The following is a 144,179-nucleotide window of genomic DNA, read 5'->3' as shown; positions in this document are numbered from 1 at the left end:
CCAATGCATGGACACTTCCCAAGGTGAAGTGTGACCAACCAGACATGGCAAAGTCATGTCTAGTTGCAGGACATGAGGATCAGGTCCTTAAAAGGGGCCATGTACTTGGCAGTGCACTCACAAGATTGTACCTCCCATAAAGGCCCTTCTCCTAGACTGACTGGCTAGGGGTTCACTGCATTGCATTTCATTGTGCCTCTGGAAGACTTACCTTAATTGCACCTTGAAGGATCCTGACATCTCCAGTGCCAGGCCTGTCCTGGGAGCAGAAGTATGCGAGTGTGAGTGTGACACTCCCTACCCTTCTTTTGAACTTAGCTACCAGTATAATAAACAAACAATAAATAAAGTTTGGCTGCTTTCTGCCAAACTCTGGTGGGTCATTAGTCCTCCCTAAGCTTACTAGCTGGCCCAATTTCGGGTCACAGGTTCAACCTGATTTGTTCGACAAATCCATGTTGACTATTATTTATTACCTTATTTTCTTCTTCGTGCTTTACAAATTGATTGATTATTTTCTCCACTGCCTTTCAGTTTTGAAGTTAAACTGAGTGGTGCATAATTCCCTAGGTTGTCCTTATTCCCCTTTTTTATAGATAGGTGTTATATTTTCCCTTTTCCAGGCATCTGTGATCTCTTTGTCCTACTCCATGAGTTCTCACAGATAGTCACTAATACCTCAGAGATCTCTTCAGCTAGTTACTTAAGTATTCTAGGATGTATTTGGTCAGGTCCTGCCATCTTGAAGACATCTAATTTATTCTTAACTTTTTCTTTCCCTATTTAAGTCTCAGATCCACCCATTTACACTGCTCACTATGTTAGTCATCCAATAATTGCTAACCTTTTTAGAGAAAACTGAAATAAAAAAGTATCAGAGGGGTACCTGTGTTAGTCTGGATCTGTACAAAGCAAAAAAGGGTCTTGTGGCACCTTATAGACTATCAGATGTATTGGAGCATAAGCTTTTGTAGGTGAATACTCACTGTTGGATGCATGTGTATACACACATACACAAAAAAAGTGAGTGTGTGTGTGTGTGTATGTGTGTGTGTGTCTCCTTTTTTGAGTTTCAGGTCATTGAAGATGTTCTGGTTAAGCTGGGGTGCTATCTTACCCTACTTCCTATCTTCCCTATGCATTGGCATAGGTTGCTCTTGTATCCTTAATAACATTGCTTTCAAAAAAGCTGCCAACTCTCCTGAATTCTTTTTTCATTTAGATTTACTTTCCACAGGATCTTACCTACCAATTTCTGAGTTTGTTAAAGTCTGCCTTTCTGAAGTCCATTGTCTTTATTCTGCTGTCACTTTACATAAGTAAGACTTCATTTTTCAGTGGACATGACTGGGAAGGTGAATGGAAGATTAAGTTGTAAATAAAGACATAACAAGCATTAGGCCAGAGTCAATATAGCTAAGATAAGAAAGAACACTCTCACACTAAAGACAATGGACATGATGAACCTGGACTGTAGAGATCAAGTTATAGCTGGACAGAACATGCTGTACAGGGACTGGTTCCTGAAAAATAACAAACCAATCATGAAGTGCCTGATGCACAGTATAGTCAGCAATGCAAGTGCTAATAAAGATTTATATAAGGAAAAGTTTTGCTGTGTAACTTTGGATTAGTGATGTACCCTGCATCAGCCTCCTGCATTTGTGCCTGGCCAGCTTGGGCATAGTGTTGCTGTATGCCATAAAGGACCTGAGACAAATTCCAGAGTCCAACTGAGTTTTTAGGAACTGAATGGAAGAGGGTCTCAGGGGAGCCCAACATCGTGGTGCTGTGTCTCTGGTTCCATTAATTTGGAACAGGTAACGTATCGTTTATTATATGTAGAGCTTTGCTGTCAAAGATCACAACTGAGCTGCTTTGCAATGGCACTGGAAGGGTTCAAATTTGAGGATGTTTCCACTAGAGGAGTGGGTTAAATCTAGAGGAGGTCCGCACTCCCCAAAGAAATATTAGGGTGAGACTGAGCCCAGATGGAAAAAGGTATTCTAACAGATAGTGCAGAATAGAAAATGTCAAAAGGGAAATGTGATGTGATGGGCAACTGAGATGCCACTTAATGGTTAGGATATGAGAACTCTATCTGTCCCTCCTCATATGTGTTTAGCATGAAACTCCTCCCTGAGTAGGATCCAAGCCAACTAGCAGGTCACTTCCTTCAGGGGTGGAATCTGCAAGAACAAAATGTGCATAATAAGTTAATGAGAAGAGACTGAGCACATATTGACACATTGTTAGTTGTGCTGCCCTGAGAATGCAAAGAGTATATAGAATCATAGGACTGGAAGGGACTTCTTATAGTCCAGTCCCCTACATTAAGGCAGGATTAAGTATTATCTAGACAGGTGTTTGTCTAACCTGCTCTTAAAAATCCCCAATGATGGCGATTCCACAACCTCCCTAGGCAATTTATTCAAGTGCTTAACCACCCTGACAGTTAGGAAGTTTTTCCTAATGTCCAACTTAAACCGGCCTTGCTGCAATTTAAGCCCACTGCTTCTTGTCCTGTCCTCAGAGGGTAAGAAGAACAATTTTTCTCCCTCCTCCTTATAACAACCTTTTATGTACTTTAAAACTGTTATCGCATCCCCTCTCAGTCTTCTCTTCTCCAGACTAAACAAACCCAATTTTTTCAATCTTCCCTTATCGGTCACATTTTCTAGACCTTTAATCATTTTTGTTGCTCTCCTCTGGACTTTCTCCAATTTGTCTACAACTTTCCTGAAATGTGGCACCCAGAACTGGACCCAAACCAGTTGTCCTTCTTAGTGCTCCTTTCTCAAGTCAGAGAGGGATGGCTCACAGTAAAAAACCACAATAACAGGATGGAACAGGACACGTTCCTACAGTAGAACCTCAGAGTTACGACACCTTGGGAGTGGAGGTTGTTTGTAACTCTGAGCAAACCATTATGGGATGCTCCTCAGGGTGGACTGCTCAGAGTGGGGGCTCACAGCTCTGCAGTGGCTGCTGAGTGAGTAAGGGTGGGGACAGGCAGCTGGTTCTAGCCCCCTGGCTGCAAGGGTGATGAGTGAGGCACCCTGGGGTACCACAGTATCAGTGGGCTCATGGTGCAGGCTGTGGCCCTTTAACACTCAGCTGCTCCTCCAGAGCGCAGCGTGCAGGCAGGAGCTTGGGCTCTGGCTCCAGCAGCTTACACTCCAAGCCAGGTTTCAGTAGCAGCTCAGAAAGTTTCTTTCCTAGGGCTCTGAGCTTGTAAGCTTGTCCCCCTCCCAACCAGGAGGTAGGGAGAGGGGGAAACAGCGTTCACTACCTCTTACCTGTAAGTGGCTGCCCTGCACCATGGGAGGTAGGGAGTAGGGTGAGGACAGGCAGCCCAGATGTGCCTACCTTTGAGATGCAGTACAGGTACAATACAGTATTTGCTTTTGTTTGGGTTTTTTGGTCTCTGCTGCCGCCTGATTGGTTACTTCTGGTTTCACATGTTGTCCAGTTGGTCAGGCCATAATGCTCGTGTTCATATCTTTAGGGTTCTACTGTATATAATGGGGCAGCAATAATCATGACAGAGTGCTTGTTACAGGGGACAAAGCAAGGGGGAAAATACAGGGCGTTATTGGAGTAACTTGCACCGTTCAGATGAGGGAAAAGGAACCAAATGTGATTTGGCTGTGGAGATGACAGTATGATATGGAGTGAATTCACAAGAAGAGTTCCTGGGGATTAGAGTGCTAGTGAAAAATGTAATTAGTAGTGAATTTGTGGGGGCATTTGTCAAAGAAGTGGGCACATTGATGGATACTGATCAGAAAATCCACATCTCTTAGCATCCAGCAGGAGAAGGGCAAATAGAGCAAATGAAAAGGACCATCAAATCTAAACTAAGAAAAGGGGTCAATGCAACAGGTGGCAATTGAGATGAAGTATGCACACCAGAGCTAGAGAATCTGGATCCATGGGCTTTTCCCCATGCAAGGCCTTGATGGGGAGTCTAATGACATTATAGGAGGATGATATTAACCCTATTCCAGGCCATTTGGTTACTGTAGCCTTTTCAGAGGCCTGGGTCAAATATTACAGGTGCAAAAGAGGCAGATGGTGGCAGATGAGGCAGAAATACAGAAGACAAAGATGTGGTTCGGTGCCTATCATAAACCTAGTCCCAGATTTGGACCTTAGCGTCCAAAATATGGGGGTTAGCATGAAAACCTCCAAGCTTAGTTACTAGCTTGGACCTGGTAAAGCTGCCACCACCCAAAAAATTAGAGTGTTGTGGGGCACTCTGGTCCCCCCAAAAACCTTCCCTGGGGAGGCCAAGACCCAAATCCCTTGAGTCTCACAACAAAGGGAAATAAACCTTTTCCCTTCCCCCCTCCAGGTGTTCCTGGAGAGAGACACAGAAGCAAGCTCCGTGAATCTAAACAGAGGGACTCCACCCTCCCCGTTCCCTGTCCTGGAAAACAGAATTACTTCCCTCTTCACCCAGAGGGAATGCAAAGTCAGGCTAGTAAATCTAACACACACAAATTTTCCCCTGACTTCTTCCTCCCACCAATTCCCTGGTGAGCTGCAGACTCAATTCCCTGGAGTTCCCCACTAAAGAAAAACTCCAACAGGTCTTAAAAGAAAGCTTTATATAAAAAGAAAGAAAAAATACATAAAAATGGTCTCTCTGTATTAAGGTGACAAATACAGGGTCAATTGCTTAACAGAATATTGAATAAACAGCCTTATTCAAAAAGAATACAATTCAAAGCACTCCAGCAACTATAGACATGTAAATACAAAAGAAAAAAACAATAACCCTTATTGTTTTTATGAACTCTGTACTCACAACTTGGAAACAGAAGATTAGAAAGCAGGAAATAGAAATCCTCTCATAGCTGAGAGAGCATACAGGCAGAAGACCAGAACAAAGGACTCACACACAACTTCCCTCCACCCAGAGTTGAAAAAATCCTGTTTCCTGATTGGTCCTCTGGTCAGGTGCTTCAGTTTACTTTTTTTTTTTCAGGTGAAAGAGACATTAACCCTTAGCTATCTGTTTATGACAGTGCCAAAGGAGACCTAGCCAAGAATCAAGTGGAATTCAAGATCAGACTCTCATGCCATCTTTCCCAAAGATGAAGTGGTACAGTCCTTACTAGTGTTGGATTGACTTGACCCCTCCGTATACTTGCTGGATCTGGGAGACAAAGGATAAAGCTGAATCCACGATAGCCAGTTTAACATGCACTAAAGTAGTTTTTTTTTTTGAAAGAATGAGGGATGGTTTCTTCCCTTTTTGTCTTGCAGATCTGCATCTATGTAGTGGGGTGGTTTCCAACATTGGGGGCACTCTTGTAGTTTGGAGCATTGCTAGACCAGTGGAGAATTTGTGCAGCTATTCAGGTTGCCCCTCCTATCCCCTCAAAAGGCCAAAGACTTTGGTGTGCTGCTGAGACAGATGATGGGTGTTCACGTGGTCTTGAGGCAAACCCCTATGGCACAGTGCCTGGGGTCATAGAAGCACAAGGTGATCTACCATGACATGCATGGCGTCACTGGTGCCTAGAATGGACCATACTGAGAATACCACACTCAGGACAGACTGCAAGAAGCAGGGCAGGCACACCCCAAAGACTGGTTGTTCATTCTATAATTAGATTTACCAAACCAGTAACAGAGCTTCTGTAGCACCACACTGGTTAGCCAGAGGCCAAACACAGTCCCCCATAGGGATTCCAGCCCTTGGTTCCATCAGACAAACTGGTCTAATATAATGAGAGGTTACTGAAAACCCAATTCACCATATGTGAGGTTCGACCAATCCCAAAGGATCAGACACTTACCCCAGGTCAATATGTATTTCAGATCTTACCCACATAACATGCTGTCAGCCAATCATTAGTAAACTAATAATTTATTAATACAAGAATAAAGCTATAAATGGTTAAAAATCCTATACATATAAATGATTGCAAAGTCCTTGGCTCAGGTTTCTAGCAGTGATGAAATAGTCTGCTAGCTTGTAAAAAGTCTCTGGATTCACCCAAACAGATTGGGGTCATTAGTCCTTGTTCAAAGCTTCCTTGTTAAAAATCTAGTCCAGAGAAATGAAGCCAGAAATGAAGTCAAAGCAGTGATGTCATAGCTTCCACTTATATATCTTCATCCCAGGTATAAGGAAAGTTACTGGCCCAAGATGGAATCTTGGCTCAAAGGTCCTTAACACATGTCCTTACATGCTTTGCTGACTCTCAAGGGTAGCCATTGGCTCTATGCTGTCTGAGGTATCCAAGGAAAGGCTTACTGGATGGGTGAGTTTCTTCTTCATTGTGAGAGTTAAGCATCCTTAAAGAGCCATTAACACATAGTTGACTAGTTCTGATGTAAATCTGTCTCGGCGATGTCACCCATGAATACAACACATGTTTAAGATACAAATATGTAGCCAATATTCATAACTTCAGATACAGTGATGATACATGAATTTTACCAGGATAATCATACTGAATAGATTGTAACTTTTACATTGATACCTTACATGACGTACTTTGTACAAGATATACTGCAACTTTGTAACAATAGTAGCAACAATGATATGAATGGTCATCTTCACTCATACAGCACCACGTATGAGTGTTGGGGACCTGCTGTTTGGCTATGTACAAGGAGTATGAATATGGTCCACAGTGTTCTGTGGCATGAAATGACCTGCAGCTACAAGGGTTTTACAACTCTTATCGGTGTGGGTTTGGAATGTCAAGGTGGCTACTGAAGTCCAGGTGGTCAATGTGAACTTAAGGGAGTATGGCATGCTCTGGAATTTCAGTGCTATCTATATGTGTGCTCATAAAGAATGGCTGTATTGACATTGGACCCAGATGGATAGTTGGCATTGTTATCAATTCTTCTTGGTGGCTTTGGTGGAGGGTGGTTTGATGCAGTGAGCCCACAGCCCCTCAAGGACTTACACACATCCATGCTGTCCTCTCTCCATACCCTTCCCTTTATTTTGTCTGGAAACCACTCCATGGCCAGAAAAACATTTTTTACACCCTAGTCATGAGACAGAGGTGGAAGATATAGGATGAATACACCTCCCATTTATTTTAAATTTTACAAAATAGAGTTTGCCTGGGATCTCCTAGCCACCACTAAAAAATGGTTTACAAATAATATTTGATTATGGCAGTAGTAGGTGGGAGGCTTATTTCAAGGACCTAGGAACCCTAGGAAAATGAGGGATACATTAGCAACCATAATGGGTGGACAGGTGTCACAGTCTCCTCTATGGAATTCTGCAGAGGGACTGAACTTTAAAATTAACTTCTTAACTGTTGGATTTGGACAAGCCATTGAGAAAGGAAGAGGCAGTAGGACTTCTACCTTGCAACAGCAAGCAATGACTATAAGCAATATACACTCCATTGTGCAAACTTTAAAATGATTTAATAATTCTGTAAATACTGTTGTTGATTTACTGACTAAAAATAATATTTCTCAAGAAATTGCTTCTAGCATGTATGGTACTAAACCTGTTATGCATTTAAGTCAGGGAACAGAAGAAATAAGGCAGAAGGAATGGTCAAGATTGTTAAACACTACACTGATCTGGACCACTCTAGTGGACGAGGGAATTTATAATACTGGGAAAGAAAATTTGCAATTTGCAAGACTAGAAGTTCCTGGACCTTGGGCAACACATGAAATTAATGATTTGACTGTGTCAATTATAACTGCTATTCCTAGATGGAGAGGGAATACTAAAGAACTAGTATATTTTAACAGTATGGGTACAATAGAAAATGGGACTTATAAGTAGCATTATTCCACTGTGAAAGTGGCAAAACAAGGAGATGATGAAATAAACACAGCCTTCTGTAAAATAATAGAGCACAGATAGTTATGTGAGTGCTCAGCCCAAATGAACTGGACCATTGGGAGGGAAATTGGGCATGACTAGTCATTAAGGAGAGACATAGTATGTGCTTTGGAGTACCACAGTGTTTTTGGTTGGGACAACGCCATGTCAGGTCAGTCTGGATTGATTTTGTCACCTCCCTGTCTAAGATTGGGACCGCTGTCCTAGAGCCAAGTGTGCAGATTAAGAAAAACATGACAGAGGACATGACAGACAATACTTCATGGGAGTCATTGGTGACCAGACTCTTTGTACCCATATATACCTTTTTTATTAACACCACTGATGTCATACAAAGAAAAATAGAGCAGTTGGTGTCTACTGCCTAACTAATAGCCGAGCAACAAGAAATAAGGGCAATACTGTACAGGCAGTGGAACCACCATGGTGGTTTATACCAGAGAAGGTGAGCTTGTGTAACTTTTGGGTGGGCTAGAGTTTACTTTGCCACCCCCACGCCTCCTAGTGCTTCAACATTTTCTATAGAAAAGCACACAGAGCCAGAATTCAGTCATTTGAGGATTTTCAGCAAGGATTTCACAGGGTCAACCTCCCCACAATAGAGTTGAAAAACGAACAAGAGGAATAACTTTAATTCTAAAGTACTAACTTTATAACAATAAACACAATATCTTAATTTCTACTAAACAAGGCTAATCCATAATCCACATATATTATCTTCACAGTTACACAAATATAAACAAAAGAAAAATTAAATCTAAACAGGTTAGTCCCCACAGAAACACAATGAGAAGTCACCCAGAGTTCCAGAAGCTTAGGTTGAGTTCACCTGAATCTCAGTCTTTGTTCATCAACTTTATACAGTTTGCTGAGTCAAAAATGCTGCAATAATATCTTCCCTCCTCTTGCTAGTAGAAATCTCCAACTGGAACACATGCAGACTCTTTCTCCTCCTCTGTTGGACTGTGAACTTGCTCAGCTAGTCAGCTAAATAAGTATATAATTATATAATCCTTTTATAAAAAATACAAAATTGAGAGTAGCAAAATATAGATGACTCTTTCTCTATCATCACATTTAAATAAGACAGGAGTTGGTAAACCTTACTGGGTAAGACAATTTGACGAAAACAATATAGCTACAATCAAATAACATTTAAAGAGTACAATTAAAGTGCAATAATTTCATTTTACTTCCCAATTTCTCCTTTCTCTAACTAATGCTGCCAAAACTTTCCTGTTGGAAAAGTTAACAACAACATTACCTACCTGCTGCAAAATGATTCAGAGATATAGGAAAACCATCTGAATTCTACACCTATGGCTAAACTTCTGTCAACCCACACAGGTCACATGTCCTTTTGTAAAGCAGTTGCTCTGACTATTTGCCCTCAGTGAAGTCTGTTAGTTCAGTTTCAGGGAGCCTGTTGAGCATTCCCAAAACCACCACATCCACTTCCCAAAACTTCTGGGTGTGGAATGCTAATTGTGCATCTGCCTAGCAATAATGACCCAGACACAACTCATTCCTCCCTCCTTTTCCTCTCTGAATCTCAGAAATAGCTGTCTCCCTATTAGGCATGTAGTTACACTTGCACCCCCAGTTCATACTTTAAGCCTAGTATTAACGGTGGTTCAAATACTGTGGTCTTGGGGATGTATTACTGGTTAGTAAACTTGAAAAAGCAAGCCCAGAAAAAATGCAATATTGTGTGTGGCAAAGAACCTTCTTCTCCTCAGCATGCTCAGTCCTTTTCAGCCTTTGAGACACAGGCTTGGGCAAGGCAAATCCTTATAGGCAGCACAGGGTCCAGCTATTACTTTCCTCAGTCAGTCCCTTGTGCTTGTTTTCCTTCCCTTCCGGGGAGGGAGTGCAGCCTTCCTTCCTGGAAGGGTCCGGTGTCTTGCTGCACCGAGCCCACTGGCAGCTTCTCTCACAAACCCTCCTTCCACGCAGGGGAGGGTTTAAAAAGGTCACAAGCAGTTGGAGCCAGCTGAACCTAATTAGTTCCCTGGTAACCCCTTTTCCAGCACAACCTTGTTTCCCCGTGGTTCTCTCTCCTCAGTGGATAGGGAGATGCCTTTTAACGCCCTGGGACTAATTACTACCCCCCCCCACACACACACCTTTGTAGCTGTTTGTCCTGGGTTGCAAATGAAATGAATACAAACAGAAAAGAGAAGAAAAACAAAAGTGGAATGTAGGCCTAACTTGACATAAGTTAGACCTCATTTCTTAGTGAGCGTGATTGGAAAGATGAATGGAAGATTAAGTTATAAATAAGCGCATAACAAGCATTAGGCTGGAGTCAGTCTAGCTAAGACAAGCAAGATCAACCTTGCACTAAGGACAAATGACAAGGTAAACCCATACTGTCATGTTATACATGACCAGAGCATGCTGTACAGGAACTGGTTCCTGAAAAGTAACCAAGCCAATCATGAAGCACGTCTTGCACTCTATAGTCAGGAATGCAGCTGTTAGTAAAAATATATATATGGAAAAGTTTTAATGTGTGAGTTTGATTTAGTGATGTATCCTGCATCCACCCCCTGCATTTGAGCCTGGCCAGCTTAGATATAGTGATGCTCTATGCCAAATAAAGGTATATGAGTGTTGAATTCTAGAGTTGAACTGAGTTTTTGGGAAGTGAGTGGAAGAGGGTCTCAGGGGATCCCAAGACCTTGAATCAGCTTATTTCCCCGATGCCCTGCCCCACTGACTGTGTTAGCTGCACCACTTAGTTTCTGTCCCTTTGATGGGGAGTTTGAAGGCTACTTATAATTCTCACCAACTCCCTCCACACATAATTTCCATTGTTGGGGGCCCATCACCTAGAATTGCCAGCAAAACACAAGGAATTAATCAAGCCCACTGTCTGAATGTCCTGGAGCAAAGGCAGGGGTAATATCTGTTAAGATCTGAATCTGAATCCCAGAAGAAGTAAGCTTTATTTTCATGTAGAACTCCCAGTTTCCAAAGATATAAGACAAGCTTGACTTTTAAAATCTACAAAGGCTTTTTAAAGTTCTACCGCTTCCTTCTTTCTTGTATCTTTTGGCTGAAGTCTGGAGAAATCGTTATCATTTGCCCTTGGAATTCAGTGCCTCTTTTTTCCAGGTTGCCTGAAGGATCCTCTCCTTATCTTGTTATTGTGTTCTTGGAAGGAGTACCCTTGGGTTGGTTTGGGGTGAGTATTCTTTAGCTTCAATCAATACAGGAAGTATCCTCATGCTCTGATAACTCCAGAACAGCACACTGTCATTTTCCTAGGAAATCCATTAGCTCTTTGCTGTCAGTTCCAGCAGAAGCTACACAGATTCTTGCATATTGTGGTCTAGTTTATATTATGGCTTGTTTTTCTGAGTATTTCAGTGTACCTTTTATAGATTACATGGCATATAATAACTGATCTTTATAATTAGTCTGACTGCAAAGGAGTTTTCCCCCCAGCTTTTGTGTGCATGATCCATTGATCCAGTCAACCAATCTGACTATTTGACATGTCAGCATAGAGCAGTGGTATTCACTGACTTTTCGCCCAGGGCCATATGCCACCCGTAAGGCACTTCCAAGGTCTGTATTAGTATTCAACATCTCAGCAAGTGATGACACTGTTCTATCCTTATTCATCCCTTCCCCTTCATGGTTGAAGTGAATGAGTGGTTTTCCAAAAGGGATGTGTGGGAAGAGAGGGGAATGCACACAACACTTATTGGAAAATAAGTGCCATTTAATGCCATCTGGTTCATTCCAATGCAGAAGATTTGCTCCCCAGAGTCATCTTTATGAGTCAGGATTAAAGTCCTGAGCATTGCAATACCTAAATACCTTTAAAAATCTTAGCTTTAATTCTCTGGAGGAGGGTCTGTCTCTTACTATGCCTGTGCAAGAGAACCTAGCACAATTGGCCTCTGATCTCAGTTGGAAACTGGGAGTTCTACATGAAAATAAAGCTTACATCTTCCCTGTGGACTAATCACTAAAGGAGAGGTTCGACACACAACATGGCTAGGGGGTCACACAACTCTTTGCTAAACAACAGTAGAATGTTGGGAAATATGATTCTTGGGTTCTGTTGCTTTTTTCCTGGAGAAGAGTACGATCTAGTAGTTACCTAGAACACAGCCAAGCACACAGATTTAGAGGATACCTTCTGAAAGGCAATATGGCTGGGACTTGAGTCAAAGATTTGTGTTCTATTCCCAGCTCTGTCAGAAGTTATATTATATGTAAAAAAGAGGAAGTGATACTAGCCTGCTTCTTGAGGGGAGGGGGCAGTCTGGAGACTTGCTCAATTATTACAGTTATGGAAATGCACAAGAATGTTAATAGCAGTGAGTAGAAGATGTGAGCCTTGAACTAATAGTCTCCTAGCTCCCAGTTCAATGCATCATTACTTAGGCTCCAAGGTATTTTGTGGGATCAGGATTTTGGCAGTACTGCAGCTGAGGGAGGTGGGTCAATCTCCTGAATTTTGGCATTGTGTCACAACACCTAGGGCAGGCGAAAACCCTAAGAGAAGGTGATAGCTTGCTTTGGCTATGTGAAAGTTACTGGTAGTCCCCCTTAATAGCTTACAAGCAGCCAGTAGTGGGAAGCAGAAGCCTCACGTACACAGTAACCTGAACTTTTAAACTATCTTTTCTCTTCTGCCTCAAAGTAGAGAAAACTTGCTTCAAACCAGTTTTTACTAACCAGATAACAGAGTGTGGGGTTTGACACCTACCAATCAAGTGTTAACATGCAAGGGTCTTTGTCTAAAAGTGTATAAAAAGTTTGTAAAATTTGTGTAAGGCAGAGTCTTTGTACCAAGGTACAGGGCTCTCCTTTCTTCTGCAGAATAAAGCATCTTTCCTTATCCCTGTCAGGCTGTTATTGGCTCTCAGCTAGGCAGACCTGATATTTCGGTAACAGTTTCTGGTGACCCCAGACGGGACGCTCCTATCTTGGACATTGGACTCCGGACGGCTGCGGCGAACTAGGAGCGGCGCCACTGGGGTGCTTAAGCCCTCTTCCTCACTTCACCGCGGCCCCTGGGATTTGTGCTCCGATAAGGTGAGCCCTAATAGGATAAGGAAACACTATCTAGTTCTGGTTCACTATCTGGTTCTGGTTCTGTTCTGTTTAATTAACTGGTTACTGTTTTTCTGCTCTATACATTTGGGCGTTAGGTGTGTGGGCAGAACTGAACCTCTCGTTCGTAATTCCTCAGGGTGGAAGCCATAGCGTGCGATGAAGCTCTGAGGTCGAATTGGGATCCTTCTGTCCCGTCCCCTGTAGCGGTCAGTGTAATAAAGGTAGAAAATTCTGGATTAGACCATAATTCCCTCTGCTCTCTGTGTAATTCTCTGTTTAAGTGTCAGAAGAAAGATGGGTGGGTCTCTGGGTAAACCCTCTAAAGATAGCCCTTTGGATTATATGTTAAGTAAATGGCCCCTGCCCAGTGTTCAAAAAGGGATGTCAAGCGTTTTTTACAACTTTGCACCCAGGATTGGCCAGTCCTGGGAACTGCATGGCCCGAGTTTGGCTCCTTTGATATTCTGATTCATTTAACCCCTTTGCGCCTGATATTGAAGAATCAGGTGCCAGGTCAAATGAACTATTTGTTTTTGTGGGACGATGAGGCTCATCGTCGCTTGAAGAAGGTACAAATCCAGGCCCCTGTATTCCCGAAAGCTTCTGTCCCTCACAAAGCTGACTGTTGGGAGGATATTGCCCTCATGTATTGTCCTAGACCGTGGCCACTCGCGGCAGTAATACCACCGCCTGTGGTAAACCTGGTTTCCTCCTCTACAGGGCCTGAGACAGCGGCCCTGCCACCGAAAACTGAGGAAGCCACAATTCAAGTTGATGAATCAACTAGTGGAGCGACGGGTAGTGGGTACACTTTTTCTCTAACCACCGTCCTTAGTCCGTCTCGTACGAGACAGGGAGCAGTCTATAGGGAGGATATAGTTAATATCCAGGCAACCCTTCGGACCATCCCGGTACCCACTATGGATGGAGAGGTTGTGGACCGTTATGTCCATGTCCCTTTTACTACTGCAGATCTTATAAACTGGCAAACCACTACGCCTCGCCTCAGAGAAGACCCGGATGTCGTTCACAGACGATTCCGTGCCATTTTCCAGTCTCATAATCCTGATTGGCAAAATGTGGGCCAACTTTTAGATTGCCTGCTGCACACGGAGGAGAAAGAGAGGGTCCTAAGGGGGGCCCGGGAAGCTGCCAGTGACAGGCGTGATATTATAGCTCTCACTAACCTTACTCAATGGAACCCGAATAATTCAACCCACCAGGCAAATCTAAAGAAATTCCTAAACTATATTTTGACAGGTATAAAACATGCAGGAGAAAGAACTCTAGATTGGTCTAAGGTCCATAATACTGTGCAAGGGAAAGAAGAACACCCCTCCGACTTTTATGAGGGACTTTGTAAAGCATTTTGTACTTAAACTAACATAGACCCCAAGGCTACGGACACACAGTCCACGGTCAGGCTTATTTTTATCTTTCAGTCAGCCCCAGACATTAAGAAGCGTTGCAGCAGCTTGAGGGCGCTGAGGAAAAATTCTTGGAGGAACTGGTAAGCGTGGCCACCCGTGTTTATCACACAAGAGATAAAGTTCAAGAGACCAAACAGGTGAGAATGTTAGCAGCCCTTATAAACGCTGGGAGTGAGAAACAAGGGGGGAGGCGGGGACCCCCCAGGTGGCAACCGAAAGCTGATCATGGGGGGGACCCAAGCCACACTAATGAAATGTCATTACTGTAAGCAGCTTGATCACTGGAAAAGAGAGTGTCCAAACGGACGTACTGGACGACAGCCCCGACCTCAACACCAGATGGCTGTGGAAAGAACAGACGCTGTCAATAGTGAAGAATGACGGCAACCCGGGGATCAACTTATTACCTATTCAAATGACTTTACCACTTATGTTTGTTCCTCCACCGACCCCAGGTCCGTTTAACTTTGGGAGGAACTGCTTATTCTTGTCTTTTGGACTCAGGGGCTGCCCTTTCCACTGTTACTACCAAGCCAAAGAAAGGAAACCTTACAGATAAAAGCATTCCAGTAATGGGTATAGGCGGTAAGCCATTTGAGTGTCCTGTATTGCAGGAGGCTGCTGTAGAAATCTCTGGTGTTTCAGCCTCCCATGCCTTTCTGCTAGCTCCTGATTCCCCAGTTAACCTTCTGGGCAGAGACCTGCTGTGTAAATTATATGCTCAGATTTTCTTTTCAAATGATAAAATCATTCTTCGGTTGCCTCAGAATCAACTCCCCCAGCTATGTGCCGCATTAACCCAGGCTACCGAGGACCCGATTCTGCCTGCAGGCCCTATAAACCTGCCTGAACGACTCAGACAAGAGGTACACACCTCCCTGTGGGGCACTTCAAAGGCAGACTTAGGCACTCTCCGGACAGAGCCGGTACGAATAACCCTGAAGCCAGACATTGACATTCCTCGAATTCATCAGTATCCCATCCCCTGAGAAGCTCTGTTGGGCCTCCGAAATCTTATCAACACATTCCTACGGTTGGGAGTGTTGGTTCACACTAAGTCCCCCTTCAACACCCCCATTCTGCCTGTTAGAAAACCTGACCTGGATCCAGAGGGAAAACCAGTATACCGATTTGTCCAGGACTTGCATGCAGTGAATAAAGTCATCCAGGCTAGACACAATGTGGTGCCTAATCCCCACACTATCCTGACTGCCATTCCAGCAGGTACTGCTTGCTATTCAGTAATAGACTTGTGTAATGCCTTTTTCAGTATTCCTCTAGATCGGGACAGCTGGGATATCTTTGCATTTACATGGACGAATCCAGAGACTGGGACGGCAAAACAGCTGACCTGGACTTGGCTACCACAAGGATATGTTGAATCGCCAACTACCTGTTTGAGTGCAAGAGCGAAACACTTGGATTCATCACACCCGAGTCAAGCTAGCCCCTAGGCCGGGGCCAGAAGTAGACGACTCCGGACCTCGAGGGAGCCCCGCCAGCTCTTCCCACCACGACCCGGAAGAGCCTGAAGCAGACGATACCTGGAAGGCTGAGCCTCTTGAGGGACTAAAGCTCTTGTTCCGATGGAATAAGTCCTGAGACTTTATTGACTATGAATTTCTGGGTGGTGGTACAATGGTTATTTGCTTTTAGTTTGCCCTTTGTACATGCCAACCCCCACCCAGTGGTTGGATCTTTACAGTGACTGGCCATATTGGGACACCTGTCTGATAGCTAGCTGTGCCACCAAACTCGTTCTGAAGAAGAAATAGGGTTGTGGGCTGTTCCTGCAAATCTCTCTGAAGTACTCTCCTTGCAGGTAGTACAAAAAACTGAATGGGCGTGGGTAGGGGAATACCAGTATGATAAATACGGGAAAGTGTCTGAAGTTTGGCATTATTACTGGGTGGCTAAGGGGGTCCCTCTTTTTAATATCCTTGGAATTGGGTATAACCTGCCCCTTTGTTTGAAAAATACTAAAGGAATTGGGAAAGAGGTAGGCTGCTTCCCCTTGAGGCCTGTGACCAAACCCTTCAGTTTGATGTCGGAACCGGAACTTTTTCCCCTTTAAATACTTTTGAGAACGCCCAGACACCCCCTTGCCTCCTAGACATGGTCTTTACTGTAAGATCAACAGGCATTCTTTATCAAGGGAAATGGTTCCCCTGGTTCCTCCCGCTGGGCCCCATAAATAACACACATACGTTTTATATGGATATTTACTCTGGCATTGTGTTGCCTCGCTCATCCCTTGCAAGTTTTACAGCTAATTTGTTTGCTGTTATGTATTGTAGGGGTATCCTAAATGCTACCCATGTCCTGGGACGCTTAAATATCTCCCATTGGAGGTGCCAGAACCGCATAATAGGTACACCCAAGCAGTGGGATGTGTCAGTGACCCGGAGCCACCGAGTCGCGGATAATACCCTTATCCTCTATTTGGAGACCCCCGGCTTGTATTTCATCTGTGACCATAGCGCCTACAAGGCTTTCCCTCTCGGCTGGCAGGGTCGGTGTTGTGTGGCCCGGGTGTTGCCTGATGTCCAAATTAACAATACGTTAGATTCTAGTCAGATCCTCAACCTGGGAAGCTATTCTCACAAGCTTTTAACCCCCTCCATAAAGACTAGAACCAAGCCCGCCGGGAATCCCTTAGTTGTCAGGCAGACAGAATTCCATTCCTTTGTTCATACGCTCATTCCTGGGATGGGGGTAGCTGAACTAAAAAAAAAAATTGTAAACATTTCTGCAGAGCTCAAAAAAACAGCGAATGCATCAATAGACGCTTTTCAAAAGTTGCAACAAAAATTAATGAAGTAGCAGAAGTGTCTATGCAAAATAAAGGTGTGCTAGATGCCATGAATGCTAAATTGGGGGGAGGCTTGTGCTCGCATTGGGGAAAAATGCTGTTTTTATGTTAATCACTCTGCCTTAATTAAAAAGGATTTACAAGCTATTAAGAATGCTGCTGTTTTTTTCCATGCTGTGTCTCTTGATCACACCTTTAGTTTTGAGGACCTCTTCCCAGACCTTGTGTCATGGTTTACTGGCCTCTTCCGTACAATTGTTAAATGGATTATTTTCTTCCTGTTCTTCCTATGTATTGTTTGGGCAGTCATGTAATGTGCAAAATGTCTGTGTAATACTGTAACCAAAGGCTCTGCTGTTCGTAAGAAAACCCAGTCTCTTCAGCTTGATAGCAAATTGCGTAACGGGCCTGACAATTTGGGTTTGTCAGGACCGAAGGGGGAACTGTGAAAGTTACTGGTAGTCCCCCTTAACAGCTTACAAGCAGTCAGTAGGGGGAAGCAGAAGCCTCACGTACACAGTAACCTGACCTTTTAAACTATCTTTTCTCTTCTGCCTCAAAGTAGAGAACTTGCTTCAAACCAGTTTTTACTAACCAGATAACAGAGTGCGGGGTTTGACACCTGCCAATCAAGTATTAACATGCAAGGGTCTTTGTCTAAAAGTGTATAAAAAGTTTGTAAAATTTGTGTAAGGCAGAGTCTTTGTACCAAGGTACAGGGCTTTCCTTTCTTCTGCAGAATAAAGCATCTTTCCTTATCTCTGTCAGGCTGTTATTGGCTCTCAGCTAGGCAGACCCGATATTTCGGTAACAGCTGCTTCTCTGATGGGCAAGGAGCAGCCCAGGGACAACACAAGAAGAGTGGAGTAGGTGCTATATTGAGTCTTCCTGGGCCCCAGGCTGGGGAGCACATACTACTGCTGGTGTCCCTGCAAACAGCCACAGAGACCAGCTAGGAAGAGGAAGTCAGTGCTTATCCAACCCCTGCCCTCCCTGGGACAGTGAGAAGCAGTGATCAAATAACCCTGACTGTAAATTAGAGGGGGAGATGGGATCATTTTTCTAGGTTTCATCAGTGTTAACACTGATGACGATGCTCCTCTGTTGCAGGAATTCCCAGCTGCTTTGTACAAAGCATCTGGAAAAGAGGCTAAGTATCTGGCCCCATGTCTAAAGTACAGGAGATTGCAAATAAATGTGCATTACCTCTACCAGTCCTTGCTTCAGGCCCTGCTACATTTTGTTCTCAAAACAGTTCCTATGGCAATAGCCTGTGTGCAGTGGATCCTGTATTTGGGGCTACTTGTGCTTTTCAGTGATCGCAAGGCCTTACGTTACTTCTAGCAACTTGGGAGCATTATCAGTCGCATTCCAAATGTCCTCAGGAAACAGCCAGTCAGTGTTCTCCTTTGTCTTCTTTAGGTGTCTTTTGCCCCTTCTCAGGTCCAACTGTCAAGACCTGTTGTGAATGTGAACCTTTAGGTTGCCAGCCTCTGTCTTTTTGAAATTGAACATTATCTGCTATTTCCCTGGCTTTTGGCTTTGTAACTGGTCAGACGCTTGCCATGCGACCTCTAGTGACTAGGGGTGTCTTTACTGTGCCCTGCTAACAATTTTCATCACAAGCTTCTTAAATCAAATGGCTCAGAGGCTTTTCTTGTCCATTCACCATCCCTTCTTGGTGGTCCAAATTAATTCACATAAATAAAGCTCCAAAAATAAAACAGCAAAGAATCCTGTGGCACCTTATAGACTAACAGAGGTTTTGGAGCATGAGCTTTCGTAGGTGAATACCTACTTTGTCAGTACTTCGAAAGCTCATGCTCCAAAACCTCTGTTAGTCTATAAGGTGCCACAGGATTCTTTGCTGCTTTTACAGATCCAGACTAACACGGCTATCCCTCTGATACTAAAAATAAAACACAAAGTCCAAAACCACAGTCCATCAGTTTTACCATCTTGTCAGGTCACTCCCAGCCTGTTCCTGCCTGTAGTCCCAGTAGAGAAACCCTACATCATCCCAGGTTTTCTGCTGGAGCCTGCTCACTTCCGGCCATCTCCATTTCACCTATTCTCAGGCTTTCCTGACAGAGGCCTTTCCTGTTGTGGCTGCCACTCCCAGGCCCTACCTGGCTAGAACCTCAGGTTTCTAGCCCTGGTATCAGAGTCTTCCTTTGCTTCCTGAGTTTTTCCCCTTCACTGTAGCCATCTTCTGCCCTTTAAAGGCAATTATCTGATCCATCCCAGACGTGCCTCTTTAATAATCAGGGTTGCCAGCACCAGGCCCTGTTGGCACTAAGGATTTTTATCCTTCTGCCCATCACTCTCTAAATTAATGATCCTGCTACAGCACTGTGAGGTTTGTGATATTAATCTTACAATGTATGGCGGCTCTTATGGAACCAGCAGCTATACACCCATCTAATTCTTCAGGGTTCTACCTCTTGCTTCCTTACTGCTAATGATACTGGCTCAGGATAGTTGTATTGCTAGAGGGGTTAAAACATACAAAGCTGAAGAGAAACAGGTGCAATCACAGCTGACAAATAAGCCACAGGCTTTATGAAGGCAGTGAATAGAGATTTCCCATTCACACCAGAGAATATGTGTGCAAGACTTCCCCCATAATTTGCAGTCCTAGCTCCTAGGAGAATAGGAAGAGAGATTGTGAAGATGTGGTGTTGGCAATGGGTACAGATGCAATAAAGGCAGAGGAGCTGTCAGGAAAAAGTGAAGTTTAAAAGATCCAGTAGGAGAAAGAAACTGGATCAAAGAAGCAAAGTGGGGCAAAAGAATAATAGGAGCATCAGATAAATTATATCCATTTAGAGTAGTCCTATGTTTGGATTTCTGACTGAGATGAGGCTGTTCAACCAGGCCATTGTGTCAGCGAATAGAACGTTGAAAAACAGTGTCAAGATTAGAGTATGAGACCTTAACCAAAACCACTTGATGAGCTATTATTTTGTATGGTCCAATAAATACACCAAGACTGATGAGCTGAGATTATTAAAACCAGTCCATGTCAAATTTAAAAGTCTAGGGAGAAAATGAAGGCCACAAGGAAAAAATCACCAATGATCTTAATCTGACAAAAGAAATACTCAGACTTCCTAAATACATTTCTGCAAGTTATGCTGAAGTTCTGCAACCATAGGAAACATGAACTTTGAGTAAGTTTAAGTGGTAAAAATTTTTCAGAAAATTCAGCCTTTATTGTGAAGTAAATTGGAAAATGTTCTAACTATTCAAAGTATTGGGCACCCAGGAGCTCAGTTTGAAAGATGGACATGTCTGTAGCAGGAAAGAGTCTATGAGAACAAAGCTTTTGTTCTTACATCAGATGGTGATGCTCCCCCTTGTCTCTAAAGCAGTGTGAAACTTGGCAGTTTCAGATTCCAGGGGGACAGACAATTTTAGTTTTAAATATTGGAATAACTTTTTGAATCATGTACTGTACTTGGCTTACCACATCACAGATAAACATATGGGATTCAATCTATAGCCCCATACAAAATAATAATATGAATGATTTGCAAAACAATGGTGGGTGGGGAGTGAGGTGAGGGAACATGATGGACAAATGAAAAAATCTGCTGTCACTGTGGTGGAACCATCTAGCTGTCCAATAGCTAACCTATGGAACTCTAAGATATGATTAATGTTACCTTCATCCTTGTTCCTATCTTGCCTCCCATTGTAAGTCAGACTCACCAGTTGCATCTAGTTTCCAGTTAGACTGAGCCCTTTGAAGCAGGGATTCATGCCTACCTGTGTGTTCTACAGTGCCTAGCACAATGGGGCCTGATCCTGACAGGCATGACTCTGGACATGACAAATAAGAATGTCAAATCAAATATATAGATTTACAAATATATAGGATCAATTAATACTGATTTCAGTGGGGACTGAAGGTGTTGATGCCTTGAAGGATTCACTCAGCACTTTGAAATAGTAGTTCCCAAATCAGCACTTGTAAAGAACCTCCCTGTACTTCAAGCAAATAAGATACTTATAGACTCATAGACTCTAGGACTGGAAGGGACCTCGAGAGGTCATCGAGTCCAGTCACCAGCCCTCATGGCAGGACCAAATACTGTCTAGACCATCCCTAATAGACATTTATCTAACCTACTCTTAAATATCTCCAGAGATGGAGATTCCACAACTTCCCTAGGCAATCTATTCCAGTGTTTAACTACCCTGACAGTTAGGAACTTTTTCCTAATGTCCAACCTAAATCTCCCTTGCTGCAGTTTAAGCCCATTGCTTCTTGTTCTATCATTGGAGGCTAAGGTGAACAAGTTTTCTCCCTCCTCCTGATGACATCCTTTTAGCTACCTGAAAACTGCTATCATGTCCCCTCTCAGTCTTCTCTTTTCCAAACTAAACAAACCCAATTGTTTCAGCCTTCCTTCATAGGTCATGTTCTCAAGACCTTTAATCATTCTTGTTGCTCTTCTCTGGACCCTCTCCAATTTCTCCACATCTTTCTTGAAATGCGTTGCCCAGAACTGGACACAATACTCCAGTTGAGGCCTAATCAGCGCAGAGTAAAGCAGAAGAATGACTTCTCGTGTCTTGTTTACAACACACCTGTTAATGCATCTCAGAATCACGTTTGCTTTTTTTGTAACAGTATCACACTGTTGACTCATATTAAGCTTGTGGTCTACTATGACCCCTAGATCTCTTTCTGCCATACTCCTTCCTAGACAGTCTCTTCCCATTCTGTATGTGTAAAACTGATTGTTCCTTCCTAAGTGGAACACTTTGCATTTATCTTTATTGAACTTCATCCTGTTTACCTCAGACCATTTCTCCAATTTGTCCAGACCATTTTGAATTTTGACCCTGTCCTCCAAAGCAGTTGCAATCCCTCCCAGTTTGGTATAGTCCACAAACTTAATAAGTGTACTTTCTATGCCAACATCTAAATCGTTGATGAAGATATTGAACAGAGCCGGTCCCAAAACAGACCCCTACGGAACCCCACTTGTTATACCTTTCCAGCAGGATTGGAAGCCATTAATAACTACTCTCTGAGTACGGTTATCCAGCCAGTTATGCACCCACCTTATAGTAGCCCCATCTAAATTGTACTTTCCTAGTTTATCTATAAAAATATCATGCGAGACCGTACTTCTTGAAGTGATTTATCATAATAGTTCAATAGGCTGCAATTGAAGAAAATAAAATGTTAAAGACAGAGACTATCTTACTGTGTATTTGTACAGAGCCTGGCACAATGGGGCCCCAGTCTTGGTTGGGGATTCTAGGTGTTACTGTAATACAAATAATAATTAATCATAATGTTAAGCACATGCTTAACTGGTTTGTTAAGGAGGGATGGACTTCCAAATCAGAACCAAAATGATGAAGCTTTCATATTTAGGATTGATTTACATGAGTTTCTTAATCCATTTAGGATTTATTTAGGTAGGTTTCTTAATTCAGATAGGTGAATTGTCTGATATGCAGTTTGGTGATCTCCCTCTTTCAGATTCCTTTTTAAATATGTCATAAATAATGAAACAATCACTAACAACATTTTGATGTGTTTTACTCTTTTTGTGATCATGCTTTAATTGATCATCCGTAGTTTTGAATATTTTATTAGTTTTTAAAAGGATTTTAAAAGGTGCATATTAATTGGGTTTCTTTCCTTTGCCCATCAAATGTATGCCCACAGTACCTCTGAAGCAAATATTGGACAACTGAAGTTATGCAAGATATCTAGTACATTTTATTGGCTTTCCACTAGAGGCTGCTGTTTAGTAAGCATTGAAAAACTTTGTATGCCTGCTGCTCTATGTATCTGGAGAGCTGGGGTGAAAGTGCTGATATAGCGAACACACCACTTTTTAAAAAATAGCTCGTCTTTCTTCTGCTGCATTGTACTTCTCTTTTCACCGCCATGTCACGTCTACTCAGATTGTCTTTTCTATTGCAGGCCTCAGTTAAAACATATTGAGAGCAGTTACACATTTTGAATTTGTCCACAAATTCAAAGAACAGAATTCAGTCCCTTTAATTTTAAACTAAGATTTGGCTCATTACAGGGAAGAATGATAGTGTAGTTTAAATGTATTGAGCAAATGAAGTTGTTTAACCTATTCAGTATTTTATTCAACTACTGGATTCTCTCTGGCATAATTGATAGAGGGAACACAGATATTCAGGTACCAATTAATTTCTTTTCTAATCCTGGTTGGTTTTTCTTCAGTAAGTTTTCCACAGCGTAATACATAAACTGTGGCCTAGAGAGTCATTGTTAGGCACATAGAACTGAGTGTATATATTTGCACACACCTATATTAAGCATGCAAATACCTCACACAGGTGTGTGCTGATCAGGCATGGTTTGCACTGGTCATGTGCACATGCATACAGCTGAGCAGCAACTTGTGCACATAAACCATGCATATCCATGTGTCTGCAGCATTTTTATGCAAGAATTTTTCTTCTTTTTCTGTGAACATCAGAGAAGCAAGGCTAGACAATCAGCATGAGTCAAAATAAACCCAACATTTAAGGACTGATTTTCAACCCATACCAAATCAAAATTCTCCTAGCATCACATTTTCTGGAAGATTTTTTTGCACCTGCAATGAATTGGTAGGCAAAAGCATAACTATATCTTCACCCATGGAGGCCTGGTTTCAAAATTGTATTTTGCTTTTTATTTATTCGATATGAAGATCTTTTGTGTATTTGGTTGAATACCAGAATAGTTTTATAATCTATATTGTTCACTGTGCATTTTTTCATGTGAGAAACCATAAACTATTTCAGTAAATAAAAATGGAGGTCAAGAATCCTGGGCATATTGCTAGCAGAGTAGCCAGTACTACAAAAATAGTACTTATCTGGTATTATAGTACTATAGGTATTCATATTCTGTTTTATTGACCATACCGTTCTTTTCAGTGGTCAAGCTGCCATGTAATAATGACTAAGAATTGCACCTGGCCTCAGAGCTGGCTTCCTGCTACAGTTTCACCTGTGTCTTTATTTGCATTTCCCTATTTCTGTATTGAAGTTAAGTTGTACTAAATTATTAGAAACATCTACATTACCTATTTGTTTTTCTATTCTTATATATCTTCTTCACTAAGACACCACAAAGCAATGTTTATAGGTCGGCCATACACAGTCTGATATTTGAGCTCTTCAGCTACACACTTACGCCATTCACATCCTCTTCAACACAAATCACATCCTTCTCAAGGACTATATATATCAGCTTTTGGCGGAGTTAAGTAACATACACAGAATTTTACATATGTTTTGTCTTGCATTTATTCAAACTTATGAGGACCACAGTCTTTTCCATCCCTTTCCATTGTTCCAGTTGTTGCCAAGGTATTTTCCCATTTTATCATATAACTTTATTTTTCTTTCTTCCTCCTCCAATGTATTCTGACTCCAAGAGCTTCATGCAGACAGAAAATATGCTCTTATAGCGAGTTTAAGAAACAAAAAAAATGAAATGAACCAGTGCCACCAACGGGCTCATTATCTCTGATATTAATTGTATCCAGGGAGCTGAGAAAGGGCCCACTCGGCCAAAGAAACACCTTGCCCCTGTGACAGCTCAGAACGAAGGAGAGAGAACCCCTCCATGTGACTTAGGGATATCAATTGTGGCCGCTCTCTACCCATGCTCAAGGGGTTGCTCTGGAGAGAGGCAAGACAAAGCTGCACATAGGATAGGTGGGGAGGGGAATGGAAAAAGGAGTCCATGTGCATGACCTCACTGGCCCACTGAGTAGCTCCAGATTACCACCAAGAACACTAATTCAGAACTCACCCGTCCCCCTGCCACTCCCCCTCCCCCTTCCTCTCCCCCAATGGCACACACCTCGTAGAGCTAGCTGTGCTTCTTTCAAGACCATCCTCAGAATTTGTGCACAGGTAGTATGTGCATCCACACGAGACTGCCATGCCCTGTTCTGCATGGATTTAACACCAGTTTCTATAATTGTTTCAAGAGTTGCTGGATACAAATGAATTCTCTACAGATGAAAACATCTCACCTGTGAATTATCATGCGATTGTTGTTTCTCAGACTTCTTTGATTTCCAGATTTCTTTGTCAGACTGAATTTTCTTTCCCAAGCACCTTAAAGACCATTTTCAGGGTATGTGCCTCATTATATAAATAATGACATATTTTGGTCACCAATTATACCTGTTTGAAAGCAGGCCATTTTAACAGACACACATTTGGGATGGTGAAAAATAATTTTTGTGTTGAATCCCATTTTAGGTAGTGATCAAAACCAAAGAAACCTCACAAGCCTGCCACCTCCTGAACTGCCACACAAACACATCCAAGTGCCAGAAATTACAAGAATATCTTGAACAAATAAGACTTCCTGACATGAACTTTCAATTGCTCTTTCCTCCATCCTTGTCTATTCAGGATCTTATATTGCACCATCACCGTAGTATCTGCGTGCCTCCCAGCAGAACATTACAAAACATGCCTCGCATCCATCATTTGTGGTTCTTGCCTTCTTTCTCTCTTCCCCTCCTCAAGGAGAAATGTTTGCTTGATTCATGTGGCTATGAAATGTAAATAATGGCAATCTAAGCTTGTCACACAGAGGCTGATTCTCTCCTTTAATCCAAAATGACTTTTTTTTAATTGTTTGGACGGAGAGATAAAAGAAAGAGAAACAAGGATTACAAAACAGGAAGTCTCTCAGATTCTTTAACATCTTCAAAGCCAGAATCGAGTATATGCCAATTGTAAAAATTCAGTTTTCTGTAATATCTAATATTACAAAACCTAAGTTTATTTTTCTGAATGTATTTCTTTCATCTTTAATGTCAAAACAATTGTATCAGGATTCTGGTTATAAAGCCAACAGACAAAAAGAGGATCTTAAAACTATTTTAGCAACAAAGATCAAAAAGCACTGCTGAGTGTACAGTCTCTGAGCAACACTGAGTCATCCCAGCGTGCTCTGGCAGAATGACTAAGAAACATTATGCCTCTACAACTACACCTCTGCTTTTTGCCCTATTTAACTCAGAGGAAATGTGTCCTGAAGATGAGTTCTGTGTAGCTCAAAAGCTTGTCTTTCTTATTAACAGAAATTAGTCCATTTAAAAGACATTATCTCACCCAACCTGTCTCTCAGAGGAACAAGGTAATATTATTGCCCTTAATCAAACAAATCCTTAATGTTTTTATATTTGGGGAGAAGTTTTTAAAAGCGCAAAGGACATTTAGGTGTCTATCTCCCATTGAAAGTCAAGGGAAATTATGAACCACCAAGCTGCAACTCCTAAGTAATTATTTTTCCTCAGGAGGCTTTAAGAAAATCACCAAATATTGTGAAAGTCATGACAAAAATCACAAGAGTCGACAACAATGGTTGTAGAAGGTAGTTATGATGTGATTTTTGAGAAATCTTGATGCTTCATTGAGATGTGGCTAGTCAGCCAATCAGTATAAGTCTACCAAGATCTGTATCTGTGCAACCCTTACTCTAGAATCAGACAAGTAAGAAGATGTGTTCTTAGATGTGGAAGAAATGAGGAAGTTACAAGACTCAATTATCCTAAAACTAGCCATCTCTAAAACTCTGCAGACAAAATGCTTGAACTGATAACCTCTCTGGTTATGGAGGCAGGCAGTTCAAAAAGAGAGAAAAGAATTATAAGCCCTCAGCAAATCAGTCTCACACAATGAAAATGCCAGCCCATGTCTGCTGTGGGATGCTGAACTAGTTTCCAGAGTGACTCCATAGCCGGTGAGAGGCCTGGGTCTGGAGAGACATGCTGGACCTGGAAGTAGTTTAATTAAAAACTTTGCAATATGAATATGCCAGATTTGGCAGATGCAATAGGAGGCTGGATAGCCATCTGTCCTGGATAGTTTATACACAACAAATCCTGCATCTTGGCAGGGAGTTAGACTTTTAACCCTATAATCCTATGAATATTAGTACTTTTATCCCAGGATCAAAATGATACTTAATTAATGTTTTTGCCTTTGGATTGCATCATTTGACATGTATTTTTTTAAACTCTCAGAGACTCTTCCTGGTTAGCTCTGTAAGGGCATTATCCACTTATTCCCATTCCATTCCTGCAAAGTAGTCTTATTGTACCTGCCAGCCAACCCAGCCTATTTGGACAGGCCAAAATTCTCAGCTTTCACAAAGTGCATCTGACAGGGGAAAATGCAAGGGAGTCGGATGTGGCTTCCAGTACTGGGGCCAATTCTTTCCAGGTCATAGATGACTCATGTCTCCTGATACTGGAAGGGCATAATGTAAAGGGGGACACGTGACCACTCCACATGTTGCCTCTGGGAGGAACTTCCAGCTCCACCTTGCTTGGCCAGGGCAGCCAATCCTGCTGGCTCCTGGGGGGCTGGGGCCACAGAGTGGGGAGCAGGTGCCTCTGGGTCTGCCTGGGGCTAGCCCCAGCCTGGGGAGCCTCACAGCATGTGTGTCTCGACAGAGCTTGCAGACACCTTGGCAGGGGTAGCATGGGGCGCAGCAAAATCCTTACCTCCTGCTGAACAGAGTCCAGGGAACCTGCTCCCAGAGCCTTCCTCAGTGACCCTGAACCCAGCCCAGGGACCGCTGCACTCTCCCCACCCCACCAGAGTTATCTGTGTGGGAGGGCAGGCTCTGTCCTTCTCCCGTTTTGCCTCCCATGGCATGTTTCAGCTCACTCTGTCCCACTCAGACTGGCAGCTGGGCCTGAGTGGGACAGAGCCCTTCTTACGCTAGTGGAGGGGGCCACTCTGTACAGTGGAGCAGCTGCCGAGAAAAAACTTTGGTGGGGAGGTGGCAACGGTCGGCCCCCTCTGATCCCCACCTGGTCCGGCTGCCAGGGACAGGGGCTGAGGAAGCCAGAAACATGCCTGAGAGAGGTGGAAAAAGGGGACTCCAGCTTCTTAAGTGCCTGTCCCAAGCAGCCAGACCTGGGCAGGTGGCAAAGGGGGCTGGCCACTGCCACATCCCCCACCAGGTTCTCTCAGGCATCCACCATGCTGCACAGAGCAGCAACCTGGAGCGGCCACCCTCAGCCAATGTGAGAAGTGGCTCCGTCCTGCCTCTTCCACTCCCCACTTGGCTGCCAGGAACAGAGGCCAAACGTACCGGGGGCAGGCACAGCAGGAGAAAGACAGAGCCCCTCTCCCTCCACACTCCCATCAGGCCGAGCAGAAATCTGGAGGGGCACTTGACCCTGCATACCCCACATGTGTTGGGGGGAGGGGGATAGCTCAGGGGTTTGAGCATTGGCTTACTAAACCCAGGGTTGTGAGTTCAATCCCTGAGGGGGCCATTAAGGGAACTGGGGTAAAAATCTGGGGATTGGTCCTGCTTGGAGCAGGGGGTTGGACTAGATGACCTCCTGAGGTCCCTTCCAACCCTAATAGTCTATGATTCTATGATCCTGGCCCTAGCATGAATGTCTCAGGTCTGCTCTAATCAATACCAGCTAACTATGGCCCCCTCAAAGGGCCATCTGCTTGCTACTACAACCTGCTTTGGCTATGTCCCTCACTGTTCCCCCACACAACTGCATGCTACTCCAGCTATACACCCACTAAAGAATAAGATGGAGGAATTCCAGCAAGGGACTTTTGGTTGTTTTCCATTCTGTTTGCACTGCTGGAATGGTACTTGAGTTCAGTAGTCTTAAGATTCTTATGAACAGACTGGACAATAATTTCTGGAGCTGTGGTGGCTTTTTCTCAGATTTCCCAATCAACAGCAATGAAAAGAATGTATATGGAATAATGACTTGCATCTCCCTTTTACCTTCTGATATGAGCACTGGTATAAATATAGCCTGCTAAATTCACCCCTGCAGTAGCTTCATTGAAGATGCCAATGAATTTTATTGAGTGAGTGGGAATGAATGCTCCTTAATGGAAATGGTACAATGAAAAATTCCTTCTAGATAGGATGCTGCTGGCCAGTGCCAAGGAGTTAAGTGGTGTTTTACCAAGTGTGAAATTCTAAGCTAAGGTCTTAATATCTAATCTAAATATTAAAAGAAGAAATAAAAGATGAAATGCAGTGACTATCATTTTTATGTTATTTAGGGTACTCCATACAGAATTTTATCCCTTTGTAAGTCATTTCAGGCTGCTTGTTTGTGTGTGCGTGTGTGTGTGTGTGTGTGTGTGTGTGTGTGTGTTTTTAATTAAGTGACCTTTCCTCATCATTAGGACTACAGTTAACTAAGCTAATGGGCTATCAAGGGATGAAACATATACAATTCTCAATAATATATTTTATTCCTACCTGATAATTTAGCAGCCTAATATTTGTTATTTCTTCCTTTCTAAAACATGTGCAACAATTTGCTCAGAGACCTTTTATGTTAAGTTTCAGCCGGCAGGAAACGTTTTGGACAAGTGCTCCCACCAAGTGTTAAAAGATACTGCTGGATATAACAGACCTTTATTTTGCACAAACTGACCTTGCTTAACAGCTCTGCAGGGCACTGCTAGTACCTCTTTTACTATGGAGTCTACGGATTACAGCATAGCATGACTATTGACCTTGAACACACAATACCACAATGTGATATTGAAGTCTAAATAAGAGAAACAACAACCTGATCAGTCCTAACGATAATATTCTATAAAAGACAGAACAAGGATGTACCCTAAAATGGTTCTTAGGGGAAAAAATAATGTAATTATCTTCTGTTGCAAGGTATGATCTAAGATTGTTTTTGCAGGATTTTCAAAAGCGTGTATAAGCCAGATATGGACACCAGCACCCGCTGTTCTGCTTATTTTACAACTTTGTGTTCAAATAGGAAGTTAGGAGCCATTAGATATGCTTGTTGTTTTTATATTAAAGCCTACACTACACAAGGCTTTTCAAACAGTTAAAACACTGGCTCCCAATTCTCCACATTCAGTCACAAGCTTCCTGCGTTCATCTTTAAGGCTTTTAACCTTTTAGCTGCACCCTAACTATCAAATCTAATATTTTATCATGGCATTGACCCACCACCTTGTTTTCTCCATCAGCTACACCAGTCTTTGTCATTCGCTAATGTTCTGCAGTACCTTCATGCTTTCTCCCACACTGCTCCTTGTACACTGGAAAAGTCCCTGTTGGGATCCAGAAAGAATCCACACTTTCTTCTTTCAAATCTTTCACAAACTTTGCCTCTGTCATAATGCCGCAACCAAAGGACCAAATCTGGTGATGAATCCTGCTCACATGCCACCTGAGGCACGTTGCACATATGCTAAGAAGAAGAAGACTATATCTATTAGGTAATAATCAGCATGAACCAGGCAAGAGGCTACACTGACTTTTTGTGACTTTATGTTAAGGACACTACTGAGAAAGTAGTAACAGCAGGCTTTTTATGATCTAATGCATTTGTGTTTTCAGATAGCATAAACTATGAATCATAGGATTCTTCATCTTGGCTTACAAAGTGTACCACCAACATCCAGGATAAAAGCCCAGGATTAGTCTAAGAACAGGTTAACAATAAGAAATAAAGGAACTACAATCCAAATGGCAGGAAGTTCTTCTGAGTCCCACAGAGCTTTGTACTCAGACCTCTGCTGTTTCTAATCTATATAAATGATACAGGCAGCTATACCTACAGTAAACTGGTTAACATGTTCACAGGCTACATAACATTTTCAAGTGGAGAATCAGTAATGCGTGCAATAGCTGTATTAGGAGAGGTTTCTAAAATAAATGTACTGTGGTCATTCAAGAAAGGATTACATGGGACGATGAAGAAATGGAGCACTAAAGAGGAAATAAGCCTTACCGGGCTATACGATCTTTATTTGCTTTCCCCATTTGTTTGCTTTTATGAAACTAATGTTGCTGTTGTTTATTCCCTTTCATCAAACTAGTGTAGGAATTATCAAGGACAACATATTCTTCATATATGTAAAATGAACATCATGTGAATATGTGTTTGCACAAAGATTTGTGTGAAAAGAATGAGTTTAGACCGCGTAGAAGCAATATCACATAATTTAGGTGACCAATCAAATACAATTCTTCTGTCGTTTTGAATGGAGGCAATTCACAATGAAATCTGGATTTTATTTTACATGTTTGTGTAACTTACTAGTCATAGTATCAGAGGGGTAGCCGTGTTAGTCTGGATCTGTAAAAGCAGCAAAGAGTCCTGTGGCACCTTATAGACTAACAGACGTTTTGGAGCATGAGCTTTCGTGGGTGAATACCCACTTCGTCAGATGCATGACATGACACCCACGAAAGCTCATGCTCCAAAACGTCTGTTAGTCTATAAGGTGCCACAGGACTCTTTGCTGCTTTTACTAGTCATAATAGTTTGTGTTTTATTTTCAGTAGTTCCTGAATATGTATCAGAGGAGTAATCTAAACAAATCTAAAAACTTGAATTACATTAAAAAATTCAGCAGCCTCACTAAAAACTGATGCTGCATCACTGACCACCAAGTTCAATGAATGAGAACTGCATGGGCCAAAAAAAAGTTCGAGGGTTTAACTCTCGGATCTGTGTCTGCCCTCCTCTGTTATTTCTTCTTATGTTGGCACCATTATCGTAGCCCTGACATCTCATGTCAAAGCTATCGCAATTCCCGTATCTTCCAGCTTTTTAAGAAGCACATTTGTCATACCAGCTCCTGTAGTATCATCAAGGTCAATACATTCTAGAAAATGCTCTCGGACAGTCACCGTTGCAGGGACATTTTCACTAGGTTCTGTTGTTGTTACAAAACTCACTATTAAAGTAATTTGTTCCGTATGGCTGAAGTCAGGTGTGCAGTACAAAATAACAGAGTAATATCTTGCTGACTTCAGATCTGCCACAATCTTCTGTTGACAGTAACTATATGATCTCATTTTGAATTGTTTTTCTAAGGTAGTGGTGTGTGTACATTTCTTGGGTAGTGACTCTTCTTAGATGCTCCTGGAGTACAGTGTCAAACTCAGCCATCAGCTCCACAATTTTAAGGAAGTTTCCATTGTTTGGCGCATACAGCTGATCTGAAGTGCAACGCAGTGCTAGGTTTTGGGTAGCAAGCATTCTCACAATGGAAATGAGCCTTTTCAGAACATTTTGCCAGTAAAGAGACTTGATGCAATCTTCTCTTGATGCTGATCAGCTATGGGGACTTTTAACCTTAGCCTCATCTCAAGCTCTTTCCACCTATAGAATGCTCTCTGGTGATTTGCTGTCTTCTCAGGGCATGCCAGATTTCTAGCCAAATTTTTCCAGTCCTTTGTTCTTGTAGAACCCAATGTGACTGGAACATTAGACTGGAAGAGTTTGCAACAAAAACAGTATGCAGCATTCTGGGTTTTTGAGTACATAAGCCCTGGCCTTTCCACTTTATCACCATTGGGGATTTCACGCCAGTAATGTGTTGGATGGAAACTTCTATTTTCATTGTGTTTGGGGAACATGACATTTTTCATTTGCTGTGTCCCATGCAATACAAGGAAGTCCCTCAGGCTACTGCTCAAGTGGGTCCACACTCAGGGCCGGCCTTAGGATTTATGGTGCCCTAGGCGAGATTATTAAACTGGTGCCCCTGTGCCTGATCTGCTCTTAGCAACACAAACATAAGCTTACAGTATTGGAAAACTTGCCACATTCACGTTATTAAAACCAGTTTAACTTAATTAAGCACACTGTAATGCTGATGGACTAGCACTAAAGAAGCAGCACTATAGAAAAAATTCTGATATGACAGAATGATGCAAATAATATATTTTTTTTAATTTATCAAAAATTTATTGGAAATTTATATGAAGAGGTACTGAAACAAAGATTTGTTTTTAATTAAAAGCAATCTTTCTGGCTTTTTTAGCTGCAAAATCAGTAATAATGTCATCGTATGACAAAGACAAAGTCGTGTCTTGTTCGATTGCAAGAATAGCAAGACCAGTCAAGCGTTCCTGACTCATGGTAGAGCGGAGATAGTTTTTAATGAGCTTTAGTTTTGAGGAACTCCATTCTCCTGATGCTACTGTTACAGGAATTGTCAGTAGAATACGAGTGGCAATGTACACATTAGGATATATGTCAACAAGTTTGCGGGTATGAATAAATTGTACAATGTCCATCACCGATTTTGCACGTGGGAAGTAACCACCAGTTTTGGGATGTATCTTCCCCATTTCTTAGCAGTTTGTCCTAAATTTGGTATTCTCAGTCCTAGTCTTTTAATCCAGAGGTTCTCAAACTGGGGGTCAGGAACCCTCAGGAGGTCATGAGGTTATTACATGGGGGGTCGTGAGTTGTCAGACTCCACCCTAAACTCTGCTTTGAATCCAGCATTTATAATTGTATTAAATATATACAAAAGTGTTTTAAAATTTAAGGGGGGGAATCGCACGCAGAGGCTTGCTGTGTGAAAGGGGTCACCAGTACAAAAGTTTGAGAACCACTGTTTTAATCTCTCCTCATAAACTTGTTCCAAACCCTTAAGCTTTTTTGTTGCCCTTTTCTGTACCTTTTCCAATTCTAAATATTGAGATGAGGCAACCAGAATTGCATTCAGTATTCAACAGGTGGTATACCGTGGATTTATATAATGGCATTATGATATTGTCTGTTTTATAATCTGTCCCTTTCCTAATGGTTTCTAACAGTCTGTTAGCTTCTTTGACTGGCACTGCATATTGAGAGGATTTTTCCAGAGAACTATCCACAATGACTCCAAGATCCCTTTCTTGAGTGGTAACAGCTAATTTAGATCCCATCGTTTTGTATGTATAGTTGGGATTATGTTTTCCATGTGCATTACTTTACATTTTGTCTAATTTGACATAGTTAGCATAGTGTGATGCATTTGTTCATTTCTTAGTCCTGTCAAAGGCTGCTAATTTGTGCATGCAACCAATTAAAGGGTGTTATTCACCTGTTGAGGTTGCCAAGGAGGAAACATGGCTAGCTACTGTTTTGCTTCATGGGGGCTACTGACTGCAGGATTTGACCCACTGTTAGTAGAGATGGTCCCAAGACAAAATGGAAACTCTAGATTTAGATCCAAAGCTGAACTTCCTCCAAGTTCAGGGTTATCCAGATCACAATTTTAGTTTAGGCCCTCTTCTGATTGTTAAGGGAGTTATGTAAATTTCTGGTGTATATTCCACTGTGCAAATAGTTGGATTTTTAAATTATACTAAAATAACCACTTTATGGGGCCCTACTTATGTCACACAATGAGGAGCTATTTGTCTATTTCCAGAGGATAATTTGAAAGTTTAAATTTTTAGAGGGCATATTTAGCAACTCACCTTCCCACTTATCATGATACAATGCCCAAAGTGGATCATTTGGAAGATCTGTAGCTATACCACCTCTAGCTGTTGTCTGGACAGGTCTCGAAAACAGATGGTGAAATCCTGGTCACATTTAAGTTAATGGCAAAACTCCCATTGACTTCCATGGGGCCAAGATTTCATCCATTGTAAGTAGGCTGTCTTGAGTGCTTGGATGGGAGATCTTTGAGGAAAGCCATGGTGCTACTGGAGATGCTGTCAGTAATTCAGTTGGTGGCATGCTTTCCTCTGCCGCAGCCGCAGAGCTGGGATCTCCAGGACAGTGGTGAGCGAGCACCTCAGGGAGCATCTCATGACAGCCAGGCTCCTCAGGGGAGAGGCAATAACGTGTCAGATCAGGGGCACAGCTCAGAGCTGTGCTGCCCGTGCTGTCTGGGGAGCATGCATCCTTGTGGAAGTGGCCTGACTTGGAATGCAGGGCAGGGAAGGCTGCTGGGCAGCTAGCCAGTGTCCCAGCTCCTACAGAGAGGCAGGCACCCGAATGGGCCAGGCAGCTCTCACCAGCTTCCAGTCTGCCAGCTCCTGGCAGTAGGCGACAGTTTGAAAACCTCTGAGCTAAATGGAAGGCAGAAATCTAAGGGGGCACAGTTAAGCCCATGTTCCCGCCCTCCCCCCTCCCCCCAGCCCCTGCCCATGCATAGGCTCTGCCTCAGGGCCATGCAGCCTGTCTGGGTTGATGGAGAGGAAGTGCAAACAAAAATTGCAGCATCACTGTAGAAGAGAGATCTCCCCTGCCATCAGAAGGGATTGCCTTACAACCATTGACACCACAAGCAGGCAGCAGCTAGCTGAGGAGACACACCACCGCTCTGCCCTGCTACATTAGCACTCCAACAAACAGGGCCAAATGTAAGGCAGAAATCTGGGGGAGAGCAATGGACTCCATGTGCAAACCCTCCTCCTCTCCCCCTCCCCCACATTGCTCTGGTTCAGGGTCCACATCTTGTTTATTTAAGTTTAGCCGTCCCTGGGGTAAAATAAAAAAAGGTTGAGAACCACTCGTTTAGAGGCACAGAGCTAGACGCAGTGGCTGGATGCTGCCCAGATGCTGGTGGCTTGGAAGAGCCAAAGGTTGGGTCCAATTACAACAGACTTGTGATTGTCCACTAGTGGGACTCAGCCAGGTCTCTAACCATTAACTTTGGGGCTGGTCCCATCTGTACAGTGAATTCAACTCCCAGAGATGAACACCTCATACTCTTTTCTTTTGGATCAGGGTCCAAATGCTGTGGCTTCTGTCTATAGGTAACTTGATTTAAACTTGTACTCACATAGTTAGTGCTATCTCAGATCTATCTCTATTACACTGCTGTCAGTGGCCATTGATTTCACCTGCTGCAGCTTGATAGACCATTTAATTAATATGTTAATCTGTTTTGAATATGCAGCCTGCGTAGGTGATAGAGAGGTGTACAGTGTCGTAACTAGCTCATCATTAAGCACTATCTTTACACAATTAACCCTAGATTTATACCTTACTCCTAGGATTCCTTAATCCTATACCTTATTAACAGATTAGATCTTTTTATACATATTCTGTATATGGTGCATGCAGTTTTGTATGGGGTACCTTGCAAAGCCTGTGAATGTAATTTCTTATAAGAGTAGCAGACTAGTTACTGCAAAACAGTAACTGGGCTATGCAGTGGTTCTTGAAAATAGCAATAGGCATCTGAATCACTTACCATCTGATGGCTGTTTGGTGAGTTCTGAAATGAACTTGGTGTTATTCATGAGTGCTTAACCAGCACTACATTTCCTTTCATGACTGAGATAGTGCCAGAGCGGTGTGGGGAAGTTTGTACTGTTTCTTCCCAGGCTGTTCCTGTTCCAAGAAGATTTGTCTTAGTGTGATTTCACTGCTGATTTCATTTCCAAACTTTAAAAAGAAGTTTAAAAAATATTGCAATCAAACTCCTACTTTATCTTGTTCTATATTGAGAAAAGAATGAAGCTATATGTATGTGTGCACGGGAAGTGTCAGCTGACAAGGCAAACATCAACAGGTGCCAACCACAGTAGCCAGCTTTCATGTGGTAAATAAGCACCCTGATTTTCACAAGAAGCCAAAAAACAAACTAATTCCATTTTGAAACAAAGCCAAACCAAGCCAGTCCCTAAGAACCCCAATGCTCTATGTGACTAGATCCCCCCGTGTGCAGTCTGGGACTGTGGTGGTCCCACTGTGCACCTGACTCTCCCCACCCCCCTGCTTGCCCCCCTTTGCCCTTGCTTGCTGGGAGCCGATAAAAAAAAAAAAGACGCTACAAGCCACAACAAGCAACAAGCTACAAGCCAAACAAGCAACTCACAAGCCAATTAAGCAAAAACAAGCCCAATTTCTGCATTTTTTTCCCCATGGGTTTGGCATGTTTGGGACCAATGTGAAATGCTTTTGGTGGGGCTGTCCCGCTACCTGGAGTAGCCCAAAACTATGAATGCCTACCTCAGGGCAGACTGTCAAAAACAAGGCAGATGCCCCAAACTGGTGGTATGTTCTATCATTAGGTTTTACCAAGTTGGTAACAAATGTGAACTCTTGGATCACTATAACAGTCTTACCGTGCAGTCACAGAGAGTCCCCTTGGACTCTCCAGTTTATCTTGCCGCCCAGGCAAACTGCACTTAGTGATAAATGGTCACTTACACCAAAACAATCACACAATATTCAGGTTATTTCTAGTCTCAAGAGACCAGTCACTTACCCCAGATCAATTAGTACCCTAGATCTTACATCAAAGACTGCGCCTGTAGCCAATCCTGTAATATAACTATCTGAAGGTTTATTAAGTAGGGGAAAATGAGTTATTTAAAGCAAGCAAATATATGCAGCTGCAACCTAAATCTTAAGAATGACAGAGTTGTAGTGATCTGTCTATTCAAAGCATCTTTCAGGACAGACCCAGGAAGCAGCCCCTGGGTATCTAGGGCTTTAGTTTGGTGTCTCTGGCCCTGTGAGAGTTCAAAGAGCAAAGAGATGAAAAAATCTTTAAAAATCTATTTTTATTTCCCCCTTCCAGCATTCAAAGCAATGGGATGAGGCTTTCTGCACTTACTTCCCCATGGGTAGATAGGGCAATTAAAAAACTTGTGTTTTATAATGGCTCACTTATATTTTGATCATCCTCCTGGATGGGTGGGAGGAGGGACAACTCCTGTGCCTGGGTTTACAAGTTCAGAGCAAACATTTTCAAAGCAATAAAGCAAAAAACTGACATACATCCTTGTAAACTGGAATACAAACCTTACAAATAAAATTAATGCATACAGCAACTTACAAACATTCTACACACTACATACATTTTTATAAGATTAATACTTTTTCTGAGCAACACTAACACAAGTGGACTGATCTGGTCTCCAACTATGAGTTTGTCAGTTCTTAGCTAATGCCTGCACCCTTGTCAAGAGCTGTCATCTGGCCTGCCAGCATCACAGGGGCAAAAATAAGTTGATGGATAATATGTATTTTTGCCCCCAAACAAGATTTCTGTTGTTCCAGGATATATTTCTGGAATAAAACACCATCAGGAAGGACAAAGATTTACCTGCCTTATGAATGTATCAAACTACAAAAACCCATTGTCTAAATAATTATGTGCCATCCTTGTTAAAAGAACAGGTGAATACGACTCTGAAAAGTAGAAGATGAACTTATTGTTAAAATATTAGATGCTGCTGCTATGTAGCACTATTGGATGTGCCTGCGGCCTTGATTTGCTATCCAGACTTTTAAATTTGACATGGACTAGTTTTGATAAACTCATATAATCAGTCTTTGTGTATTTATTGGACTAAGAACATAAAATGGCCAAACTGAGTCAGACCAAAGGTCCATCTAACCCAGTATCCTGTCTTCCAACAGTGGCCAATGCCAGGTGCCTCAGAGGGAATGAACAGAACAGGTAATCATCAAGTGATCCATCCCCTGTGACCCATTCACAGCTTTTAGTTAATAGCCATTGATGGACCTATCTTCCATGAGTTTATCTAGTTCTTTTATGAACCCTGTTACAGTCTTGGCCTTCACAACATCCTCCGGCAAAGAGTTCCAAACATTGACTGTGTGTTCTGTGATGAAATACTTTCTTCTGTTTGTTTTAAACCTATTCATTTCATTTGGTGACCCCTGGTTCTTGTGTTATGAGAAGCAGTACATAACACTTCCTTATTTTCTTTCTCCACACCAGTCATGATTTTATAGATCTCTATCATATCCCCCCTTACTCATCTCTTTTCCAAGCTGAGAAGTCCAAATCTTATTAATCTCTCCTCATATTGTACATATGGCCCATATGGTATACATTGTAGAGAGCACTTCCCCCTAGCATGAATATTGTTGTAGCAAGTGTTAAGGAAATTGAGTTCCTTATTTATTTTTCAGAAGGTGCATACAAATGATGATAGGGAACTTGAACAGAGAGCATTAGGAAGTTATGAACAGAATAGCATGAAAATGCATTTTAATTTCTAAACATGATTTATACTCTGCAAATATCATAAGTTTCCTATCTTCCTAGCAAGAAAGCTGCTTAAAGGTTTTGTGAACAGAATCCTTACCAAAGGGAATTCCAGCTGTTTTACTACCAGAGATGCACAGTACTAGTGCATACATTCCTGTATGAATTGTGAAATGGAGAAAATGGAATATGAGGCAGCTGTGACTAGGTTAATAGTAAATCAGCATTTTTCTATTGGAGTGTGAAGGGGGAGGTGAGAAGCATTGTTAATTCTCAGTGTCCCTAAAGAGCTTTAAGAAAACTAGTCAGTTATCTCACAACTTAACATCTTCCAATGCTGCTTAACATTCAGCTGCAGTGACTGAAAACCAGCATTGGTTACTGTGCTGTACTTATTAAAGCTAGCAGAGCATTTCGGAAAAAGATTTATGAAAAAAAAAATTGTTTCCAACAAGAATGAAAATAAAATGAATCAAAGCTCAAACACTATTTTTAGTTTAGTTCATATACCATCTGTAATTTACACAATGCTGAAAACCTAAAAAATACATAATGCTTAGAAAGAAAATCACTCAGTAATAAAATTAATATTTCATGTAATAAATCAGCTAACTTCAGTACAAAACAAAACAAAATGGATTCTTCTCCGTCTTCATAATGAAGAGCTTTTGGCTGTTGAATGATATAGTCTTCAGTCCCAAAATAATGCACAAAGAAATATGGACATATTGCACCCTAATATTTCTTTAGCAACTAGGTCTGAATATGGAGCTCTATCCAAAAGAAAATATATACCATGTTCGGGATTATACATGCTAGTTGTGCATCAGCCCAGAATAGAAAATCTGCTTGCTGCTACATAAGGAAAAGAATTGTGGGGGAAAAAGTTAGATATGCTGTGATCTCACAAAAGTAACCTAATAATAAGTAAGTAAGTAAGCGTTGTTGTAGCCATGTTAGTCCCAGATCTGTGGAGCTTGAAAGATTGCCTCTTTCATCAAAAGAAGTTGGTCCAATAAAAGATATTACCTCACCCACCTTGTCTCTCCCAATAAGTAAATAATTAATTCTATTCCATGTAACTCAACTCTCTTTACTGGGTCTCTCCAAATCCCAATCTTCTTTTTAAACATAAAACAAATGTAAGCAGAGTCAGGATGAGCTCTACCCTGACATCTGGTGGAGAATTATGGGGCGTGTGGAAAGGAATTTTAGGTATTTGCATTGGCACACCCACCCCACCTAGCACAGCACATGGCAGCCTGGGATGGTTATTTTGATAGCTCTGGGATCCCCAATTTCTTTGTTATTGGGGCAGGAGGAATAAAGTGTTGTCACCCTGATTATGTGGATGAGGAACTATGAGACTGCTTTATGACAGAGATGTCTCAATGTCAATTAAGTAGCACTTGCTAGACAAGGGATATGGCTGCCAAAACCCATTGAAATGAGAGAGGTTGGGGACTGGTGTGTGTACCTGATGGTATGGGCCCTCCTTTTGAGGGCCTGGAACACCAATTGCACATCATCCTGTCCCTACTGTTGAAGAGTAGAGCTAATATTGATTCCATTAGGAGTCCAACTAGAGGCTGCTGAGCTGAATTCACATTGGGCCATTGGTGCACCAGCACCAGGGCTCCCCTACTAAGAGCTGAAATCACTAAAAGAGCTAAGCTTACTGAGCTGAGATCACTGAGTGCTGTGTTAACTAGTGGGGGAGCCTGAAGATCTATTGCTAAGCGGCTGGCAGAGCGGAGCAGTTTGCAGCATGTTGGAGCAGCCCATGGAACAGTGAGTGGAGCGGAGTGGAGCGGTTTGCGGGGATGGCTGGAGTGGCTCATGGGTTGGCTGGAGGAGCGACACAGCTGGTGTAGTGGAGCTGGTCGTGGTGAAGGCTGCAGCAGAACTCCACGGAGAGGCAGACCAGTTGGCCCTGGCCCACGTAAGATTCCCCTTAACACCCTGTGTGTGCCCCCCCCCATTTCCACCCAGGCTGGGGGGGTAAAACTCTGCAGATAAACTTTTGAACTCTGGGGTGGCACTGACCAGAGACTTTCGGGTTGTTGGACTTTGGAGTGATTGGACTTAAGACCCTAAGAGGGAAAGGACATTGCTAAATGTACTTGGAGGTGGGTTTTTGCTTATGGTTTGTGTTATAATCCTGTTTGTGGTGTTTCTCCAACGTGACACTGCATTGTTTTCCTCCTTTATTAAAAGGATTTTGCTACACTCAGACTCCGTGCTTGCGAGTGGGGAAGCATTGCCTCCTAGAGGCGCCTGGGGGGGTGGTATGTAATTGTCCCAGGTCACTGTGTGGGGGCTCGAGCCAGTTTTGCATTGTCTTATTGAAAGGGAACCCTTGGATATTGAACCCGGCCCTTGTTGCTGATAACTCAGAAGGGCAGAAGAGTTACACAAATATACCTAACATTAGTTAGGAGGTAGGTGCTTTCCCTCTTTTCTCCCCCTCTTTCCCTCACTTGCGCTCAGTTTTTCATCTATTATGTGGGTCATGGTCCCTGTCTCTGGGCCGTTGCCTTCTTTGGTGATTACACCTTTCATGTACTTCATGATGTGGGAACTTTGAAAATGGTGGAAGGCAAAGTGTGTGTGTGTGTGTGTGTGTGTACTTCCTTTGACTATGTGTGTGTGTGTGTAAGAGAAAGAGAGAGAGAGGGGATCTTTAGAACGCCAGGAGTGGCTTGAAAAAAATGTTTATTGTAGTAATTTTCCTACCAATATCACAATTTATCTTGGAGATGCTAGGCCCAAGTTATTAGCCAATATTTGGGGCTTTGCCAAGTTGTTTCTATGGACAGTAGGAACACAGCAGGCAGCTTTGTTGCTTACGATTTCCAAGTCTGCCTTTCCAGCGAGTTGTGTATCCTAAAGAATTCTGTCATTGCTCCCTTTGAGGGCTACCCTCACAACTACTTTTCTTGCTGTCTGCTAGCTTTCTGGCTCTGACACACAAAAACACACATAGCTGAAACTAATTGTTGCTCCAGCCCCTATGTTTGCAATCAGTCTCCAGATTTAGCATCCATCAGACCTTGCTATGCTGGCCAGTGCCTTGGGCAGCTGTTGTTTCAGCTATCACTACACAAAGGGGATTTTAATTGCTTTTTCATTTAGCCTGAAGTGTGCTTAGTACACCCGTTGACTTTACCCAGGTCTGTGATTGATGGATGCCATTAACACCTTCTGGCACAATAGCCTGAAGAAGGATCATTCTTCTAAACCACTATTTCAGCTATATAGCCTCATCTTTTTCACACTTTAGTTTAGAAGTTTTACATTATCTGCCAAGTACGCAACTTTAAAAATTAGAAAAATCAGAAATACTGCGTATGATGGGTCATGACCTTCTGTCCAATTTTAATTCTACCTGATGCATTTGTAGTGGAGTATGAATACTGGTGGACTGTATTTGTCTTGTGTTCATATTACTTGGGGTGAGGAATAGTTCAGTGGTTTGCACATTGTCTTACTACAACCAGGGTTGTGAGTTCAATCCTTGAGGGGGCCATTTAGGGATCTGGGGCAAAAATGTGGGGAATGGTCTCCCTTTGAGCAGGCGATTGGACTAGATGACCTTCAAACCATGATATTCTATGAAACTTCTGCTCAAATAACTATAACCTCTCCAAACATGAAGGAAGCTCAAATGTGAATTTATAAATAAGAAAAAGCCTGAATCACAATGTTGGGAACAGAATCTGGACTTTCCCATGAAGTATGGAGACCATTTAGAGATGTGAAGAGACACGATTTCATAGAAAAATGGGGAAATAAAAGTAAATTTGATTCAGAAGGAAAAGGTAAATAGATGTTTCTGTGCTTGAACATAATTTTGAGAGAATTTAACCTACTACTATTTATAACAGGCATATGTAATTTTGCTTTTGGAGCGATAAATGAGGTAATAACTCAAGATGTTTACTTCAGAGCCCAGAGTCATCTAGTGCATGTATCAAAAGGTAGAGGTCCAATGACAGACAGACCGAGGTTGGACAGAGGTCCAATGACAGACAGACATCTCTTGGGTCATCACTAAAATGTCAACATTTAACAATAGTTACCACAGTGTGAGTCATACCTGGGTTACTACAGTTATTTCTTATTTTAATGTAGGAGGAAAAACCACGGGTATGTTTACATTGTAAAAAAACACCTGCAGCTGAGCTGTGTCAGCTGACTTGGACTTGTAGGGCTTGGGCTGTGTATTCAATTGCAGTGTAAATGTCAAAGCCTGGCCTCAGGGACCCTGCCCCCCTCATGGGTCCCAAATCCTAGACTCCAGTGATTGTTTTAATTGTATTTAAAAGAACAAAAAATCCTGCCAACTGCTTTGTTTCTCCTTTTAGATTGAAAACTCGCTGGACAGGGACCATGTCTTCCTCTGGATTTTGAGAAGTACCAAGAATGATCTTGGCACTTAAATAATACAGAACTTGTTCTTCCTTCAGGGAGAGAATTTTGTAGTAGTTCTAACAACTAAAACGCGTGACACAACAATTTCCTTACATTAAGAACTAACCTTGTTGATTGTTTGTTCTATTGAATTCCTTTGTACAATGTTATCCAGTGTGTTGGATGGGAGGTGGGGATTAAAAAACCCCACATCTGCTCTGTTTTTATTCAGATCAATGAAAAATACCATTTGAAGGAACGATACAGAAGATCCATTATCAGCGCATTCAAATTTACAAAACACAGGATGACTAATCTCTCGTTTTGGGGCTCTAGAGAACTAGCAGAATGGTCTCTAAGGATTAATTTAAATGAAGGCTCATTACAAAGAGATACAATTCAGATGTTTCATTCACCTAAGTCTATACTGGACTTAATAAAGAAACTGACTCTTCCATCTTTGTATGATTTGATTATTTAAATGTTGTTTCTTATTTTCCATCTGTGAGGAGAGGTAGCAAATTTGTTAAAGAATTGTTATAGTAAATCAATTAGATTATCTAGTAATTATTTTACTTTGCAATTTGCTGTTCACTGATGGTGTCTTGTTTCTAACAATATTTGGCTGATTATGGCATTGTAGGATTCTTTTATACTTCAGTGCTTTTATTCCCACTAATTAACATTCACAGTTTCTAGCAAGGATTGCAGACCCATGAGTTTTTATAGTCACATCCTACAATCCGTTCCGCAAAATCTGCATTTAAATATCAAGGTGACCCGATGACCTAGAAATAATGAAGATAGACTTGTGGTTACATTCTTTAATCTTTCTGCATATACATTTTTGTATTTATTACATTAACTCGGTTTACTAGGGATTCAAGTTATAGTCTCCAGTTAGTAGTTGCTAGTGTTTTTTTCTTTATAAAAAAAGATCAATACCTTATTTACTTTCTCAACTCCACAAGTATGTCTCTGGCTCTCCATAACTTATGAAATATAATTACTCATTATTCAGTAATTTTATTAGCTAATTCACTTAAAACTTGGGATGCATATCATCCAGACCTGCTCATCCGTATATACTCTATTTCTCCGTATATTCCCTTACCTGCTATTTATCACCAGATGTTTTGACATGGTCTTCATTACTTAATCACCAGGATCTCTCAGCAGCTCTCCTAGGCCAGACATATAGCTTCCAAACAAACTCTTTTGGACAGATCAGCAACCAGTTCTAAAAACACTTGGCTCTGGGAATATTGTCTACTCCTTGTCTAGAAAAATCTCTATGAGAATAAGTCATATTGTATTATTTGAGGGATACTATTTAATGACTGTCATAATGCAAACAGACAAGGGGGCAGAATTAAGGTTGCACATGCATTTACAGCTGTAGAATTTTATGACTTCTGAGAGTTCTAAAATGCAAATTCGGCGTTTTACAGTATTAATATTTGTGTGGATCTTTTACAGAAAAAAAAGATGGGGGAAAAAAGGAGCTTGAAACTGCAGTTCTGTGAAACTTTTCTGGCTTGCAACAAATTGTACTTTAGGAGAGTGGCAGGGGATAGCTTCTCTTCCGTGCTCCTGGGATGATATTTTGTTTTTGTTTTTCCTAACTATACTACTAAGCTGCATCAGAGTGAATCTAACATGGTGCGCAGCAGCCCTCATTAGGTTTTGCCATGCAGAAGGCACAGGAGATAGAGTGACTGTTCAAGGTGTTTGAATCCTTGCTCTAGATGAGTTTGTGCTTCTGGATGTTCCTTCTCCACTATTGTGGAGTGGTTTGGGGTTTTTTTGGCAGAGATGGAGGAAGGCAGATTACAAACCCCTGGACCAGGGTGGGGAGGTACAGCAGTTTCACGGTAATACTTATCTTTCATGGGAGGGAGTTCCACAGTCCAAGTCACTCTTGTTACTCGCAGTCTGTACACTTAGAGACACCAACTGAGATCCGGGGCCCTATTGTTCTGGGTGCTATGCATGCATTTAGTAAGAGACAGACGCTCCCCCAAATAGCATACAATTTAAATGGAAATACTTCCTTTGACTATATTTATCATCCCCATTCCTCAACTGGGAAATTGAGGCACAGAGAGATTATATGACTTGCTCAAGATTGTGGAGAACATGTGTGGCAGAACCAGAACCTGAGCCCCAGTCCAGTGCCTTAGAAACAAAATGATCCTTCTTTTCAGGTCCAGCTCCCAGATACATCTTGTCTCTTGCACTTCAAACTCTCATCCTAAGGGACAACAGATTTGTTGTTCTGGTGGAATGTAGCTGTTTAGGAAGGTGATGGTTGCAGAGGGAGAGATCTTGCAGTTAGAAATCCCCCGAAGGGCTCTCATTATTGGGAGAGACCTTTATCCGGACTCTGAGGGGTAAGAATGGCACACAGCAGCACACCAGTGTGATGTGTTCACGCAGACCCTCTACTGTTGGACAGAAAGCAGAAAAGTAGTATTTGGTGCTCAATGGTTTGAGTATAGATATCCTTCCTTTGTCTGTGGCAAGCCAGAGGTCATCCTTCATAGCAGTAAATGCCATCTCTGTATAAAGCCTGATTAAGAGAGATCCAGGATGCTTGTAGGTAACACAGGTGGGGTTGGAGAGTGTCATGCTGGGTTTTTTGTTAACTTGACTGAAAAAATTAGCCAAATTATTGGAAGAGGTGGGGGTGCTAGACCAATGTTTATAGCGGGTGTGCTAAGCATCCCTACTTATAGCACCTATGGGGAAGGTTTATGGTCCTGCTCTAATGGGAAGTTTTTATTACCTCCCAAAGAAGGAAGCAGCTTGACCAGGACAGAAGCTGATCTTGCATTTCTTGTGTACACTTCCAACCAAAGGATTCAGTCCAGGCTATAGCCCACTATGTGTATGGATCTGAGTTGACTTGTGGGAAATCTAACGTGAAGAATTAGGATGAAAAGGTTTGGTTTATCCTGTCAGAGTCATTCTCTCTGTGGAGATTGAAATCTTCCAGAGCAACAAGTCTTGTGAACTTCATCCCTTGAAAGACAGAATCTGTACTGGCTTCTCTGGAAAGGTTTATATATCTAGGAGAGTTATGGATTAGCAAAATGGCCAGGTTAGCTTTGCTTCTGGACTCATGGATTCACTGTGACTGGATAATATTAATAGAATATCTTCTCTGCCTCCAGTTTTGTCCTTCCTGGTGGTGAATCTGTGGTGAATAAAGAGAGTACATTGGGATGATGAAGTAAGAGCACTTGTTCTGCACAGTTAGTCAGTTTGGGTTCTGTGTCATTTTTCGTGTCTCATCAGAGACAAGATCGTGGATGATGATGAACAGTTTATCAGCAGGAGATAATCTGTTCCTAAATCTTTGGCCTGGATAGTTGTGAACAAACCCTTAAAAAACTGAACTGAGTGAAAGACAACACAATGTTTTCCTGAATTTCTAACAGATTGAAACAATAAGTCTGAGAAGAGAGATCTGCTCCCTACCCAGCAGTCCCTGACACCCCCAGCAATGTAATTATGCGGTCTCAGTAGAAAATCTTCAGCTCATTGAGAATTAAAGGATGACACATAATGAGTCTTATGATCTTCATTGCAATTTCAGATTGCATCTATGCCCACTTCTAAAAATTCTTCTGGATATTGGAAACTTTTCCTTCAAGATTCCATCATTCTTTCACTAATTTGATTATTTTATCTTTCCCTGCTCCTTGCCATCAGTAGTTTGGTTTCCAAGGTACATTAGAGGCAGCTTTTTTCAATAAATATATTTGACTTTCATCCATCTTCAATTTTTGCAAGAAAAAAAATTGAGGTGGGGGGTATACAGAAAGTCATAAAATCACCATCTTTGGGAACATTTTTCAAATGAAAACCAGAAATTTGATCCAACAGTATGTTCAGGGAGCGCTGGACCAGATCCTCAGCTGACACAGTAGTACAACTTCATTTACCTCAGTGGAACTGTGCTGTTTTCCACAATCTAAAGATCTGACCAATAGCTTTGAATGCTAGCCACAATGGCTATTTTAAAGTTAGATTGCTGTCTGAATCTCTTTGTTCTTTTTTCACTTAGACACCAAAAGACTTGTGTGTACCTTAACAGAAATAGATTTAAAATATCATTTACAATATATAGTCAACATAACAGAATAGGAATAAAGTCTGGAAGGGAAAAACAAAATAAAATATAGTGGAAAATATAATGCAAAACCCACACAGCACATAGGGGAAACAAAAAGGTCGTGAGCCTAGCCCTAAAGGCAGCCACTGATGTACTTTTGGCTATATAGAGAGGAAGAGAAGGACAGGCTCTATCTCTCAAAATTGCATCTTGGAAAGGTCACTAATTCCAACCCACTGATTTCAGTTGCCATAATGGGAAATAGAGATTAGAGAGTCCCCTTCAGGTATGCAGCTTCTATATTCCTTACAGAGAATATTTTCAAAACTACAAATGAGAAAGTCAATGGGAACTGGATGTCTAGCTGCCCTTCATACCTGTTAGTTCTAACTACTAGTGAAAAAACATTGTAGCACATTCTTTAAAGAACAGGCAGCCAGTGCAGGTCACATAGTGCAAGAGTTATAAATTTAATCTTATAACTCACATAGATTTTCTTGTATTTAATTAAGAGGTGGTGAAATGCTAATAAAAGCAATCATTTATGTTACTTTGATTATTAAACTTGTAAAGTGTCTTTCTTTGCTCCAAGACAGCCCTCTTGTCACAATATACACTTAGAATATTAAACTATTAACCTAGTGACATTTTATTACCATATGATATTGAGCATGATGTACTTTAATATATAAGCCTGCATCTTATGAATATGTACATATTACTGAAATGCCATTTACTCTATATCTTCTGTACATCATAGATTTGATTTTGCAAACAGAAAGAAGTTGTTACATAATATGCAGCAAATAAAGGTAGCTTTATTGAAAGAAAATGCTGTTTCATAAACTAATTCACATCTTTGTTTCTCTTAAAGTCCCAGTTGCTGATACCAAGAGATTGCAATGTGGATCTTGACTTTCATTTTAAAAAAGGAAGTTTCTTGTCTTCATGGTTGTGGAGAAAAGATTGAAAATATGATGCAAGCATAACTTAAAAGTTAAGAAACCAAAAGGCAAATACATCCCCTCCATAATGTTTTTTTTTTTAAAAAAAATCTCATGGTTTTTAAGTCAATCTCATGATTTTTCAAGATGTGACACATTTCTGAATAGTTGGTGTTGGCAGTAGTAGGATTAGATTCTCTGGATAAGAATGGAAATAGAGGGTGCTAAAGCTATACCATCTTTATGGACATATCCTCTCTTTTGGGCTAATATAGGGGTTTCTCCTCTCTTCTGATCATGTGGCAGACCTGTTTCAGTCATTATTCCCCAAAGATCAATTAACATATTAAGAGCCAAATTATTACTTTACACCATGGCCCACATGGTTGGGCAATAGGGTGAGGAAGGGCTCATTGCAACAACCTGATCCCTCCTGGGACTTCTGATTCATCCAGAATTCCCCTTGAAGTTGTGGGGGATCCCATACTGGAGCCACAAGTCCATTTCCCTTTTTAAGGGTGCACCACGTGATTCTTCAATTGTGAGTAAATGTCAGCATGAACCAGAAGCCATAATGTAGTGCATAAACTTGTGCTAGATCTAGAAAAGAAGAATGTTAATATTTTTTAAGAATTTTAAAATTAGGATTTTAATTTTTTATTTTGTGTGTTATGGAAATACACTAACCTTGCAAAAGAAGATAGATGTTTAGAGGTGACTTGCAAAGGAAATGTAGTGCTATTGCATAGACTCCTAGAAGTTCTCTCAGGGTGTTTTGTTTTGTTTGTTTTTAGCCTTTCCAAATGCTAAGGCTGGAGCTTGTGCATGCACAGTGTGAGTTGAAATACACTGGCCAAAGAGTATGAATATTACTAATTGTGTTCAACAAGCCAGAGCTGTAAATGTTAGCATGAAGGTTTTTAGTTTTTCACTGACCCAGTCTATGGCTATCTTCAAAACTTAGTTACTTGTATAAAATTAGAGCTGTCATAACATTTTTCCCAGATCTGGACCTTAGCGTCCAAAATATGGGTGTTAGCATGAAAACCTCCAAGCTTAGTTACCAGCTTGGACCTGGTAAAGCTGCCACCAGCCAGGGATTATACAGTGCCTAGCTCACTGTGGTCTCCCCAAAACCTTCCCTGGGGGACCCCCAGACTCAGATTCCTTGAGTCTCACAACAAAGGGGAATAAACCATTTCCCTTCCCCCCTCCGGGTGTTCCCTCCCTGGGTTCCTGGAGAGACATACAGAAGCAAGCTCCGTGAATCTAACCAGAGGGACTCCACCCTCCCTGTTTCCAGTCCTGGAAACACAAGTACTTCCCCCCTCACCCAGAGGGTATGCAAAGTCAGGTTAGTAAATCTAACACAAAGAGATTTTCCCCCTGACTTCTTCCTCCCACCAATTCCCTGGTGAGCTGGAGACTCAATTCCCTGGAGTCCCCACTAAAGAAAAACTCCAACAGCTCTTAAAAAGAAAGCTTTATATAAAAAGAAAGAAAAAATACATAAAAATGGTCTCTCTGTATTAAGGTGACAAATACAGGGTCATTTGCTTAAAAGAAAAAAATGAATAAACAGCCTTATCCAAAAAGAATACAATTTAACACATTCCAGCAACTACACACATGTAAATACAAAAGAAAACAATATAAACCTATTATTGTCTTACTATTCTTGTACTTACAACTTGGAAACAGAAGATTAGAAAGCCAGGAGATAGAAAGATCACTCTCAGAGCCGAGAGGGTCAGACCCAAGACAAAGAACTCACACACAAACTTCCCTCCACCCAGATTTGAAAAAGTCTTGTTTCCTGATTGGTCCTCTGGTCAGGTGTTTCAGGTTACTGGTGTTACCCCTTTACAGGTAAAAGAATATTAACCCTTAGCTATCTGTTTATGACAAGAGCATATATAGCTCTTGAACATTGGGGCCAGTTGACTAAGCCAGAACTATTGCTACCCTAATGACTGGAAAGAAGATGATGTGAGAGAACTAATTGTATTTTATTTTATTTTAACAAGATGCTTCTGATTTAGCCTTTATTGCTAAAAATCAAAGATTCTGCCAGTTTCAATATGCAGCTTGGAATGGTAATAATTTCAATAATTATGCATGAGAAACAAAGCAATACCTAAAAAGCAAAAATATGTGTACATATTTGGGGTATCCTTGAGAAAACCAATTTTACCTTTTTATAAGTACCTCCCTCAACTGTAGCTAGTCAGATTTGTTCAAAAAGACATTATATAAAGTGCTGTTAACTTTTTAGTTTTTTTGTTGTGAGCACTAATTATCTTCCCGTGCTTTTGTCTTTCCTTTTTCTCTGCTTTGCTATATGCATGTCCCTTTTCCCTCCCTTCTCCCCAGTTCCTTGTATGTCTCCCTCACCCACCTGTGTATGCCTATTCTACAGTTGGAACACCATTAGTAGTGAATTCTTCATTTCATGGTTACCCTCATTCATGGACAGAATAATCTGTGAACAGATTTATATTGTTTCTGTCTCAAAGAACGTACATTCTAAATAAGAAGCATAACTTCTTGGCAAGTGATGCAAATAAGAATAGCCTTCAGATGGGTAAAATTTACACTCAGGGAACTCCCCAGGAACACATGACAGCAAAAGGTGTCTTAAACTGCTTTGTGCACACACCATGAATTGTGCTGTGTGTTCCTTAGTTGCAGCTGAGTCTCTGGGCAGTAGATTCTTCAGGTATACAAGCAAAGTGTATAGTGTTCAAAGCTGAACAAAGTCAGGTTTTCCCTTCAAATAATGGATCTTCTCTTGAGGATATTACTAATTGCTTGGATCTCAAAGAATGTTGCCCTTGCAGCAACAGGTAAATGTATTAATGAGACCCAAAAGCCTGTGCAACCTTTCCAGTGGGTGAAAATGTAATCACCAAGAGATTAGCTTCCAATGATTCATGGCAGCATATGTTACAGATACCATGATTATCATAGATACTACAGAATCCTTAGATGTAGCAGTCAGAATAGAATTCATGTGGCTCCAAATGTCATCTGCTGTGCCTATTATACTAATAGTAATATTAAAGAAGTGTCTAGAGACCCTGTTGTGCCATGATACTGTACATACATGTAAGAGGCAGTCCCTGCCTGGATGAGCTTACAGTCTAAACCAGGGATCGGCAACCTTTGCCACGCAGCCCATCAGGGAAATTCGCTGGCGGGCTGGGACGGTTTGTTTAGCTGCAGCGTCCGCAGGTTTGGCCGATGGCAGCTCCCACTGGCCGCAGTTCACCATTCCAGGCCAATGGGAGCTGCAAGAAGCAGTGGCCAGCACATCTCTCAGCCAGCTCCGCTTCCCAGAGCCCCCATTGGCCTGGAATGGAGATCCACAGCCAGTGGGAACTGCGATCAGCCAAACCTGCGGATGCTGCAGGTAAACAAACCGTCCCGGCCTGCCAGTGGATTTCCCTGACAGACTGTGTGCCAAAGGTTGCCAATCCCTGGTCTAAACAGACAATGCAGACAAAGGGTGGAGATAGGAAATGTCTCAATTTTACAGGTGGGGAAGTGAGTTAAAAGAGCAGCTAAATTAATAATGGTTGCAGACATCTTTCGGTTCACTTTGCTTGTATGTTGTGTCTCTTTCCCCTACCCAGAGCTCTATGTTTATACAGTGCTGAGCACAGCGGGGCTCCATTCTTGACTGGTCCCTAGGCACTACCATACTACTAATACTCTATGGTAGGAGAGATTGATGATTGCATGAGCATTCTGCTAAATTCCCTCAAAAAGGGGATGGGAATACCAATATATACCTTAGCAGAACACAAGCAGACCCTGCTCATGTCATTGCTATATATTTTAAACACAGTGGCCTTGCTCCAGGCATTTCTGCCAGCAACTTCTATTGCCTTTCATCGTTCTGCGGTGCAGTTATTGAGTGTGCTCTAGAACTAGAGTAGACGTTGCCTCAGAGGAGACTCAGGTGCTAAATAAAGAGCTTGCTTATTAACCTCCTTTTCCCAACTGCTGTGCAAACAACCGTTTTCTTCTAAACACACCTCATTTGTTTAATAGATGAAAGGTGATATTCCTGGTTCCATGCTCATTGTTTGTGTTGTGTTATAAAACGAATGGAATGTTATGTCTGAAGTTCTGATGTTCTATTGCTCATGATTTTAAAATATATAAAATGAGTTTAATTATACAAACTTGGGGCACAAGTACAAGATTAAAAATATTAGTGTTCCACAGACTTGGGATCTGTTGAACTTACAGGCAAAATAAACTCCAGCACACAGGGCCTGTCTGCCCTTCTGCCCCATGGCTTTTAAATCTAAGGACTGTTAGCATGAATCTCTCTCATAATCTCTACTGCCACAACGGGGAGGGATCTATTTCTTCAGTTTGCTGGGACCCAGATCATACAGGACTTTAGCATTCATAGTTAACACCTTAAGTTGCACACATTCTTATTCTTTATTTGTATTATGGTCTAGAGGGCCCAAAATTACTGTGCGAGGCACTGCACAAATGTACAATACGCATCAGTCCTTGCGCTGAAGAGTTTATAATCTATATGGATAAGACAGAGGGAAGTGAAAGGGGAGATTGAAGAGACAGACATATATGGTGGACAGGGATGGAATGAAAGGAAGAAAAGGGAGATATAAAAGGAAGGAGGGGAGTATAAAGGATAGGTGAAGTAAGCCTGAACTGTAATGAAATGATTGCAAAAGAAGGGGCAAGCAAAGGTTGAACCAATAGCCAACAGTAGAAGAGAAAGAATATCCAGAATAAAAATCAAAGGAAAAAATAGTGTGATGACATCATCAGTGTCTGAAGTTTCCAGCTGAAACTCTTCCATAGCAGCACCGGCCAGGTTGAGTTGAAGGTGGAAGAATGCTTGCCTACAATGACAATCTGGGTTTGGTTTGAGAAAAAGCATCTGAGCCATTTCAGGGTAATTATGTTTTCCTGTTTTAATGCACAATAGTAGTATAGTGTTAATTACTGCTCCAGCATAAAGTTATTCAATTTGTTTATCATAAGATCCTAAAATGCTTTGCCAGATATGGTTGAGTTTAGCTCAGGGATCGGCCCATCAGGGAAATCCGCTAGCAGGTTGGAACGGTTTGTTTACCTACAGTGTCCGCAGGTTTGGCCAATTGTAGCTCCCACTAGACGCGGTTTGCCGTTCCAGGCCAATGGGGGCTGCAGGAAGTGGTGGCCAGCTTCCCCCATTGGCCTGGAACGGTGAACTGTGGCCAGTGGGAGCTGCGATTGGTCAAACCTGCAGACGCTGCAGGTAAAGAAACCATCTCGGCCACCTATCGGATTTCCCTATCAGGCCGTGTGCCAAAGGCTGCCGATCCCTGGTTTATCTTAACTAAACTACTTTTTACACACAGTGCCATCTAGTGGCTGAACAGTATAATACCGTTTAGCATTCCATTACATCTCCCCCTTTAAGTTCTACTTTCCTGCCATTTACACTATCATGCTGTCTTTGAAGTTCCATACATATCACTCTGTTAAGTGTCTCTGAATCATACTGGTTTTCTAACTATATGATGTAACCGTGTAATAACTTGGTCATCTGGCTGTCAATTAGTTGCAATAACTAGCTGTTATCAGTCCAGAATCCTTGAGTTTTCTTCTTGTTCTGCATCGACCATCTGTAGAGTTTGCTCTGTTGATTTTTCTCTCTTAGGGAAAAAACTAGCTGTCAGTGGTTTCTGCTGAACTCCCCACTGTCAGTCTCAATCACGTGTGATCTGGGCATTTAATCTTTTTTGTTTTGTTTTTTTTTTTTATGACAGCTAGAGTTGTCCATCCCTTTTCTCCATTCAGGAGTAATAGAATGCTAAACTGTATTATACTATTCAGCCACTAGGTGACAGTGTGTGTAAAATACCTTATTTAGGCTAAACTCAGCCATAGCTGGCAGAGCATTAAAGGATCTTATGACTAACACATATGGTCATAGGTACTGGAAATAGGGATGTTGGGGGTGCTACTGCACCTCCTGGTATCCATTATATATAAGGTTTACAGTTTGGTTTAATGGCTCTCAGCACCCCCACTATACAATTTTTTCTAGCATCATGTATCTGGTGTGTATAAGGAGCTACATGGAAGAAGGGATGGAGGCAGTTACCTGACAGTCTGACAAATGCCATCATCATCTCATTATCTTGCCATCTTAATTCCCATAACAGTCTCTTCTCATGGTCTTTACAAATTCAATCTTGCCCAGCTCACATCTATTCAAAATACAGCTTCAAAGATCATTTCCCTAGCTTGTTGCTTTGCTCATGCCACTCCACTCTTTGCCTTCCTCCACTGGCTCCCCTTTCTCCATCACATCAAAGATGAAATTCTTATTTTCAGTTTCAGAGCCCTTCAGGGCCTATTCGATCCTACATATCACCTGCTATTCACTACTGAGATGTTGACTCCCACTTCCAGTCATCCCATGACTCCTTTGTCATGATGCCTACAAAAAACTTGGCAATGTTTAGGCAGCTGGTGTTTTACTGGCCAATATTATTTCAATGTTTCCTTGTATTTCCTCATCTGTCTCTTTGTATCCACTCGTTGTCTCTTGTTTTAGAGACGATCTTTGGGGCATGTATTGTCTTTTTGTATTGTGCACCTAGCTGAATGTGGTCTTGGTTCATGACTGGGGCTCATGGGCACTACTGCGATTAATAAATGGTGATTGATGAAGCCAAGGGGGCATAGGGTTCACATGAAGCTCATCAAGGGAAGAGGCAGATTTATCCAAAACCTTGATGGAAGTAATCTGTCATTTTAAATCTGATGCAATAGAACATGAGGAGCCAGTAGAGGCATTCAGAGAAGAAAGTGACCTAATCAGTTCAACTGGCCCAGAAGATGATTTAGAAGCTCAAAATCAGTGTGTTTTTTTTAAATAATTGTTTTATTATTTACTATTTATATTACCATAGCACCTAGGAGCCGCAGTCAAGGACTAGGATCCCATTGTGCTAGGTGCTGCATAAACAGAACAAAAAGCCAGTCTCTGCCCCAAAGAGCATAAGACAAGACACAACAGATAGATAAAAGCAGCAAAGAATCCTGTGGCACCTTATAGACTAACAGACATTTTGGAGCATGAGCTTTCGTGGGTGAATACATGCATCTGACGAAGTGGGTATTCACCCACGAAAGCTCATGCTCCAAAACGTCTGTTAGTCTATAAGGTGCCACAGGATTCTTTGCTGCTTTTACAGATCCAGACTAACACGGCTACCCCTCTGATACTTAACAGATAGATAGAGAGCTTGATAGGAGAGTACAATGAGACAATATTGGTTAGCATGATAGGTTGTGGTCCCAGCACTCCAATGGACCTAATTGTTAAGTTTTTTTTGTAGGCATCATGGAAAAATAGTGTTAAGGAGAGTTTTGCAGGAGGATAATGTGTTAGTTCTGTTGATATATATGGGGGAGTGTGAATGGAGGGTGCTTACTTAAACATTTAACAACTGGGTAATGGAGGCTTAGAGGCGCATGGAGTGATTAGAGGTGCAAGTCAATAGCATCATAGTGAATGAAAGATGACAGACAGGGAGTGATAGGGTGTGAAGGACCTTGAAAGTAAAGACAAGTAGCTTGTGTTTGATGTGACAGAGAAGGGGGACAGATGCAGAGAGAGGTGTGACATGGTGAACACAACAGGTTAGGAAAATGATCTTTGCAGCAGCAGTCAAAGCCGGAGAAAAAGTTGTGGCAATAATTGAGACACAAGACACAAGAGGCTGGATGAGAGTGTTTTCTGTGTGGGTAGATAGGAAAGGCTGTATCTTAGAAATGTTGAGATGATGCCATATCACTGAGAGGTCTATCAATGGCTGTTAGCCAAGATAGTCAGGGATGCAACCCCACGCTCTGAGTGTCCTTAGCATCTGTTTGCCAGAAGCTGGGAGTGGACAACAGGAGACAGATCACTTGATTGCCTATTCTGATCATTCCCTCTGAAGCATCTGGCATTGGCCACTGCTGGAAGACAGGACGCTGGGCCAGATGGACCTTTGGTCTGACCTACTATGGTTGTTCTTATGTTAAATTCTTCAGAAAGAATCTGTAAAATTTTGATGTAGCCTGGATACGAACACTAAAGGGGTTTGATTTGAAGATGATGCCCAAGTTTGCAGGGTTGAGTGACAAGCAGGATTGTGATGTTGTCTACAGTGACTGAGGTAGGCAGTAGCAGAGAGGGTACTGGACTCATATGCATTTTGAATAACATATTCCTGAATCTTGCTTTCCTGACCTTAAAAGAAATCTATTGAGATGATAATTAAAAGTTAAAAATACACCCTTAGGTACTTTAAACACTTTGTTCTGTAAGATGGCCCTAGCTTTTCCTGTGCACGGTCACCTAAGCCTAACATGTATATTGGCTGTGCATTTGTTGATTAAGGCCTGGTCTGCACTAAGAAATTAGGTTAATACAACCATAGTAAAAGCTTTGTTATCCAGCATGTTGGAGGAATGGAGGGTGCTGGATAAGTTAAAAATCCTGGTTACTAAGGAGGGAGTTTGGGTGCAGGAGAGGGCTCAGGGCTGGGGCACGGGAGGGGGTGTGCTGTGCCAGATCTGGGCAACATTCACCTTGGTTGGCTCTCCGCACGTGGTGACATTTCCCTGCTTCTCCTAGGCAGAGGTGTGGCTAGGTGTGCTGCCTCTTCCTGCAGTCACCGCCTCCACAGTTCTTGTTGGCCATGGTTTCTGGTCAATGGGAGCTGCGAAGCAAGCAGGTGGAGTGGTGTCAGTGCGTAGAAGCAACAGGGACACGTTGCAGCTAGCGGCAACCCACGTGGAGCCAGATAGGGAGCCTGCTCCACACCATTCGGATATAAACTGGACTTTCAATGAAGATCTGAAACGCCAATTTATAGAGCTTTCTGGCTGGCAAAGTGCCAGATACAGCTTTTGCTGTACATTGCTGGGGGCTGTGAAAAAGCCACACCCTCTGAGGGACAGTTAAACCCACCTCACCCCCATTGTAGCCAGCCCTAGGTTGACAGGATAATTCTTCTGTTGGCCTAGCTACTGCCTCAGGAGGCGGCTTATCTATGCTGACGGGTACATCCCTCCTTTTGGCACAGGTATTGCCCACATTGAGCCGCCGCTGCAACAACTCAGGTGTAGACAAGCCATAAGCCGCATGGTGGCCTGGCCAGCGTCTGCAAGGGCCAAGCGACTGGAGCCTTTCCCGCCTCTCTCAGATGTGCAGTTGCCACTAGTGCAAGAGGCTGTGGCCTGGGGCTGACTGACACCTGCAAGCAGGGAGGGAGATGCAGCACGAGCTGCGTTTCTCGGGTGGCTCGTGCCAGAATGAGCCCTGCCCGCCCCGGGGCCAGCGGGGAGCAAGGGCTCACCGAGGCGGGGGCGGGCCGCGGCGCAGCCACCTCGTCAAGCCCCGCCCCCTCCTCGCCCAGCAGTGGGGGTGGAGCTCGGGCTGCTGCTCCTTCTCCCCGTGCGGGGCCCGTGGAGAGCAAATCCATGCGCTCGGCCATCCGCTGCGCAGCTGCACTGAGCCCCGCCGGCGCGCGCGAGAAGGAGGCCGGGGCCGGCGGAGTCTCATGGATCCCCGAGCCGACGGATGAGGCCAGGGCCGCTAGCTCTCCCCGAGACAGGCAGCTCCGCTGGGCTCCGGTCTGAGGGGGCGCCCGGCCCCTCCCGCGGCGGCGGCTCTAGCGCGGGGCTCGGCGGCTACAGCTCCTCCCCCCGTGGCGGTGTTATGGCCCCTTGTTGGAGCACAAAAGCGTCCCCAGGCTGGCGGTCGGCGCAGCTCCTGTTCCTCGTCTTCTCCTGTTGCGGTAGGTACCCGTGTCTGAGGGGCCCCGCCGCCCCCGGGCAGGGGGGCCCGCCTGCGGAGGAGGGTTGGCGGATGAAGGCTGCTTTGTCTCCTTTCTTCTCCGTGTGTGAGGGGTGGGCATCGCAGCCCCACTGCTAGGGAGAGGTGCCCGTGCTTCCCTACCCCGCCCCGGTTTAATTACCCCAACCCTCTTTCCCTGGAGCCTCTTCCCCGCACCTGATCTCGATTTAAACCCCCCCCCCCGGCCCTCTCTTCAGCCGTATCTCCCTGTTGTTGTTTCAGCCAGTGGTGGTGGTGGACTCTTCCCCCAGGGGCTCCCTTAAACTCAGCCTGGGACTTGGCCCAGATACCTCCTTCCCCCTATGCGCATCTGCAGACTCCAGAGCCGGTGTGTGACTGTAAAAATCACTGAATTAATAAATCCCTGCAAGGTACTCCAGCCTGGCCAGTTTGAGACAGATGAGGCCGGGTCATCACTGGATGTGGTCCCCGGACTATGTTGGATGATAACATGATAATGCTAATATTATGTGATGAGTTCCTCACACACAGAAAGGCCTTGAGCTTTTGTTTTGGCTTTTTTTGTTTTTGTTCAGCCTTTGTAATGATACTGTGTTTATTATATTAACATAAACACCCATATGTCTTTCCAAAACCTCAGCCTAATGTAAAGAAATACTTATCATTTCTATCTCTTGCAGAATTTCTCCTCACAAAGTATTTCAGAGTGATTTATAGACAATAAGCCAAATCCAGCAGTTGTTACTCAGATTTTACAGTGGAAAATTCCTGTTGGCTTCTTTGTGAGTTCTGCCTGAGGACAGAATTTCTTTACTGGATTCTGTGTTATTTGTTTTCATTAGGTCCCACAATATGTTAAAGTGTTTTCCTAGGGTAAAGAATGTCTTATGCTGTGAAGAGCTTACAAATTGCAGTGCTGATTCAGCAAGCTACTTAGGCCCTTGCCAAACCTAAAGTATGTGCTTAAGTATATTGTTAAATTTGAGGCTTCAGGGTTTGTTGTGCTAATTAACAGAACAGGTGTAAGGCCTTGATCCTGCAAACACTTAGGGTATATCTACATTGCAGCTGGGAACAAGTCTTCTGGCTGTATTGAAAGACTCATGCTAGCTTTCCTGGAGGTAGCACACAGAAAATAGCAATGTGGACATTGAAGCTCTGGCAGATACTCAGGCTAGCCACATGAGCCGGTTGGGAGGGCTTGAGAGTCTGAGCCCCAATGTCCATTTTTAGCTTGCATGGGGGAGCAGAGCTAGTGCAATGCTGTGTACCCAGGCTGGGAGGCATAACAGCTGCAGTATAGACACAACCTTACAGGTTCCTGCTCCCAAGATTTTTGCACCAGTGTAGCTACACTAACATAGTATCAGAGGGGTAGCCGTGTTAGTCTGGATCTGTAAAAGCAGCAAAGAGTCCTGTGGCACCTTATAGACTAACAGAAGTTTTGGAGCATGAGCTTTCGTGGGTGAATACCGGCTTCCAAAACTTCTGTTAGTCTATAAGGTACCACAGGACTCTTTGCTGCTTTTACACTAACATAGTTACGTTGCTGATAGCACTGTAACCCCCCAAGGTAGATGCAGTGCACTACTGCAAGTTGGAAATGGGTAAATTGAATGGGTGCAAGCCCCATTTTACATTGGAGCAGCACATCTATCCTGGAGATCTGTGTTGAAGTAGCTATTGCTATATTAAGTGCAACTTCAGTGGTGCGTAAATCTATAACACGGACAAGCCCTTACATGTGTTAAATTTACACGTGTGAGTAATCCTATTGAAATCATGAGAATACTTGCGTGTAGAATGAGGCCTGATCTTATATCACATTCATCCATTAGATTTTCTTCTGCCTTGCTGAAATTCCTAAGTTCTTCAGCATTTTTTATCATTGCCCTTAGTTTCAATTATCATGCCATCAAAAGGACAGGAATACACAGCTATTTTGGCGTCTTTGACAGAAGTAACATCTCCTTCAGTTTCTTTTTTAAAAAGAACATACCGTGCAGGACTGAAGAGGCAGAGATACCAGAGCCCAAATTTTGCATACTCTGGTGTTGTCAACATTGAAATTACCAGAATTAGGAAGACTAGATAGATAGGGATAAGGAGTATAACTTGTAAGTAAATTGGTCAAGGTTTGGAGGATGCACCAATATGGCATCAGCACAAATGAAATAAAGCCACAGTTAGAGGAAAACTGATCTGTAGTGCAGCAGGAAGTGGTAGGGAAAGCTTGGCCCAAGACTCTGGGAATGCTGTGGAATGTACTATGTGATCTTTAATGTCCATGTAAAGCAGACAGGATTTCATTTTTTAGGAAACTGTGTGTATGTCCATCCATGCAGTTTGCATGGCACTCAGCCACTATGAGTTAATTTTTTTAATTGCTCTGAGACTTTTTGACTAAACCAAACAAAAAGGAAATCATGTTTATAACAGTGATTCCTGACGTCATTTACAGTATTTGTACAGTATTATAAAATCATATGTGTACTTTGTAATAAGATGTCTAACATATCTATGTATTTGGAAAAAAAATCTTCCTTGATCACATCATGGAGCTTTAGTCAGCTTTGACAAGGTTTTTACCAAGGACCTACTAGTCAAAGATAAGAGGAGAACTGAGTCTGGGAGCTCCACAAATGATTTCCTTGGGCAATGCCTTGCTGAGCAGCTCAATCTCCTCTGTTATGTCTATTGCCAAGAAGGAAAAAGGGTGTTGAGACTTCTACTAGAGTGCCGTCTCTAACCTTTCTGGAAGGACTCATCTTTTATATCAGTCATTGGCCAACAGATGTCTGATTTATTTGCTCACCAGGAAAATAAATTGCTGTAGGAAAAAATATTAGTGTTCTGAGATTTGAGGTATTTGGTCGTGGACTAGTACCAGTCCAGGTTTTAGAGATATATGAGAGGTGATTTGATTTACAATAACTGTATTGTTAATCAGTTAGTTTTTCTCTTTTAGTTCAGCTTGCAGAAGTGCCATGAAAACGTACCATTCTGGGTACAAATTTTACTCTCCTACCAGTCTATAATGATAAGAGAGGGAGGAATAATAATTTACTCATCCATTTAAAAACAATTGCTTGACTCAGGCAAGTGGGTGAGAAGAACTTTGCTAGGATAGTTTAGTTAATTTCCTAAAGAAACGATAATTCTCGTAGGTTGATTTGAGAGCCAAAACATTCTCCCAACAAGATTGTTTGGCTTAACAAATCGCTGTACGCTAAATTCAGATCCTTTTTAGTAATATTACTTTTACAATTTACTGGACAAGATATTTCGATAAACAGTCATTGTTTGTTGGAATTACTTTTAACACAGCTATTAAAACCAGCATGTTAGAATGGTTTTGTATTCCTTGAAAATAAAAATAATTAATTTAATGGTGTATCAGCCTAGTTGAATCAGATAGTACAAACCCATAAATATACTTGAGTGCCTGTTATCACAAAGGGTCCTAGAATTTGTCTGAATAAAATCTTTCACTATCTTCTGTGCAAGGGGGCATAAATCTAACTTGCTCTTCACAGTTGTGCTTTAGGTGCCCTTTGGGATCAGGGCCAGGTTAGGTATACTTACAATAGACCCTTGCCTTTGGTGCCAACTGCAGGGTCATACTATGAAACCTAAATCCTAGCTTTCATTTAAAAAGTTTGTAGACCACATGGTTGCAAAATGCTCGAAAATATGGCCTGTGTACAACTGATGCAGTGATGTCTACAGACTCAGAGAATCTCTAGTAAATGGAAGAGCAGCAGCCACTAGAGCAATGTTCTCAAACATGGCCACTGTGGCTGCATGCAGCCACCAGAGGCTTTTCATATGGCCACGGCAGCCTCCTGGCTGGTGATGGTGGGAGATAAAGCATCAGCCCTTTGCACTCCTCCTTGTTGCTCCTGGATGTGCCACCCTACACCGTCTCTGGAGAGAAGTGGGACACAATGCTGCAAGAGCAAGATAAGTTCTTGACCCACTTTGGGAAAGCGGTTTGGGCAGCAGGCTCCAGCAGCAGGACTTTAGGAATCTGGCTGTGTGGCCCCAGGCTCTGACTACGGGGCAGCAGGTATTGCCCCCCTCTGGCTATAGCCACGCAGCCCTGGCTTCCAGCTGCGGAGCTTCAGCCTCTGGCTCCTGCTTTCAGCTTCAGAGCAGCAGGTGCTGGCCCCCAGTTCCAGGCCCGGGCTCCCTCCACGCACTGGCCACAGGTGCCAACCCCAGTCCCATCCGCACGGGAGATGGATTACCTACCCTAATGGGAGAATCCCTCCTGTAGGCATAGGTAATGTTTATGCTGAAGCGTTACAGTTGTGCTGCTGTAGCATTTTAAGTGTACACAAGCCCTTAGTACTGCCATAGGGAGCCTTGGGCTCAAATGAATTCTTTTGAGACACTGAAGCTTGTATTAAATAATTGAAGTTTTCCGTAATCAGGGTTATAATAAATGCATGCAAATTATCCTTTGTATAACAAAACTCTGTCATCGAACAGTAGTTCTAACTACCTTTTCCCCCATTAGGTAGAGTTAAAGGAAGTTGTTTTCAAAGGCATAATGACCTCAGAGGCTTAATTCACAAGATGTGGTGGTATTATGAACACCAGGGATGGGTGGTCTGCTTCCCATACAAATCAGCACATTTTGTTTTCCACTTATCCTTCTTTGTATATGTGCTGCAGTGGTTTAGGGAAGAAACTACTGTAGCATGCTTGCCTTCTTAAAGTAAATGAAAATATCTTTAACAGGATATATACAACTATCATCTCAAATTGTTTCCAACAGAACAGTTATTTACTACTTGCTTGAAAACATAACATTTTAAAATTTCTTATATTGACGTGGTAAAGTAAGGCAGGCTAAAGCTGAATGTCTGCAAGGGGTGTTTCACAGCATATCAGTTGGGAAAAGGAAATGTAAAATCATCATTTCACGTCTTTGAATTGCAGCGCTATGCAGCAGGATGCCATATCCTGGGGCTCAATTGTATGGTGGGTTTAATTAGTGAAGGCGTCTCTGTTGTGGAGAGCACATCTTTCCATTTTCCTAACATGCTTCATGTCAGAAGGTACTGAAGAAGCAACTGATTCCATGGCCAAGGTTTAATTAATAGCCCTGGGCAGAGCAGTTCACAAAGCCTGCAAAAGCTGTGGTGACAGAGGATCCTAAGTTGGGAAGGACCTTCACAAGAAAGCAGTCATGCCTTCTGTGTTGCAGAGGGAGAGGAAAGGGAATAAGTTCTCTTTAATAAGTTCTGTTTAATAAGAAAGAGAAGGAACAATATGGCCCAGACTCTGCTTGGTTTTCTTTTCTGTTTTTAATCTTTTTAATTTTTTAATTAAATGGGTGGAGAGAGAAGAAAGTAAGGAATCCACTTCTGTTATCTCTGGTGGCAGTTGGAGGCAGGAGGAGGGAGTGAGGATCAAGTCAGCATTTGAGTCACTGCTTCAAGAGTAGGAAGGGAAGGGAAGGAACAGAAGCAGAAGGATGCTAAGCAACTTTTGCATAGCCAAGTACAATTATGCTTAGTCCTCAGGCAGTGAGGTGTCATGGAAATTTTGAATCCCTGTTCTTTACTGTTCGTCCTGATTGAGTGAATGAGCAAGCTGTGACTTGTGAATAGTCAGGTGATCCAGTCCCCAGACTATTACTGGGTGTGCTGGAGCTGCTCAGGGACTCCTGTTTGCTTGCTGAGACATGAGTGCAGAAAAAATGTTTGGGGATCAGGCCCTTTGTAGCTGCCTTACCCATTGAGTATATTTCCCTCCCCCGGGGACCCAACTAATTAGGCCTGAATGTTGCTGCTGGGTTGGCTGAAGTTTGTGTCCCTTAGCTGTTACCTGATTGCTGTAGTATGTATACTGCCTAACTCCAGGCCCAGCCTCTTCTTTCCCTGACTGTCACTCCTATGTGTGCACTCCCTCTCACAGTTATAATTAAAAGCACGAGTTGGGTAGCTTGATTACATAGGTGAGTACCAATTGAATAGTAACCCTGGTAACCCTCTGTTGTTGTTGAACTCTTTGTCCGTGGCCTTAGGAACCTAAAAAACTGGTAGTTCTGGAACTTGACGGCTAACAGTGTGAAGCTAAATCTGCTATAAAATGCAATAGCATTTGAGAACCATGAACAGCCTTAGTGAATACAGAGGAAATAAAATTATTAGATTTAGGTCCTGCTTGGACCTCTAGTCTAAATCTACACAAAGACTATTCCTTGACAACTTCTTATGGTATTGCGGAACACTGTCTAGACAAAAAATTGTAAATGAAGTGTGCAGTATGGTTGGCAATAAACTACTAAACACATCTAAAATTTGAAACAAACTTCAGCAGTTCCAAAATCTTGTGTGTATTATTTAAATTGTCTTCTCTTCAAACAATAATTTTCTCAAGGATTATAGTTTGGTCTAAGAAGAAAGTGGATTGGAATAGCTTTAGAAACTACAAAATGCTGAATTCTTGCCTTCATATAAAGGCCATGTTTGCAGATCAGAGGTCCCCAAACTGTGGGGTGCATCCCCGTAGGGGGGCATGGAGGAATGTTATGGGGGGTGTGGTGGGACCGGGCCAGCCCCCACAAGAGGTGGTGGGGAAGGAGCCCCATCCAACCCGCCTCTGCTTCTAGCACTGCTCTGGCCCCAGCCGCAGGCCCCGCCCCCAGCCTCAGCCCCTGGTCATATCTCTGTTCTGGGCCCTGCCCTCAGCCTCAGCCCCTGGCACTGGCTCCATTCCTAGACCTGCCCTCAGCTGCAGCCCCAGCCTCTGCCTCCTTATCCGGTCCATGCCCCCACCCTCCCTGAGCAGCGGCCCTGCTCCCAGCCCCGGCTTGGTGTGGGGATGTGGGGTGCAGACAGGGGTAAGGGAGGGCGCAACCCTGTAAAGTTTGGAGGCCACTGGTGTAGATAAATATAACAAAATTACTTGCATGTTTGCACATACGAAGGAATTTATATACTTAAATACAATATCAACAAGTAGCACTTCCTTGAAAAGGTCTAATGGTGAAATCTTGGAAATTTAGGGACATGTTTTAGCAATGCTTGAGGTTAACAACATTTATTTGAGGGTGGTGATCAGTCTTTTGCAGTTTTAAATTTACTAATGTATCTGGAAATCTGCTGTTAATAACCTGTTTAAAATGTATACTGTAATCATAGAATTTTAAACAATCCATTCTTTTGTGCAAGGTAATGCAATTTAAAGAGTTAAATAGAAATTAGAGGATCCAGTATTTGTATGAGGTGAATTGAAAAATACTATTTTTTATCACTTTTACAGTGCAAATATTTGTAATCAAATAGATGTAAAGTGAGCACTGTACATTTTGTATTCTGCGTTGTAATTGAAATCAATATATTTGAAAATGTAGAAAAATATCCAAAATAGGTAATAAATTCAATTGGTATTCTATTTAATAGTGTGGTTAAAACTGAGTTTAATCACAATTAATTTTTTTGAGTTAATTGTGTGACTTAACTGTGATTTATCAACAGCCCTAAATATAAGTTACCACACAGTTTTCCAAGCAGGGTAAAAAAATTACAGAGAAAACATATTAAAACAATAAAAGAACCTACATGCGTGCTAATAAGCTTACCAGAGTTCATCCCAGCTCTAACATGGATTCTAGCAGGATAAGTCCTTCAAATCTCCCTCCCCTTCCCCCAAGCACACAGTCTTATGAGGCTTCAATAGCAAGTCATTTCAATCCTTCCTATAAGGATTGGGGTCTCTGGGGACCATGGGGTCTATCCAATTGCAGGATCAGGAAGAAGACCCTGAGGCAGCCTAAACTCAGGCTTTTTATTCCAAAATCTTTTCTTTGCTGATCTCTGGAGAATCTAGTTTGAACTAGTTTATGAATATCTCTACAGGGAGATTTCAAAGACTGATAATGGAGGAAGTTCATTAGCATTCCTCCCCTCTACTATAGAAGGTACGTCCAGTGCTATGCCAGTACATACAGTTTCATTTTTAATGTTACCAATAAGTTACTTGTGGGGGAATTCTGTGCAGAAGTTCATGATTTTTTGCACAGAATTTCCTCCCCCCGAAATGGGCTGCAAAGCTTCTGGCTGCCACTAGGGATCATTGCACCCGGCACATCCCAGCTGACAAATAGACATTGCTAGAGGGAGGAAGCGGGAGCTGGAGGGTTCCTGATAGCTGCAGTTCACCCCCTTCCTTCAGGGCATGCGTGGGCATACAGCAGGGGTTCTCAAACTTCATTGCTCTGTGACTTCCTCCTGACTAAAAAAAAAAAAATTGGTTCCCATTCCTGGGGTAGTGTAGTAAAGCCTGAGCCTGCCTGGGCGGTGAGGCTAAAACCCAAGGGTTTCAGCCCAAGGTGGGGGTCCTATAACCTGAGCCCCCCACCCAGGGCCGAAGCCCTTGGGCTTTGGCCCTGGGCCCCAGCAAATCTAACACCAGCCCTGGAGAACCCTTTAAAACAGTGTTGCAACTCACTTTGGTGTCCTGGCCTACAGTTTGAGAACCGCTGGCATACGGGAAACTCAGTACAAGCTCAGGACCCAGCATCAAGCTGTTTCTTCCTCTGAATCCCTGGGGTCCATGAGGGAGAGAGTGCGAATGTCTGGGTTGGGCTCGGGCTCGGGCTCCGGGGCTGGACTCTGGTGGAGAGGGAGTGAGAGTGTCTGGGCTGGGAGGGGCACAGATGGGCTCTGGGGAAAGGGGCATGTGGACCCACTACTGGGCTCTGGGGAGAGGGGGCAGAGAAATGGGATCTGATTTGTCATAGGGGTTTCCTTAACTCTCTACTCCTGAAGGAATTTTTTTGTGTCTCTTGTTACAGGCATAATTGCTGATAGGTATTTTGAAATAATTAAAAAATAATTGAAACAAGTGTATTGTATAGTGTTATTTTGGCAAATAAAATATGCAGAATTTTGCAGAATTATAAAATTTGTGCACAAATTTTTAATTTTTTGGTGCAGAATTCCCCCAGGAATAATAGGTATTAATTCTAAGTCAGTAAGGTTTAATTTAAACTTTATTGAACTATCTTAATTATCTAAAATTTGTGCAGGATTTTACAGGATAGTGTCAGTTGGTTACACGAGTATCTAAGAAATACACAAATATTAATGAAATCTCTCACCACTCCAGTAAAGCAGTATTTCCATTTTACAGATAGGGAAACTGAGGTATGGAGAAATTAAGTGGCTTCTCCAAAGTCACACAGGAATGTGGAACCAGGAATAGAGCAGATCTCCTAATTCCCAGTATGGGTGTGCATACTGTGGGAGATTTTGACACGGAGTGCTGAGCACGCGCAAGATACGCATGTGGTGCCTGACAAACATCCTGAAGAATGGCATATCTATAAAATGAGTGGGGAAGCAGAGGAATGGTGGTGTCAGGAAAGACGATATTCTTAAACATCTAAACAGTGAGGGAAGTCAGCCCCCCCTTTCCCCCCGGGAATACAAAAACTCTCATTGGAACTGAACACACAGTTATCCAGAGGGAAAGCAAAAAGCTAGAAATTCTCCTGTATTTCAAATCACCCCCCTTTCAACTTTATATCATATGTAAGAAGTAGCTCTTCAATGCCCCTCCACCCCCCGTCAAATTCCCAGACAGCTACCCAGTCTCTACTCCTTCTTATTGGGAATGGCAGTCATTTGAAGACAGTGGTCATTGTTTTCTTCTTAAAAAGAAGCACCTTCTGCAAGCTACTTGATGTGAGCCCATTGTTGAGAACTGCTGCCACTACTGAAAGCTGCCTGTTAGAATAAATCCTTATCTGGTGGGAACAGAGATGACTTGGAGGGTCTTGCTGAAATTCTGACATCATCCAGTCCTCTACTGATTGTGAAACATTAGCAGCTTCATCATTTTACATGCACCTTTTATACATACCTTCCTCCTATGTCAGCTGGTAGAAGCAGTATCTCAAGAGTTGCATAGTTTTCCTAATGATAGCTCTTTGCATCCTCTCACTTGAACTTCCATTGATCAGCTTAGTGAAGGTAACTTTGTTCTTATAATTAAACTTTTTCAAAGTTTACCTGTTGTTAATATGTATGGTGAAGTTGCTGTAGAGTCCCCAGTGTTTGCATTCATTGAGGGAGTGTTTGTTAGGCTGACTTTCAGATATGCTGAGCCTTTCCAGTTGACTTTCTTGGAAGCTGTGGGTGCTCAGTAGTTCCAGAAATCAGTCCATTATCCTCATGTTCCATATGAGAGAGAAATGTGCTATTGTTCTGATCACACACATAATAGTATGTGAGTGTTCCCCTGTGCTGCTGCAGCAGTTAAACAGTTTAGTCATTGGATATTGGTGAACAGAGAACAATAAACAAGTTAACCATTTAACTAGTGCAGCAATACATACATAGAAAAATTAAATTTGCTTCCCTAAGGGCTGAATACCAACCCCACCATGCTTTTGTTGAATGTCCCTATATATTTTCTTTTCTTTTGTAGACAGTAACTGAATATGTAATTAATTTTATATAGCTTTAAATATTCATATTTCATACACTTTCATTCAGCACTTCTCGTAGGAGGAAGTGGAGAGAGGTTTTTTTTTCTGTGCCACAGTGGACCTGAAATTCTGTAGTGGCAGGAAAGATGGGGGCAGGGAGAGAGGAGAATCTTAATGTTACCTACTTAAAACATTGTAATTAGCTGGGAAGATCAGTTCCTGAGGACTCATCTCTGCCTCTCTCAGTGCTGCAGGAATCAGCAGCTAGTATAAAGCAGGACCAGTGGGAGGGATGAGACACAGAATGTGGGTAGAGGGCCGCAAGCCAGTTTCAGAATGGTCTGTGATCCTCAGTGTTTTGTGGGGCAGAAAGAAGCCCTGAGCTCATAGGGACAGTTGCAGGGGTCATGGGGAGGTATTTCACCCCCACCCTCCAAATTACCCTAGCCCCTGGTCTGGTCAGAGGCGGGGAGCCAGAGCCAGACAATGCAGGGCGTCTGCTGGTCTGGCTTGTCTCTTGCTCCTTAGCTCCCAGCCCCTTTGACTGCTTGCACAGCTGGTAAGAGCGGTGGGGGGGGGGACACAGCTTTGGGGCCAGCAGAGCCATCAGGGAGCAGCGACTGCGAGGAAGGCCTTTCCCTGCACACAACCTGTCTTTTCCTGCCCCCAATCTACACCCCTGCTTACACACAGCCTTTAGTTGTCCCTCTTCCTGCACCCTGAGCTACACCCCTCACTGTGCACAGCTCCTAGCAAACCCCTACCTGCACTCTGAGCCGTTCTCAAGCTTTTTGAGCTGACCTCTTCCCCCACTTTGATAATTTTTCATTGTGTCCCACCTCCATTCCAATCCAGACAGGCTGGGTGGCTTGCTAAGGTGAGTCAGGAGGTGGAGGTGGCACACCCTCCCTGAGCCCCTCTATGCGGAGCCGGCTTGAGCCCCAACAGGCCCTGCTCTGTCCCCAAATAGATGTCAAACTAGGCCTATACCTGAGGGCCCACATCTAGTGGCTGGCACCCTGCAGGGCAGAACCCTGAAGCCCCTGTGGGCCCTGGAGGTTTTTATAATATGTTCGGGGGGGGGGGCGGGGCTTCAGTAAGAAAAAGAACTGCTGTAGAGTTTGGTTTTGTTTCCCCTGCTGCTGATTAGAAGGGTCTTTTCAGCTGCGGAAGAATGAGCAACAGTACTAAAGGGACTTTGGCCTGACCCAGACTCTCAGCCCTGAACAGAATTCAGTTTTTTGTCAGTCTTAAGTAAAACTACACAGCATGAAAAACACAGTATTTACCATTCTAATGCCACTTGTCAAAGTCTAAATTTATTGTAAGATAGCTGTTTTATGGTAACTTAAGATGTTGCAGCTCTCTGTCCCATTTGACAAATATTATTACTAATTAGACATTGTTCTTAAAGATTTAAGAAAATGTTGTGTAACAATATTAACTACCTGATGATATCCCATGGCTGAATTCAGTGTCTTATCCTGTGGTTTCAATGGTTCAAATATTTTCAGATACACGTCAAGCAGAGAAAAACTGAAGTCACTAATAATTCATTGGTGTATGGATCCACAAAGGTTTTTGTGCTTTTTTTTGTTGCTAAATATGGATAACAAATTATTTGGTAGGCTCTTGTATGACTTAGTTGGCCCTTTTCCCTTCGTGTGAGCCTGGAATTTGAGAGGGTCTGACAAAATTGATCAATGTTAAGAGCCCAAGACTACAAGTCAGTTTACACTTCCCTTCTGTGGCTGCTATTCTGAAACCTTACTCAGGTTATTGGTCTTCTGTTCCTGACCATTATGGAAGTCTAATCTTTATTTGAGCATGTGATCACAAAAACCAAAATCTGCTATTCGAGTTATTACTGCTGTCTAAAGCTGCTGAGCCTGCTCACTGCAGTCTTTGGATATGAACCTAATTCTCTGCTTGTCTTCCTGTGTACATTTGTTTATATACTCACCTTTACATAGAGCTATAGCTGTGGTACCTGTGTACAGCAACATTACATAACACTGAGAGACCTTATTTGCTTCACAATAGCAAACGCTTTGTGTGTGTGTGTGTGTGTGTGTGTGTAGTTTTTGTTTTTGTTTTTTTAAATGGCTGAAAGATCCAGTCTTGAAGAATCTTGAGCTCAGGTATTGTCAATGCTTCAGGTGCTGGTTAATCACTCAAACCAGTATGTGACTTCTTTGCGTAGAAACCTTTTGATTTGAGTGAATTACTTGGGCCAATCAGATCGGGAGGGGGAGGTTTGAACTAGTTGGAAAATTATTTTTCTTTGAAATCTCACTTTATCTGGAGCTCAGTCTGAAATTATTCTTGTAGATTACACACATCCAAATCAGACACCAAGAAAAAATATTGAGAGTAAGTCTATTTAGTTTACTGAGCCAAAGATGTAAATAGATGGGTTGATTCTGCCACAAAGATTTTGGTCTTGATGCTATTTATAATTTGTATGACTATAGTGTCTAGGAGCCCTAGACATAGACTAGGATTCCATTTTGCTGGGTAATTTACAACACAGAACAAAGAGACCATGCCAGCCCCAAATACTTTTTACAATCTAAGTATAAGCCACAAGACAACAGATGAGTACTGACAGGTAAATGGGGAGAGAAGGGGAGTACAAGGAAACAATCGGACAATATTAGCAAAATTGACTGGTGACACACAAGTTGAGTTTCCATGTGTATAGTTGTGGATTACTAACTTTTCAATGCATGTCTGTATGCCAGAGTATTGTTAAGGCTGTATGTTTGATGTCAGAAGGTCGAGGAGACAAGACCTTTGATTGTCTCCCCTCTTCCCCCCCAAAGTTGTCCTTTGTGAAGATGTGATATTTCAGGAAGGATTTGAATAAAGAGGGAGTTTAGCTGGAGCAGAAGGCACAGTAGGGAGTTCAGTGGTAACAGGTGGTATGACAAAGGCACAGAAACACGAATGAGGAGAATAATAAAAAGACAAGATTGACAGAAGTCCAGTAGGACCTCAGTGTTACAAAGACGTTGGGAATGGAGTTTATTTGCAACTCTAAATAAAACATTACGGTGGGTGTCTCAAAAGTTTACGACTGAACATTGACTTAATACAGCTTTTAAACTTTACTATGCAGAAGAAAAATGCTCCTTTCCTTTTATTTTTTTTTTTTTAGTAGTTTAACACAGTACTGTTCTATATTTGCTTTTTTTTTCTGTGCTGCTGCCTTATCATGTACCTCTGGTACCAAATGAGGTGTGTGGTTGACTGGTCAGTTCATAACTCTGAGGTTCTAGTTTATTTGCAGTGTGCATGCAGGGGATTGGACAAATCTGAAGTTACCCAAGCCTCCTTACAGAATTGTCCAAATAATTCCCTCCAGGAGTCACTGGGTGCAGGAATCATTGGGTGCAATTTTATGGCCAATTTTATTGCTAGGTATAGGCAGTCTGGTCAAATGATTGTGGTGCAGGAAGCATATATGCATATTCTGACTTGGTGTAAACTTTTATTTTTTGGTTTTTGAATTGCCCAACAACTATTGATCACATCAAGAACATAACATTTCTTTCTTATGCTGTTTCTGGCTTCAGTTGGCTAAAGAGCTAGGTTTCAGTAATTGGTTTAATTGAGCCACAAGTTGAGATACTGTGTGCCCATTCAAATGACAGTGTGTTCATAAAGGCAGAAAGGTTGGATACAGTGCTTTCGTGCCAGGCCATGCCTACACTAGCACTTATATTGGCAAAACTTTTGTTGCTCAGGTGCATGGGGGGAAAACACCCCCTCAAGCAACATAAGTTTTGCCAGCATAAGCGCTCGAGTCCACAGTGCTCTGTCAGTGGAAGATGCTCTCCCATCAACATACTTACACTCATTAAGCTGGTTTTATTATGTCAACGGGAGGGCTGACTCCTATCGGCATAATGGCTGTGTCTTTGTAAGCTTCCTTGTGTAGACATGGCCATAGTGTCATCTTTGTGTCTCATTGTTCATTGAATAGCCATTTGTTTGAGCCAATGCTCAGGTAATATCTAGGCCCTGTAATACAATTACGAAGTGTTAATTGGAGCTCTGTTTGCTTTCTTCATAAAGTCTTTAGTTTTCCATCCCTGTCGGGTACTCTTTTCCTTGTTAAGTGTCCTATTTAGAAAATAACTATGAAGCCCTGTGAGTCATGCGATTATTTATTATTGAAGAGGATGTGAAACTTTAGGTGTTCATTATGCTCCCAGTGGGATTTAGTAGCTTCTTCATGGGCTAGTAGGGTGAAGGATCCAACCTCTGAAACACATGAGGTAGCTTTGTAGTTGTTCTTATGCAAGTTTATGAATCATGTGGTTTCATTTAGTTTATCTGAATTTTCTTTCAGGGAGAAGCATGTCCAGGCATTGATGAAACCAGGCTAACACACAGTTTCAAATCTTGTGAACATATCTAGTGAATAACACTTTTGTAAAATACTTATTTGTTATCCTGATTCCTGATGGCAGGTCTGCCATGGTGCTCTGATCACTAATAGATGTTCTCACTCCTGTTTACAGTGTTGCAACTGAGTGGACAATTGCCTACTACCACTTCCTCTGTCTGTTGTGAGGCATTAATGTGAGGTTAGTCTGATGCTGTATAGAGCGGAAGTAAAGTATTTTGCTCTCAAGGTAGTGTAAAATAAGTAGATGGGACAAGCATGCAGTAGATGGGCAGCATGGTGGCAAGAAAAAGCATAGTCCTGAAGCAATTGCAGCATAGTTCCTCAGTCTGTAAAGATTCGAGAGCTCACATGTCAATACTTGCCTCTGCTCTAACATTTCATTTTCTCACGTATAAGCTACTACTTTCTCTCTGCAACTGTGGATTCAGATTACTAGAATTACTGTTCTTAAAAATGTACTATAGGTCCAAACAGTGAATGTTTGGTTTTGTTTTTTTTAACACAAGTAGCAATTTTATTGTAACTTTAAGATACCTAATAAATTTCTGCATTTTCTCTTTGTAACATGATATATTCATATTTGGTATGTGAGTGCTTTCAAAGAACACCTGTCTAACAATTTGCTTTATCTGTAATAGGATGTCACTACTTTAAGACCAGGTGTGTAAACCTTATGCAGGAGATATTTTAAGAAATGTGTGGGTGGAAAAACTGTTTGTTGTTTTTTTTTGTTTTTTTTTTTTCCTAGCTACCTTCCTTGTGTCTGATTTCCTTGATATGTTTTTTTTTTAATTTTTAAGCAGATATAAGGGAAAATAAATTATTTTCTTTAATGCATGATCTTCAAAAGAGGCAGTAGAATACTTTAAATATTGGATATAAATATGTTGGTAATGTCAGTGTTTTCAATCTTAGGTTCCTTTTTTTATACCCTCTAGCTTGGTAAAATAAATACAGCCTAGACATATTTTCACCAGACCCCTAAAATGGAGTATCTACAACATAGAGATACAAGCCTAATTTCAGGAAATATTTCAGCACATGCCCAACTTGTACAGGAATTGGTATCAATGGTCTACTTGCATGCCTAATGTTAGGCATCTTGCTAAATGCGAGCTGATGTTCCTGCTAGATTCCAGTTCCCATCATCTACTGCTAAAAACAAAAGAGAGATTCATAAAAAGATTGCAGAAATTTTGAGTGAACACACAAAGTGGCTGTCTCATTCCCTCCCACCCCCACCCCCATGGTCATGTCTGGAAAAAGTCTAAACTGTTTTTGGTGAAACTCTCAGGAAAAAATGCTCCCTGACTGACACCAAGTATACCGAAGAAGTAGAATTTTGAGAACATTATAATTGGAAATTGAAAGGTTTGGCCAGTCTTAATACTGATATTTATTCTTCCAGTAGTTACAGGAAAACTGAAAAATACATGGGACATTAACTACAAGTTTCCTCCTATTATATAATAATGTTGAAGTGACCATGTACATTGTGGTATTTTTTTATGCCCCAGTATAATTGGGGCCCCTTGTATTTGTGGACTTGATATTCAGTTGTGGAGTGCTTGGGTCTCTGTAGAAAGCTTTCCCTGCTGTCTCCTCCACTGTAAGTTGCTCTCCAGCAAGCAGAGCAAATGCATGGACTAGTGTTCAGTCCGAAGTAGCTGAGTACCGATTCCAGAGATGTTCTCTGCTTTAATAAATGCAACTGGCGGTGATGAGGACTTACTCCTTCTCTTGCCAAGTGGAATAGAGATGGGTTCCTGGCAGCTTTCCCTCTTCTTCACCTCCAACACCCGCTAATGAGAGAACCTAAAAGGTGTATGTCGCCCCAGCCTTTTGAATTACCACAACTCTTGTTCCTTTTTCTCTCAGCTGCCAGAGGTACCTGCTTCACCTTCCAAATTGCCCACTACAATCCTTCCCCAAGGTGCCAAATCCTCTGGTTTTTCTCTGGGATAATCAGATATTGTACTAAATTCTATAGTAAACTGAACTGTGCTTTCAATTTTTTTACATTGCTTTTGAATGCTGCCATCTTTATTTAATGAAATATTAAAATGAACAACATAATCAATTTTACATCAAATTAAAATACTTAAAGGTTCTGCAACTGGAAGTTTGCCAACAGAATGGAGACTATAGTGAGTAGAGAAGAACCCAGTTTAGTGTCCTTGTGCTGTTAGCTTTGCAGTGCTATCTGGAGTAAAAAGTATTTAAAAACTTTTGTTGTCACAGAAGTCAGTAAATATTACTCAAGATACACACAAGGAGTAGATTTTACAAATTGTCATACTTAGCATATTTCAGATTAAAACTGCACTTTAAAAACATGCTGTTTTGCAGAGAAAATTAGTTTACACATAATCTTTAATACATACAATGTTTTATATTCTTCATGCTAAGCTATATAGTAGAAACATAATGTTAGAAGTTTTTCATCATAGTCGGATTCTAGCTTCTAGGCCAGTCACTATTACTAAGCAGACAGGAGATAAAGATGAACAATGATTTAAAGTCTGATTTTTTTGAAAGTGCTGAGCAACTGCAACCTCATTTGAAGTCAGTTGGAAATGCAAGTGCTCGGACACTGTGAAAATCAGATCTTAATTGCGCAAGTTTGTTCTTTTGCAACAATGAAGACTTTCAGCAGCATTGTGCAGTCTTCTTTATATTTAAGCAACAATTTTTCATGTCAGAAGGTAGTTATTAAAAGGGCATTGTCAAGATTGTGCATTATGAGTCTAATGGTGGAATTGATTTTTCTAATTGTTTCTTATTTTTTAAAATAAAAATTACACCACAGTTGCACTTAAAATAATAACAACACTAAGGTTACACTTTTAACCTTAATATAACTGCACCAAGTAATGTATAGACCCACACACAGTTTACTTTATTCAGTGCTCTGACCGTGAATGTTTGTGCATGCATCTCATGCATGCATATCTTAAACAAGAGTGTTTAAGTAAGCCATAATTTCAGTATATCCTCATCCATGTGTCCTTCTTTCAGTTAAATATTAAAGAGAAATTATCAAAGGGGATTAATTGAATTATTATACAGTTTGAACTCTTATTTGGCACCCTCGAGACCAGACCGGTACCGAACCAGAGAATTTACCAAACCATGGGAGGTCAATGCAGAGTGCCAGCAGGTCTCCATAGGCACAGGAAGTAAGGGTGCAGGGGGTGTGGCAGCACCCCCAGACTTTGCTCCCAGTGTGGCCCCCTGCTTGGGAGCCCTGCTGCCACCTGGGGTCATGGCTGCTGGCTCTCAGCCTAGGGGCTCCGAGGCCAGCCCCAGGTCTGCCACCTCCCTCCCAGAGATTGAACGCCACGAATCAGCTGTTTGCGGTGCTCTGGAAGTGCTGGGAGGGAGGAGGAGAAGTTGGTAAGTGTGGGGCCACTGGTGCTTAGGGTGGGAAAGGGCGGAGCTTGGCACCGGTGAATGCTCCACATCCACTAGTTTTTCCCCGTGGGTGCTCCAGCCCCAGAGCACCCAGGGAGTCATCACCTATGCCAGACCACAGATGTTGCTGGGCCAGGGAACGCCAGATTAGAAAGGTTCAACCTGTAATACTGTTGAAACATACATTTTCCCATTTCCCATGAAACATTTCACTATCACTAAATTTGTAGCTATAATATTTACAGTATCCTTGCAGCAGAGGTTCCTCGGCTATAGAAATCTTGTTGGTTTTTATACTCATCCTGGTTAGGCAGGAAACTTTGGTTGATATCTACAAAGCACCAAGGCAGTGTAATTCAGTTATCTGAGCATTTGAGTGTCTAATTTTTTATTATCAAAACAAATGGTTACCTCTTCCTTTCTCTACCTGCAGTGGCAACAAACATCTTATTGAACAGCTTAGTGTTAACATTTGACATATGTTCAGTTGAATGTTCTGTGTATCCAGTTCTTAATTTTAAAGAAAGATAAATAGAGAACATGCTGCTGACAAGATTTACATATTTTATTTAACCAACGATCCTGTCATATGTTCTTCAGCCGAACTGGAAATTATAGATCAAAACAGATAATGCCTAAAAGCCAGTGCACCCTGTCCACAATATTTTTTTTAATTGCCTATTGACATATAACAATCATTACAAAATAAGTGAACACTTGTATGGAAAATGTGATACCTTTTCCTGCACATGCACAGGGGGTGGAGGTTATGTCTACAGAGCAAAGAAAAAAACCTGCAGATGGCACACGCTAGCTGGTTTGGGCTTGGGCTGCAGGATTGTTTAATTGCTGTGTAGACTTCTGGGCTTGGGCTGCATACATTTTGGAAGATGGGATAATTCAACTTTGATAGTAAAATAAGTAGAGAATCTGAAGTTTCTCACGTATTACTAAATAAATTGTATGAATATAGTTATGTATAAGTATTTAGGAAATACATGAGTGTGGTTCGCTGTTATTTCTGTAGTGACTAGAGGCTTCAACCAAGAGAGAGGCCCCCGTTGACATAGGCAGCGTACAGTCACATAGAGATGGACCCAGCACATGCATGCTTACAAGTAGAGCTAGTCAGAAAATAGTCCCCAGTTTGTCCCCATCTTCTCCCACAACAGTCTGGTTTTCAATCCCCTTTCCCGTTCCCACCCCCGCCCCCAGAAAAAAAATTTGTTGTGGAAAGCAGGCACCCTTTGCGGAAAATGTTTCTTTGTCAAATAGTTTCAGCCAAAAATGTTTGTTCAGGCCTACTGAGGCACACAGAAGTTACACAGATGGTAAAGTTTGTGATGCACGTACTGTGTATGAGTGGGGAAGCCAGAAATTATTTAATTCCCAGATTTGCTTTTCTAAGACCCTAGTGGCACAATGAGGGTATGGCTACACTCGAAACTTCAAAGCGCTGCTGTGGGAGCACTGCCGTGGCAGCGCTTTGAAGTGCAAGTGTGGTCTCAGCGCCAGCGCTGGGAGAGAGCTCTCCCTGCGCAGCACGTACTCCACCTCCTCATGGGGATTAGCTTGCAGTGCTGGGAGGCGCACTCCCAGCGCTATGGCACTGTTTACACTGGTGCTTTACAACGCTGTATCTTGCAGCGCTCAGGGGGGTGTTTTTTTCATACCCCTGAGCGAGAAAGTTGCAGCGCTGTAAAGCGCCAGTGTAGCCAAGGCCTGAGCTAAGTCCCTCCTGAAACCTGATCCTTTTCTTCCAGTTTTACTCATACTAGGTAAGTGATTACATAGGTCACCTCAAATGAGTGCCGTTAAAACTTTCACACTACACCATCATATATTTTGTATATATCACAGAATACCTGTTTTAGGAGAGTTTTTGAGATATAAAAACAAAATTATTGGAACTGCCTCTTGTCTCTGTTTGAAATGCCTTGGTTATTAGTGGTGACAATATACGGGATACAGAGAGAGCCTTAAAAGCCTATGAATTACTCAAAACAACTTTTCTAGAACTAAAATGGCACACTTGATACTTAGGGTCTCTCCAGGGTTATATGCAAGTGTTGGACCCATTAGTGAACTGAGAATCTTCCATTCTCAGTGGCTTAAAGTCCCTGATTCTGTCTCTGCAGGGCTTTAAGATATCAGACTTAATAATAATGATATTTATGTATTAAGCATACTGCTGGTACAGGGTTAATCTTATCTGTTCTGGATCTGTGGCAGGTGGAAACATTTCTAGGGTGTGTTGGACAATAAAGGCTGCTTTATTTAGTTGGTCAGGGTTTGGGGATGTTAGAATAAATCTTAGGGAAAAGATTTGTGCATCAAGTTCAGAACAGGCACTCACTGGTCAGAATAATTTTTTTATTTCACAATTCTTGCAGTTTATCTCACGGTTATGGGCTGGAGGTGTGGAGGGATATCTCCATATACTGTGTGTGTGTGAATATGAAAATATTAAAAGACTGGGAGGCTTTAAAATTAAGCACACACAAGTCAAAGAATACCAAAGAAAATTGTGAACTGCAAAGCTTTTTATATGTAGTATAAAAAATAATAAAATATGGATTTGTGCATGCTGATTTGCTGGTTTGACTGTTTTTGCTTGTTGCTGACTTGGATATATCTGGAGTCAAGTCTGGTTTTGCTGGAGCAGTTCCTGGAAGTGTAATGTGAGCTCTCTCACCTTAACTGAAAGGATGAGAAACTGAATCTATAACAAAAATGCCCTTTCTTCAAAATGTTCCTTTGTCAAGTAAGTTAAATGGATACTGAAAGAACATTGTATTTGCTCTAACAAAACATCCTTTCCTTTCAATTGCTCAGCTTTCAGTCTCTTGACTCTCCAGTGATGTCATCTCACTGGTGGTTCAATTGCTATGATATCTTCAGGTAAGGAAGGACCTTAATTTCCAATTAAAAATGTTTAGGCAGGAGAAATATTTAAAGACTTCTGGACACATCATAATGAAGCAAAATATGAACACAAGCCCACTTTTCCCCTCTTTGGTCACCTTCGTTCTGCTTTATGTGTATGAACTACAGTACAGAGTTCATTTAATGAATCATTACCAAATTCATGGTCCATTTTGATCTGGGGGTCAGAGTGGACCACAAACTAAATGAGTCAATAGTATAATGCTGTTGCAAAAAAAAGCGAATGTCATTCTGGGATTTGTTAGTAGGAGCATTGTAAGCAAGACACGAAGTAATTCTTTTGCTCTGATTAGGCCTCAACTGGAATATTGTGTCCAGTTCTGGGTGCCACATTTCAGGAAGGATGTGGACAAATTGGAGAGAGTCCAGAGAAGAGCAACAAAAATGATTAAAGGTCTAGAGAACATTATCTTTAAGGAAAGATTGGAACAAAATGGGTTTGTTTAGTCTGGAAGAGAGAAGACTGAGAGGGGACGTAACAGTTTTCAGGTATGTAAAAGATTGTAACAAGGAGGAGGAAGAAAAATTGTTCTTAACCTCTGAGGATAGGACAAGAAGCAATGGGCTTAAATTACAGCAAAGGAGGTTTAAGTTGGACATTACGAAAAACTTCCTAACTGTCAGGGTGGTTAAGCACTGGATTAAATTGCCTAGGTTGTGGAGTCTCCATCATTAGAGACTTTTAAGAGCAGGTTGTACAAACACCTGTCAGGAATGGTCTAGATAATTAATCCTGCCATGAGTGCAGGGGACTGGACTAGATGACCTCTCAAGGTCCCTTTCAGTAGTATGATTTAGAAAAGCTGGACATGCATAAGTCCACGGGGCCATTCTCACTGGTGGCAGATGACAGAACAAGTAGCAGTGGTCTCAAGTTTCAGTGGGGGAGGTCTAGGTTGGATATTAGGCAAAACTATTTCACTAGGCAGGTGGTGAAGCACTGGAATGGGTTACGTAAGGGGGTGGTAGAATCACCATTCTTAGAGGTTTTTAAGGCCTGACTTGACAAAGCCCTGGCTGGGATGATTTATTTGGGGTTGGTCCTGCTTTGAGCAGGGGGTTGGACTAGATAACCTACTGGGGTCTCTTCCAACTTTTAATCTTCTGTGATTCTTCTGTGACATGTTTTTCATAGCTTTGTATTTGGTAGGGCCCTAATTATAATCTTATTTCTGCTGAACCCCACCACATTAAGGTTGGATAGTCGGTTGTGAACAAAACTTTTTATCCTGTAGATTTAGTTATGTTTTGCTTCTAAGTCTCAGATCAGATCTCCATAATTTGACTGCTGTCTTGTTTACAGGAATGTTTTAAAATGAGCAACAGATCTTTAACTTAAATTGCCCCTTTTCAGGTCGGGCAAAGACTTTAGTTTCTTTACCTGGTTTAAGAATATTTATTTGACATGAACCTTTTTGAATCCTTACAACACACTCCAGAATAGGGTATTGGATAATAATGGGATTTGGAATCTCTCTTTAGGTCTCATTATAAATCTGATCCGAGTTGGGAATTGAATGAAAGTGGTTACCCTTCTGACAGTTTTTTTTATAGTAAATGTGTAATAAGCTGTTTAGTCCTGTCCAGTTTACACCACTACAACTGGCACTTATTTGCACCATTATCTCTGCTCTTATCTGACAAATCAACCGTTAGATGAGTACAGAGGCTGAACATCTCACTTCAGGTCAGAGTGGCAGGGAATGGATCACTTTGATTTAAACCTTATTTTGCAATTTCTGCAGTGTTAATTTCGCTAAGCAAATGCATTTACTCTGACTGTACATTGGTGTAATGGAGAGCTGATTTAGGCCTTTAGTATTCAGCGTTGATGATTGTGCCCCTGCCTCATTCAGTGTACGGGTAGGCAAATGTGTAGTCAACAAGATCATGAAGTATAATATTAAATGATGATTTTTTACATATTAAGACAGTCTTCCCGATTTGAATCTGATAAAGAATGCCTATAACGTTGCCATGCATATATGCACAGTTATACTTAGACCATTGGAAGATAATTTAAAACAAAACAAAACTTATTTTAATTTACCACATGTTTGAAAGTAAGAATTTTTTCAAACTATTGCGATTCTTCTAAATCAAAGTGAACCTCTGTTAGTAGGTACATGTTTAATTTAATGTCTGTCTCCTACATCAGATTCATTTTCTGTCCCCTCTGCTTAGGAGTTATAGTTTAAATAAAGATTGTAAACAGTTCTCATATATTTTTGCTATTATAAGAGAAGTATTTTGTTTAACCATAAAGTAACAAAAGAATACATGTGCAATTTAAATTCTTAAATAACCTATTTTTTCCAAGATGCAGTCTGGTTAAATTTTGTGAGTTGGCTTTGATAAGACTTTTCTGATAATAAACAAGTGAATGTGTACCTGCATTATGGCTGAGCAGACCTGCAAAAGGGGTGGCCACACACTTTTTGCAAGTTAATGTTTGTCAGGTTACAAGGATAGGCAGGCGCTGGAAAGCAGCTGAAGGAAACTAGCCAGAATGGCTCATACAATGTATTATGCTGAAAATTACAGCAAATTGAAGTGCACATAGTGGGTAAAGCATATTTGGAAATGTTTGTTGTATAAGAGCTGTTCATTTGACACCTTATCCCTGATAGTTATGTGTTCAACGGAAGTGCTTCCATCCAGTCTGGTGCTGTGGCATAATGCTAGCATATTACATTTTAGCTTTTGCTAAATTAGCTATAGTTATTTTTTATAGCAGTGTTTCCATGGCAGGTCTTCAGTTTATAAACCTCTATTTTAGGATTCATTATCTGGCTATTAAAAATAATGACCCAGACTTAATCTTGACATGGAAGGCTTCAGCTTGTGAGAAAACATGTCTGCAAAAATTTTGGAGGAAGGGAATAATTACTGGGTCTGATTGCAAAAATATAGCACAGTTAAATCTTCATATTTTATACTTGGATAAAGACCTTTTTAATTTCAGCAATCAGATGATTCCTCTTTAAAACAGGTTTTGCATTTCTTCAGTCCATCCGTGTATGTGTGGTTTTTTTTACACATTTTCCCTAAATTTAATTTAATTGAATCAGTAAAGTATTCCCAGGCAGTAAATGTATATATTACGAATGTGTTTTAGTTTGTGTGCACTGTAAAATATTGAACACTTTAAAATTAGGATTTACATAAATGCAATACGATAATGTCCAATCTGACTGAATACAATAGGAGCTTACAATTAAGTTGATGTTTGGCATTTCACTCTTCAACACTGAGGCACAATTGGTGGTTGTTAATCTTAAAATTCCAAACTGCAACTGTTAGCCCCAGATCGATAACGATAGAAATACTGGTCTATGTAAGACTAGCTTCTGATAGAAAATGAAGGCAGAATTAGTCAAAGAAAAATTGTATGCAATCAGTCTTCAAGATGCTTATCTTTGTTCATCTTGTTCATCAGAAATTTCTCTTGGTTTTTAGTCTGCACTGAACTTTGCCTACATAAGACCACTTCAGATAATCTGTAGCTTCCTGTACTTTTAACCGGTGCCGTGGCATTTCTTTCTTCCCAGAAAAGTGTATGTCTATCCTATTTGGACAACTGACTAATTTGAGCAAAAATCAGAGGAGCAGACCATTTCAGCACTACATGTTCAGAGTTTAATACTTTCCAAGAATCACTATTGGCTAATCATTTGGGCGAGGCATTCTTTCTTCCCATCTCAGGAGTAAGCCACATTGACTATCCAGTTAGACAGGATGTTGGTCAGAACTAAAAATTGTGAAATTAAAAGCATGGGTCACAACTCTGCCTCCAAGGTGACCTCATTGTGTCTCATCTCTGCACTCTGTAAGTGTGTGTCCAAGTATTACTCCTGAGGGCATTCTGTGCCAAAAAATTAAAAATTCTGCACACACTTCTAAAATTCTGCAAATTTTGTTTGTCAAATAAATGTGGAGGCATTGGAGAGCACAGGCCACTGGGTGCCCAGAGGTGGGAGATCACTGTGCAGCTTCTCCCTTCCCCCATACTAAACACAGACTCAGCAGTGAGGCTGCACCCAACCCTCACGCAGCGCCAGGACCTGGCCTGCCCCAGAAACGCCCCAGGGCCCTGCCCCTCTGTGTGGCCAGGCAGACTCAGCAAGGCAGGATCCAAGTGTGGAGGAGCTTAATGTGGGGGGGGGATGCAGTTGTGCGTTGAGAGGATTCTGTATGGGGCAATCTGGGTGTGGGCAGCGTAGTGGGGGATACAGATGTAGGGAAGGATCTGGAGTCACAGGGGCGTGTTGGGGGTTCTGGGTGCAACAGTAATGAGACTATGCAGCAGGGGTTGAGGTGAACGTGGTTGGGTCTCAGCGGGGGGGTGTAGGTGTGGGGGGCTCAGTGAGGAGGTCCAGATGCTGGGGGAGTGGAGCTCAGTGGGGTTTTGATCCAGGTGCATCTGGTTGGGGCTCAGATCTGGGTACTTGTGGCTCATCAGGGTGGTCCGGGTGCAAAGGGTGTGTGTGTTCAGAGTGCAGGGGAGTGAGGCTTGGCAAGAGGACCTGGGTATGAGGGGGTCTGGATGCATGGGGGTTGGGCAGATGGGGGATCTCTCCTCACAGATCCCTCTCCCTGCAGCTGAGGAGTGGTGGGCACAGGAAGTGGGGAGGGGCGGGGCACAGGAAGTGGGCAGGAAGGTTGGGCGAAGGGGGCGGGGCAGGAAGTTTGCAGAGCTTCCTGCAGCTGGGGGAGAAGCCTGGGGGTGGGTCTGACATGGCCCCCAATGCTGTACAGGGGAAGAGGAAGTCCCATCCTCCCCAGCCCAGCTGTGACTAGCAGCTGAGCCTGGCGCAAGGTTGGAGCCACCAGCCGGGTCTTCCACAGTCCCACCTCCTGCCCCACAGGGATTTACCTCTTGGCTGGCAGCTCTGGGGACCTGAAACATATTGCTGGGGAGGGTCACATGACCGCTCTTGTGGCTTCCCGTTGCTTCCCTGTTACAAAGTCATTTTTCTGCGGGGAAGCAAACAAATCTCCAGGGAACATAAATTCTGTGCATGTGCAGTGATGCAGAATTCCCGTAGGAGTAAAGTACTTGCATTTTATATCCTTTGATCAAAGGATTTTGAGGTGCTTTACAAGCATTAATGAATTAAACATCAAGCATCATAAACTTTCCACAGACTTGTATATCTACAGTCTCGTAGGTGAAGCCATTCTATTTACTGTGACTCCTCCCAACTTTACCCCCGTCTCCTGTCCTTTTTTTCATGCATGGTTCCATGCCTTTTGGAATTGGGTGAGGAAAATATCCTGAGTAGTAACTACTCCCTATTTTACATGCCCATACATTTGTTCCCTTCCAACACTTAGGGGTGGGGAGCATATGGGCTTTTTTGTTTCTTTGACCAGGCTGTTATGAAGTGACACTGCATACTTTCCTCCCTCCTTCTCCTTCTTCCCCCCCCCCCAATTTTCTGTCTGCTGGTAGGAAGAGTTTTATATATTTTCTCTCTCTCTCTCTGAGCTGAGATGCTAAGGGACATAAAGAAACCAAATTAGAAAATAAAAAATTATCATTTTGAGGTTTCAAAGTGGCGGGAAATTAATCTTAATTGGTCAGCCAAAATTGATGACCTAGTAAAAGTGATCACAACTGTGTTTTGAACCTTGGAAAATACTTTGAAGTAGTTGTTCTAAAACAGAATATATTCTAGTGGAGATTGTCCTGGTGCAGACTGTACTGTGTAGAACTTACTCATTTTTCTGGCTAACTGGTGGTTTTCATCGCAGCTGATGAATCACTACATTTGTTGAGAAACGAGTGTAATAGACATTAATTCTCCCCCTCCCCCCATTCTTGAAGTGAAAATCTTACTTAGAAATGGATTCAAAACTTAAGTTTACACATCATACAACTTTTAGATAATGTTTTCACCTCTTAGCTCAGAGAGTCCATTTAATCTGAAACATATCTATTTTTAGATGGTGGTACTTTTAATTAATTAGATTTAAAATGGAGAGAACTTTGAGTGTATTTCTTTAAAACTGAAAAATAAAAAATGCTAAACATGAGAAACCTCATTGATCAAATAACTGCCCTTTTACTCAAATTCCATTTTAATGTCTATAATTTCAGGAATTTAAGATGATGTTTGGTATTCTAATTTTCAGTGAAAATTACCATTTTATTATCAAATATCTTGATTTTTGCAGTGGGTTAACTTTATGGCAGAGCCATTCTGACATCGTAGTTAAGGTCAAATAAGGAACTCTGCTGAAAAGATTTAATTAAGCTTTTGGGAGTAACGAAGCTTAAATGGCATCTGGTGTAAGTGTACACATTTTTTTAGTTCCTAATAAAAAGGAAATATGTAGTATCCTGGTCAGGTCCACAAGATTGGTATTTCATATAATGTGTAAACAGGTATATGGTGAGGAAAATTAATAGCAAAATTCCTACCTTTTGAGTCCATTACTCAGACCCATTGGACAGCTACATTTTCCCCCACTTCCAGATGAGATCCTGATCTTCCCTGTGTTGGTGTTTGGAGGGTGGCCTATTAGATAAATGTGATCTCTGTTAATATCAGATGTTAAACTGGTGGGCTGAAGGACTCATTTAGAGTGGAAGATTTTAGAAAGGCGGCCCTGTTTTGGATATTAATTTAGTTTATGGTGTTTTCTCTTGAACCAGTGGTTCTCAGCCTGCAGCCCATGGGCAACTTGTGGCCCAATCAGCACACAGCTGTGACCCATGTGACATCCTCATGGCTATACAGGTAGTATTGGATGCTGCCCACATAACACACTGTAGGCTGCATATACGTTGAGAACCCTGATCTAACCTCATTACTTCCAATTTATGCCCTATTGTGTGGTCCTAACAAATCCTATCCATTCTTGGTGTGTACAGCTATTTTAAGGATTATATATTTCCACTTCTGTTTGTTCCTGACAGTGTAAGTAAGCAATAAATAGCTTTCTTAATCTTAAATCATTCTCACTACATTTTTTAAAATTCTGTTGTTGTTTTCTAAATTCCTTCCAGCTTTTCAATAGCTTTTGATATTGTAGATGTGGTTTCATCAAAACTATTACCTTCTTAGTCTGTAACATCATGTTCCTGTATATTACTTTGGTTTTCTTCCTTTCTCAATCTCATTGGAAAAACAAGCTCATTTATTGTCTAGATCTTCTGGATATTGCTGTGTCTGAAGTCTTTCCTGTCCGCTGAATGAGTTTTGGATGATTTTTCTCCCAGCTGCATGGGCTTGTTTCAGTTCAGACAAATACCTTTCAGTTTTTCTGTCCATATTTCTAACCTCTGTAAATGCATTCCTTTTCATCTGTTCAACTGTTCACTTTGCCTCCAAATTTAATAACATTTACAACTTTAATTTAGAATGCTTGTTACCTCTACTTAAAAACACTAATGAAAACATTGAATAATCCCTACTGCAATTCACTGTAATTGAAAACAAAAAGGTTAATTATTTAATAATGATGCTTTTCTAATAATTGTTAAACCAATAGAAGAAGAGGACAAGTTGGTTTGTGCTCCCATGGGGCCACCATGTCACAAATACACCTCTACTCTGATATAATGCAGTCCTTGGGAGCCAAAAAGTCTCACCACCTTATAGGTGAGACCGTTCTGTCGGGTCCGGTCTGGTACGGTGTACTGGCAAGAGCCGTTACGCCGTGCTGGACTGAACCAGCTTCCCTGGTGGTAATTTAAAGTGCCTGGAGTTCCAGCCGCTGCAGGGAGCCCCGGGCCCTTTAAATCACTGCCGGAGCTCTGGCAGTGGGGCTCGAGCGGGGATTTTAAAGGCCCAGGGCTCCACACGAATTTGGATATAACGCGGTAAAGCAGCAGGGCTTGGGCGGCACTTTAAAGGACCCACGGCTGCCCACTGCTTTACCACGTTATATCCAAATTCGTGTTATATTGGAGTAGAGGTGTAACATTACTTTAAAGCAAGAGTGCTGCTTACAGCACAGGCTCAGAAAAGCCAACTGTTATTTTAAACTTTACAAGAAATTCTTGTGCCTCATTTATTTTAATGTGAATATCTAGATTTCCCTCTATGTAAAATGGAGGCAGCTTTAAAATATCAAATTTAAACTTTCTTGTAGCGTGGTCAATGAAGAATTAATTGTGGCAAAGAGTTCTGTGGCACCTTATAGACCAGTGGTCCCCAACCTTTTTGGCTGGCGAGCGCCAGCCGAAGGACCACTGCAGCGGTGGAGCACCTGCCGAAATGCCGCCGAATTTTGGTGACATTTCGGTGGTGACACCTCTCGATGACGTCGCTTGCCATTGACAAGCGGCATCAGCGAGAGGCGTCCCCACCGAAATTCGGGGGTGACGCCTCTCGATGACGTCACTTGTCGACAGCAAGCGGCATCAGCGAGAGGCGTCCCCACCAAAATGCTGCTGCGGCATTTTGGCGGGTACTCTCCCGGGGGCCAGGACGCGGGCACATTAAGATGCCCGTGCAGGCGCTGCATTGGGGACCCCTGTTACAGACTAACAAATGTATCGGAGCATGAGCTTTCATGGGTGAATACTCTTTGCCGCTTTTAAAGATCCAGACTAACACGGCTACCCCTCTGATACTTGACACCATGCAAAGAATTAATTGTGGATTTAATTTTTGGATATGGGTATAGATATTCCTTTCAATTTTGGAAATCCTGTTTGTTTTACTGGACTGAAACTATTCATCATTAATGAAGCTTTTGAAAATTTTTAATTTTTTTTTGTTTTAATGTGGTGTTTCTTTAAAAAAACCCAAACACACTCAATTTAGAGATCTTTGGATTTTGCTAGTATTCCTTGAAAAATATTACAAATGTTATTAAACTATAAAAATCATATTGAAATTTCAGTAACCTTTCCAATAAAATTCACAAACTTTAGGGAAAAAAATGGAAAATGGATCCTTTTCAAATACTGAGAAATGGAAACAACTTAGAAATTCTTTTTTTCAGTGTTTTTTCATCCCAGCTCTAGTTATTAATAGAGTTTTTAATACATGATTGTGCAGTTTTCTTGGGAAGTGAGTGAAAAAATAGTCTCCATCTTTGGTGTTCCTTTGCTATCACACAGGAAGCATTTTTTGTAACTACTAAACACAGCTGTTGAGCACTGAGATGTGTTCTTGGCCATAGGCTTTCCAATTTGTGTTAGAATCTTCAGAAACACATACTTTCTCCTCATACTTTGTCTTGTTACTTTATTTATATATTTTCCAGTAGTTGACTAGAAAAACCCTTCTGCCCATCTCTTCCCCTCCCCTTCCACTCCTCCCCGCAACGTAGGTTCTGAATTAAGAACTCAGCCAGATCTTTTTGGTGTTGAGTCCTGTTTGTGGCTGCAAAACTGTCTTACTGGTTTGGTTCAAGCTATAGGTTCCTTTATCTGATCAGTGCACACCATTCATCAAAACAGCTGTCTTGCATGATCTGCAACTTCACGTATGGTAAATGGGCTGCTTCATAGGTATGTTTGATTGTTAGAAGGCTCCAAAAACAGTTGTAAAGGTTAACAAAAATTGTAGCTGAAAGAAAGGGAGAGTGAAAGTTCATGTGCCGCAGGGAGAAATGCACGAAGAATCAGAGGAGTAGAAACAAACAAACAAAAAAAAATGTACATAAAATGGGATGAAATGAACAAATGCAAAAAAACCCAACATGGAGAGGAACAAATTCTATCCGAGAAACATTAACTTAAACTTGTAACATAATGTAGCAGAGCAGTGGCTGGCAATAAAAATATCCTTTTTTTCTTGGCCCTCAGTTTTTAATAACAGTTTTTTTCATACAGTCTTTGCATGGCACATTTAATTTGCAGTGCACATTGGTGTCTAGTCACTGGTTAGATCGAAATTTTATCTTCTTGGATAGATGAGCAGGCAGCATTCATTAGCAAAGTTATCTCTCATGGATGTCTTTGTTTGCATAACAATTGCTTTCCTTTTTGCTTCTCTGTTTAAAAACAAAAAAAAAAGGCTTATTAAACTAACTTCCCCTGAAAAACAAAACGATTGAAATAAAGCAGAAGTGTTGCAGGAAATCCAAATCCTTTTTTTAATGTACGGGAAGTTCTCAAAACCCAAAAACTTACCGGGTTCTCCCTCCCTAATTTTCCAGTTTATTCAACCACTCCATACAGACTGATAAAAGTGCATTGTTTTCCTCATAATTGTACAATAGTTGTGTTTTTCTAATCTCTCTCAAAGGTGGTGTTGTAGAAGAAGCCTAGGATCTCAAATATTGAATATTAATCAAAGCAGCTCAGCTTGTTCTTTCTCTTTTCTATAGAAAGGTATCTGAAGAATTTTTACAAATTTTATCTTGGAAATTAGTTTATTCATTATGTTTAATTTTAGGAAATGGTGCTCTTGCAGAACATTCTGAAAATGTGCATATTTCAGGAGTGTCAACTGGTAAGTCATTTTTTGTAATGTTTAAATTTCATGCATGACTTAAATGGTAAATATTGAAAGCCACCTGGTATCTTAAGAAGAGATATTTGGCTATAAAAATTATTACTGCCTTTTGCAGCATGTAATAAGGAATGAAGCAACTGGAACATGGAAAAATTCTCATAAGATAAAATTGATACCTGCATGCTCATGAACAGATTATGCTTTTCTAAGTGGACTGCTTAATTATTTTTCCGTACAAACATTGAACTAAGAGTAAAGTTGGTTTAAGTTGAATTGATATTTTCTTTCCATAGCAAAGTTTTTTGTGAAATGAAATTTATTGAAATGTAATTTTGGACACTCTTGCTATCAAAGAATGACAAATCCAGAAGTTATACATTTTGCTTGATTAGATTGACACAGTACCTGAAACTACTGTTCACTTGACTGCACAGTTTCTTTAATAAAAAGGAAGAAAAATTTGCAGCTCATGAAATTGAGGAACTGATAGATGCTGGTATAATACAGACCATAGTGTGGACAAGCAGTGCTAAAGGGTTGCTACACTCCCTTGCCAATATACTATACCACAATCCTGCCATCTAATTATTATAGTTCTTGGGTCTTTCTTGAGTAGTAACTACCATTCATGCTGAATTGTGTGTTTGGGGTGTGGACAAATGTCCACAAAGGACTAGGTGACACTCAAGTAACTTCATTCAATCTTCATAAAAGGCTATGTCATAACATTTTTCCCAGATCTGGACCTTAGCGTCCAAAATATGGGTGTTAGCATGAAAACCTCCAAGCTTAGTTACCAGCTTGGACCTGATAACGCTGCCACCAGCCAGGGATTTTTACAGTGCCTAGCTCACTGTGGTCTCCCCCAAAACCTTCCCTGGGGGACCTCAATACTCAGATTTCTTGAGTCTCACAACAAAGGGGAATAAACCATTTCCCTTCCCCCTCCTCCCCTCCAGGTGTTCCCTCCCTGGGTTCCTGGAGAGATATACAGAAGCAAGCTCCGTGAATCTAAACAGAGGGACTCCACCCTCCCTGTTTACAGTCCTGGAAAACACAAGTAACACAAGAGAGCTAATCTCTCTTCCCTCCTTCACCCAGAGGGTATGCAAAGTCAGGCTAGTAAATCTAACACAAAAGAGATTTTCCCCCTGACTTCTTCCTCCCACCAATTCCCTGGTGAGCTGCAGACTCAATTTCCTGGAGTTCCCACTAAAGAAAAACTCCAACAGGTCTTAAAAAGAAAGCTTTATATAAAGAGAAAGAAAAGGATATAAAAATGGTCTCTCTGTATTAAGGTGACAAATACAGGGTCATTTGCTTAAAAGAAAAAAATGAATAAACAGCCTTATCCAAAAAGAATACAATTTAACACATTCCAGCAACTACACACATGTAAATACAAAAGAAAACAATATAAACGTTATTGTTTTACTATCTTTGTACTTACAACTTGGAAACAGAAGATTTAGAAAGCCAGGAGATAGAAAAATCACTCTCAGATCCAAGAGGGTCAGACACAAGACAAAGAACTCACACCCAAAACTTCCCTCGACCCAGATTTGAAAGTCTTGTTTCCTGATTGGTCCTCTGGTCGGGTGTGTTTTGTTTCCCCTTTCCAGGTGAAAGAGACATTAACCCTTAGCTATCTGTTTATGACAGGCTAATAGATTGAAAAACTGTCAGGTGGGCTGTGAGCAGAGTTTTGCATGGCTTATAAGTATATTTAGGATATTTGTACTCTAGAGAATTAAGCCACTGGTAAACATACAGATGAGATAACACTTCTGTAAGGACCAGTAGTGCAAATTGGCTGTTTGGGGTGCAGTTTTACCTTGCAACCATCTCTTTGCAGTACTGCACAGTTTCCATTATAGTTCCTTCTTGGTATCTATCCCACACTTTCTGGCACATCTGCCCAAAGCAGTGGTGGTGCAGTGTCTGCACACCCCATCCCCCTTTGAGGTGGAGTGAGGTTGTGGTGGCACCTTGGTTACAGTCTACCAGACTGTCCTGGGCTCAAAACAGTGCAGCTCAATGGTAAGAGTCAGAGTGGCTGCCCTGGGGTTCAGGGCTACGCAGCCTAGTTGCCAGAGTCAATATAGCAGCCCTTGGGTGCAGGGCTGCACAGGTAAGTGGCCAGAGTCAGGGGCTGCCACCAGCTCTCTGGGACACGTACATTCATCACCTAGTCAGCCGAGTTCCAACCACAACACAACTGACTTTATATGAATGGGAGATACCATTTACTCCGCCTCCCTGGGCCACTTCCTACTGTGGTTCTAGAAGCTATCGTCCAGGTCTCCGGGTAGATCCCTGAAAGTCGAACTCCCACTAGTCAACTATAGCTAGCAGGTCTCTGGTCTGGTACCCAAGTTCTTTGGTTTCCACTGTCAGGGGCTGTAGCTACTCCTGGCCTGGAGCATCCACTGAACACGCTTCCTCATCAGTGGCCAGTCCAGACTGAGGTAAACTGCTCTCCTTTATACTAACACATTAGTTGGAGCATGCCCGGCAGGGTCTGAGGGACGGGACTTCCTCTGCCCATAGTACAGGATTAAACCTTTCTTGTCTAGTGTGGGGTATGCCCACCCCATCACAAATTACTTATGGGAGACTTCAAAGAGCATTCTCAGAGCCTGGTAAAATTGAGGGTGAAGAGATCTAGCTCCTATAATCTCATGGGGAAGCTCACATTTGTTCCTGAGAACCAGCACCTTTTCCAAATTGTCTTTTGAGAATGGAGGCCAGGATGTAAACCCAGGCTTTGCTCAGTGAAAGAGTTTACAAAATTTGAAAACACTATTCCTTGGTGGGTTTTTGTTTTTTTGTTTAATTGTGATATAGTGTCATGTGATTAGGCTTCTCATTTTATATGAAAATACATTTTTCTTTAGGTACGTTTCTGATCAGTTGACCCTATCCATCATACTACTTATTTTATTTCTATTGCTTGTCAGGTGATGACTTGTTAAGTTCAAATTACAGTAGACCTTTGTCTGTCTGTCCTAGTGCTGCTGCATCATCAATTTCCTCAGAATTGGTATGCAAAGTAGTAAAGTGCTATGCATGTTTATGGCACTGTATAAATAATAAATAGCACAGATGTTTACAGCTCTTGTGTATAGTCATTGTTGAAAATGGGGTGGACCCAGTCTTACAAAATGTGAAATCTCATGCCACAATTTTTTGTTAACTTCCAGGAGAAGAAATCCAGGACCTCATTCCTTTTCTTCTTGTGACAACCTGCATCATGTGTCACAATTCAGGGGGAGAAAGCACCTGCTGCTACCCATTTTCATGTATGGATGGGTATAGAAAGTGGTGGAGTCTTGGGTTAGTCCCCTAACAATCTGACCAGCGCTGCTGAGCCAATGCAGGGGGTGATCTGATCTGTGCTAGGAAAAGGGAATAACACAACTGTCTCCGTGGTGTTAGTACAGACTGTAAGGGTACGTCTACACTGCAATTAAAAACCCTCGTGTGCCAGCTGACATGGGCTTGGGTTAAGGGTCTGTCTAATTGTGGAATAGATGTTTGGGGCTAGGGTTGGAGCATGGGAGGATCCCAGTGCTTGGGCTGCATGCTGAGCCCAAACATCTACCCCACAATTAGACAGCCCAAGCCAGCCATGGATGTTTAATTGCAGTATAGACATACCCTAAGGCAGAGGTGAGCAAACTACAGCTAGCCCCTGCTGTCCTTCCTCCCCCACTGTCCTCCCTCCCTCGCAGTCTCAGCTCACTTGCTCTGCCACCGGCACAATGCTCTGGGTGGCAGGGCTGTGAACTCCTTGGGCTGTGGTGGTGGTGGCGGCGTGACCCGGCTTCAGCTGGATGGGGTGGCTGTAGCGCTGCCAGCTACCGGTGCTCCAGGCAGTGCGGTAAGGGGTCATTGGAGCAGGAGGGGTTGGATAAAGGGAAGGGGAGTTCAGGGTGGTGGTCGGGGGTGGGGGTGTGGATAGGGTTTGGGGTGGTTGAGGGGGAAAAAGGGGTTGAATGGGGGTAGGAGTTCCGGGGCGGCAGTCAGGAAGGGGGGGGTGTTGGATGGGGTAGTCAGGGGACAGGGAGAAGGGGCGTTTAGATGGGGTAGGGAGTCCTGGGGGGAGGGGGGCTGTCAGGAATGAGAGGAGGAGTTGGATGGGATGGTGGAGGTCCAGGGGTCGTCAGAGGACAGGAAGTGGGGGGGGGAGGGGATATAGGAGGTGGGGCAGGCCCACGACCCCCCTCCCCTAACTGGCCCTCCATACAATTTACGAAACCCGATGCAGCCTTCAGGCCAAAAAGTTTGCCCGCCCCTGCCCTAAGGGGCCTCCAGCCCCTGAGGAGTAAGAGAGCAATATGGTTCTTAATTTTTGTGAATGTCAGTTTCCAAATATGTGTATTCCCAGCTGGAAACAATAAATAAATACTTTAATTTAGCTATTATCTTCTTTCTCCTAAATGTGCATGATGGAGATTTTTCACTGCAGATTTTTTTTTTAGTTTCCTTGCCATTGACATGCTTTCTGCACGTTTATCTCAGATTGTTTTGCAATATAATGTAATGATTAAAAGGAAAAGGCTGGAGGTGAGTTAAAGAATAAGTTCTGAAGAGAAGAAAACTGCCAATTGATCCATCTGTACCCTGTTTTTAAATGGTCCATGCCTTATACTGCAGATGCTTGAAGTATGCACTTAAATCAGTGAGGATAAAGACATACTGCACATGTACAATATCTGCCTTTCAAACAACTATGATTGTATTTTCAAAACTTCTCCCCCCAGATTTATTGTTCCTCATTGAGGATTACATACACCAGTGAGTCAAAACAAAGTAATTTTATTAGGAAATTTGAAAAAGACAAAGCAGCTTCCTTAAAGCCAGAAATCTTGTTTTAAAACATTTGTAACTGGTGGACAAAGGCTTTTGCCCTTTGATCTTTTCAAATTCAACTTTAAACTTGACATTGGAAAAAAAACAAGCGTGAAACTTTTTTTCAGAAAATTATGATTTGAAGAGGAGTTTAGAATGAAATGGCTGTCTTGACTTAATCTGTAGACTTCTGATGCTGGTATTCTAAAACTGTTACTAAGCTATGCTTTAATAGCATAAAATACCATGATCCCTGGTGTTTTTGTTAATAACAGGTTATGTATGTCAGACTAGCACTTGCTCCTTAATATAAATGAGCATAGCTTTTTCAGCATAGTTTAAAAGAATCATATTGTGTTCTTGTATGAGCATTTTTTTTGCGTGTCAGCAGCCACTAGTGTAACCAGTGTTTGGACCTTCAAAAATATCCAGGTGGAGGAGAGAAGTGCCAGTCTGGAATTCTTCAAGGGGCATTTCTTCAGTAAATAACACCTTTGGTAAATAAGTACTTACTGAAAGACTGGGGAGTATTTTTTTTTTCAGTATTTCAACTTGTTCATATGCTGCCTTTGAAAATGTATTTTGTACAATATAGTTAATATTGTTATCTTATTCCCTGAGTGATGACTCAGTTCCCCCCTCACCCCATTTGTGTGAGTCATTCACATAGCAACATGTGAAAGAAATATATTTTTTAAATTTATAAATGTCATTATAGAAGCACACAAATAGGAAGGGGGTAGATGTAGTCCCTACAAAATTCTGTACAATTTTTTTTTTAATTGTCTAGATTGCAAGCTGATAATTATCAGAGGGGTAGCCATGTTAGTCTGGACCTGTAAAAGTGTCAAAGAGTTCTGTGGCACCTTATAGACTAACAAATGTATTGGAGCTTTCGTGGGTGAATACCCACTTTGTCAGATGCATGTGATACAAGCTGATAATGGTGACCCTTTACAGGCCTGATACCTCAGTTTCCCTAGAAACCAACCCAGGGTTACACTTGTATTGGTTTTATTAAATGCCGCTATCAGATTAAACAGAAAAGGGATGGAACTTATTCATGCACCGCACACATTCATTGCATTCGTACCCTCATGCTCCCACACACTCACACAGGCGGAGAGTTACCGGAGACAGCAGAGGAAGCGGAGAAGCCAAAACATAGTAGATCTGGTGTGTCCATCTGCAGTTCCAAATCTGAGCTAGCAAGCAGATCAAGAAACCAGGGGCTTGTGTGCATGCCTTCTTCCTTTTATTGGAACTGGGTGGCTCCTGTCACGTACACTGAGTTTCTCTTCTGTGTCCGTCACCGAGAAGCATTCCCAGGCCTCATTCCTTTCATGCATACTAGGTTCTTCTTTTCTTTACAGCACCCCATGATTGCCTTCTCAGGGCAGATTACATCAGACACACCTGGCTCCAGGCTCTTTTCTCCTTGCAGTCCCACACACTCCATTGTTCACACACTCTCTGATTGCCTGATGGAATATTGCAAAGCTTGGAGGTTTATACAAGTAGTAACTGAAAAGGTTACAAAGCTAGCAAGTTACAAAATTTAAAAGGCTATGCTAACAATAACTAAAGTTACAAAGTTTGCAAAAGGTTACAGAACCTAATGGTCATACTTGCAATGATTGAAAAGTTACAGATTTCACAATCTCATTCTACAGAATTGAGCTGGAGGCTTTACATAACAGACCTATCTTTATTGTGAAATTGAATTTACTTTCGTTTTTACAAAACCCAAATAACCTCAGCTTGTACAGTTTTAACACCTCTCTGTATTGGTATTTTTTAAAAAAATGTTGTTGTTTTTTAAATCACTCTCAGTGTGCCTTGTTTATAAACATTGTTTGAGAACATTGTCAGTTTTGCAGTGCAGATGGTGGCCAGTGTTTTAGCTATCTCCTCCAGCATTTCAGCTGAAGTTTTTTCAGCCTGTTCTAGAGGCTGGTAAATATCCTCCTAAAGACACCTTTTTCTGGCTCCTTTCCCACTTTAACAATCCTATTAAATCTGAGTCAACAATTTCTGATGATTCTCCCCCCCCCCCCAAAAAAAAAAGTGGGGGGGAGGGGCACTAAATCCTCCCAATTTTTTATTTGAACTCTACCACAGTCTTGGTCCTTTGTTCTGTTTTTGCAATAAAACACTTTAAATCCCTTCACATTTCTTACTCAGCTGCATCTATAGCCTTACTGTGTCTAGTATAATGCAAACATATTTGATCTTCTCCTGGTTCACACTTGTAGCTAATATCTTTATCTTTTTAACTAAACTTCTTCTTCTGTTATTATAAAGATAGATCCATAATCTTCTATCCCTTGCTCTTGTGATATGTTTTCCCTGAAATGTTGCTCATTGTTACATCAGATAAGTTTACTTCTCTAGTTCTTGCTAGGTAAGTTAGCTTTGTTTTTCTTTACTATTTTGATATTGGTTCTTGCAAAGCTAATGTATCATGATGTTTCCAGGAACTCTTTCTTTGCTTCTCTTCTTCATTCACCTCAGGCACTCTACTAATGCTTTAAAGTGATGTTTCCTGACCTGGGGAGATGGTAGACTTCTATGGATTGGGGATGTGGGGGAGGCATGGAGCAGAGGATGGTAGTTGTGGAAATGGGGAAAGCTGCTTGACCCTATAATGTGTACTTAAAGCTACCCATAGCAGTAGTCCATATGTGCAGGGATGCAGACTATGGCAGCAGCCCATCCTATCCAGCTTGTCTTACAGCAAATTACTTCAGTCATCAGAGCACAGTGTGGCCCATGGGGCACCTTCAACCTAAGCAGAAGGTAGCCTTATATTTACAAGAAGGAGGGGCAAAAACAGCAGGAGATAAATGACAGGAAAAATGAAAGGTGGTAGCAAAGGTGCTAGGGGTGGTGGGGTGGAGGACAGCCATCCACTAGTGGGTTATAAGGAAGGGAAACTACACAAAAATGTTGGGAACCACTGGGATAAGGGAACCTGAAAAAAAGCTATCCAACTTCTATGGCAGTGTATCGACAACTGTATGGGACAAGTGTAACCTCCTGCACTTACATATATTTTATAATATATTGCCCCCTCTAACCATAACCTAATACAGTTGCCAGTATCTCTCCTTTTCCTGTCCCGTATCTTGCTCAGCTCATTCCCTCCTGCTGTTTTTTTCTTAATTCACACAAATGCCCAGAAAGCTGGTTCCTTGTCCTATAATCCTAAACCCTTGTTTTTTTACCATCCTTTAAGCCACACAGTCACTTACTTAAAAGGGGCAGTGTCAGCCTGAAAATTGTATTTGTACGAAAACTTTGTATCCAGTGTAGTTACAGATAACATCTCAAGTCATCTAAAACCAAAAAGCTGTTATGGGTAAAAAATATTCCCTTTTATCAATTTATTTTCTGCACTGTGTGTACTGAGTGTAACTGTTTCAGTTACACTTCTTTACTTCACTCTCATTCACATGTTCATAGCCACATGAAGAGGTGTTCAGGGCTTGTCTATATCTGGAGTTATTCAATAACAGCCATTGCTTTTTAAATTCACACCCTGCCTTAATCCAAATTAACTTTGAAGTGTGGACGAATGAAGTAATGTTCTTCCACAGATCCTGCTCTGGGGTAACTACCATTAGCAGCAGTCATAGGTGCACACAGAAAAAGGGATGGGAAGCAGGAAAGATCCAGTCTGTCTGTTATAGGAGCTCTTGTAAATACCCTTATTGTCATCACCAAGGCCTCAGTAAAGTACTTATTAAAATATTTTCTTTAAGAGAATTTAATACGCCTATTTTTTCTACCCAAAAGTATAATATTTAGAATTTAGTTACTTGTGTTTAAAAAAAGAGCATGTCTTTGTTCCTGCCATTTAATACCTTTCTTTGGTACAGTAGCTGCCCTTAAAATTGTATATCACTTTGAAAAATTCTTTTTTTCCCTTAGTGAAATTCTCCCATTGTAAGAAGAGATTTTTGTAATCTTTATTCCTTTTCAGAATGGTAGTGGGTTTTTTTTTGTTTTTTTTTTTTTTTTTGAAGCACACCCATTGTACAATTAATAATCCTGACTTCACAGCCCTCTCTGCTGCTTTGAAAGTTTTTGTTTACATTTTTTCTTGAGAATAGATGCATAGATCTGTTCAGAGATTCCAAAGATGGAAGGGGGGACTATTGTGATAATCTCATCTGATCTTCTGTATAATGCAGGCTCCCTAGAACTCCCCCAAAAATCATTCCTAGAGCATATCTTTTAGGAAAAACATCAAATTTGGTTTTTAAATTGCCAGTGATGTGGAATGCACCACAACCCTTGGTGAATTGTTCCAATGGTTAATTACCCTGTTAAAAATGTAAGCTGTATTTCTAGTCTGAATTTGTCTAGCTTCAGCCATTGGATCTTGTTAAACCTTGATTGAAGGTCCCAATATCCAACATTTGTCCCTCATATATTGAGCTCTTTAAGTCTGCCGCTATAAGACATGTTTTCCAATTCTTAAATTATTCTAATATGTTTTTTATCTGAATCCACTCCATTTTATCAATATCCTTCTTGAATTGTGGATACCAGAACTGGACACAGTATTCTAGCACCAGTCTCATCAGTGCATAATGTAGAGAACATTAGTAAAGAACAGAATCATCATACACCCAACTGAACATGATTTGTTGGGAAAAGTCAGCATGAGTTTTGTAAAAGGAAAGTATGCTTCACCAATCTATTAGAATTCTTTGAGGGAGTCAACAAACATGGACAAGGGGTATAGTGTACCTGGACTTTCATAAATCAGTTGACAAGATCCCACCCAAAGTCTCTTAAGCAAAGTAAGCAGTCCTGGGATAAGAGGGAAGACTCTCATGGATCAGTAACTGGGTAAAAGAGAAGAAACAGAGGGTAGGAATAAATGATAGCTTTCACAGAGGAGAGGGGTAAATAGCTGTGTTCCCCAAGGATCTGTACCAGGACCATTGCTGTTCAAAGTACATTCATAAATAATCTGGAAAAAGGTGAACAGTGAGGTGGCAAAGTTTTGCAGTTGATACAATATTACTCAAGATAGTTAAGTCCAAAGCAGACTATGAAGAATTGCAAAGGGGTCTCACCAAATTGAGTGACTAGGCAACAAATTAGCAGATGAAATTCTGTATTGATAAATGCAAAGTAATACATACGCTCAACTATATATACAAAATGAGGGGATCTAAATTAACTGTAACGACTCAAGAAAGAAATCAGTATCATTGTGGCTTGTTCTCCAAAAACATCTGCTCAATGTTCAGTGGCAGTCAAGAAAACTAAGAGAATGTTAGGAACCATTAGGAAAAGGATAGATAATATAATGCTATTATATAAAGCCATGGTACGCTCACTCCTTCAATACTACATTCAGTTCTGGTCACCCCATCTGAAAAAAAAAACCACTTAAAATGGGAAAAGGTACAGAAAAGGGCAACAAAAATAATTAAGGGAATAGAACAGTTTCCGTATGAGAAGAGGGTAAAAAGACTGGGACTGTTCATCTTGGAAAAGAGAGGACTAAGGGGAGATATGAGAGGTTTATAAAATCATGAATGGTATGGAGAAAGTAAATAAGGAAGTCTTTACCCCCTCACATAACACAATAAACAGAAGGTCAGCTAATTAAATTAATAGAAAGCAGGTTTAAAACAAACAAAAGGAAGTACTTCACACAATACAGTCAACCTGTGGAACTTGTTGAAGGTCAAAAGTTTAAGTGTGTTTTAAAAAATAATTAGATAAGTTCATGGAGGATATGTCTATCAGTGGTTATTAGCCAAGATGGTCAGGGACACAGCTGCATACTCTAATATCCTTAAGAATATGTCTACACTCCTTAGACTCCAGCAGTTAGACTCCCGCTGCTGGTCTGTGCCAGCTGACTTTGTCTGAGGGATGGTTTAATTCCAGTGTAAACATTCAGGCTTGGGCTGGAGCCTTGGCTCTAGGACCCTCCCACCTCTCAGGGTCCTGGAGGCCAGCCTTAAGCCCAAACATCTACACTGTGGTTAAACAGCCCTTTAGCCTGAGTCATGGGTTTTTAATTGCAATGTAGATATACCCTAAGCCTCTGACTGCCAGATGCTGGGACTGGGTGACATAGGATGGATCACTCGATTATTGCTCTGTTCTGTTCATTCGCTCTGATTAATTTGGCATTGGCCACTGTCAGAAGACAGGATGCTGGACTAGGTGGACCATTGTTCTTGACCTAGTATGGCCATTCGTATGTTTTAATTGAGATTCCCCTCTTTATGCATCCAAGATTGCATTAATCCTTACCAAATTCACAGTCCATTTTGGTCAATTTCAGGTTCATAGGATTTTAAAAATCATAAATTTCATTATTTCATCTATTTAAATCTGAAATTTCGTGGTATTGTAATTGTAGGGCTTGTGATCCAAAAAGGAGCTCTGTGTGTGGGGGAGGGGGGGTCTCAAGGTTACTGTGGGGGGGGGGGGGGCGGGGGTTACGGTTCTGCTACCCTTACTTTTGCACTGCTGCTGGCGGCGGCACTGCCTTTAGGGCTGTATAGTTGGAAAGTAGCGGCTGCTGGATGGGAGCCGACACTCTCCAACCGCCTAGCTCTGAAAGCAACAACACAGAAGTAAGCGTGGCATGGTATGGTATTTTCACCCTTACTTCTACGTTGCTGCTAATGGAGTGCTGCCTTCAGAGCTGGGCACCGGGCCAACGGCTCCTGCTCTCCAGTTGCTCAGCTCTGAAGTAAGGGTGGCAATAGAGTGGCCCCCTTAAAATAACCTTACGACGACCCCCCCCCCTTTGCAACTCTCTTGAGTCTGGACCCTCAATTTGAGAAACACAGGTCTTTCCCATGAAATGTGTGTTGTATAGGGAAAAGCACATAAAAGACCAGATTTCATGGTCCGTGATGTGTTTTCCATGGCCGTGAATTTGGTAGAGCCCTACTCATGCACAGTAGGCATAACATGCTCCAACGTACATGCTTTTAAGGCATTGAAACAATATTTTGCCATGTTACAAGGCCTTATAGTAATACTGGTCTGTGAAATTTGTTGGTTATATAGCTAATAAATACTGCAACTTTCTTACTGATAATACTAAACGAACAGAATTTTCATGTAGATATTTTTGTTTTTTTTTAAACTTGCGTAACTAGTGAAAATTGGTTTTGGTGCCATCATTTGCACAGATGACTTACTGTTACAATTTAATTTCTTTATCAAATGGCTGGGAGAGGTTGATTGTGGGTGGTTGGGGAGTTTGGTACAGGGGAACATTGTATCGCGAATGGGAAGAGGTTGTAAGACTTAGTTTCTTAGATCTACGGCTGTTGCCTGTTTTTTGGGACAACCTTTTCTTAATGAATGTTTTAGTACATCTTGTAATGAATATAGGGTTTTAGAAAGTTCAGCTTCATAAATTTGATGACAGAGGTTTTGGTGGCTATTTTGAGGTTCTAATAATGTTTTACTTGCCCTGATATTATATATGTAAGCAAATTTAAATGTTTCTTGAAATGCATCATATAGCAAAGTTTTATATGTCAGGTTGGAAACATGCAAAACCAGATGGATTTTCTTATTGTGTGTATTTCGCTTGAAATATACTACTTTTAGTTAAGATCTGTATTTTGTCAGCAATGAAGTACTTGTCTAGAATAACGTTTCATTTAAAATGCTTTAGATGCATTTTTTATCTCTTACTCGGTGGTTTTTTTGTTCATGTTAATAGGATCTTCAAGGAAAATGGTAAACTTCTTATAAATTTTCTTGCTATTCGTTGAGTCTGATTCTTGTCAGGAACATGAGTATCAAACACAAACTGTGTGTATTTCAGTGTTAGCACGTGGAATGTTAACTGCATTTCTAAAGTATAATGGGGTAAGAGCACCACCTATGGGGTTTACTGGAAACTAAATCAATTAACTTTTACTAAGTGAACAATGTATTGAATAATGAATAAAAAGACATTTCTTTATTTTGATATTTGCTTTTTTCACCAATCTTATGTGTGTACCATAAGTATGGCGCCTCTGTATAACTCATCTATTTAATTATAAACCTCTAGTGTGGGGGAATATATGGGGTGAAATTATAGTAATATTGCCAATCCCAAACATTCAAAAAACAAAAAATTGTCTGAAAAATTGAGAGATTAGGAGTAATAAATTCTCCATGTGCCTTCTGCTTTTTGAACCAGCTCTGCAACCGGAGAATAATGAACTGTTGAAAATGAAAGCTGAGCTTCTGGAATGCTCAAATGGCTTTGGCTAGGTCTTAAAGAAAAAACTGTGTAGCAAGATTTGCAATAACATTGCAAAAGTTAGCAAAATTGGTATAGAGAAAAACATGACTAAATTATGGGGTATAATTATGTATAGTGGCTACCTGGATCATGAGAGCAAAGCTGAAATGTTTTATGTAGTCACTACAGTCCAGAGGTAGAATGAGTCCCAGAGGTAAATGCAATTAAAAGGAAGCTTTTGACAAGTGACCACCTGCAGCGGTCAGGAATGGATCCCCTCAAATGGCTCTTGGAGGGGTCAAGGGGAGACTGGTCTCCTTTTTCTGGAGGATCAGAGAATGAGAGATGACCACTGCTGGAGATGGGACATTGGGCAGGGTGGGTCAGGACTCTGAGGTGGCACTAAACATTCTCTCTCTCAGGTGCCTGTCTGGCTGGTTCTTGCTCACATGCTCAGGGTCTAACTGGTCACAATATGTAGATTTGGGAAGGAATTTCCTCCCAGATCTAGCTGGCAGTGTTCTTGTGTGTGTGTTCCCCCCACCCCCCAACCTTCCTCTGCAGTTTGTGGGTCAGATTGCTCACCAGGATTATCAGACTTAATCATTTTTCTGCCATCACAGTGGCCTCAAGCATTGGTGCACTTCAGTCCCCTCTGTTCTCTGTCTATGGCACTTAATAGTCTTATTCCTATGGGCTGTAATATTTTGGCCTAATTTCATTTTTTGGGTTTCATATGTGGGTGCAGTGTGTGTTACTAATATGTGATTTATAGGCTGTCAGACTGGATCATCTGGTGAACCCTTCCAACCATAAACATTGACTCTAATATTGAGCACAATCAGTACTTTGCTTTCAAAGCACTTGCTATCGTGAGGAAAATTCACCACTGTGCAGATTACTTAAATTCAACTTACTCCTCAAAATATGGTTTAATTGATGGACAGGCTTTGTGGTGGCTCTCCACACAGAGGTGAATTTCAGCTATTTATTAATTTTTTTCATTATTGTACTCTTTCCTAATGCACCTCTCAGCATAATGTCTGAGTACCATAGTTTAATTTTACTGAAATAATGCATTACCAAATTACTGTATGCCTCACTTTAGCCAGTATTGCTTTCTTAAAGCATACCCAATGCACATCAGGAGACAGGTTTTCGGGGATGTTCTAGTTCTCATATTGAAGAGAAACTCTGAGCAAAGGAGGGAGGAGTGTGGTGGTGTGCTCTTAAAAGGGTTGAGGTAGACTCTTTCCAATCTTTTAGTGCGAATTTGAGAAAATGGCATACTCTGCACCAAAGTCCCCTATGGGGGTAATCCAAGTAACAACCGTTACCAGCTAGATAGTGATATCCCCATTTTACAGATGGGGAAATGCAGGCATATGTTGCTTGTAGCAAGACTAAGGGCATGGAGGAAGTTTGCCAATGTTGGGATTAATAGTTGAGCATGCACTGGAAGTCAAAAATGCTTAATGCTAGGAAACGCCTCTCTCTGAATAAGTATTCTGACCTATGTGCTTCATGGGCCATACTGGTGGTGGTGGTGGTTGTTATCCAGACTTAATGTCATTGCTCTCTACTGATACAATGATTTTAATCTGTGAAAGTAGAATTTTTTTATTTTATTTTTTCTGGTAAACCTTGATTCATTTTTGTTTTGCCAGTTTTTGAAATGTGTAGTTAGTCAAATTGCTTTCAATATCTTTCAGCTTGTGGAGATAGTCCAGAACAAATTAGAGCACCAAGTGGGGTAATCACGAGTCCAGGCTGGCCTTTTGAATATCCTGCCAAAATCAACTGTAGCTGGTATATCCATGCAAACCCAGGGGAAATCATCACTATAAGGTAATTTTTGCTGTTGTACCACTCTGGTGTATTGAATAGTCATTGCATATTGCTAACTATGGATTACATATTTCTCAGTCTCCTCTATTCAGAATTCGATACTTGTACTGTTAACCCCAAGATCTGTCTTTATATTTTTCTACAGCTATTTTACTTCTACTTTGGTTTGTAGCATTTGTCACCTGGGCCCAATTGTGCAATCTCAATGTTTTCAAAGGCCCAGATTTTCAAGAGTGCAGTACCTAGCCACTACCATTGAAAGCAGTGGGGCTACTGAATGCTGAGTTGTTTTTTTAAAAATTTGGTCACTTAATTTAGATACATGATTGGGTCTTAGTGCTTCTGAAGACCTGACACATGGCTCAAGGTCTTGGTCTGGGCACTTCAGAAAGTCTGATGAAAAATTCTCATAAAAAGTGGGTAGGAGTTTTGGATGTACCAGTAACAGTTATTCAGGGTTTATGTAAGTAGAGCCCTGCAAATCCATGAATAGCCACTTTATATCCGCGGGTATCCAGATGCGGCTATCCAAGGATGATTTTCACAGATTGCAGATCAGATGCAGGTACAGATTTTGTATCTGCGCAGGGCTCTATATGTAAGTGCTCAAAAGAAGGAATAAACAGAGTGCTAATTTTATAAATGTCAGATAGAATGCCTGCATTCAGTGGTATGTTATAATGGAAAACTTGATAGTTTTTAATGTAGTCATTGGTGTTGAAGAGACAGAGTTGCTGCAGCTTTTCCATTAAAAATTTCTTTTGGCTTAGTTTTTTTAAACCAAAGTTCATAATAGTGGTCATGATTTCTTTCTTATTCAGTTTGCTTTTAATTTCTCTGTAGCACTACAATCTATCTGTTTTGTCAAGGTTTTTTTAAAGGTACATGGGAAATTCCAAAATGCTGCAATGTTGATAGATTTCATCTTATAGAAATCTAAAATAATCACAGGCAACCGTTACAAATTTTGTCAAGGTTTACTTTTATTTTTTTGATATCTATTTCATATACCTTGTACGTTTATAGAGGAAATAATGTCCTGTCTTCTATACCATATGTTCAGGTACTTATCAGTTCACACCCTCCCCACCCCTCCATAATTTCCAGGGAAATCCAAATTTGTTTTAACATCAAGTTAGAACTGGGACTGTATACAGTCCACAGTGCTGATTATGAAACTGCTTTAGCTGCAGATTTTGTTTGTTCCCAGTGCAGACTTGCTGACCCAGGAAGAAAGGAGGGTTCTGTCAAAATAAACACTTGGCTAAGAATGTAGTCTTTTTAAAATTGTTTCAGTTCAGAGCTTTTATTTCTACCCAAATCTTTTTTTACAGTGGCATGCCATGAAATTGCAGGGTACAGTGGATGCAGCTGTTCAACCACAAAAATGTTTCCTAAAATCTTTATTCTGAGCTAGATTTATAAGATTTGTTAGACATCAGTGCTAGCTTTCTTCTATCTATGTACTGCGTTTTATTAGCCATGCCATTTCCGGCCTAGTGCTTTGTTCTCTGCACTGGCCTACTTTTACCCAGGCACAAAGATATGTATGGATGGGAGTCCTACCACTCCATGGTAATCGAGTCTCGTGACTCTCCTATATTTTTGTGTAGTTAGGATCTAGCACAGTTCAGTCAGCTAGTGTAGACCAGGCCAAATCATGTTTAAATCATAATTTTCATACAGTTTGGCTCCATCTGCAATAGCAAGCCCAACCATAGGAAGTTGCTTTAACTGAAACAATGTTGAGACTTGGTTTAAATAAAATCTCTTAATATGATTTCAAAATCATTGGAGATTAGGCCTATAAAAAGTATCTTTGCAACCAGAAGAGTTGAAACCTTTTTTAAAATGAAAAATAAAATTCTGTCTTGAACAGAAGTTGCTAAGTCTCAGGGGCAATAGCCTAACAGCTTGGAATGGGTGGGGAATTACAACCATGTGGATTTCTAGGATCCTGGTGAGGGAAAGAGCATCTCTGTTACATCATTACAAAGTGTATAGTAAAATTCTGTCTGCAGAAAGACCTTACTGACCATTTTCTTAGTTTTTTCAACTTCAAACCAGTAAACGGCAATAATTTCTCAAATAACTTGTAAAATGGCCACTTCATTAGCAAAGTTTGACTCTTTTTGTATCTTTTGCAGTTTTCAAGATTTTGATGTTCAGGGATCACGACGGTGCAGTTCGGATTGGTTAACAATAGGAACCTACAAGAATGTGGAAGGTTATAGAGCATGTGGCTCCTCCATTCCATCACCATACATCTCTTCACAAGACCATGTTTGGATCAGATTTCATTCGGATGACACTATCTCTAGGAAAGGCTTCAGATTGGCCTACTTTGCTGGTATGTTTCAATAAGGACCGTTGATATATTTTCTTATTACTAGGGCTGTCGATTAATCACAGTTAACTCATGTGATTAACTTAAAAATATTAATTGCAATTAATCACACTGTTAAACAACAGAGCACCAATTGAAATTTATTACATATTTTTGGAGTTTTTCTGCATTTTTAAATATATTGATTTCAGTTAAAACACAGATTACAAGGTGTCAAACGCTCACTTTATATTTTTGATTTGCACTATAAAAGCAATAAAAGAAATAGTATTTTCAATTCACCTCATACAAGTCCTGTAGTGCAATCTCTTTATCATGAAAGTGCAACTTACAAATGTAGGTTTTTTGTTACATAACTGCACTCAAAAACAAAACAGTGTAAAACTTCAAAGCCGCCAAGTCCACTCAGTCCTACTTCTTGTTCAGCCAATCAGTAAGAGAAACACGTTTGTTTACTTTTACGGGAGATAATGCTGTCCACTTCTTAATTACCGTGTCACCTGAAAGTGAGAACAGGCGTTCGCATGGCACTGTTGTAGCTGACGTCGCAAGATATTTATGTGCCAAATCCGCTAAAGATTCATGTGCCTCTTCATGCTTCGGCCATCATTCTAGAGGAAATGCTTCCATGCTGATGATGCTCATTAAAAAAATAATGCATTAATTAAGTTTGTGACTGAACTCCTTGGGGGAGAATTGTATATCTCTTGTTATATTTTACCCACATTGTGTCATATATTTCCTGTTGTAGCAGTCTCAGATGATGACCCAGTACATGTTGTTCATTTTAAGAACACTTTCACTGCAAATTTGACAAAATGCAAAGATATCAATGTGAGATAGCGACAGCACTCGACCCAAGATTTAAGAATCTAAAGTGCCTTCCAAAATCTGAGCGACAAAGTGTGGAGAATGCTTTCAGAAGTCTAAAAAGAGTAACACTCTGATGTGGAAACTACAGAACCCAAATCACCCAAAAAGAACATCAGCCTGCTGGTTGCATCTAACTCAAATGATGAAAATGAATATGCATCGGTCCACACTGCTTTGGATCATTATTGAGCAGAACCTGTCATTGGCATGGACGTATGTCCTCTGGAATGGTGGTTGAAGTATCAATCTTTAGCACATCTGGCACGTAAGTATCTTGTGACTCTGGCTACAGCAGTGCCATGCAAACGCTTGTTCTCACTTTCAGGTGACCTTGTAAACAAGAAGCAGGTAGCATTGTCTTCTTCAAATGTAAACCAACTTGCTTGTCCGAGCAATTGACTGAACAAGAAGTCGGACTGTTTGAACTTGGAGGTTTTACATTGTTTTATTTTTGAATGCAGGGTTTTTTGTACATAATTGTGCATTTGTAAGTTCAACTTTCATGATAGAGTTTGCGCTGCAGTACTTGTAGTAGGTGAATTGAAAAATACTATTTCTTTTACAGTGCAAATATTTGTAATAAAAAATAAAGTGAGCGCTATACACTTTGTATTCTCTGTTGTAATTGAAATCAGTATATTTGAAAATGTAGAAAACATTCAAAAATATTTAAATGGTATTCTTTTATTGTTTAACAGCGCAATTAATAGCGATTAATTTTTTTAATCATTTGAGAGCCCTACTCATTACATTAAAGTTTCTTCTAGTCTAGGTCTTAAGACCTAAATAAATAATTGGAGATATGCCTATTTCCTAGAACTGGAGGGGACTTTGCAAGGTCATAAAGTTCAGCCCCCTGCCTTCGCCAGCAGGATAAGTACTGATTTTTGCCCCAGATCCCTAGGTGGCCCCCTCAAGGATTGAACTCACAACCCTGGGTTTAGCAGGCCAATGCTCAAACCACTGAGCTGTCTCTCCCCCCCCAACCTGCACAGTTCCTTTCAGCAGTGTAATAAATATGGTATCTTATACACTCAAGTAATGGTGCATTGTGATGGAAGAGAAATATACATTGCCTGAAGTATTTGAGTAGGTTGGGAAACTTTAAAATATAACTACAGACCTAGAGTTTATGGTAATGAACAAAGTGAATGAGGTTGAAAAGAGCTCCATTATAAAACAGCCTGTTTAGCTACCCATCTTTTTTTTTTTAAAAAAATGAAATTCTCAACCTCAAAATTGAGTGCTTTTAGTATAAGTAAATTGTTTCACTTGTTTGTGTTGTTTAAGTGTCTGTGGGAAGAGTAAGGAAGTACTTGTTAGATACCCAGTTTGAAATGTTTTTATTTTGTATCTGAAATGGCTGTAAATATGAATTTCAGACTTGGTACAATTGAGTACTTAGTCCATCTCCAAACTCGGTACTAGGTTAACAATTGTGCATGCGAAAATGCACACATTTAATCTTTTTCTGATAAATTATTCTCTGTGCATATGACCTATTAGGTAATCCTCAGTATTACATTCATACAAAGCACACAGGATCTTTATAGAGAGAGGCAAATACGCAGCATTTATTGAAAATACAACCGTTAGTATATGCTTTTCAGTCACACTCACACTCCTGCAGTGATGTTTATAGTTACCAGTCTGTTGTGGCTCGAGTCAATCTAATAGCCAGTTAGATTGAGCACGACTGTGGAGCTGAGCTCTTGTCGTAATCCGATGCTCCGAGGCTTTTTCAGGACTGAACCCAGAGTTCCATGGCAAAACACCCCAGCTTTATAGTTATAAATTCCCAGTTGAGTCCATGCATTTTGCAATGTCATCCTGTAATAATTACTCCTTAAGTGGTGTTATCATTTGATGGTTGTCAGGCTTCCCATTGTTATCTTCTATTTGTTGTCTCACCTTCCGGGGTGCTTGCCTCACCTTTGAGGTTGTCAGTGCTGCTAACATGTTTAGCATTGGATACAATGGATATTTTCTAATTGTCTCCTGGTCTTTCCAAGTCTCTCACTTTTTCTTGACCATCTGGACATTTGTGATGGCTTTCACACCTTATCTTTTCCTGATGCATCCATTCATCATTCACACAAACAATCTTTTACAGAAATCTTCAAAAGTATACGGACAGCAGTATTGTATATTTAGAAGAATACATTGTAAATCAAGCCTTGCTAAATCGTATAACTAAAACAATTCACATTAGGGCTTCAGACCCTCAACATTCCTGTAATCTCCTTAACATAGATACAATATAAGACCTTGTCTCTTACTTACTAAAGTCTTAAAACAAAGAAATGTATATTTAACGAGAGTGCCTAATTTGTAATACATACAGGAAACCATAGTAGACATTATAACTTATCCTAAAACAAAAAGATGACCATAATCATTCATGAGAATTGTTCTGGTCTGTCATTCCTTTCTGCTATTCAGAAAGGGTGGCTGACAGGATGAAATCAAATCATACATTAATTCTTATGGGACATTATAAAATCCTGCTCCTATATCAGTAGGTAATAGACAGGACTTCTTGCCCAGCCTGGAGAACAATTCTTGAGCTGCCACTTTTCCCATTGGAGAGAAAGGGAAGTTGGTAGCAGGACAGAGAGTAGATTGCCAGGTTGCTCTCTGGCTTTAAAAGAAGGGCAAGAGAGGCTATCATCTGACTTACGTTTTATACGATGACATGGTGTTAGAGTAATTCTTTCAGAAAAGCTTACTTCAGTAGTGCCTGTCGGGGTGACTCGTGTGTCACCCCTATCGCTGCACAACACTGCGTGCTGCTCCCAACCCTCCTCGGTGCCTTGATATCTCCAGTAACAATTGTTGGAACAGTCTCAGACCTGTTTACTCAGGTGCATCCCTCACTCATTGTAAATAGTTGAAATTAATTGTTTGTTAGTTTTTCAAGTAAGTTAATGCCAGATTTTTGTTCGTGTTTTTTGGGACCAATTCTTTCCTTTTGGTACCAGGCTCAGTACTGGAATGATGCCTCACTCTCTAGGATTTAAGTCCTGTGGGACACATTCAAAGCCTGTGCCAGTCAGTAGTCCTCATTTGCTTAGAAGTGCTTGGGTGTGGCCCACGTTAGTGACAAGTGTCACATTGGCAAGGGCATCAAACCCCATTCAAAAAAGGATAGAGCAGTGAGGCTTAAGTGCTTGCCTACGGAAGCAGCACTTTGATGCTCCCCCCAGCCAAGACATCACATTGAGAGAGTGCTTCAAGTACTTCAGCAATGGTATGGCATGCTCCACCAGGCTCATAGTTCTCCAGTACAAAAGAAGAGACCCAGAACTTCCTGTGGCTCAGTGTCTCATTCCTCTACCTCTGTACTGATTTAAGACAGAGGTGAGGACTCTACTCAGGGTTAGGCTCAGAACTTCTACAGAAGCCTCACCACCTAAGAGGGGTTTGCCGCCTTTGGAGCCTGTGCCAGTCCCAGAGAAATGTTTGAGGGGCAAGCAGTCTGGGGTGTTATACGTATATATCTGCAAGAGTCTTGCTTAGCCTCCTAGTACTAGTTCGCATTTGAAACTGTCCAACTGTCCTGCTCACCTCACAGAGAACCCACAGTACTGCTACTCAGATCTCTTCTCAAACCAATTTTATCAAAAGGGATACCTCCCATGGTTTCTCCAGTACCACCATTTCCAGTAGTACCACTTGTATCAGAGCCTCCATCATCAGAAGCCTCTGATTCCTCATCCAAGGCTGGGACACAGCGCTTACCCTCCTTTAAAGTCATCAGGATCATGGACAATGCTGCAACACCAACAGTGGCCTTTTTTGAAAGGGCAATGGCCTAGACAGGGATGGGTCCCAGGTCCTTACTAGTGGCCACTCTGGGCTCCATGGGATGTCTGTCCTGCAGCCAGGACCTTATCTTGACACTCATAGGGAGCGCATCAGACATGATGGCACCAGAAACGTCATTCCCCAGTACCTGATGTTGAGATAGGGACCAGGTACTAAGAACATCACTCTCCAGTGGCCAGTACTGTGATGGACCCTGGCGAACCAGCCCCTTGTCGAGTAGATTCTCCATCACAGATTATGAAGTTTCTGCCACCTCAGTTGCTAGTTGCATCCTCTTCTTCACCAGATGGAACTATTGACTGAGTGGGAGAGTCACTGGCTCCAGAAGACCACGAGGACCACCAAGACCTCCCAATGAGTGTCCTCAGTTCTTGGCATCCAGGCAGAAGAGGTATGTGAGAGTTCACAAGTTGGTAGACATCCTAGTGTTGGTCACCTCTGCCAGTCAACAAGGAAGTTGTGGACTCAGTCAAGATTCTTTGGCAAACACTCTCTTCCCTGCCTCCCACAGCAAAACAAGCTGAGAGGAGAGACTTCATCCTCTCTAACAGGTATAAGTATTTTTACACTAATCCCTTCCCGGGTTCTTTTATGATGGTGGCTGCCAACAAGTGGGAAAGACAGATGACAAGCCTCCACCCCTAAAATCAAGGACTCAAAAAGGCTAGACTTGTTTGGTTGCAAACTTTATTAAGAACATAAGAACAGCCATACTGGGTCAGACAGAAGGTCCATCTAGCCCAGTATCCTTTCTTCTGAAAGTGGCCAATGACAAGTTAACCCAGAGGGAATGAACAGAACAGGTAATCATCAAGTGATCCATCCCCTGTCGCCCATCCCAGCTTCTGGCAAACAGGCTAGGGACATCATTCCTGCCCATCCTGGCTAATAGCCATTGATGGACCTATCCTCCATGGACTTTCCTAGTTCTTTTTTGAACCCTATTAGTCTTGTGCTTCACAACATCCTCTGGGAAGGAATTCCATAGGTTGACTGTGAGTTGTGTGAAAAAATATCTCGTTATGTTTGTTTTAAACCTGCTGTCTATTAATTTCATTTGGTGGCCCCTAGTTCTTGTGGTGTTTTACTTTCTGTACACCATTCATGATTTTAGACTTTTTTATCATATCTGCCCTTAATCGTCTCTTTTCCAAGCTGAAAAGTCCCAGTCTTATTAATCTCTCCTCATACAGCAGCCATTCCATACCCCTAATTATTTTTGTTGCCCTTTTTCTGAACCTTTTCTAATTCCCATCTTTTTTGAGATGGGGCAACTACATCTGCACGCAATATTCAAGATGTGGGTGTACCATGGATTTATATAGAGTGTAATATATTTTCTGTCTTATCTATCTATTCCTGGATGATGCTCAGCATTCTGTTAGCTTTTTTGACTGCTGCTGCGCATTGAATGGATGTTTTCAGAGAACTATCCACAATGACTCCAAGATCTTTCTTGGGTGGTAACAGCTAATTTAGACCCCATCATTTTATATATAGAGTTAGGGTTATGTTTTTCAATGTGCATTACTTTGCTTTTATCAACATTTAAATTTCATCAGGCATCTAACTTTTCTAAGTGATTTTTTACTTGCTCTTTTTTATTTTATCTTCTAAACCTACCCTCTTCCCGAAAGCATTCATTATATTGGACATTCCTTCAGACTTCTCATCTGCCACTTTGTTGTCCAGTCACCTAGTTTTGAGAGTTCCTTTTGTAGCTCTTTGCAGTCTACCTGGGACTTTACTATCTTCAGTAGTTTTGTATCATCTGCAAATTTTTTCACCTCACTGTTTACCCCTTTTCCAGATGATTTATGAATATGTTGAATAGGACTGGTCCCAGTACAGACCTCAGGGGGACACCACTATTTACCTCTCTCCATTCTGAAAACTGACCCTTTATTCCTATCTTTTAACCAGTTATCAATCCATGAGAGAACATTCCCTCTTATCCCATGACTGCTTACTTTGCTTACGAGCATTAGGTGAGGGACTTTGACAAAGGCTTTCTCAAAATCTAAATACACTATATCCACTGGATCTCCCTTGTCCACATGCTTGTTGATCCCCTCAAAGAATTTTATAGATTGGGTGAGGCATGATTTCCCTTTACAGAAACCATGTTGACTATTCCTCAACAAATTATGTTTACCTACGTGTCTGACAGTTTTGTTCTTTATTATAGTTTCAACCATTTTTCCCAGTTCTGAAGTCAGGCTTACTGGCCTGTAATTGCCAGAGTCTCCTCTGGAGTCCTCTTTAAAAAATTCACATCACATTAGCTATCCTCCGGTCATTTTGGTACAGAAGCTGATATAAATTATGGGCTACCAAACCACAGTTTTAGTATTTCTGCAATTTCACATTTGAGTTCCTTCAGAACTCTTGGGTGAATACCATCTAGTCCTGGTGATTTATTACTGTTTAATTTATCAATTTGTTCCAAAACACCTGTAATGACACTTCAATCTGGGACAGTTCCACAAATTTGTCACCTAAAAAGAATGGCTTATATTTGGGAATCTCCCTCACATCCTCAACCGTGAATGACCGATGCAAAGAACTCATTTAGTTTCTCCACAGTGGCATTATTGTCTTTAAGTTCTCCTTTAGCATCTCAATCGTCCATGGCCCCACTGGTTGTTTAGCAGGCTTCCTGCTTCTGATGTACTTAAATAAATAAAAAAATTGGTATTACTTTTTAAGTCCTTTGGGAGAGATTAGCATACCAGCTACTCTCACAGACAACAAATTTAAAACACAGAGGATGTTCCCCTGGGCAAAAACTTAGTACACAAAAGAATCCCCAATTTGATTATTCCTCTATTTGCATAAAGACAAAATCACCAAAGAAAATAAATATAAACCTATTTATTCGTTTTTAATACTCACTACTCTGATAAGAAGCTGGTACCTTGATCTTTTCCACTCCGGCCAAAACTGAAACTGGCCAAGACAAAGGGAACTTCCTTCATTCCTTTTGAAACATCCTGTCCCCCCCCCTTTCCCCCATTGGTTCCCCTGGTCAGGTGTCAGCTAGGCTAGGTGAACTTCTTAACCCTTTACAAGTAAAAGAGGCATTAACCCTTAGCTATCTGTTTATGACAGGCCTGTTAATAGTCGTCATAGATGGGTAGCATCGATACGTAGTTGAAGGTGGAGGCAATGAAGAGTAGACAGGAGAAGATAGGTGGGTAGATTGCCTTTTAATGGCGAGCTGCCTTGCCTTTTTATAGGGCATTGGTCGAAAATCCTTCCTCTTATGCCCAATTTTCATCCTTCCCCCACAGAAATGTTAGGGTACACTTACCCTATAGGCTAGTATTATGTGCGTATAGATGTCAGGTATGTACGCATTTGTAGTGTACTTGTAGATTTGTGGGCAAAAATCCCGTTTTTCCACCCTTCATTGTTATTGATTCAGGCAAAAGTCTCTAGACATCTTCGTGGGTGTTTTGTCTAATTTTACTCTTCTGGGTAAGAGTCGCAAAATGTGTTCACTTCGCATTAGCTTAACATACAGGGTTTTGGTCTGTAGGTAGGTCTTTTGCATTACAGCCAAACTTATTTTTAATATAAATCTATAAGCCTATTACATCTAATAGTCAAATTTATAAGAAAGATATATTTATACAGACCAACAGATTAATACTTAGGGTTACACTACTCAATCTTCCTCCCCCACGTAGTGGGGAAAAAATCTATTGATTCTGATAGACAACTCAGCAACCATGTTTTACCTAAACAGGCAAAGAGGAGCGCGATCAGACTAACTTTGTCAGGACTCTTCTGTAGCCCACTCAATTCAGCTTAGAGCTACATCTCTACCCCAATATAACACTGTCCTCGGGAGCCAAAAAATCTTACTGTGTTATAGGTGAAACCGCGTTATATTGAACTTTGATCCGCCGGAGTGCACAGCCCCGCCCCACCGGAGCATTGCTTTACCGCATTATATCCAAATTCCTGTTATATCGGGTTGTGTTATATTGAGGTAGCGGTATACTTACCTTCTGGGGAAACAGAATACAATGTCAGATCAACTGAGCTGATGCTTCACTGATCAACACAAATGGTCATTATGCCCAGACATAGCATGGGCCGTCTTCCAACTTCGGGTGGATTCCCAAAGTGGTAGTCTCAGCCCAGGCTCCCTAGTAGATGCCTTTATCCTGTCTTGGGAGAATTGCCTTCTATATACCTTCCCTCCAATTCTTTGCTCTTCAGAGTAGTATTCATAAAAAAAAAAAAATCATGCTTATCTCATCTTTATAGCACCAGTGTGGCTTTGTCAGTATTGGTACTCACCCCTACTGACACTGTTGATAGAGCCACCTCCTATCCCTCCCGTTGGATCCAGACATAATTTCCCGAGACGACAGCCACATTCTGCACTCTAGCCTCCACGCTTTCCATCTCACAGCATGGATCTTTTGACTGATGGCCTTTGAAAGGTTTTGCTCACAGAATGTCAGAGGTACTTCTAAATAGTGGAAAACCTTCAACTAGGATCACTTACCTAGCTAAATATAAGTGCTTCTCCATTTGGTCTCATGAGAAAGGTGTATCTTCTCAGCAAGCATCCCTTCATGTTGTGCTGGACTGTCTTCTAGATCTAAAACAGAATCAGTTAGTTCTGTAAGAGTGCATTTGACTGCTATCTCAGCTTTCTGTATATGGGTGGCTAATAAGTCCCTTTTCTCCAACCACATTTTACTCAATTCCTGAAGGGCCTGGCCAGATTATAACCTCAGGTATGGCACCCCATCCCTCCTATGGGTCTCAGCTAAGTCCTGGCAAGTCTAGTGGGATCCTCCTTTGAAGCCCTTGTGACTTGCTCTCCTTTACCCACACCTACAATTTTTTAAATAAGGATAAGGTTTATCTCAGGCTGCACCCAAAAATCCTTACAGAAGTAGTCTCATCTGTTTGCCCACTTTTTTTCCAAAACCCCATCACATATGCGTGAAGAAAGGCTTCACTCATTCAATGTGAAAAGAGCATTAGCTTTCTACCTAGAATGTACTAAATAATTCCAGACTTCTACGCTGCTGTTTGTCACAGTTGTGGACAGAGTTAAGGGCAATACAGTTTCTTTCTAGAGAATGATCTGGATCTCTTCCTGCATTCATTTATGCTACCAACTAACATGACCCCAGCAGCTAAAGTACTGGTGCATTCCACTAGAGCACCAGCAGCTTCTGCAGCTTTCATGGTTTGAGTACCAATTGCAGATATTGGTAAAACAGCAAATTGGTCTTCAGCCAACATCTTCACTTTTCATTACACTATTACCTGGCAGTTCAAAGACGTTGCCAGCTTCAGACAGGTGATTTTACAATCACTGTTCAGATGGACTCCAAACCCCCCTCTGTAGCTGTATAGTTGAGTCACCTACAGTGGAACTGACGTGCCATCACTCAAAAAAGAAATGGTTACCTATCTTACCATAACTGTAGTTAATTAAGATACATTGCACATATCCATTCCATGACTTGCCAGCCTTCCCCTCTCTATCAGAGTGTGTCCAGTACAAAGTAACTGGGGTGAATGAGGGGGAGAGTCGACGGGTGGATCTGTCTCTTATATCAGCATGCAGTGGCTCGTGGCAACACAGGGCTCTCAAGCTGTCCCTACAGGTACCACTGAGGGAAAAAAACATTCTGACATCTGTGCACAAGGCATTTGCACACTGAGTGGAATGGATGTGTGCAACACGTCTCTAAGAACAACAGTTATAGAAAGGTGGGTAACGGTTTCTTATACATTTGTCTGCTAGACCGAAGAGCACTGTCATAGCCCCCGTTTCTTATATTTTTCGGTTCATGTCTGCTACTCCCCTCTCAGTTCTGTCTGTGTATCATAGAGTCATAAACCCATAGGGCTAGAAGGGGCTGTGAGAGTCATCTAATGTAGCCCCTGACCAAGATGCAGGTTTCATTGTCTGGACCATCCAAGACAGATGGCTATCCAACCTTTTTTTAAACCTCCAGCGAAGGAGAGTCCATGACCTCCCTAGACAGTTTGTTCCATTGTCCTACTGTTCTTACTGTTAAGAAGTTTTTTCCCTAAAATTTAATCTAAATCTGCTATGCTGTAGTTTGACCCATTGTCTCTTGTCTGCCCTCTGTGGCAAGAGAAAATTTTTCTCCATCTTAATCTCTGCCGTTCCAAACCTCTAATCATTTTAGTTGCCCTTCTCTGAACATTTTCTAATGCTGGCATATCTTTTTTGAGATGAGGAGACCACATCTGTATGCAATATTCAAGATGTGGGCATACCATGGATTTATACAAGGGCAATAAGATATTCTCCATCTTATTCTCTATCCCTTCTTTAATGATTCCTAACATCCTATTTGCTTTTTTGACTGCCGCTGCACACTACGTGGACGTTTTCAGAGAACTATCCACGATGACTCCAAGATCTTTTCTGATTCGTTGTACCTAAATTATCCCCCATCATATTGTATGTATAATTGGGGTTATTTTTTCTAATGTGCATGACTTTACATTTATCCACATTAAATTTCATTTGCCATTTTGTTGCCCAATCACTTAGTTTTGTGAGATCTTCTTGGAGGTCTCAGTCTGCTTTGGTCTTAACTATCTTGAGCTGTTTAGTATCATCTGCACGCTTTGCCACCTCACTGTTTACTCCTTTCTCAGATCATTTATGAATAAGTTAGATAGGATTGGTCCTAGGACTGACCTTTGAGGAACACCACTAGTTACCCCTCTCCATTCTGAGAATTTACCATTTATTCCTACCCTTCATTCTATGTCTTTTTAACTAGTTCTCAGTCCATGAAAGGATCTTTCCTCTTAGTCCATGACAACATAATTTATATAAGAGCTTTTGGTGAGGGACCTTGTCAAAGGCTTTCTGGAAATCTAAGTACACTATATCCACTGGATCCCCCTTGTTCACACGTTTGTTTGACTCCTTCAGAGAACTCTAATGGATTAGTAAGACATGATTTCCCTTTACAGAAACCAAGTTGACTTTTGCCCAACAATTTATATTGTTCTGTGTGTCTGACTATTTTATTCTTTATTATCGTTTCAACTAATTTGGTTGTTGATCTGGTACTGATGTTAGACTTACTGGTCTGTAATTGCCAGGATCACCTCTTGAGCCCTTTTTAAATATTGATGTTACTTTAGTTATCTTCCAGTCATTGGGTACAGAAGCTGATTTAAAGGACAGATTACAAACCATAGTTAATAGTTCCACGATTTCACATTTGAGTTCTTTCAGATCCAACTAACATAGCTTATAACACGGTTTGGCAAAAACTTTTTTTTTAACCTGTTCACATTTCCTTAAACATGGTTCTAATGTTTTTGTCCCAATCTGATTGCAGAACCAGATTATAAGTGTTCTCAAACCATGCTTTACAGCGGAGTATAGGTGGATTCTTAATAAATTAATCCTTGATGAGAAGTGCTATTGCAACTAAAGATGGCTCTGGAAAACGGTAGTGGCCAGTACAGTGTGTGGTTCTCAGGATAAGTCTTAATGCTGAATACAGTATTAAATAACTTGATACTGGTTTTAGTATCTCCTGAGTCTATCAAGATCTGGGCATACCTGTCAGGTATCAGGCCCACCCCCTGCTATCTCCAGCTTCCTGGCTATATATTTTTGTTTTCTGTTCTGCCTGCCTGCTGCTGGACTCTGCTTTCCTATCTGTTTGAGGGTAGGCAGGAGAAGAGTAGGAGCAACCAAAGAGAGTGTCTTCCTCTTGGTCCTGTGAGGGGGTTGATGAGGGGTATAATGGCTCTCAGCTCCTCCTCCTTCCTGTGGATTCCTGGTTGCAGAGCAGGAGTTGGGAAGAATGCAACATGCTGTGAAGGAGAGTGGAGCCTGGTGCTCTAGTGAAAAAGAGCTTGTTCCCTAAAAGTTACTGGGGCATGATGATCTTGTGGTTTGGGTGGGAGAGGGAATTGATTTTTATCTAACCCTTGTTATCTAATTTTGTGTATCTTTGTGCAGACAAGGGAGGCAGATTTTCTTCTGTTATAAATTGTCATGGCTCTGACTTCAGTGGAGCTCCGTTGATTTACAGAAGCTGAGAATCCAGCTCAAGCTATCATATTGGCAGAATTTGCTGTTTAAAATACTGTATTGTATTTGGATGTATTTGGGGTTGCAATGATTTATGGAGACCTAAATAGTTATAAAGTACTCTTTAACCACATGGTATTTATAATTAATATGCAATGATGACCGGAAAGTACTGGAGTCTAATAGAAGTTACCTATATTTACAAATTGTTAAATGTGTGTTTTCAGGAAAATCTGATGAACCAAGATGCGATTGTAACCAGTTTCATTGTGCTAATGGAAAATGCATTCCAGAAACTTGGAAATGTAATAACATGGATGAATGTGGAGACAACTCTGATGAAGAAATCTGTGCCATAGCTAATCCTCCAACAGCTTCTTCCTTTCAACCTTGTGCTTACAATCAGTTTCAATGTCTTTCTCGCTTCACCAAAGTTTACACTTGCCTTCCAGAATCTTTAAAATGTGATGGAAACATTGATTGTCTTGACTTAGGAGATGAAGTAGACTGTGATGTGCCAACATGCGGGCAGTGGTTAAAATATTTTTATGGTACTTTCAATTCTCCCAATTACCCAGACTTTTATCCTCCTGGAAGCAACTGCACCTGGCTAATAGACACTGGTGATCATCGCAAAGTAATTTTGCGCTTCACTGACTTTAAACTTGATGGTGCTGGTTATGGAGACTATGTCAAAATATATGATGGATTAGAGGAAAATCCACGCAAGCTTTTGCGTGTGTTAACTGCATTTGATTCTCATGCACCCCTTACAGTTGTTTCTTCTTCTGGGCAGATAAGAGTGCATTTTTGTGCTGACAAAGTAAATGCCGCAAGAGGGTTTAATGCTACATATCAAGTAGATGGCTTCTGTTTGCCATGGGAAATTCCATGTGGTGGAAACTGGGGTTGCTACACAGAGCAACAGCGCTGTGATGGCTATTGGCATTGCCCAAATGGAAGGGATGAAACCAATTGTAGCATGTGCCAAAAAGAAGAGTTTCCCTGCTCTCGAAATGGTGTTTGCTATCCTCGTTCAGATCGCTGCAACTATCAGAATCATTGCCCTAATGGCTCAGATGAGAAGAATTGCTTCTTTTGCCAACCTGGAAATTTTCACTGTAAAAATAATCGCTGTGTATTTGAGAGCTGGGTATGTGATTCTCAAGATGACTGTGGTGATGGTAGTGATGAAGAGAATTGCCCGGTCATTGTACCCACCAGAGTAATAACAGCAGCTGTCATTGGGAGCCTTATCTGTGGATTGCTGCTTGTCATTGCACTGGGATGTACTTGTAAGCTGTACTCACTGAGGATGTTTGAACGAAGGTAAGTAGCACATGTTCCCAAAGTTAAGATAAAAGTATTGTAATTATATAATGTACACAGTAAACAATTTAACGTAAGCATATATCAATAAGAATGGTCATATTCGTATTGTGTAACTTCTAAAGGTGTTCTTCCCTCCTATATTTTTGAAGTTCTTATTGGCAGTGATGGTGGGGATGATGGGAAAGAATAATTTTGATCACTTGCTTGTGAGCAGCTAAAACATCCAATTTAGTTGCCCAATAGAAAAAAATGAAAAAGTGCTAATTTTCAGGCTGTGGTCTCATTCTGAAGGAAATTAAAATTAACTATTGTTGCCATGATTGACTGGCAGCATTTCTGTGTGTTCTGCTTGTTCTGTTTTGGACTGTCCAGTGCCAGGGTTTCTCACTCTTCTTTTTCTTAGTGTGTCTACTTTTCACTGACTAGTGTGTTTAATTGTCTTTATTTTAATATGAATTAGAATGCTGTTTGTCACCACTCCTATACTGAGAGTAGCACTGTAATCATGTGTAGTCATGTAATCAAACTGAATTTAAAATTCTGCCACCATAAATAACATGAATCTTGATATGGTCTAACCCAAGGGTGGGCAAACTACGGCCCACGGGCTAGATCCGGCCCCTCGGGGCTTTGGATCCAGCCCATGGGATTGCCACCCCCCGTGGCGGCGCAGGTCTTGTGACGCTTCTGGAAGTGGCCAGCACCACGTCCTTGTGGCCCTTGGGGAAGCGAGGAAGAGGGCTCCATGCGCTGCCTCCAGGCATTGCCCTCCGCAGCTCCCATTGGCCAGGAACAGAAAACCGCTTCCAATGGGAGCTTCGGGGGAGGTACTTACAGAGGAGGACAGCATGCTGAGTCTTCTGCCCCTTTCCCCTCCTCCTCTCCCCCACCAAGGAGTCAGGGCAGGCAGGGAGCACATCTTAGCCTCGCTGCGCGCCACTGCCACTCCAGCACAGCTCCAGGTAAGCGGCGCCGGGCTGGACCCTGCACCCTGAATGTCTCCTGCACCCCTGCCCTGAGCCCCTCCGCAGGGCCAGATCGAGGCACCAGCTGTCATAAACAGATAGCTAAGGTTTAACGTCTCTTTCACCTGGAAAGAAGTAATCTGAAACACCTGACCAGAGGACCAATCAGGAAACAGGACTTTTTCAAATCTGGGTGGAGGGAAGTTTGTGTCTGAGTCCTTTGTTCTTGGTCTTCTGTCTGACTCTCTCTCGGCTATGAGAGGATTTCTGTTTCCTGCTTTCTAATCTTCTATTTCCAAGTTGTAAGTACAAATATAGTAAGGCAGTAAGGTTTCTATTGTTTTCTTTTGTATTTACATGGTATAGTTGCTGGAATGTTTTGAATTGTATTCTTTTTGAATAAGGCTGTTTATTCATATTTCTTTTAAGCAATTGACCCTGTATTTGTCACCTTAATACAGAGAGACCATTTTTATGTATTTTTCTTTCTTCTTATAAAGCTTTCTTTTTAAGACCTGTTGGAGTTTTTCTTTAGGGGGGAACTCCAGGGAATTGAGTCTGTGCTCACCAGGGAATTGGTGGGAGGAAGAAGTCAGGGGGAAATCTGTGTGTGTTAGATTTACTAGCCTGACTTTGCATTCCCTCTGGGTGAGGGGGGAAGAGAGATTAGCTCTCGGTACTTCTGTTTTCCAGGGCTGGAAACAGGGAGGGTGGAATCCCTCTGTTTAGATTCATGGAGCTTGCTTGTGTGTGTCTCTCCAGGAACACCTGGAGGGGGGAAAGGAAAAGGTTTATTTCCCTTTGTTGTGAGACTCAAGGGATTTGGGTCTTGGGGTCCCCAGGGAAGGTTTGGGGGGACCAGAGTGCCCCAAAACACTCTAATTTTTTGGGTAGTGGCAGCTTTACCAGGTCCAAGCTGGTAACGAAGCTTGGAGGTTTTCATGCTAACCCCCATATTTTGGACGCTAAGGTCCAAATCTGGGACTAGGTTATGATATGGTGTGCAGCGTTTGTGGGAAAGATAGAATCCAGAAGCCAGTAGGAATATTATATATTTCTTTTCTCTGCTAGGGTCTTTTAAGCAGAGAGAAACAGTTTGGTTTTAAAAGGAACCAGAGAGAATTTTTTTTTCTGCTCTCTCTGGCAGTTTTTGGCTTGCATATTAAGCAAGGAACCATTAAGGGTCTATTAAGGGTCTTTTGTGACAATAGCACTCCCATTGAGAGTCATTACCAGCACTATACACATGCAAATAAAGTGGTTTTTCTGGTTTACTTTACATTGAAAACATTAGCTAGAGGAAGAAAGGGAAAAAGGCACTGTTGCTAGGCAGACGCCAGGAGGCAACAGAGCCTGCAGTACAGACAATAAGCACCGGAGGGCACCCCAACACAGGAAAACAGGAACCATGCCTAACAAGACAAAAATGGAGGCCGAAGGACAAATCAAAGACGCCGAGCACAGGCGAGAGATGGAAAAAAAAATACAGGAACTAGAAATAAAACAAAAAGAGATGGAGCTAAAAGAAAGAGAAGAACAGATCAAAAATGCAGCCCACCTCAGAAAACTACAAGAAGAAGAGGTGACCTACAAAAGAGAACAAGCAGCCAGAGAGGCAGCCTACAAAAGAGAGCAAGAAGCCAAAGATGCAGACCACCAAAAACAGCTGGAAATAAGAGAGAGAGTGGGAACTCCAGAGGGAAGCTCACCGACAGGCCATGGAATTAGAAAAGGCTAAGCAAAACACAGCCAACCCTAACAACCCTGCGCCAATGATTGTTCCACAGCACAGGAAATTTCCCACCTACAAGGCAGGTGATGACACCGAGGCCGCCTTGGAAAATTTTGAAAGAGCCTGTCTTGGGTACAGCATCCCTGAAAACCAGTACATGGTAGAATTGAGGCCACAACTCAGTGGACCTTTAGCAGAGGTGGCAGCTGAAATGCCTAAGGAGAACATGAACGACTATAAACTTTTTCAAACCAAGGCCAGATACAGAATGGAGATAACCCCGGATCATGCCCGTCAGCGTTTCAGAACCCAGAAGTGGAAACCAGATGTGTCATTTCCCAAACACGCCTACTATGTTGGGAAAAATTATGAGGCCTGGATATCAGGACACAATGTTAAATCCTTGGAAGAACTGCACCTCCTCATACAAATGGAGCAGTTCTTGGATGGTGTTTCTGAGGACATAACACGGTACATACAAGATGGAAAACCCAAAAATCTCACTGAGGCGGGGGAGATTGGAGCCAGATGGATGGAACTAGCAGAAAGCAAGAAAGCTACTGTCAAGGGGAATAAATACCCCAGGGGGCACACCGACAACGAACCCTACAACTGGGACAGCCAAAGACCCCGCATACTACCCAAGTAAAGCCACAGACACCCTATTCTTCCACCTCACCAGTCTCCAGTAACTCACCTCGACCCAGTGACCCGTCAGATGGAGGATGCTTCAAGTGTAATGAACTGGGACATATCAAGGCCTACTGCCCAAAGACCGCCAACCGAGTGCAGTTCATTACACCGCCATCACCCAAAAGATCCCCAGGCCCAGATGCCTCTCAAATACCCTTGGAGCGAAGGGAAAATTTGAGAGTGGGCGGAAAGAAGGTTACTGCGTGGAGAGACACGGGGGCACAAGTGTCAGCTATCCACCAATCCTTCGTAGACCCCAAATTCATCAACCCAAAGGCCAAAGTGACAATTTACCCCTTCATGTCACAAGCTGTAGACTTGCCTACAGCTGAACTGCCTGTCCAGTACAAAGGCTGGTCAGGAATGTGGACTTTTGCAGTCTATGACAATTATCCTATCCCCATGCTACTGGGGGGAAGACTTGGCCAACCAGGTGAAGCGGGCCACGTAGCCAAACCAGACAAGCTTCCAAACCCATTCCTGTTCCTGAGCCATCCACAGACGCCCCGTCTGTGTTACCAGAGACCCAGACAGAGGTAGTGGACCCGGATTCCATGCCAACCACTGAAACAGCCACAGCGCCTCCAGTCCCAGGCCCGGAACTGGAACAGCAACCAACACCAGCAAGTGCAACCACATCTGCAAACTCAACGCCAGAGGGCGCCAGCGAGCCGGAACTGGCAGAAGCAACAGACAGCCATACCCAAAAGGCTCAGCCAGAGCCTGAAATACCCTCAGGTGCACCAGCGGAGAGCGGTTCACCAGCAACGGAAACAACCCCATCACCTACATCGCTTCCAGAGGGACCAAGCCCAAGTCCCCAGTCTGAGGAAGAACTGGTGACCCCAGCCTCAAGGGAACAGTTCCAGACTGAGCAGGAAGCAGATGACAGCCTTCAGAAAGCGTGGGCGGCGGCACGGAGCACCCCACCACCTCTCAGCTCTTCTAATCGATCCCGGTTTGTTATAGACCAAGGACTTTTATACAAGGAGATTCTTTCTGGTGGACACCGGGAAGAATGGTGTCCGCAAAAACAGTTGGTGGTTCCAACTAAGTACCGGGGGAAGCTCTTAAGCTTAGCCCATGATCATCCCAGTGGCCATGCTGGGGTGAACAGAACCGAGGACCGGTTGGGGAAGTCTTTCCACTGGGAGGGGATGGGCAAGGACGTTGCCAAGTATGTCCGGTCTTGTGAGGTATGCCAAAGAGTGGGAAAACCCCAAGACCAGGTCAAGGCCCTTTTCCAGCCACTCCCCATAATTAAGGTCCCATTTCAGCGAGTAGCTGTGGATATTCTGGGTCCTGTCCCAAAAAAGACGCCCAGAGGAAAGCAGTACATACTGACTTTCGTGGACTTTGCTACCCGATGGCCGGAAGCAGTAGCTCTAGGCAACACCAGGGCTAACGCTGTGTGCCTGGCCCTAACAGACATTTTTGCCAGGGTAGGTTGGCCCTCCGACATCCTTACAGATTGAGGATCTAATTTGCTGGCAGGGACCATGTAAAAACTGTGGGAAACTCATGGGGTGAATCACTTGGTCGCCACCCCGTACCACCATCAAACCAATGGCCTGGTGGAAAGGTTTAATGGAACTTTGGGGGCCATGATACATAAATTCGTCAACGAATACTCCAATAATTGGGACCTAGTGTTGCAGCAGTTGCTGTTTGCCTACAGGGCTGTACCACATCCCAGTTTAGGGTTTTCACCGTTTGAACTTGTGTATGGTCACGAGGTTAAGGGGCCATTACAGTTGGTGAAGCAGCAATGGGAGGGGTTTACGCCTTCTCCAGGAACTAACATTCTGGACTTTGTAAGCAACCTACAAAGCACCCTCCGACACTCTTTAGCCCTTGCTAGAGAGAACCTAAAGGATGTTCAGGAAGAGCAAAAGGCCTGGTATGACAGACATGCCAGAGAACGTTCCTTCAAGGTAGGAGACCAGGTTATGGTCTTGAAGGCGCAACAGGCCCATAAGATGGAAGCATCATGGGAAGGGCCGTTCACAGTCCAAGAGCGCCTGGGAACTGTGAACTACCTCATAGCATTTCCCAATTCCTCACTAAAGCCCAGAGTGTACCATGTTAATTCTCTCAAGCCTTTCTATTCCAGAGACTTACAGGTTTGTCAGTTTACAGTCCAGGCAGATGATGCTGAGTGGCCTGACGGTGTCTACTACGACAGAAAAAAAGACCGTGGCGTGGAAGAAGTGAACCTCTCAACCACCCTAGTACGTCTGCAGCGGCGACACATCAAGGAGCTGTGCACTAGCCTCGCCCCATTGTTCTCAGCCACCCCAGAACGGACTGAACGGGCATACCACTCCATTGACACAGGTAATGCTCACCCAATCAGAATCCCACCCTACCGGGTGTCTCCTCATGCCCAAGCTGCTATAGAACGGGAGATCCAGGACATGCTACAGATGGGTATAATCCACTCATCTACCAGTGCATGGGCATCTCCAGTGGTTCTGGTACCCAAACCAGATGAGGAAATATGCTTTTGCGTGGACTACCGTAAGCTAAATGCGGTAACTCGTCCGGACAACTATCCAATGCCACGCACCGATGAGCTATTGGAGAAGTTGGGATGTGCCCAGTTCATCTCTACAATAGACTTAACCAAGGGTTAACCAAAGGTACTGGCAAGTACCGCTAGATGAACCTGCGAAGGAGAGGTCAGCATTCGTCACCCATGCGAGGGTGTATGAATTTAATGTCCTTCCTTTCGGCCTTCGAAATGCACCCGCCACCTTCCAGAGGCTGGTAGATGGTCTACTAGCAGGACTGGGAGAATATGCAGTTGCCTACCTCGATGATGTGGCCATTTTTTCAGACTCCTGGCCCGAACACCTACTACACCTGGAAAAGGTCTTTGAGCGCATCAGGCAGGCTGGACTAACTGTTAAGGCCAAAAAGTGTCAAATAGGCCAAAACAGAGTGACTTACCTGGGGCACCAGGTGGGTCGAGGAACCATAAACCCCCTACAGGCCAAGGTGGATGCTATCCAAAAGTGGCCTGTCCCAAGGTCAAAGAAACAGGTCCAATCCTTCTTAGGCTTGGCCGGGTACTACAGGCGATTTGTACCACACTACAGCCAAATCGCTGCCCCACTGACAGACCTGACCAAAAAGACCCAGCCAAATGCAGTTAAGTGAACTGATGAGTGTCAAAAGGCCTTTACCCAACTTAAGGCAACGCTCATGTCTGACCCTGTGCTAATGGCCCCGGACTTTGACAAGCCATTCCTAGTAACCACGGATGCATCTGAGCGTGGTATAGGAGCAGTACTCATGCAGGAAGCAACGGATCACAACTTCCATCCAGTCGTGTTTCTCAGCAAGAAACTGTCTGAGAGGGAAAGTCACTGGTCAGTCAGTGAAAAGGAATGCTACACCATTGTGTACGCCCTGGAAAAGCTATGCCCATATGTTTGGGGACGGCGGTTCCAGCTACATGACCATGCTGCACTAAAGTGGCTTCATACTGCCAAGGGGAACAACAAGAAACTTCTTCGTTGGAGTTTAGCTCTCCAAGATTTTGATTTTGAAATTCAGCACATCTCAGGAGCTTCTAACAAAGTAGCTGATGCACTCTCCCGTGATAGTTTTCCAGAATCCAGTAATTAAAAAGTGTTCTTAAAATGTAGAAGTCTGTTAGTTATATACTTAGTGGTATATGTAAAGGTGCATGTGTTGTATTAATCTGTTTATTTTAAAGTTCTAGGAGGAAATCGCCGCCAGTGAGCTTCCGCACTGTCTACAATTTGGGGGGCGTGTCATAAACAGATAGCTAAGGGTTAACATCTCTTTCACCTGGAAAGAAATAATCTGAAACACCTGACCAGAGGACCAATCAGGAAACAGGACTTTTTCAAATCTGGGTGGAGGGAAGTTTGTGTCTGAGTCCTTTGTTCTTGGTCTTCTGTCTGACTCTCTCTCGGCTATGAGAGGATTTCTGTTTCCTGCTTTCTAATCTTCTATTTCCAAGTTGTAAGTACAAATATAGTAAGGCAGTAAGGTTTCTATTGTTTTCTTTTGTATTTACATGGTATAGTTGCTGGAATGTTTTGAATTGTATTCTTTTTGAATAAGGCTGTTTATTCATATTTCTTTTAAGCAATTGACCCTGTATTTGTCACCTTAATACAGAGAGACCATTTTTATGTATTTTTCTTTCTTCTTATAAAGCTTTCTTTTTAAGACCTGTTGGAGTTTTTCTTTAGGGGGGAACTCCAGGGAATTGAGTCTGTGCTCACCAGGGAATTGGTGGGAGGAAGAAGTCAGGGGGAAATCTGTGTGTGTTAGATTTACTAGCCTGACTTTGCATTCCCTCTGGGTGAGGGGGGAAGAGAGATTAGCTCTCGGTACTTCTGTTTTCCAGGGCTGGAAACGGGGAGGGTGGAATCCCTCTGTTTAGATTCATGGAGCTTGCTTGTGTGTGTCTCTCCAGGAACACCTGGAGGGGGGAAGGGAAAAGGTTTATTTCCCTTTGTTGTGAGACTCAAGGGATTTGGGTCTTGGGGTCCCCAGGGAAGGTTTGGGGGGACCAGAGTGCCCCAAAACACTCTAATTTTTTGGGTGGTGGCAGCTTTACCAGGTCCAAGCTGGTAACTAAGCTTGGAGGTTTTCATGCTAACCCCCATATTTTGGACGCTAAGGTCCAAATCTGGGACTAGGTTATGATACCAGCTCAATAAGCAGGTGCTTGTTGCAGCCAAGGGGAAGGGGTGGCATGTCGGGCTCTGGTGGCAATTTGGCGGCATCGGGCTCTTTGATGGCAATTTGGCGGTGGGTCCCTCTCAGAGGGAAGGACCTGCTGCCGAATTGCCGCCGAAGAAGAAAGCGGCATGGTGGAGCTGCAACTGATCATGATCGTGGCCTCTTCCCCTCGCCCCTCCTGGCCGCTTGGGGCGGCAAAAACCCTGGAGCCAGCCCTGACACTCCCACACGCTACATTCCTTCCCACACCCCAGTTCCCTACCCCAGCCCTACATTCATGGCCCTGCATGCAATTTCCCCATCCAGTTGTGGCCCTCAGGCCAAAAAAGTTTGCCCACCCTTGGTCTAACCCCTATCTATGAACACATGCTATCTGTTTATGTACTATATAACTTTTTATTCTTCTTGAAAGATCATTTGAAACACAGTTGTCAAGGGTTGAGGCTGAGTTGTTAAGAAGAGAAGCTCCTCCATCGTATGGACAGTTAATTGCTCAAGGCTTAATTCCACCAGTTGAAGATTTTCCTGTTTGTTCACCAAACCAGGTAAGGTGTTTCTGATTATGCCCAAATAGAAGGCCATCCAATTTAAATTTTTACAAACTTTGCTTTCTAACTGCATGTTATGGGTTTTAAGGTTTATTACTTTCTTCAGCCACATTAATATTTTTGTACCACAATTACTTTTAAATATTGGACAACTCTCCATTGTAAGAGATGGTGACAGCACGTAACTGAATCATTTTGCGAAGAAGTTAATTTTTTTTAAAGGAATTTTTTTAAAGGAATGTCTGTATCTCGCAATAGTAAAAGTTACAACTGGTAGGTGTAGTGGTAGATGTTGTGTATATATTCCATGCAAAGAACATTAAGGTTGAAAAGTCAATCACTTGGAGATTGGGAAAAGTCAGAATTAGGGTGGTTATTCGAGTGCTTGCTCATGTCGAGTCCAAGTAGGTATGTCTGTGCCGCATGCACAGTCATCAAAAGGTTTTTTCCCTAGTGGTGCCCTTCAGATCAGCTCTGAAGCCCTCAGGAGTCATGCCTTCATGGCAATGTATATAGGTCCCTGCTGACCCACCATCTCTTCAGTTCTTTCTTACCACCAGTGACGGTCGGTGGAGCAGCTCTTGCTATGGCAAGCGATTCCCCTAATGGAGACTCTTTTTCTAGTGTTTCTGCAAATAGTTAAAAACGTAGTTAGTTTGAGGTAGTTCTTTGTTAGTTAAGTTTCAGTTGGGGGTTTCAACCATGGCCTCAAAGGTTCAAGCCATGTGGGTCCTGTCTGAAGCCTATGCCAAAGGGAGGACCCACAGGACACCTGTTTAAAGTGTTAGTGGGAAGCCAGTCAGACTGAGAAGTGCAAGATCTGTAGAGGCTTCCACCAAAGAACTAAAAAGGAGAGGGACTTTAGGCTAAAATTGCTCCACATGGAGTCAGCCCTTCGTCCCTAGGCACCACAGGTGGCATCTGACCATGTGTCTAGCACTTCAATGACGAGTACACTGGCCTTGGTAAGAGAAGCCATGATGCCAAGGACTCTGACTCCAAGGATCCACAGCATTGCTACTCCCTGGCACCAAAGATGACCTCCAGTGCGAGTGCCTCCATTCACTGGTGCCGCACGAAAGGAAGACGACCAACAGAGGTTGCTCTCCCACTAGAGCAGTGAAATGAGGAAGCACCAGTGAGGTGCGTCACGTGCCAGGACACCCTCGTTCCGCTCCGACTCAGCTGACACCATCGACTCTGGCCTCACTGGCAAGTCTGTCGAGTCTGGTTCTAGTGAACTTCTCAGTGCAGGTGCCTCAGGAGGAGGACTTTGACCTTCTTTCCACACTGGATACCTTTTGAGGCGGCTAGGGACCTCATAGCAATGATGGCACAATCCCGTGTGCAGGCTCTGGCGCCACAACCAGCATCAGCATTGCAAAGAGGTACCGTGCCCTCCAGGGGCAAGCCAGCGATGATGCGGCACTGCTCACCCTCACTTCAGCACCGCTCCAGATGGAGTCCTCATGGAACTCAGAGGTGGAGTCATTTGCCTCTAGGTGAAGCTAGCACCCCTCTAGACAAGAGGTGGGGCAGCCATTGCCTACGAAGTCATGGCCACCACAGTGTCAGGCACTGGCTCAATGGCCCTTCTGGACCCAGTGGGCCTACCACTGGGGCCAGGGGCCAGATCCTTGTCAGTGCTTTTAGAGGTGCTGGCCCCTCCATCTTCAACATCTGTAGCCCGGGAACCTCTCTGGGGACAGGAGATTGGCACGCAGGCAGGCACTGAGACCGCAGCACCATGCAGGGTGTTTCAGCGCAAGGGGATCCCTGCAAGCCAGAGGGTCAGGAAAACCCAGAGCCCCCATGGGCATCTTCCTCATCCTCCCCGGATGAAGTGGTGGTGGGCATATCTACCATGTTGCCGTTCATGGACAAGAGAGCCCACCAGGAGTTAATCAGAAGAGTGGCTGAAAATTTGGGCATGCAGGTGGAGGAGGTATTGAAGGAGTCCAAACCCTGGGTCGATGTTTTGGTGCTTAAAGGTCCCTTGGGGGTGACTTGGCACCTCATTAAGGCCATGCACAATGCTACTAAAGCGTTGTGGCAAGCACCCGTCTCTCTACAACCCACAGCTAAAGAGGTGGAGAGGAAATATTTTGTGCCATTCAAAGGGTATAAGTACCTGTTCACTCACGATTAGCCAGGCAGGAAGATTTTGAAACAAGAAAGATATCCTTGGCAAAATGTTAATTTTGACTGTGGCTGTTCTTGCCAATCAGAAATTGTGTACTGTCCCTGGTACTCCAGATCATATTTGATATGCTGAAGTAGTGCTTTGACATTTAAATCATAGAGCTCTTCTAGATAGTTTGACATTAAGATTCCTAGGTATCTTATAGAGTTTGTTGCCCATTTGTACCCAAATGCTTTCTGTAGGAATGACTTTTCAGAGTCTGGCAAACGTATAGCTAGCATTTCAGATTTGGCATAATTTACTTTTAAATCCAGACTTTCCCAAAGTCCTGGGCTTCTTTAGATATTAATTTTAGAGAAATATTTGTTTTTGGTAGAATATATAATCTGCCTGTAAAGCTATTTTCTGCTGTATTCATTCAAGTTTTATTCCTGTGATAGATTTATTGTTCTTTATCATCTGCAAAAAGCTCCATGGCTGGTGCAAAAAGTAAAGGAGACAATGGACATCCCCACGTAGTCTCGCTACATAATTTTACCCCATTAATTCGCACACCAGCTGTTGGGTTGGGTTGGTGTAAAGAGCAGTTATCCAACTTTAAGTGAGGAGTTACTGTACCTGCAATGCATGCCCCTAGTCACATCCCTTTATAATTTATGGTCATGTTCTGTTCTGGAGGGTTGTGAGTGGGGTTCTTCATCCCACCCCTTTTGTACCCCATGGGAGGTGTAAAGAGTGAGATTGTGCTCCGGTCAGGGGCAGACATTTCTCTTGTCTTTTAGTGTTTACCCCCCTTGCCCCTCCTGACTGGTTGCCTTTGAGATAAGGAGTGGAGGCACTTGTCAAGTGTGTGCTCATATATTGCATTCCCACCATGCCCAATAACATTTTAACTGCTCTATCCCTTAATTCTGTCCACTGTATGAAAAGCCTCACCTGGTTGTGGGAAATGCAACACATAGTGTCTTTGTTCATTGTTCTTCATACATATTAGTATAAGATATAAAAGTACCAAAAAGTCAAACCCAAAATTCTATCTCAGGCTGACAAACGAGCCTGTATGCTAACATCTCTCATTTATGTTGTGTGCTCCTTTTGGGCAGGAGCTGTATCATCCTCCTTTTCTGGCACATTATCAGCTCTCAGTGACTAATTTGTGTGTCTTTTTTTTCAGGCTTCAGTTTTGGAAAACCTGAGACTAGCGGTGCGATCTCAGCTTGGATTTACCTCAATCAGACTTCCGATTGCTGGCAGGTCAAGTAACATTTGGAATCGAATTTTTAATTTTGCACGGTCCCGTCATTCTGGATCACTGGCAGTAGTCTCAGCTGATGGAGATGATGTTGTTGCCAGTCAGAGTACTAGCAGAGAAGCTGAAAGAAATAATACTCACAGAAGTCTATTTTCAGTTGAAGCTGATGACACAGACACAGAAAATGAAAGAAGAGACACAGCAGGAGCAGTGGGTGGTGTTGCTGCCACTTTGCCTCAAAAAATTCCACCTGCAACAGCAATAGAAGCCACAGTAGGAGCATGTGGAAGTTCCCCAGCTCAGAATACCGGTGGCAGTAATACAGATAATGGAAGAGAAATGACAAGTGTAGAACCCCCATGTGCAAGTCCAGCACGCCACCAGCTCACCAGTGCACTTAGTCGTATGACTCAAGGATTACGTTGGGTACGCTTTACTTTAGGGAGATCAAGCTCAGTAAATCAGAACCAAAGTCCTTTGAGACAGCTTGATAATAGTGTTAGTGGAAGAGACGAAGATGATGATGTTGAAATGTTAATTCCAGTTTCTGATGTAGCATCAGACTTTGATATTAATGACTGTTCAAGACCCCTCCTTGATGTCTCCTCAGATCAAGGACAAGGGCTTAGGCAGCCTTACAGTGCAATGCATCATGGAGTAAGGTCATGTAAACGAGATGGTCCATGTGAGCGCTGCGGTATTGTACACACTGCCCAGATACCCGACACTTGCTTAGAAGCAGCACTGAAAAATGAAACTAGTGATGATGAGGCATTGTTACTTTGTTAGGTACGGATTGAATAGGGGAAATTGTATACAAGTTGGAGCAATATCAGTCATTGTTTTGTACTTTGTAGTTAAGAAAACTAGATTCTAGTTTTAAAAAGTCCAGGGCAAAATCATGTGAGTAACATGTTTTTGCCTGTGTGGTTGAATAAGCATTTCTTATACTGGGTAACTCTGGACTACTAAAGTGAACATTTTAATGACTCAGAATAAATCTATCCAGTATAAATGAATTGCTCTTTAAGTAACCAGTGTTCATCCAGTTAGTTTCAAATAAGTTTTTCCTGGTACTGTAGTTTACAATAGAAACATGGCTACTCAAGACTTATTGACTGCCTGTTTGTTTACCCCATATTAACAGGTTAATTTGTACAGAATTTTTCCTTTGGAAATTGAATCCATTGTATTATTGCCAACTTACTTGTAACTTAATATACTAAATGCTGATAAGGATTGTTAATGTAAAAATGTGTATTTTTCCTTTTGAGGTTTATATAACATTTTGTCTAAATATTCTTGAATTACATCATGTGAACTTTTTCAAAGGGAGAGACTTTCACTATAACACTTGTCTTTCAAAAGTTCAAAATACAGTGATGTATTGAAATTTAGGTATAATTAGATAAACTGATAGCAGAAGCCCTCTTATAGTCTTTACAACGTTGGAATCCAACATTTAATAAATTGCAATCCAATATGGTACAACTAAGTAGGCTATAAAATCCCAGGTCGTTCATTATCTCAGTTTGAGGACAAAAAATCAAATAGCTGAAGATGTTACAATATGCATTCTTAAAAATGTCTGATATAGGTACAAATACTAAACAGGATATGTTCCAACTGGTAATAGATCTTTCCCTAGTAATATAGGTATAAAACTTATTTGGATTCAAGGGATTTGCACTAAAATCATATTGAGGTCTCTAATGAGCTTAGTGCACAAGCACTATCACTTTATTCTCTAATACTGAAATTGCTATATATTTCCATGGCTCTTTTCTTGGGGAGTTGCATTTTGTTACAATTGAATTTCCTTTACTAAATCCCTATTTATTCATTGTATTTAAAAAAAAAAAATTGGTTTACTTGGTTTCAGACTGGTTGTTCAAAAAAAAAAATCCCCTTCAGTATATCCATTTAAATTTTTTTTTTTTTTTTTGGTAATATTACAAGTTGGAGCAAAACAGATCAGTGAAAAAAAATTGTTTATAGTTACCAATTTTGTGATAAGCAAGTAAGTGTGGCAACTAGTGTGATAGCAGGAATCTACATCTTTTAAAAACAAAAACAAAAAAAAATTGTCAACTACTGTCTTATTTATTCTTTGCCAGTCTGTTTTGAGTAGGCTTAATGATTCAGTATGAAAAATGTATTTGTGTGTGACTGTATGCTATTTATTAAATTTTAAATACTTTGCTGAATGTCATTTTAAAGCATGTTTAAAGTCTCTTGTGCATTTCTGTCATGTTATGCTGTCAGGCAGAACTGACTAAGATGTTTTAATATGTATCAAAATTAAAATGAATTTTTGTTATGTTTTGAGGTACTTTTTAAAGATAAACCAAAGATCTACATGTTTTTATTTTTTTTTATTTTTTAAAAAACTCTCATCTATGGAGTACAAACTCATCTAAAAGAGAAAAATTGAATTGATTGCAAAGTAGACATCTCTCGCTCGCTCACTTCATTCACAGACAGCAACCTGAGAAAATGAAGCAAAATTTTTACAACCTAAATGTTGACTTTATTCTCAAGAGGTAACAAATATATATCCAGCTTTGGGTATGATCCTGCAGATCTGAGCTTTGGGGAACCTGTGTGCAGTACAGGTGTTGAAAACTCATTTTGAAATTAGTCATTCTTCAGTTCCCAAGTGCAAGTATTAAATGCAGTTGTGCCAGAGGTACTAGGGTACAAATCATTAGCTCCAGATTTTGCAGCCCTTATTCTCATTGACCAATCCATATGCTTTTGATTTTAGCGGGACTACTTGAGGAGCAAGTTACTATGCAGCATGAATAAGGTGCAGCAAAAACTGGCCATAAAATACATATGAACCAAGTAAAATCTTCACTCCATGTTCTGATGTAAATTAGTATTTTAATATTTGTTTTAAAAAACCCTGACTGTATTAATGACATTGGAAAGTGGTTCTGAAACTGTTTGAATAACTGAGGTACAGTCTTCCTATCAAGCATTAGTGCGAAACATGTCAGACCTACACATACAAACAACAGGTGAACAGTATTGATTCTATTAGTCTATTGGTTTGCATATAGAGATTCGTTAGGGGAGGAGTGAAGTACAATGGTCAGTTCTCAAGAACGATTAGAGAGAAAATGTGGGAGTAGGATTTGATTGGGAACTGGGACACTGGCCATTGAAAATATAGATTTTATTTTCAATCTGTTACAATGCTTTTAATGCACCATATTTTAAGGGTAGCTATCTAGCTCACTGTTACTGGAAATACAAATAGTATCATTAGCACTCTGAGCAGACAACTATACCTCTGCACATCTGTCTGAACGGCTGGAAATATATCAAGTGGTTTTTTATTTCTTTTCCGTAATGTTGAGACATCTGAAGGAAATGCCAAAGATGAATAGTTACTGTCAAATAAACCTTTTACTTATATTTTAATTTTCTTTTAAATATGACATCACGTTCATCTACCAGCTCTGAAGACTGCACAATTTTTATAAGAGGTTTCTATTTTCTATGCATGACAGTTTCTAAATGTAGAAAGAGTTCGCATATAGATGTAATTTGTTCCTTTCTCATACCACGTTTTCTCTTCATCTATCATGCAGACCTAAATATAAGGTTGATTGCTTGAGTCTCTCTGTAGCACAAGTATTTCACTTATCTAGTTTCCAGTTACAAGTCCACCATGTGCATGAATGCAAGTGAATATTTTTGACCCATGCCTGCTCCAAAATTAATTCCAGTAGAGCACCCCGAAAATAAAACAACTTCCTTAGAATTGTAATTATTGTGTTCTATTTACTACTGTGCTAACCAAATCAGAACTCCCAGGCAAAGTTTATGCTTGTTCAAACTGCTAATCTTAGTGCTAATTCTGGGAAATTCATATTGATTATTTTCATCAAAGAGTGTTAAATCCTTATTGCAACTGGGACTTAATCCACAGACTCTTTGAGTGATTGCCCAAGTCCATTTCATTTCACTTCACTTCAGGTGTGTGCACACCCACTGCACCAGTGTGAGAGATTTTTCCCTTAGTGGTACCCATTAGGGCAGCACATGCCCCCTTTGCTGCCTCATGCTTCTCTGCAATGGTATAAAGGGTGGAGCCACTCCCCTACCTCCCTCGGTCCCTTCTTACCGGCAGTGGTTGGTAATCAGAGCATTTTAGCTTCTGCAATTTTCCCCCTCCGTCCCCACTTCAGGAAAATTGGTTTTTTGTATGTATTTGGTACTCATTTTCATAGTGCGTTCTAGTTTTCATAGTATAGTTAATAGATGTGTGTTCCCGCTCGTGATGCCCACTACTGGGGAAATGCCTCAGTCTCTGGGCTTTAAGCATTGCTTGCACCAGCTGCAGGAAATCCATGCTGGTAAGTGACAGCCATTCTCATGTTTAAAGTGCCTCAGTGTGGTTACATCTGGGACAGGTGCCAGATCTCCAGGAACTTTAAGCCCAGAATCAAGAAAGATAAAGAGACAAGGCTTCATCACTTTCTCATGGAGGCTGCCCTGCGTCCAACTTCAGAGCATTCCTGTTCGGTGTCAATACTAAGCACATCGATTTGAGTAAGGAGTGTTTCTCCAGACATTACTGAATCCTGGAGCCTCTTTCCTTCCCCTGTGCCAAGAAAGAAACATCATCAGGGTGTTTTGAAGAGGACTCATCCTCCAAAAGTTGAGGTCTCCAGTAAGCAGACAGGAAAGTGTGGGTCCTCAGAGAGGAGGCACTTCCTGGTGCCAATAACCTCAGGCAGGGTCATGGACTCCTGCTCCAAGGCCGGTGTCATTGGGGCCAACCACTGCCACGACCCTTGGTACCAACCCTTCTGATGCAATGAAAGCAGCATCAGGGGACCCTCTTCATGCCAAGAATACTGGAGGCTTACGCTGTGATGCAAGATTTCTTGTGCCTTTTAGTTCCAGATTCCCCAGCGGTGCAGGAGTCACTCGGGGCCAGTGGATATGCAGCCTGCAAGTGTGCTGCATCCCCTGGTACCATGGCCTGCTTCACTCAACCCAATGTCTTGCCTGCCACTGTCAAGAGGCAAGCCAGGCATGCTCTTCATGGTGCCTAAGTCCCTGGAGACTCAGTGCCAGACCTTACTACAAAGTGGGTGCTGCTGTGTTCAGGAGACTTGGGCTCTTTCTTGGAGTCAGAAATAGGCCCCTGTGCCCTTCGTTCTTAGAAGGAATCATTCACTTTCATTGAGGACTGCACTTATGGTAAGAATCGGAGGGTTCACACTGGTCCAGAGACTCAGAATAATGAGTTGATAGGAGTTGGGGCCCCATGGCCTACTAGTGGCATTATTGGAACTGCTGGGGGTTTCCTCCCACCTCAGGTCCTCGTTAGTTCTTCCTCCCTTCAGATCCCCAAGCAGATATTGCCATAGCTCTTGAGAAGAGACTCAAAAAGTTGCTTCCATTACCAATTTCAATACTGAGCAAGGCCAAACTTGATTGCCAAAGCCTCCTGTGAAAGAAGTTCGAGACTCCTCCTCAACTACCAGTGGAAGCCTCCAACTCATCACCATATGAGATGTTGACATCTGGAGTGTCCTCTCCTATGCAAGATGACTACAGGACATACCAAGACCTGGCTTCCTCTTTGGACTATCAAGTGAACTTAGTACAAGATTCCTCCTATAGACAGGTAGACAAACTGGCATAGGCCGTACCTTCCCATTTGTCTGTAAATGAGGCCACACTGAAGCCCACAAATGTGCTATGGCAGACCCTTCATTTCTGCTGCCAACGGAGCCAAACGGAGGCACCACATTCCTTCTCATGTCATGAGCATTTTTATACTCTTCCTCCCCTGGCTTGTTGGTTTTGTTGACAGTGAAAAAGAGGGAAAGCTTGGGTCAGCTCACATCAACCCCAAATCAAAAGAAGCAAAAAGTCTTGATCTTTTCGATAGAAAGGTTTAGTCTAGTGCTGGCCTGCATTTTCATATCTTGAACCAGCAAGCACTTTGCTATCAAGTACGATTTCTCCTTGTGGAATAATGTCATGGACAAACTGCTAGAGGTGGTGAGGCAGAAGTTTCAAGCTCTTTTGGAGGAAGGTAAGCTGGCTGCTAAATCTCTTTCCAAGCAGCATTGGATAGGGTGGATTCAGCAGCCACAGCCATGGTGTTTGCCATTATGATGCACTGGTGTTCGTGCTTTCAATCATTGGGTCTGCTGCTTGAGCTCCAACAGACTGTTAAGGATCTTTTGAAGGTCTGTCCCTCTTTTCTCAATAGACTGACTAGAATCTAATTAAAGACTCTAATTGAAGTTATTAGGGATTTGTACTCTTCTCCCTAAAAATTAAACCATTGTGCCCTCAGACATATCAGTGGTATCACTCCTTTACACCCAGGCAGCCTGATCAGTCTATGAGGAAGGTGAAGGCCTTCATAGGAGGAGACCTACCCTTTCTCAATTTTCATCTATCAGTGTTTCTAGGCAGACCAGAACTTCCAGTTGGTTTGATTGCCGTTTTGAGGGCTGTTTTACCAGTATGCGTGTCTTTTTTGACTGTTCATTCCACTGATACGCTTGGGGCCATATTTCCACTGATCGATGTAGTCTAAGCAGTTTGGAACTGGAATGTACCCTTCAGTTTTTCAATTCCTCTCTTCTCCCTTTCCAGGGACCACTCTCACGAGGCTGCCCTCCTCCTGGAGGTCCAGTCTCTTCTACATTTGGGAGCTATAGAGGAGGATCCTCTTCACCGAGAAAAAGGATTTTATTCACATTACTTCCTGATTCTGGCAGTGGTGGCTGCATTCCTAAGGAAAACAAGAGTACAAGTGTTTCCATACCTTGACAACTGGTTGGTGAGAGGTTGGTCCGTGTACCAGGCAGAATTCAGTGTGGCCCAGAATTCAGTGCATCTTCATACAATTGGGATTGACTTTTCCCTATTGATCAGCAATATTCTCCCTTGTTCAGAAAATAGTTTATAGGAACAGTCATGGGTTCTACGGTGGCCAGGGCTTTCCTTTCCGTAGACCAGATTCCAGGCTGTTGGCCATCTCACCTAAAGGCTTATCCAACCACATCTGTAAAGAACTAACAGACTTTTGGGGTACATGGCCTCATGTACATATGTGGTTCAGCATGCCAAGCTTCATCTGAGGAAGTTGCAGAGTTCATTAAGCTCAGTGTATTTATTCCTAGATTTGCGAACCAATGGACATATTGGTTCCAATGATCACAGGAGTCTTAGCCTCTTTGAACTGGTGGATGGGCCAACTAACATGTGTGGGAGTTCCCTTCATTCTCCCACAACCCTCATTGACTCTGATTACAGACACTTCCGTCCTTGATTCTCCAGGTGGGCTAATGAACCTACAGACTCAGGGTCTCTGCACTGGCTAAGATTTAGCTCTCCCAATAAATGTGAAACAGTTGAGAGCCATTCATCTAGCTTGTCATGCTTTCCTCCCCCGTATCAAGGGAGGGAATTTACTAGTTCCTATGGACAACATGGCAGCAACAGACGGAGGGGCCAGATCAGGTTGTCTGTGCCAAGATGCTGCTTTGTGAGTTTTGCATCTCCAACAGTGACTCATCTCAGCCTCCCACCTTCTAGGGGTCCAGAATAGTCTTACAAACTACTTGAGCAGATTTTTCACCAGTCATCATGAGTAGTCTCTCCAGCCACATAAAGATTCATTTTTTAAGTCTGGTGCTGGTAGGGAGTTCCCCATCCATACACAGAACTGTTTGTTACTTTTCACAACAGAAAGTGTCAGCAATTTTGTTCAAGAGCAGGTCACAGTCCAGGGTCTTAATGGATGCCTTCCTGTTGCCCTGGAGACACAAACTCATGTATGCTTACCCTCTGGTTCCACTCATTCCCAGACTGGTGTTAAAAGGCAAGCAGCATCACACTTGCATGATCCTCCTAGCACCAGCATGACCTTGTCAGCATTGGTTTTCCAATCTGCTGAGCCTCTCAACTAGATCTCTATTGACATTACCAAAACCAGACCTGATTTCAGAGGACCATGGTCAACTTCTTCCTCTCAACCCAGTTGTTCTTCATCTTCCAGCCTGGATGCTCCATGGTTAATGTCTCAGGAAGAGGTCTGTTCAGAGGATATGCAAAGCATCCTCATGAATAGCAGAAAACCTTCTAGATGCACTTGTTGAAGTGGAAACAATTCTCTTTACAAACTCAGCAAAAAGGTGTTTCGCCTCTTATTTTCTATATAGCATGTTCTGGACTATTTGTTGTAGCCAAAAGAACACGATCTTTCTGTTAGTTCCATCAGGGTTCACCTAGCAGCTATGTCCACTTTTCACCCTCCGATTGATAATCACTCACTTTTCTCCAGTCCCCTGTCATTCAGGTTCTTGAAGGGTCTAAGCTGATTACACTGCTCTACAGCCAAAATGCTTCTGAAATAAATGTAGTCCAACTTTACTAATTCTGGGTCACTGAGAACGAAAATGATGCTTAAAATTGTTGATTGGCTCTAGTTTTCAAGATATGCTCTTGGGTCAGTATATACGACCCTTGACTTGGGAATGGCGGAGGGAAGGGATCTCAATTTAAACTAGAAATGACTAAAATACGTCTTTGACTGGATCTATGAATAAATCTATGACTGGGTTTGGACAGTATTTGCTTTTTAGGCAAAACAATGAATGATGCAATCTGAAGCTGGTATTGTCATGTTATTCCTAGAAGTCATGGATGATGCAATCATAACAAAGCTTACATCACTCTGCTGAACAAATTGCCCTATATCAGCTCTAGAAATCATACAGTGTCGTGCTCTCTTCTTTGTCAGTGTTTGACTTTGCAAAGGGACACATTTCTGTTTAGCCAAAGTGAGGAGAGATGCCTCGTAACTTCTGCTATGTTTGTGGTGAAGTGACTTTTGCATCACAAAAGCGCAGTATAACCACTATGGTTAAGAGAGCCTATCGCCTTTATCTTGGCTGCAAAATTGGAGATCAGGACAAGAGGTGGGCCCCACACATATGTTGCAACACTTGTGCAAGAAGTCTTCGCCAGTGGTTGAACAGGAAAAGGAAATCTATGCCTTTTGCAGTGCCAATGATTTGGAGAGAGCCAACAGATCATACCAGCAATTGTTCCTTCTGCATGGTTCCTCCAGTTGGGAAAGGTGTGTCAAAGAAGAAAAAGTGGACTGTGCATTATCCAAACATTCCATCAGTTATACGCCCAGTACCCCCAAGGAGAAGGACTGCCGGTTCCTGACGCACCAGAATCATTCTCACTTGAGTCAGACGAGGAAGAGGAAGAGGATGAAACTTCTGGTCCTGAACCATCAATGTCACAGGACCCACATTTTCTCCCATCCTCCTCCTCTGAACCACGCCTTAAACACAAGGTGAACTGAATGACCTTGTCAGGGATTTGGAACTACCCAAGAGTAAGACAGAGCTGTTGGGCTCCAGACTACAGCAGTGGAATCTCCTGGCAGGCTATCAGGGCAAATGGAGCCCATCAATGCTTGCAGACTATTTCTGGACAATGACAAGAGATGCTCCATTTAATGAATACAAGAGACAAGCCAAGAAGTGCCGAGTAGGCACTGAATAGGACTAAACTATGTACATAATAGTTTTTTGCCTTTTGTTTCATAATAAATTTTATTTATATAACCCTTTTGCTGATTCTTAAAGTGTTACATAAACAGGACAGGTGAAATATTATCATGTAAAGCAACCATAAACAAATGAAAAGACCTAGGTTTACAATTTATGATTAAAACTCTACTATCTACACACAATATACATAGACATAGAATGTAAAAACTTAAATATCTTAGAAACAGTAGCCAATCAGTTGTTTTAATTGTCATATTTGAATTCAGCACATCAAAATATATAATAAATAGCACATTTTATCTCTGAAGCAGACGACTTCTCAAAAATTGTAGACCAGTGTTATATCCCCTTGGGACTTAAACCTGGCCTTAACAAAGCTAATTGGCTAATATGAACCACTAACTACCTGCTTCTTGCTTCATCTTTCAATGAAGGTAGCTTTGCTGGTGGCAATTACCTCTGCAAAGATAATAAGAAAATTGAGATCCCTGGTATCTGGACACCCCATACCCCTCCCACCTCCCCCATATGCAGTCATTTACAAGACAAAATATGCTCTCATCCAAAATTTTTCACCAAAGTGATTTCTCTTTTCCATATCAATCAGGCCATATACTTACCAGCTGTCTTTCCTAAACCTCATGCTCATAAAGATGAGAAGAAACTCCATATGCTGGATGTCAAGAAAGTGTTAGCTTTTTATTTGGACTGGATTAGGCCATTTAGGTCATCCTCACAACTGTTTATTGCAGTTGCAGACAGGATGAAGGGTCTTCCAGTGTCACCTTAAAGAATCTTGTCATGGAGTTTCTCTTACATTGGTTATGTTGTAGCACAAATGCATGAATCTCCACCAAGCAGACTCAATAACATCACAAGCAGCTTCTACAGCTTTTTTAGCTCAAGTACCTGTGGAGGACGTTTGTAGATCTGCAACTTGGCCATCAATACATACTTTTGCATCTCCTCATACCATCTTTCAACAGAACATAAGAACGGCCGTATCGGGTCAGACCAAAGGTCCATCTAGCCCAGTATCTGTGTACTGACAGTGGCCAATGCCAGGTGGCCCAGAGGGAGTGAAGCTAACAGGCAAAATACAGATTTGGCCTGTATCATTATTCAGGGAGACTACAATTCTACTTACTTATGAGTCACCTGAAATTAAATTGGCATGTGCAATCATTCAAATTAAAAACAGTTACTGATCTATTCTGTAACTGTTATTCTTTAATATC

At 41.9% G+C, this 144,179-nt stretch overlaps 1 protein-coding gene across 3 annotated transcripts; it reads left to right on the top strand.

Annotated features, from left to right (window-relative positions):
- Positions 1–57,925: 57,925 nt before the first annotated feature.
- On the top strand, positions 57,926–135,686 carry LRP12 (LDL receptor related protein 12). 3 transcript variants are annotated; one of them, XM_050940721.1, is made up of 7 exons: positions 57,926–58,248; positions 89,857–89,913; positions 104,719–104,854; positions 107,002–107,204; positions 120,204–121,305; positions 129,836–129,968; positions 133,289–135,686. In XM_050940721.1, the coding sequence occupies exons 1-7, from the start codon at positions 58,032–58,034 to the stop codon at positions 134,153–134,155; spliced, it is 2,715 nt and encodes a 904-aa protein (XP_050796678.1). In that variant the 5' UTR covers positions 57,926–58,031; the 3' UTR covers positions 134,156–135,686. The 3 variants fall into 3 exon arrangements, with proteins under 3 accessions (XP_050796678.1, XP_050796679.1, XP_050796680.1); XM_050940723.1 differs by lacking the exon at positions 57,926–58,248 and adding an exon at positions 79,395–79,450; XM_050940722.1 differs by lacking the exon at positions 89,857–89,913.
- Positions 135,687–144,179: the final 8,493 nt, after the last annotated feature.

Source organism: Gopherus flavomarginatus, chromosome 2, assembly GCF_025201925.1.
Source record: "Gopherus flavomarginatus isolate rGopFla2 chromosome 2, rGopFla2.mat.asm, whole genome shotgun sequence".
NCBI classification, from domain to species: domain Eukaryota; kingdom Metazoa; phylum Chordata; order Testudines; family Testudinidae; genus Gopherus; species Gopherus flavomarginatus.
This window is presented reverse-complemented; position numbering and strand designations above follow the sequence as displayed.

Excerpts from the sequence above, each read along its gene's own strand:
- LRP12 (XM_050940721.1), top strand. The coding sequence starts at position 58,032 with ATGAGGCCAGGGCCGCTAGCTCTCCCCGAGACAGGCAGCTCCGCTGGG. Across the intron at positions 89,914-104,718 it reads TATTTCAGGAGTGTCAACTG|CTTGTGGAGATAGTCCAGAA; the intron begins GTAAGTCATTTT and ends AATATCTTTCAG. Across the intron at positions 129,969-133,288 it reads CTGTTTGTTCACCAAACCAG|GCTTCAGTTTTGGAAAACCT; the intron begins GTAAGGTGTTTC and ends CTTTTTTTTCAG.